The 144179-nt window shown below is 39.6% G+C and overlaps 1 protein-coding gene and 1 pseudogene across 1 annotated transcript; one reads left to right on the top strand and one right to left on the bottom strand.

The window, feature by feature from the left end:
* Positions 1-54439: 54439 nt before the first annotated feature.
* LOC123600381 (beta-galactosidase-1-like protein 2) lies at positions 54440-127560 on the bottom strand. Its single transcript, XM_045482453.1, is given in 19 exon segments — positions 54440-54522; positions 56126-56494; positions 58002-58065; positions 58174-58290; positions 59013-59124; positions 59486-59573; positions 60254-60341; positions 60854-60925; positions 63319-63465; positions 71950-72109; positions 89935-89995; positions 91209-91290; positions 94934-95026; positions 97838-97946; positions 104684-104779; positions 107302-107370; positions 127125-127233; positions 127236-127321; positions 127469-127560. Coding segments are annotated over 19 exon segments (2097 nt in total).
* LOC123602184 lies at positions 111309-111875 on the top strand (annotated as a pseudogene).
* Positions 127561-144179: the final 16619 nt, after the last annotated feature.

Raw genomic sequence — 144179 nt, 5'->3', positions numbered from 1 at the left:
GAGTGGCCATATTCATGCCAAGGAGAGTGGCCTCAGGCAAAACCAGACCTCAGGAGAAACATGTTGACACCTTGATCTTGAGCTTTAAGCCTCCAAAATTGTGATAAAATAAGTTACTGTTTAAGACATCCAGTCCGTAATATTTTGTTATGGCAGCCTGAACAAACTAACATAGTCTTAAAAGAGAAAGATCAAACACACAACATCCCAAATACAAATGAGCCAGTGGAGCTGGAGACCCAAATTCCTGATACTATTTGTTAAAAAATTAAAATTTTCCTCTTCAGTTTCCATCCAGCAACTGATTATTGCAGCAGTTAATGACCCAAAGCAGGGGAGAATATCAAAGGGTTTGAGGACATGACCCTGCAAACTTCCTTGCTGGTACTTTAATGGTAAGCACAATTCCCTCTCCTAAATTATTCTACTATATTAACAGCAACTTCCAGAAAAGATGACAGGATATTCTGTCACATTCATGAATGGTGCAATATGAATTAGCATATAAATAAGAAATGTTAAGGTCTGGAGCTCCTGGGTGGCTCAGTCAATTAGATGTCTGACTTCAGCTCAGGTCATGATCTCATGGCTTGTGAGTTTGAGCCCCGCATCCAGCTCTGTGCTGACAGCTCAGAGCCTGGAGCCTGATCTGGATTCTGTGTCTCCCTCTCTCTCTTCTCCTGTCTCTCTCTCTCAAATAAATAAACTTTAAAAAATATATTAAAAAAATAAGAAACGTCAAGTCTGATTTCTTCTTAGACTGTCCTCCTTAAAGAAATGTACATAACATTTACAGGCATACCTCCTTTTACTGCACTTCACTTTATTGCACTTCATAGACCCTGCATCTTTTATGAAATGAAGATTTGTGGCAACCCTGCATTAAGCAAATCTATGGGTGCCATTTTTCCAACAGCATTCGCTAACTTCACGTCTTGGTGTCACATTTTGGTAATTCTCGCAATATTTCAAACTTTGTCATTATTATGTTTGCTATGGTCGTCTGTGATCAGTGATTATGACACACTAAAAGCTCAGATGATGGCTAGCATTTTTTAGCAATAAAGCATTTAATTAATATTTGTATGTTGGTTTTATAGACATAATGTTATTGCACAGTTAATAGACCACTGCATAGTGTAAACATAACCTTTATATATACTGAGGAACCAAAAACTTGATTTGACTGACTTTATGACGACATTTGTTTTATAGTGGTGATCTTGAACTGAACCCACAATGTCTCTAAAGTATGCCTATAATAATAAACTTTATGAAATACAAAAATTTTGGTTAGAAACTGATATCAGTGAAAAGTTTATAGGAAAGATTATTAATTATTAATATTCTCCGTGATTTGAGAATAACTGTGAACAAAGATCCAGTTGAGGCAAAGGTACTTTTAAGACTAAATCATGCAAAATCTGTTGTCTATCCTCCTAGGTGCTGAATTTTGTTCTCTCCAAATTCATATATTAACGTCCTAACCTCCAAAGTGATGGTATTATGAGGTGGGGCCTTTGGAAGGTAATTAGGTTTAGATGGGGTCATGAGGGTGAGGACCTCATGATGAGATTAGTGCCCCTACAAGAAGAGACCACAGAGCTTGCTATGTATTGGCCATGGGAGGATACATCAAGCAGGTGGCTCTCTGAGATCCAGGAGGAGAATTTTCATCAGACCCGACAATACTGGCATCCTAATCTTGCATTTACAGCCTCCAGAACTATAAGAAATGTGTCTATTGCTTAAACCACCTGGTATATGGTATTTTGTTAAGACAGCCTGAGCAGACTAAGACACTAGGTTTACTGATAGTTAATGAAAAGCAGCAAAATTTGTAAAAGTGAAAAATTAGCCACTTTTCCTTATAAACCATGCTTGTTTTAGAAAACTATTTGCTTACTTAAGTTTTAAGATGTTTATTATAGGAAGTCAAAAACACTCATTTGAGCTTTTGGATTCAAATAGACTCAGGGGTTCCCCAGTAATTAATATCACCTATGATGGATGATATGTAGTTAATAAAGACAGACAGAGGGATAGATGACAGACATATTTTTACTAGTGAGAATATTAAGACCCTAGTTTTAAATTTTCTCCTTATAGACATTCAAGCTTCACATAAATTGATAACCACTCCAACAAATTTAGATATAAATAAATGGATATGCTGCCATCACACAGGGTAGCTCCTAGAAAGGGGAAATTCAGTAGACAACTCTAGCACTGTCCCTCAGTGAGCTAATAATCAGATTCAGGAGTCTCCAAACAAGGTTTCCAGTGGCAGGCAGCCTATCTTGACTGCTGCCTCTGATTTAGTGTCACACAAATGTGTCTTTTACTAAATCTGCTAGATGCATTTATTAGTTAAGGAATGGAAAATCATGAAAAGCTCTAGGTAAGAACCCTTGGTTAAAAGGTTCTATCAAGACTATTTTCCCCTCTGACTTGAAGTCAGTCATTGTGGTCAGGCAGAGATGCAAAGGGCTTCATGCCCTGCTCCAGTGCAGGTTCAAGTACGGAAAAGTGCCAGGTCTTTAAACAATAGAAGAATGCAGGAAGAATTACTGTCTCCCTGATGGAGTACCTCTTCAGCAGGCTGCTCTCCTTGAAGACGATAATCTGATCCACTGGGAATTATCTGTAAGAATACTAAAAGCTTTGTCTGAAAGTGATTCATTTTCATCACATTTTTTTCTCTGTTAGCAAGAGCTAGCATTTACCAAGTACTCACATGTGCCAGACACTATTCTAAGTACTTCACGTTTATTGTATCTTAACTCTCACACTCTCATAAAGCAAGTACCATCATGATCCCTGCTTTATCAAATGAGGACGCTGGGGCACAGAGGTTTCAGTGACTTGTATAAAGTCACACAGCAGGCTGGTGACAGCTGGGATCTGAATGGCCTTATTAGTAGTGAAGTTAGGTCTCAGGCTGCACTAGTGCCCACAATTCAATGCCGTTCAGCTGGATTTGGCTCAGCTGCTATCTATGAACTGGCACCCACAAACAAAGCACTGCTTTGTACAAACAAGTGACATAAACCACAGTAAAGTGCTTTAGGAAAAACATGAATGTATTTAAAATGAAAGTGTAACGATGTGACTAGTAAAACGGATCATAAAATGCTTCTAAACTAACAGATCTACAAAATAAATTATGGTGAACATGGAAAGCTATATTAGAATAAGAGAAGGCTTGAAAAATCTCATGTTTTATTATTAAAGCAATCTGATGTTACCCAATTTAGTCATACTAAAATAGAATTCAGTTCGAAGAGCTGAAGAGAAATTTTTAAAAAATCCAATTCGAGTCACTATCTAGTTATTGGAAACATTTCTTGTATCACCCGATACATTTCTATCTTTGTTTCTGCCATTACTTTGGAACTGTGTGTTTGTGTCCGTCCACCCTCCTAGAACAATGAGCTCCTGGGAGAGTAAAGTTTGTCTTCTGGTCGTCTGTGTGCCCCCAGAACTTAGTATGGTTCCAGTCACATGAAGACATCCTTCAGTAAAAGTTTGTTGACCAGCATTTTATTTTTTGTTTCTGTGCATAACTGGAAAATGACAGACAATAGCTCAAATCTTTCTGGTGTTCTGCAGTAAGCGTCACATCCTTGTGAGCTGTAGACACCATTTGGGAACTTTTTCAGAAAATGATATTGAAAGTATTTGTGAGAAATTGCCATTTAATAATGCTACAATTTCTCTGACTCATTTTTCTAAGCATAATACACTCTGGTTCCAACCACATTGTTGTAAATGGTAAGATTTCATTCTTTTCTATCACCAAGTAATATTCCATCACACACACACACACACACACACACACACACACACACCCCACATCTTTATTCATTAATCAGTTGATGAGCATTTGGGCTTTTTCCATAATTTGACTATTGTTGGTAGCATTGCTATAAATAAACATTGGGGTGCATGTACCCCTTTGAGTCAACATTTTTGTATCCTTTGGATAAATACCTAGTAGTGCAATTGCTGAGTCATAGCGTAATCCTATTTTTACCTTTTTGAGGAATCTCCATATTGATTTCCAGAGGGGCTGCACCAGTTTGCATTCCCACCAGCAGTGCAAAAGTGTTCTCCTTTCTCCACATCCTCGCCAACATATCTTGTTTCCTGTGTTGTTAATTTTTGCCATCCTGACGGGTGTGAGGTGGTATTTCATTATGGTTGTGAATTGTATTTCCCTGATAATGACTGATGTTGAGCATCTTTTCACCTGTCTGTTAGCCATCTAGATGTTGTCTTTGGAAAAAATGTCTATTCATGTCTTCTGCCCATTTCTTCACTGGACTATTTGATTTTTGGGGGTTGAGTTTGATAAGTTCTTTATCAATTTTGGATACCAGCCCTGTATTTGATGTATCATTTGCAAATATCTTCTCTCATTCTGTTGGTTGCCTTTTAGTTTGTTGATTGTTTCCTTCACTGTGCAGAAGCTTTTTATCTTGGTGAGGTCCCAATAGTTCATTTCTGTTTTTATTTCCTTTGCCTCCAGAGACATGTCTAGTAAGAAGTTTCTGCAGCCAAGGTCAAAGAGGTAGCTTCTTGTTTTCTCTTCTAGAATTTTGATGGATTCCTGTCTCACATTTAGGCCTTTCATCCATTTTGAATTTATTTTTGTGTAAGGCATTAAGAAAGTGGTCCAGATTCATTCTTCTGCATACTGCTGCCCAACTTTCCCAGCACCATTTGCTGAAGAGACTGTCTTTTTTCCATTGGATACTCTTTCCTGCTTTGTCAAAGATTAATTGCCCATATATTTGTGGGTCCATTTCTGGCTTCTCTATTCTGTTTCATTGATCTATGTATCTGTTTTTGTGCCAGTACCATACTGTCTTGATGATAACAGCTTTGTAATACAGCTTGATGTCCGGAATTGTGATGCCTCCAACTTTGGTTTTCTTTTTCAGGATTGCTTTGGCTATTCAAGGTCTTTTCTGGTTCCCTACAAATTTTAGAACTGCTTTTTCTAGCTCTGTGAAGAATGCTGGTGTTATTATGGTAGGGATTTCATTGAATATGTAGATTGCTTTGGGTAGTATCAACATTTTAACATTTGTTCTTACAATCCATGAGCATGAGATGTTTTTCCATTTCTTTGCGTCTTCTTCAATTTCTTTCATAAGCTTTCCATAGTTTTCAGCATACAGATGCTTTACCTCTTTGGTTAAGTTTATTCCTAGGTATCTTATGGCTTTTGGTACAATTGTAAATGGGATCAATTCCTTGATTTTTCTTTCTGTTGTTTCGTTATTGGTGTATAGAAATGCAATTTATTTCTGTACGTTGATTTTATATCCTGCAACCATAGTGAATTAATGTAGCAGTTCTAGCAGTTTTTTGGTGGAGACTTTCAGGTTTTCCATCTAAAATATCATGTTATCTGTGAAGAGTGAGTGTTTGACTTCTTTTTTGCCAATTTGGATGCCTTTTATTTCTTTTTGTTGTCTGATTGCTGAGGCTAGGACTTCCAGTATGTTGAACAAACAGTGGTGAGAGTGGACAGCCCTGTCGTGTTCCTGAGCTCAGGGGGAAAGCTTTCAGTTTTTCCCCATTGAGAATGATATTAGCTGTGGGCCTTTCATATATGGCCTTTAGGATGTTGAGGTATGTTCCTTCTATCCCTACTTTCTTGAGGGTTTTTATCAAGAAAGTATGTGTATTTTGTCAAATGCTTTTTCTGTATCTATTGAAAGGATCATATGGTTCTTACCCTTTCTTTTATTAATGTGCTGCATCATGTTAATTGATTTCTGAATATTGAACCACCTCTCCATCCCAGGAATGATGATCGTAGTGAATAATTCTTTTAATGTACTGTTGAATTGGATTTACTAGTATCTTGTTGAGATTTTTTACAACCATTCTCATCGGGGTAATTGGCTTTTAGTTGTCCTTTTTATTGGGGTCTTTGGTTTTGGAATCAAAGTAATTCTGGCTTCATAGAATGCATTTGGAACCTTTCCTTCCATTTCTATTTTTTGGAACAAATTGAGATCAGTCAGAGAAAGGCAGTATCATATGATTTCACTCATATGTGGAATTTAAGAAAACAGATGAACATAGGGGAAAGGAGGGAAAAATGAGATAAAAACAGAGAGGGAGGCAAACCATAAGAGACACTTAAATACAGAGAACAAACTGAGGGTTGCTGGAGGGGAGCTGGGTGGGGGGATGTGCTGAATTGATGATAGGTACTAAGGAGGGCACTTGTTGTGATGAGCACTGGGTGTTATATGTAAGTGATGAATCACTGGGTTCTACTCCTAAAGCCAATACTACACTGTATGTTAACTAACATGAATTTAAATAAATAATTTTTTAATGCTACAATTTCACCAAATGTCTTGAAAGAGGAGGGAAGCCATGAAAGAAATGACATCCAGTGAGTCCCTTAATCCTGTGTAAGACTCTGTAAGATCTCTTAGCATATGAACTCCCAGAGATAGTCACATTGGAGGACATTTTAAGTACAGCCCTCTGGTCCCTCACATCTGCCCATTCTCACCTGCAGTCATGTTCAGACTCCAATTACTACACATTTGACTACTACCATCACCTTCTGGTTGTGTTAGTTACTGCCCCTTCAAATTCTCCTGTGAATGTATTACCCTCAATATATCTACTGTTTAAAAACATCTTGTGTATTTTGCCGATCAAGTAAAATTTCAAACTTCTTAGCCTGGCATTTATGACCCTCTAAATTCAAGCTCAGCATACCTTTTCAATTTTATTTGACTTTCTTCACCATACTCCCCCAGACCACCTTAAGCTGAAAAATAAGGAGCCTCCCCAAACACACATTTTGACTCTTCTCCCACCCCTATTTTGGCTGGGATCCACTTTTCTCATTCACTTTAGACCTTCTATTTATTTGTAGACCCAACTTAAATCTACACCTCCTTCATGAATCCTGTTGTTTCAAATCCTTCCAGTCTGAAATGCTTTCTCCCTCTACCTTGTATAAATCATGAGCTAACATTGTAGCTGAATGTCTTATAACTTCCCCATTAAATTATAAACCCTTTGAAAGCAGAAAGCCTGTTTTAAATATGCTTTTTATCCTGCCCCCCTTCCAGAATCTGAGTTCCTTAAATGAAGAATTCACTCAAAATAAAACCTATTGCAGTTAAAAATCAAATCTTGATATCCTATCTGATAACATTTCTATCTGATAACATTAAAAAGATACTCCTTTTTAGACATGAAATTATTCAGAAAGAGGTTTCTCATGGTCTTTCCCAAGAACTTGCCGAATCCTTTTTGTTAATGTTTATTTATTTATTTTGAGAAGCGGGGGAAGGGTAGAGAGAGGGAGAAAGAGAATCCCAAGCAGGCTCCATGCTCAGTGCAGAGCCCAACATGGGGCTTGATCCCACGACCATGAGATGACCTGAGCCAAAATCAAGAGTCAGACACTTAAATAAGCCACCCTGGCACCCCAAGAACTTGACAAACCCTTAAGTCAATTTAAATGCTAAAAGAAAAGAGCTATTGCAAAGATTGGATTAACAAATAAAATAAGGAGAATTTCCATTGTTTAAATGGTAAAGCAAAGCCTGTGGTTCTCCCCTCATCCTCTTGGAAATAATCTTAAGTTGACAAGGAAATGAAAGAGAAAAATGCACATTTGCATGTTCTTTGAAACTAAAAGATATCCAACAAGACAACAGACCTCAAATGGAGTCACTTAAGCTAAGCTTTATGTTCCCAAACCAAGACTTACTTACAGGTTCAGCTCTCCCAGAAATGGAATCTTAAAGCAGTCAATTAGGAATCATCTGATCAACACTAGTGATGTAATCTGCCTGATACACCCACTGCAAACCCCTAAAGGAAAGTATGTTTACACAATGCAAGCCACTCTTTTGCCAGTATAACTTCCTTAAACTCTCTCCTTTCAAGCTATTAAAAGTCTTCCATTTTGTATGGCTCCTCAGAGCTTCTTTTTCTCTGCAAGATTGAATACTGTCCAATTTGAATTTATTTTTGCTCAAATAAACTTTAAAAGTTTTATTATGACTCAGTTTATCTTTTAACACCCCATGTCATGGTTTATGAAGTAGGGCATGTTAAAATTAGCCCACCAAATAATGCACTAGCTGTCTCCACAGATGCTTGGGCTGAGACAAATCAAGGTCACTGATATGGTTCTAGCCTGTGAACAAGGAAAGCCCTGCACTCCCTACTGGAGATAAGGAGCCCAGGATTCCATTCTGTTTATACTGGATCTGGGAACTTGCACATAGTTTCTCTTTGTGTCTGAAAGATGCCATTATGATGTCAGGGACCAAATTTGCCTCATGTAATTTGTTAGGTCTTCACCCCATAGTGAACACACAGTATGTTACATATGTCTTTGTTCAATGCACATGCTCCATCTTTCCTCATGGATAATCATAAATTTCTCCACCCTTTCATCAATATGTATGTAATCCCAACCCCTATGGTTATTTTTGTTTAAATGTTTACTTATTTATTTTGAGAGGGGAGGAGGGGCAGAGAGAGAGAATCCCAAGAAGGCTTCACATTGAGCGTGGAGCCCAAGGTGATGCTCAATCTCACAACCATCAGTCAAAATCAAGAGTCAGATGCTTAAACTGAGCCATCCGGGCACCCCCCAACCCCTACGATTATTAAAAACTTGTTCTAACCTAAGTTGAGGAGCCAGATGTAGATTAGTCTCATGTCTCTTCATTTGGCTGCCTCTAGCAAAAACCCTTTCCTTGCTGCATATTCCATCTCTCAGTGATCGGCTTTGCTGCACATCAGACAGACAAACTTAGGTTTGGTTACCTATCACTTACCTGAAATGTTATGTCCTAAAATCCAAAACTACATTTAACAAAAGATTTTATTTAGACAGTGTCTCTGAGGTCACCATCCCACTAATCCTCCTCTCTGTTCTTTCCAGGTGACAGTTCTTTAGATGTAGCCCAAGTCCTATGATCTTGCTATTTTACATATTTTTAGCTTTCTCCTTTACTTTGCATTTATCTAATAATTTTGTGGTTTGGATTTTCATCAAAATAAAGCCTCCCATAAATCTCCTCAAATTTACCAGTCTGATCATTTTTTGCTTTTAACATAAATAAAAAGGTGAATTTTTATGAGTGCCACTGAATACATATTTGAACATTTATTTTGATTGTGTTCTTTTGCCTTTTTTAATCAGAAGTAGCAAGTCTCAAGGCAACTGATTATTTTAACTAAAAATGTTACATGAAAAGTGTGGGTAGGAGAGGACTGTGAAAAAAGTACAAATAAGTAAACGATAGTTGCTCTAATAAGATAATGTTCAAAAAGTGGCCCAAAAGCAACCATGGAGGGGAAATTCAATGAGTATTCATTATTCTTAAGATGGCTCTGGACAACATTCTCCTAAATGAGGAAAGTCATTGCATTTGGTCTAAGTCAAGCACGGACTCTGTGAATTTTATTGTATGCACATTTGTTGACAACCAACTGATTTCTTCAACCCCAAAAATGGAGGATTGATAACAAACAACAATCTCTCCTTTCTATTGAATCTTAAAATTGGTAGAGAATAAATTCTCGATCTAAATTCTGTGGGTGGAAAACCAAATCTATTTATGTCATTAACAAACTTGAACAGCAATTTTTAAAACTTCAAATTTTATCATATGCAGAGTTTGGATTGAAGTTTAAAAATATCATTTTAGTTGTTATAGAAACTAGCATTCTACTGTATCTTAAAATGGTTTTTGAGAAAGAATGACATTGTAGCCTGGTAGAGGAATTGTGTGGCATACATTGACTGTGTCTTAATGCCAGAACTTTCATATTCCTTGCTACTGGTGGTGTGAGGACTTTTAAGTGAGACCACTAAATATATTGGCCCTTTCCAACTCAGCTGAATGGAGATAGACTTGGAGTATGTCCAGAAATAAAGGGAAGCCAGAGAAAGATAAATAAGCATAATATGCCCAAATTATTTAGCCTCCAACTTAAATTATATTAGTTTACTAGTACCACTAGATAATCATATTAAAACTTTCCTTGGTTCGATATCATGCCAACTAAATTCAGGAATATGTCATTTACAGCCCTCACATTGGTGAGAATATAGGATTCTAGGATCTTCCAACGTTCTACTAAAACATTTCAATAAAGCCATGCTATCTATCTCAAAAAGCAAAATTCAATTGAATAAATTTCAAGATTTCATTGGCTTTGTTCATGAATCAGGCAGCATCTCATCTAGCAAATGGAAAGGAACGCAAAGTGCTGAACACAACAGGAGACTTTTATAGACATAAAGGGGCAGGGACAAGGAAAGAGCAGAGTATCTCATCTTTCTTTTGGGAATGGAAGTGGTTTGTCAGCTGAATTAATTCAGTAGTGTTGACCAGGAAATTCCAGATTTACTGGTGTAAGATTACCTTCCTTCGAGAGGTTGAAACTACAATTAGGTTGGGTATTAAGTTTTAGTTTGGTGACATGGGCTTAGCACAAGTGACTCCATTTGGGGCCTGTTGTATCATTTTTAACACCACAAATTTCTGCTCTATGAGGGCAGAGACTGTGAGTGTCCAGTTCACTGTTGGATCTTAACACCTAAAAACTTTCTGGCATATAGCAAACCCTCAGTAAGTGCTTGTTGATTACATAAATAATTTAGGCAGCTGCAGGAGGAGGGTTGGATCTTCCTAATATGAAAGAAATGCTAGGCTGAGGTGTGGAGTACAGACTCAGAAGGAGGAAAGCCTCTGGAGGCTTGGGAATGAGTTTTGGTAGCAGGAGGCAGAGAGGACACGACTGGCCATCCTTTGAGATAAAAAGACAGCATGTCATTGGTCTTTGTGAAACTGCTTTAGTCAAATTATGCCAACTACACTTCTACTGGGGAAAAAAACATGCATGACTTAATATGAATGCTATTAGAACTGAGTTGCCAATGTTGTCTTGGCTTTGCAGCAATCTTTCAACACAAAAATAAACGTGCACTCTAATTTTATGAGGGAGGGTGAAATTCATAAAAATATCTATAAAACAAATAACTCTAATTTCACATATTTCTATAGCTAATTCTGTGATCTCAAGTTAGTGCTTTTTAAAATCCAAACTTAACTCAGTGGGAACCAGTACACACCTGCAGCTCTCCCCACAAATGGGACTGACATCCATATTATCAGAAATGGAGAGTGTAGCCTAGGGAAACCCATCAGAGAGTTTGTGGCCATGGTGGGAACAGGTTTCAGGAACAGAAGCTGTTACTGAAAAGCTGAACGGTTATGTTTTAAGTATGATCCATAAACTGGCTTTCCAATAATATAGGAAAAGGATACCCAAAGTCAAGAAAATATCCAATGGCTGTTCTTGATGAAGTAGCTTCCTGTTCAGTAACTCTAAGAAAGAGTCTTAATCCATGGTAGATTGGAAACTGTTCCAGATAGAGACAAATCACTCTGATCCATGGAAGGACCCAAATAATTGATCCTAAAAACACTGATAAATGAAAAAGAGAAGTCTGATTTTCTGCCAAGAGGCCTTTCAAGTAGAACAGCTCTAGGACGGGGTCTAGAAAGTTCCCTTTGGTTAAAAAAGAAAGTGATGTATGATACAGCCAAGGGGCAAAATAAATCAGGATATGGGGATATAGACAAGTAAAACTGATCTCAGGTTTCAGTGAGGTGAGGTGGGGATAGATAACAGAGACTAAATCAAAAGGATGCTGGAAGTGTGTGGGCTGTAAAATAAAGAGTGGGCGGGACTAGAAAATGCTCAGGGATTGTGATAAAGAGAGCCCAGGTGCAAGGTTCCTGGCTTATAGAAAGGAAGAAAATGAATATGGAGGAGACTCTCCCTTGGCCATCCCTTAATTCCAGGCCCCCCTACTTTAAATATATCCAGAGAAAACAAAGAAAGGGAAAACTAAAGAAGACTCATATTCCCTACTGTTTTCTTTACAAGCAATCTGGCAACCTGCACAGCAGTCCTGACCATGTGGAAGTCAGACTCTCTGGTGAGAATAAACCCAGTATAAGACTTTAGATTATGTTCTTTGTCTACTTACTGAATGAGTACAGAGATGTTACCAAAGCTCCTTGATGTGACTACTACAAAAAATGAACCCCTGCAAGCAACCTGATAGACAAATTTATGTTGACTAAAGAGAAACAAAGTCCTCTTTGATACTAAAAGCTACATGAGGATCCCTAAAGAACTGAATACCTCCTGAAGCACATCAACTGGTCAGCAAGGAGCTGGGAACTAAAAAAAGGATATTTTCAAAGAGAAGAAGAAGTATATCCCCAGAATGTGAAGACCAGAACTTTAACCTCAGCTCCTCAACTGGATAAATGCATGACCTCAGATAATTTACTTAATTCTCTGAGATGTGTCTTCTCATGGTGAAATTTAGTACTATTTCCCACTTTCCCACTATTGTTGTGTCAGGTAGTGTATAAGACAATGAGGAAGCAGTAACAAATGAGATCTGGCATAATCCTCCACAGAGTACTTTTAACCAGAGGAAATAGATATGTTTCCAAAAATATCACCTTACTTTCTGAAATATAGCATTAGAGAAGTATGTGCAAAGTATAGAAATAATCATTTTTTTTAAATTTGTTCAAAAATATGTGTGTGTGTCTCCTGGGTGATACTGTGTGCTAGACTCAAAGACCAATCATATGTTTCCTATTCTCAGGCCATTTTAGACTTGAGGAGGTGGTAATCATGTAAAGAGAAGTTCAAGTGTCAAGGCCATAAGTTAAGCACCACAATGGAGAGAGCCCTGCATAAGGCATTACAAGGAGAAAGGGATTCATTCTGTCAGGAAAGGGTTTATTCACCTGAATAGGCTCTTGAAGGGTGAGAAATTTTCCCGGTGTATAAATGTGGAAGGACTTTTAGGCCATAACACATCAGAAGTAGAGAAATACAGGTCTTTGGAATTCCTAAAGCAGAAGATAAAAGGTGATGGGCCTGGCAATTGAGGCTACAGAAGCAGTGTTCAGACTATGCTAGGAGTTTAGACTTGACACTTTAGGGAAAGAGGAGTCAGTTAAGGTTTGGAACAGAGATACATGTGCTCAAATTCATATTTCAGCAAGCACTTTTAGGTGGTAGCAGACAGAATGCATTGTAGGGGGAAGTAGAGATTGCCCTATAAAACCATTAAAACACAAAGATCAAATTAATGACATGGAAACACGTTGACAACATAGTGTTTAGTTTAAAAAGCAAATTACATGGGGCGCCTGGGTGGCGCAGTCGGTTAGGCGTCCGACTTCAGCCAGGTCGCGATCTCGCGGTCCGGGAGTTCGAGCCCCGCGTCAGGCTCTGGGCTGATGGCTCAGAGCCTGGAGCCTGTTTCCGATTCTGCATCTCCCTCTCTCTCTGCCCCTCCCCTGTTCATGCTCTGTCTCTCTCTGTCCCAAAAATAAATAAACGTTGAAAAAAAAAATTTAAAAAAAAAATAAAAAAAAATAAAAATAAAAATAAAAAGCAAATTACAGAACAGTATGCACAGTACAGTCCCATTCATGTGTGAGTTGCTTGCTAAAATGAACAAGATCATTATAACAGTAATAGCTTCTAAATTTCGAGAGCTCACTGTGCTTCAGGCATTGTGCTAAATAATAGACAAAATGTGCTGTTATCTCACTTTTGCTTCACAGTAACCAACTGATACCAGTGAAAATATGGCCACCATTTTCTATCTGAAGAATGAAGGCTTTTCATGAACAACTTGCCCAAAGTGGGAGAGCCTGGAGCTGAATCCACAAAGTACCAAGGGTACCGGCACAACTCCCCCACCTGCACCAAGATGAAATCATAGAAAAAGAGTATTTTAACAGAATAAATCTATATCAGTTGTATAAAATATATTAATATTTCTCCAGTGAAACATCTGAACATTCATATTAAGGAGGATAAATAAAGACGATTAAAAAGTGTCAGGTCAATTCATAAAAGGTTTTGTTAATTAATTTTATTAATTTTGTCATATTAACTCACATTGAGTCAAGATTTGCTGCCAAATTGGTTAGTGAAAAAAAAGTTTTACATAATTTTTTGAATGGCAAAATTATGGATAAGAGATTGTAAACTTGAAAATTTTGACATTATTATTGGAATGTACATAGAGTTCTAGTTTCAAACTAGCTATATGGACATTTTCTGCAGTCTTCCTCCTAGGATCAACAGTGGAAATGAACGAGAAGACAGATGTTATTTTCAATAAGTGTACGGTAACTAAACTCAAAATCAAGGGGGAAAAAGCTCAGAGTTTGAAAAAATAGGAATATCATGGAAACAAAAACAAATGGGATTCTATAAAAGAGAATAACCACTTAGAATGGCCATGGTGAGGGCCTAACCTCACAAAAGAAGGGAGAAATCTGTGGGAGCCCCAAGTTTAGCATGGTGAAATCCAGGAATTACAGGAGGCGCAGGGTCAGACTACAGAGAGAGTGATTTGATCCAACTGCATATTTTGCCAGCTCTGGTAGTAGTTCACTCCCTTTGGCCCTCAGGTGTAGGTGTGGAAGTGGTTTTCCTATTTCCTGCTGATGGCAAGCCCCAAAGTGCTTCATTACCCCTCACTGGTTTTCTTTAACTTCACCCGTTACCTCAGTTACCCCTTCTGAGTGTACCTCCTCTTCCCTGCTGAAAACCTAACTGGTAGAGTAATTGATACAAGAAGTGGCCCCAAAAAATAGATCTTTAAAATGAGGTTTGGGGACTAATTACAAAGACGTTTAGTAAACACAAAGATAACCTTCTTGGTGGAGATGGTGGGTGGCATGATTATGCAAATTGTCACCATGACAGGCATGGGTGGAGTGCAGATGGAAGACAGGCACTAGGAGATCAAGAGGCTGGGCACTGGTTCTCATGGCAACAATGGTGGTTACAAAAACTGTGAAGTAGGTAGGGTGTGTACACTGCTCAAGAAAAGTGGAGAAAAGACAACATAAAAGCTTTGAATGTCCAACTCAGGGAAAGGGAAGAAAATCAGAAAGAATTTGTTGAAGACTGGTGCAGTGAGAGTGGACTCAGTCACGTACCAGCAGACACAGATGGGGCTGAGAACAAATCCCTCCAACCTTCCGTTAAGCCAGCCATTCCCCATTTCACCATGGCCCACTAGCAGAATACAAGGCCTGGTCCAGGAGGAAATGGTCTATAAAGAGTGTTAGGATTTTGTTTGGATTGAAAACAAATGAAACCAATTTGTTTAAACAGGAGTCTGGGGATCATGTATGGGACTTGGATGTAAGGGTGTTAAGCTATGCAAAGGGGAACAAAAATTTAAGGTTAAAGCAGACATAATTCACTGATCTCAGGAAAAAATATATAAATAAATAGTTATAGCTATAGATGGCCAATAAAATCCCCAAAAAGTGGGTATAGTAACACTTAATAAGTGACACAATAGGGTTTAAGATAAAAGGATTTAATAACATTAAGGAATAAGAGTAGTTAAATGAGGAAAAGAAATCTGCAAATAAAACCTAACGATCCTGATCATGTGTAAATTTAACAATGTAATCTCAAAATACATAAAGAATAAAGTAACATAACTACAAAGATAAATTGACAACTTCAGTGTTATACAGGGGACTTTAATATATATACTTCTCTGAAAACACTCGCAAGAAGACCAAAAATAAATACATTGAATAACATTTTTACTAAACTTAAGCCAATAGATTATTATAGAGTCTCTTAAAAGTACAACAAACACATACAAATTATTTTCCACATTTGAATATATGTTAGGTTCCAAAGAAGTGTTAGAAAATTTTAACTAACTGACATTTTATGAGAAGTATTTTCCACACACAAACACTGAATTGGAAATCACCATCAAAACCATTAAAAAAGCAGGGCACCTGGGTGGCTCAGTTGAATATCTGACTTTGACTCACTTCATTATCTCAAGGTTCTTGAGCTCAGGCCTCACACTGGGCTCACTGCTGTCAGTGCAGAGCCCACTTCTGGTCCTCTATCCCCCTCTCTCTGCCCCTCCTTTGCTCATGTTCTCTCTCTCAAAAAAAATAAATAAATAAAATTTAAAAAAAAAAAGATTAAAAACCAAACCCAGTGTAGGCCTCAGGTTATTTGAACAGTTTAACCCAAAACATGGATGTCAGACCAAATCATACAGTTTATATCAACAATATCAACGACAAGATTAAAAAAGAATTGAAGAGATTCCCTATATGCCCTGTTTTTTTCAGCCTGGCCATGTCATAGATATTGTTTGGTACCTAGGAGGCATGACACGCTTTTGATGAATTTGAAAACAATAGAAAAGCTGAAACTGCCCTGTCTTTCAGGCATTTAAAAATACCATCCCATGCCGTGAAGATTACCTATGCCAAGATATAACCTATTGGATAGTTGTCTTTAAAGGATTTGGTGGAATTTATAGTGTTTGTTTCGATGACATTTTGTCAGGCCATTTTAATAGTTGAAGGGGAGTGAAAGTGAATTTGTGTGGATGATATTAAAAAAATACCTAGTTTTTTTAGCCTTAATGAACTTTGAAATACTTTGAATACTTTGAAGACTTTAATTTTGTACAATAAATTTTTATTTATATTTTAAAAATATATTAAAAAGCCATGCATTTAGAAATGAAAATCATACCTTGAAATAATCCATGCATTAAAAAACTAATCAGAATACATATTTTTAAGTATTTAGAACTGAATGAAATTGGGTATGCTACACATCAACATTTGGAGATTTTTGGAGCCAGACCACACACAGGAAGCAAATATTCCCTGTTTTTATCTATGTTCTGGGAGGACAGATGTCTTGCAGTTTTCCACTACTGCCTATGCATGAGTGAGGGCAGGTATTGATCCCAAGCACTCCTGATAAATGCCCTGTGAACCAATTTCTGTTTCTGAGGCTGCAAGACTATGAGCCCAAACAGGGTTACAGATGTTTACAAAATAAATTACCTGTATCTCATACAAGTGGTTCCAGACAGTAGAAGAAGGTGGAAATATACCAAGTCCATTTTGTGTGGCAAATCAACCAAACAAAGGGAATGTAAGAAAAGAAAGAAAATCATAGTAAATGATACCATGAAATAATACTGAATAATAATAAAATAATAATAATGAAATGAAATAATATTAAATGGCTAATAAATACAGATGCAAAAATTCTAAGTACATATAGCAAATCCAAGCTAAAACATAGTAAGTAGGGTTTATCTAAGCAAAGTAACTGTTCATTTGCAGCATGGGGAAAAATCTATGTGATTTACCACATTAACAGATAAAAAGAGAGGTGCCTGGGTTGTTCAGTCAGTTAAGCCTCCAACTCTTGATTTTGGCTCAAGTCATGATCTCACAGTTTGTGGGATTGAGCCATGTATTGGGGTCTGCTCTGGTGGCATGCAGCCTGCTTGGGATTCTCTGTCTCTCTCTCTCTCAAAATAAATAAATAATCTTAAAAAAAATCAAAGGATAAATGTCATTTAATCACCTCAATACATGCAGAAAAATCAGTCAATACACAAACAATTAACAATACTTTCAAAAAAGTTAATACTTTCAGAAAACTAGAAATAGTGTGGAAATTCTTTAACATGATAAAGGTACAAATCAGTACAGAAAGTTTTTATTCAGGTTCCTTACAATAATATTTTGCTATTTCTCTAAAGAAGAAATCTGGATGAGAATGATTCTAGGATCAGTTATTTCAGGGGTATATTCATCTTCTCTGAAGCCCTCTGAGACCAAATTGCTCTTATGCTGGCCTCCTAGTAACATGGTGCTGAAAGGTACCTAGTGCAGACTCAAAACATTAGCATTGATACCTATTTGTGTCTATCTTACTTTACTGTATTTTACTTATTTTATTTTATAATTTATTATTTTTTAATATGAAATTTATTGTCAAATTGGTTTCCATACAATACACAGTGCTCATCCCAACAGGTGCCCTCCTCAATGCCCATTACCATTCCCTCCCTCCCACTCCCCATCAACCCTCAGTTTATTCTCAGTTTTTAAGAGTCTCTTATGGTTTGGCTCCCTCCCTCTCTAACTTTTCCCCCTCCCCCTCCCCCATGGTCTTCTGTTAAGTTTCTTAGGATCCACATAAGAGTGAAAACATATGGTATCTGTCTTTCTCTGTATGACTTATTTCACTTAGCATAACACTCTCCAGTCCCATCCACGTTGCTACAAAAGGCCATATTTCATTCTTTCTCACTGTCACGTAGTATTCCATTGGGTATATAAACCACAACTTCTTTATCCATTCGTCAGTTGATGGACATTTAGGCTCTTTCCATAATTTGGCTATTGTTGAAAGTGCTGCTATAAACATTGGGGTACAAGTGCTCCTATGCATCAGCACTCCTGTATCCCTTGGGTAAATTCCTAGCAGTGCTATTGCTGGGTCATAGGGTAGATCTAGTTTTAATTTTTTGAGAAACCTCCACATTGTTTTCCAGAAAGGCTGCACCAGTTTGCATTCCCACCAACAGTGCAAGAGGGTTCCCATTTCTCCACACCCTCGCCAGCATCAATAGTCACCTGATTTGTTCATTTCAGCCACTCTGACTGGCGTGAGGTGGTATCTCAGTGTGGTTTTGATTTGTATTTCCCTGATAAGGAGTGACGTTGAGAATCTTTTCATGTGCCTGTTGGCCATCTGGATGTCTTCTTTAGACAACTGTCTATTCATGTTTTCTGCCCATTTCTTCACTGAATTATTTGTTTTTCGGGTGTGGAGTTTGGTGAGTTCTTTATAGATTTTGGATACTAGCCTTTTATCCGATATGTCATTTGCAAATATCTTTTCCCATTCCGTTGGTTGCCTTTTAGTTTTGTTGATTGTGTCCTTTGCAGCGAGGAAGATTTTTATCTTCATGAGGTCCCAAAAGTTCCTGTTTGCTTTTAATTCCCTTGCCTTTGGGGATGTGTCAAGTAAGAAATTGCTGCGGCTGAGGTCAGAGAGGTTTTTCCTGCTTTCTCCTCTAGGGTTTTGATGGTTTCCTGTCTCACATTCAGGTCCTTTATCCATTTTGAGTTTGTTTATGTGAATGTTGTAAGAAAGTGGTCTAGTTTCATCCTTCTGCATGTTGCTGTCCAATTCTCCTAGCACCATTTGTTAAAGAGACATTTTTCCATTGGATATTCTTTCCTGCTTTGTCAAAGATTAGTTGGCCATACATTTGTGGGTCCAATTCTGGAGTCTCTCTATTCGATTCCATTGGTCGATGTGTCTGTTTTTGTGCCAATACCATGCTGCCTTGATGATTACAGCTTTGTAGTAGAGACTAAAGTCTGGGATTGTGATGCCTCCCGCATTGGTCTTCTTCTTCAATATTACGTTGGCTATTCGGGGCCTTTTGTGGTTCCATACAAATTTTAGGATTGCTTGTTCTAGCTTCCAAGAGAATGCTGGTGCAATTTTGATTGGGATTGCATTGAATGTGTAGATAGTTTTGGGTAGTACTGACACTTTAACAATATTTATTCTTCCAATACATGAGCTCGGAATGTTTTTCCATTTCTTTGTCTCTTCTTCAAATTCCTTCATAAGATTTCTATAGTTTTCAGCATACAGATCTTTTACATCTTTGGTTAGGTTTATTCCTAGATATTTTATGATTCTTGGTGCAGTTGTGAATGGGATCAGTTACTTTATTTGTCTTTCTGTTGCTTCATTGTTAGTGTATAAGAATGCAACTGATTTCTGTACATTAATTTTGTATCCTCCGACTTTGCTGAAGTCATGTATCAGTTCTAGCAGACTTTTGGTGGAGTCTCTCGAGTTTTCCATGTATAATATCATGTCATCTGCAAAAAGTGAAAGCTTAACTTCATCTTTGCCAATTTTGAGGCCTTTGATTTTCTTTTGTCATCTGATTGCTAATGCTAGCACTTCAAACACTATGTTAAACAACAGGGGTGAGAGTGGCCATCCCTGTCGTGTTCCTGATCTCAGGGGGAAAGCTCTCAGTGTATCCCCATTGAGGATGATATTAGCTGTAGGCTTTTCATAAATGGCTTTTTAATGTTTAAGTATGTTCCTTCTATCCGACTCTCTCGAGGGTCTTTATTAAGAAAGGATGCTGAATTTTGTCAAATGCTTTTTCTGCATCGATTGACAGGATCATATGGTTCTTTTATTTTCTTTTATTAATGTCATATATCTCATTGATAGATTTGCGAATGTTGAACTAGCCCTGTAGCCCAGGAATGAATGCCACTTGGTCATGGTGAATCATTCTTTTTATATGCTGTTGAATTCGATTTGCTAGTATCTTATTGAGAATTTTTACATCCATATTCATCAGGGATATTGGCTGGTAGTTCTCTTTTTTTGCTGGGTCTCTGTCTGGTTTAGGAATCAAAGTAATTCTGGCTTCAGAGAATGAGTCTGGAAGTTTTCCTTCCCTTTCTATTTTTTGGAACAGCTTGAGAAGGATAGGTATTATCTCTGCTTTAAATATCTTGTATAATTCCCCAGGGAAACCATCTGGTCCTGGACTCTTATTTGTTGGGAGATTTTGGATAACTGATTCAATTTCTCTGCTGGTTATGGGTCTGTTCAAGTTTTCTATTTCTTCCTGTTTGAGTTTTGGAAGCGTGTGGGTGCTTGGGAATTTGTCTATTTCTTCCAGGTAGTCCAGTTTCTTGGAATATAACTTTTCATAGTATTCCTTGATAATTGCTTGTATTTCTGAGGGATTGGTTGTAATAATTCCATTTTCATTCATGATTTTATCTACTTGGGTCCTCTCCCTTTTCTTTTTGAGAAGCCTGGCTAGAGGTTTATCAATTATGTTTATTTTTTCAAAAAACCAACTCTTGGTTTCGTTGATCTGCTCTACAGATTTTTTAGATTCTATATTGTTTATTTCTGCTCTGATCTTTATTATTTCTCTTCTTCTGCTGGGTATGGGGTTCCTTTGTTGTTCTGCATCTAGTTCTTTAAGGCGTACTGTTAGATTTTGTATTTGTGATTTTTCTTGTTTCTTGAGATAGGCTTGGATTGCAATGTATTTTCCTCTAAGGACTGCCTTCCCTGCATCCCAACACGTTTATATTGCTGTATTTTCACTTTCATTTGTTTCCATATATTTTTTAATTTCTTCTTTATTTGCCTGGTTGACCCATTCATTCTTTAGTAGGGTGTACTTTAACCTCCATGCTTTTGGAGGTTTTCCAGACTTTTTTCTGTGGTTGATTTCAAGCTTCATAGCATTGTGATCTGAAAGTGTGCATGGTATGATCTCAATTCTTTTATACTTATGAAGGGCTATTTTGTGACCCACTATGTGACCTATCTTGGAGAATGTTCCATGTGCACTCGAGAAGAAACTATATTCAGTTGCTTTGGGATGCAGAGTTCTAAATATATCTGTCAAGTCCATCTGATCCAATGTATCATTCTGGGCCCTTGTTTCTTTATTGATGCTGTGTCTAGATGATTTATCCATTGTTGTAAGTGGGGTATTAAAATCCCCTGCAATTACCACATTCTTATCAATAAGGTTGCTTTTAGGCCAGAGAAGCAAAGATAGCAGAACAGCATGGAAGCTTTTTGTGTGTCTCATATTGATGAAATACAGCCAGACCAACACTAAACCATCCTGCACACCTAGAAAACTGATTGGAGGATTAACACAACAATCTGCATAATTTGAACCACAGAATTCAGCAGGTACACGGCACAGAGAGCTGAACTTGGGGAGCGACAAGACACGAAAGGTAGGGAACCACTTTTGCGGGCAGAAAGAGGATGGAGATGGGGAAAAGTGGAGAATACGGGAAAAGCACCCCTCCGCAAAAGCAGCTGAAGAGAAAGTAGAATATTGTAAACAACCACAGGGACTAAACTAAAATCGAGAAAGGAGAAAGGAGAGGGTTTAAATTCCATTAAGACTCTAATAAGGGGAGCACAAAGGCTGCAACTCCACAGCTCAATACCTGGCGGTGTTCTGGTGGGAAGGGCGAATCTCCAGGAACAGAGTGGGGTCCAGGAGGTTCTCAGCCACATGGGGAAAAGTGGTTCCACTGTTGAAAGGGCATTTTGTAGAGACTGGTGAAGCCACCTGGTCCCACCAGACCCCAGAAAGCAGCCACATTCGCTGAGGCTGGGGCAAGGTCTTTAAGGGTGCAGCCTGATGCCAGATGTGTGTTGTGATTTTCCATAATCTCTGAAACGCTGCTGCTACGCTATCTCATGAACTTTTTCTGGGGCAGGCTGGTACCCGGCCACAGTCCTGGGGCACCGGCAGCAGCAGGGTCCAGCAACTGTTCCTGGGTGCAGCTGGCATTTGACCATTTCTCAGTGACATCCTCCCACAGAGGGCCAGAATGGGTCACAGCCACAGTCCTTCAGAAGTAAGGGGTCAGGGAAAACAGCCACATCTGTGACAAAACTCAGGAAACCGGTAATGCCTGGGGCCTGGTCATGGAGAGTGAAAAAGCAGGGAGTGGACGAGAGCTGAAGACAGAGGACGGGTGTGCAATTGCTAATCCGGGAGAACAGACTGGGTAGCTGGGTGGTGCCAATTTCACCGCTCCCATGCATGCACAGAGGTACCTGTGAGCACTGCAACAATCCACCCCAGTAGGCTAGCAGTGCCATCTAGTGGAGAGCGGAGCAGTTACACTGAGCCCCACCCAACTGGTCCAACTTCACTCTTCAAGAACACACGTCTCACCACTGGCTTAATTTATAGATTATAAAGAGCTAGACTGACTTCTAGGGGAAAACGAAGCAATTTCAGTCCTACTTCAATCTCTGAGCAGGCTCATCTATTCAATTTTCTTTCTTTTTTTTTTCCTTTTGTATTTTAAAATTATTTTCTTTTTCTTGAATACAGAAAGAGAAACAATTAGTTTTTATTTTGAATTTTTATTAAAATTATCTTTCTTTAATGTTTATTACTGTATTTTTAAATTTTGTATAATTTTTTTAAAATTCTACTTGACTTCCATCATTTTATTCTAGTCTACCTCAGTGTACTCACCTTTTCAAATTTTCAATTTCCTTTTTTCTTTTTCTTTTTTCTCTTTTTTTCTTTTTATTTTGAATGCAGAAAGAGAAAAACTTCATTTTTACTTTCAATTTCTATTAAAAATTTTTTATTTAATTTTTATTACTATATTTTTTGCTTTTATGTAAATGTTTTCAAATTCTATTTTCCTTCCATTATTTTATTTTAGTCTACTACAAATTTGCCAAATTTTCCAACTATTTCTTTTTTCTTTTTTAAATTTTTTTCTTTTTCTAAACTTTTTTCTTTTTCATTACTTTTCTTTTTTCTTAAATACAGAAAAAGAAAAAATTCACTTTTATTTTTAGTTTTTATTAATATTTTTCTTTAATTTTTTTCTACTCCAATCTTTACTTTCATGTATATTTTTTCAAATTTTATTTTACCCTCATCATCTCACTTTATCAGTGTATTCATTTTTTCAAATTCTCAAACAATTTCCTTTTTTTCTCCACCCTTTTTTTTTTTTTTATCTAATCTGTCAAACCACTTTCAACACCCAGACCAAAACACACCTAGGATCTAGCATCATCTATTCAATTTGTGTGTGTGTGTGTGTGTGTGTGTGTTTAATTTTAATATTTTGCTAATTTTAATTTTTTAATTTCAATTTTTCTACCTCATTAATTCCTTTTCTCCCTTTAAAATGACAAAACGAAGGAATTTATCCCAAAAGAAAGAGCATGAGGAAATGACAGTCAGGGATTTAACCAACACAGATACAAGCAAGATGTCTGAACCAGAATTTAGAATCATGATAAGAATACTAGCTGGAGTCAAGAATAGATTAGAATCCCTTTCTGCAGGGATAAAAGAAGTAAAAAATAGCCAGAATGAAATTAAAAATGCTATAACTGAGCTGTAATCACAGATGGATGCAGCGGCAGCAAGGATGGATGAGGCAGAACAGAGAATCAGCAATATAAAGGAAAAACTTATAGAGAATAACGAAGCAGAAAAAAAGAAGGAGATTAAGGCAAAAGAGCACGAACAATGAGAGAAGTCAGTGACTCATTAAAAAGGAACAACATCAGAATCATAAGGGTCCCAGAGGAAGAAGAGAGAGAAATAGGGGTAGAAGGGTTATGTGAAAAATCATAGCAGAAAACTTTCTTAATCTGGGGAAAGACATAGACATCAAAATCTAGGAATCACAGAGGATCCCCATTTGATTCAACAAAAACCGACCAACAAGGCATATCATAGTCAAATTCACAAAATACTCAGGCAAGGAGAGAATCATGAAAGAAGCAAGGGAAAAAAAGTCCCTAACTCACAAGGGAAGACAGATCAGGTTTGCAGCAGACCTATCCACAGAAACTTGGCAGGCCAGAAAGGAGTAGCAGGACATATTCAATGTACTGAATGAGAAAAATGTGCAGCCAAGGTTTCTTTATCAAGCAAGGCTGTCATTCAAAACAGAAGGAGAGATTAAAAGTTTCTCAGACAAACAAAAATTAAAGGAGTTTGTAACCACTAAACCATCCCTACAAGAAATGTTAAGACGGACTCTCTGAGGGGAGAAAAGTTGCATAAATAAATAAATAAATACATACATACATACATACCAAAAGCAACAAAGACTAGCAAGGACCAGAGAACACCACCAGAAACTTCAACTCTACAAGCAACATAATGGCAATAAATTCATATCTTTCAGAACTCACTCTAAATGTCAATGGGCTCAATGCTCCAATCAAAAGACATAGGGTAACAGAATGGATACACAAACAAGATCCATCTACATGCTGTTTACAAGAGACACACTTTAGACCTAAAGACACCTTCAGATTGAAAGTAAGGGGATGGAAAACCATCTATCATGCTAATGGTCAACAAAAGAAAACCAGAGTAGCCATATTTATATCAGACAATCTAGACTTTAAATAAAAACTCTATCAAGAGATGAAGAAGGGCATTATATCATAATTAAGGGGTATATCCACCAAGAAGACCTAACAATTGTAAATATTTATGTGCCAAATGTGGCAACACCCAAATATATAAATCAATTAATCACAAACATAAAGGAACTCATTGATAATAATACCATAATAGTAGGGGATTTCAACACCCCACTTACAACAATGGACAGACCATCTAATCAAAAAATCAACAAGGAGACAAGGGCTTTGAATGACACACTGGACCAGTTGGATTTAACATATATATTCAGAACATTTCATCCTAAAGCAGCAGAATATACATTCTTCTTCAGTGCACATGGAACGTTCTCCAGAATAGACCACATACTGGGACACAAATCAGCCCTCAGCAAGTACAAAAAATCGAGATCATACCGTGCATATTTTCAGACCACAATGCTATGAAACTTGAATTCAACCACAAGAAAAAAATTGGAAAGGTAACAAATACTTGGAGACTGAAGAACATCTTACTAAAGCATGAATGGGCTAACCAGGCAGTTAAAGAGGAAATTAAAAAGTATATGGAAGCCAATGAAAATGATAACACCACAACCCCAAAGCTCTGGGATGCAGCAAAGGCGGTCATAAGAGGAAAGTATATAGCAATCCAGGCCTTCCTAAAGAAGAAAGAACGATCTCAGACACACAACCTAACCTCACGCCTTAAGGAGCTGGAAAAAGAACAGCAAATAAAACCCAAAAACAGCAGAAGACAGAAAACAATAAAGATTAGAGCAGAAATTAATGCTATCAAAACCAAAACCAAAACAAAACAAAACAAAACAAAATGGTAGGACAGATCAATGAAACCAGTAGCTGGTTATTGAAAGAATTAACAAAATTGATAAACCACTAGCCAGTTTGATCAAGAAGAAAAAGGAAAGGACCAAAATAAATAAAATCAACAATGAAAAAGGAGGGATCACAAGCAACACAAAAGAAATAAAAACAATAATAAGAGAATATTATAAGCAATTTTATACCAATATAATGGGTAATCTGGAAGAAATGGACAAATTCCTAGAAACATATACACTACCAAAACTGAAACAGGAAGAAATAGAAAATTTGAACAGACTCATAACCAGTGAGTAAATCGAATTAGTAATCAAAAATCTCCTAAAAAATAAGAGTCCAGGGCCAGATGGCTTTCCAGGGGGATGCTACCAAACATTTAAGGAAGAGTTAACACTTATTCTCTTGAAACTGTTCCAAAAAATATAAATGGAAGGAAAACTTCCAAACTCTTTCTATGAAGCCAGCATTAGCTTGATTCCAAAACCAGAGACCCCACTATAAAGGAGAACTATAGACCAATTTTCCTAATGAACATGGATGCAAAAATCCTCAACAAGATATTAGCCAACCAGCTCCAACAATACATTAAAAAAATTACTCACCACAACCAAGTGGGATTTATACCTGGGATGCAGGGATGCTTCAATATCTGCAAAACCATTAACGTGATTCATCACATCAATAAAAGAAAGAGCAAGAACCATACGATCCTCTCAATAGATGCAGAGAAAGCATTTGACAAATAAAGCATCCTTTCTTGATAAAAACCCTCAAGAAAGTAGGGATAGAAGGAGCATACCTCGATATCATAAAAGGCATGTATGAACAACCCAATGTTAATATCATCCTCAATGGGGAAAACTGAGAGCTTTCCCCCTACGGTCAGGAACAAGACAGGGATGTCCACTCTTACCATTGTTATTCAACATAGTATTGGAAGTCTTATTCTCTGCAATCAAACAACACAAATAAATAAAAGGCATCCATATCAGCCAGGAGGAAGTCAAACTTTCACTCTTCCCAGATGACGTGATATTCTATATGGAAAACCCAAAAGATTCCACCAAAAAACTTCTAGAACTGATTCATGCATTCCGGCAAAGTTGCAGGATATAAATTCAATGCACAGAAATTGGTTGCATTCCTATACACCAACAATGAAGCGACCCAAAGAAATCAAGGAATCGATCCCATTTACAGTTGCACCAAAAGCCATAAGATACATAGGAATAAATGTAACCAAAGAGGTGAAAAATCTATACACTGAAAACTATAGAAAGTTTATGAAAGAAATTGAAGAAGACACCAAAAAAAAATGGAAAAACATTCCATGCACCTGGATAGGAAGAACAAATATTGTTAAAATGTCGATACTACCCACAGAAATCTACATATTCAATGCAATCCCTATCAACGTAACACCAGCATTCTTCACAGAGAACAAACAATCCTCAAATTTGTATGAAACCAGAAAAGACCCTGAATAGCCAAAGCAATCTTGAAAAAGTAAACCAAAGCAGGAGGCATCATAATCCTAGACTTCCAGCTATACTACAAAGTTGTAATCATTAAGACAGTATGGTACTGGCACAAGTACAGACACTCAGATAGAACAGAACAGAGAACCCAGAAATGGACCCACAAATGTATGGCCAACTAATCTTTGACAAAGCAGGAAAGAATATCCAATGGAATCAAGACACTCTCTTTAGCAATTGGTGCTGGGAAACCTGGAAAGCGACATGCAGAAGAATGAACCTGGACTACTTTCTTACACTATACATGAAAATAAACTCAAAATGGATGAAAGACCTAAATGTAAGATAGGAAGTCATCAAAATCTTCAAAGGGAAAGCAGGCAAAAACCTCTTTGATCTCAGCTGCAGCAACTTCTTACTCGACATGTTTGCAGAGGCAAGGGAAACAAAAGCAAAACTGAACTACTGGGGCCACATCAAAATAAAAGTCTTCTGCACAGCAAAGGAAACAATCAACAAAACTAAAAGGCAACCGATAGAATGGGAGAAGATATTTGCAAATGACATATCAGATAAAGGGTTAGTATCCAAAGTCTATAAAGAACGTATCAAACTCAACACCCAAAAAGCAAAGAATCCAGTGAAGAAATGGGCAAAAGACATGAACAGACATTTCTCCAAAAAAGACATCCAGATGGCCAACCGACACATGAAAAAATTCTCAACATCCGTCATCATCAGGGAAATACAAATCAAAACCACAATGAGTTACCACCTCACACCTGTCAGAATGGCTAACATTAACAACTCTGGCAACAACAGATGTTAGCGAGGATGCAGAGAAAGAGGATCTCTTTTGCATTGTTTTTCAGAATGCAAGCTGGTGCAGCCACTCTGGAAAACAGTATGGAGGTTCCTCAAAAAACTGAATAAGAACTACCACCCAGCAATTGCATTACTAGGTATTATCTAAGGGATACAGGTGTGCTGTTTCGAAGGGACACATGCACCCCAATGATTATAACATCACAATCAACGATAGCCAAAGTATGGAAAGAGCCCAAATGTCCATCGATGGATGAATGGATAAAGAAGTGGTATATATATACAATGGAGTATTACTCGGCAATCAAAAAGAATGAAATCTTGCCATTTGCAACTACGTGGATGAACTAGAGGGTAGTATGCGAGGTGAAACATAGTCAGTTAGAGAAAGACAAATTAGTCAGTTAGAGAAAGACAAATTAGTCAGAAAAAGACTAATATATGACTTCACTCACATGAGGACTTTAAGAGACAAAACACATGAACATAAGGGAAGGGAAGGGAAACAAAATAATATAAAAACAGGGAGGGGGACAAAGCATAAGAGACTCATAAATATGGAGAACAAATAGAGGGTTACTGGATGGGGTGTGGGAGTTGAGATGGGCTAAATGGGTAAGGGGCATTAAGGAATCTACTCCTGAAATCATTGTTGCACTACATGCTAACTAATTTGGATGTAAATTTAATAAATAAATAAATAGATAGATAGATAGATAGATAGATAGATAGATATTTCTTGCAGGGCTGGTTTAGTGGTCATGAGCTCCTTTTGTTTGTCTTCAAAATTATCTCCCCTATTGTGAATGACAGTCTTGCTGGATAAATAATTCTTCACTGCATTTTTTTTTTTTTTTGATTCAGCATGTTTCTTTGCATAGGTCTTCAGTGATCCTGATCTGTCTTCCCTTTTGGATAAGGAATTTTTTCCCCTTGCTGCTTTCATAATTCTTTCTTTGTCTGTGTATTTTGTGAATTTGACTATGATGCCTTGGTGATGGTCATTTTTTGCTGAATGTAATGGGAGTTCTTTGTGCTTCTTGGATTTGATGTCTGTGTCCTTCCCCAGATTAGGAAAGTTTTCCACTATAATTTGCTCACACAAACCTGCCCTTTTTTCTCTCCCTTCATCTTCCGGGACTCCTATGATTCAGATGTTATTCCCTTTTAGTAAGCCACTGAGGTCTGTAAGTCTTGTATTGTGACCTTTTGCCTTTGTTTCCCTCTTTATTTCTGCTTCAATATTCTCCATAATTTTATCTTTTATATCTGTGATTCGCTGCTCTGCTTTATCCATCCTTGCCACCATGGAATCCATTCAAGATTGCAACTTGGTTATAGCATTCTAAATTTTGGCCTGACTAGATTTTAGTTCTTTTATATCATCAGAAATGGATTCTCTGGTGTCCTCTCTGCTTCTTTCAACCACAGCTAGTAATCTTTTAATCATGTTTTTAAATTCTAGTTCAGACATCTTACTTATATCTGTGTTGATTAAATTCTAGATTTCATTTCTTCTTCATCTTTCTTTTGGGGTGGAATTCTTTCATCTTGTCATTTTGGAGGAAGAAAAAATAATAAAATTAAAAATTAAAATTAAAAAATTAAAGACAAAATGAAAAAATCAAATAAAGGATCCTAGGTGTGTTTTGGCTTATTGTTTAAAGAGGCTTGATAGAAAAAAGGAAAGTAAAGGGGCGCCTGGGGTGGCACAGTCGGTTAAACGTCCGACTTCAGCCAGGTCACGATCTCGCGGTCTGTGAGTTCGAGCCCCGCGTCAGGCTCTGGGCTGATGCCTCAGAGCCTGGAGCCTGTTTCCGATTCTGTGTCTCCCTCTCTCTCTGCCCCTCCCCCGTTCATGCTCTGTCTCTCTCTGTCCCCCAAAAAATAAACAAACGTTGAAAAAAAAAAAAGAAAAAGGAAAAGTAAAGAAAAAAAATTAAGAAAATTTAAAAACTAAAAAAAAAAAAAATGTACAGGGGCACCTGGGTGGCTCAGTGGAAGTTAAATGGCCAACTTCGGCTCAGTTCATGATCTCACAGTTTGTGAGTTTGATCCCTGCATTGGGCTCTGTGCTGACAGCACAGAACCTAGAGCCTGCTTCAGATTCTGTGTCTCCCTCTTTCTCCGTCCCTCCCCCACTCACACTCTGTCTCTCTCTCTTTCAAAAATAAATAAACATTTTAAAAATGTATATAATAAAATAGAATAAAATAAAATTAAGAAAATAAAATAGAATAAAATTTTAAAAATACGATAAATAAAATTAAAAAATAAAAAAGAATTTACTTTCTTTATCCAAGAAAGAGAAAGAAAGGAAAGAAAAAAGAAAACAATCTAAGTAAAAACAGAAGTAAAGAAAACAAAAATAAATAAATAAGCGAGCCAGCAAACAGAACAAAACCCGAATCAAGTTATATCCAGTTTCCCCTAGAACTGAAACTTTGAAGCACACTGTAGTCCAGTAGGTGGAAGGATTTGTGCTTGTCTTCTCAGTTGTGTGCAGTTGACAGGGGTTGATGTAATGGCTCAATTCTCCACTAGGTGGTACTGCTTAGCTTACTGGGGTGAATCCATGTGCCGGGTAGAGGTGAAAACGGCTTCACCGAGCTCTCTAGTCTCTGGTACAGGATCTTTGTGCTCTCACCAATCTGAGATAAAACACTCTTCCTTTCTCTCAGGCCTCTGTCCACTCCCCACCTCTACCCTGTTGGTGTCCAAGCTGTCCACCTGCCAGGTGAAACCTCTCTCCAGTATTTTATATCAGATGGGGCTGTGTTTCAAAACTCATACTTGAGAGACCCCCACAGCTTACACCCATTCCAAGCTTGTGGGGGAAGGTCTCACTGAGCAATATCAGGCCAGCATGTGACAGAAAATGTGCGATTCCACAGTGGCAAAAGTTCAGAGATTATGGCAAATCACAACACACAAACCGCACCACGTTTCACTGCACTCTGATGCCTTTGTCCAATACCAGCAAAGGTGCTGCTTTCCAGGGTATGCTGGGACCTTTGCCTGCAGGGAGGCCACATGGCCTTTACTAAATGAACTCCAAGCAGGGTAACCACTTCTTCCTGTGTGGCACATGGATCCCTTAGACCACACTGACTTCTCCTGGGTATTCACCCTACTTCCTCACCAGAGCTTTGTCAGGCACTGAACTCCAAATCTTCAAACCCTGCACTCCACTGTTTATAGAATCCTGATGGTTTTGAAGCCTCCTTTCTCATTCTCAATGGTTTTGGGGAACAGATTTCTTGTTCAGTCCCCTGCAAGTGTTTCTGTTTCTTTCTCTTTCTCTCTACTTTCAAGGCAAGTGCTTTTCTTGCAAAATCCCAATGTTCTGCACTCTCCCCCTTTCTCTTTCTCTCTGTCCTCTCTCCACCAAAATAACTCCCTACTGTCTACAGCTTTTCTCTCCCCCAGTTCACTTCTCCGCACTACATATCTGCCAAGTTCTGTGACTCAAGTTATGCATATTGTTGCATGAATCCTCAGATCAGCTTCCTAGGTGTTCAAAATAGTTTGGTGCTGACCTAGCTGTGTTTCAGAGAGGCGACAAGCTCAGAATTCCCATACTCCTCCACCATCTTAACTCTGAGTCTGTGTGTCTCGTTTTAAAAGTAAGAAAGTTTTCAGCAGACTTCACTTATGTCTCATGGTTCATTATAAGAGCATAGGCCCACCTCCAAACTAATCACTGATAAACACAATAGGATTACCATAATTGGCTTAGATCAATGAGAATTTATTTCTGCCAGAAGTTGGGGCTATCCTTGTCTAAGGCATAGATTCCACAGCAAAACTTAAGTTTTGTACATCAGTAAGAGTGGAAGCATGGATATTCAGAAATGTTGTACAAAGGAATTCCAAACACACACCATTACTGCCACACAAAACATATACACATTAAGCATTACTGGGGACAAACACAACTGGCAAAGTAGTAGAATTTATACAATTTCTCCCTTTCCTCAACTCTTATCATCCCAGTGTTTAAGCCAACTGATCAGTATGCATCATAGGCCTAACCTATAATGACCTACACATTTATAGGTCAGGAAGGCAGGAAACATACACATGTCTATATAATAATGGAGGTTCTCTGGTTGAAGAAGTGACATTAAAAAGAAAAATCTTAGGCTGATAATCAGCTCCTATCAGCTTTCTGTTGACCTAACTCAGACCTAGTAAGCCAGCTTTCTGCTCAGCTAACTAGATGTTAGGAGAACAGAAAACTCCAGAGCCATTCATACTTATCACCTATAAATTCACTGCCATGTCCTTTAGGGAGCATTAAATATAATTATTATCTCTACTAGTTCTCACTGAGCACAGCATAGTGGTTTCCATAACTGTGTCTTAGAATGAGACATCCATAACAATGCATGGTCTGGGACGGATGAAAGTGACATATCCAGTATCATGAAATGTTTGCATAATGAATTACTGCCTATAACAGTAGTTATGGTTATTTGGGGCTATTATGTCCATTTCTATAATAGGAAAAGAAAGTTTTTCACTCCACTTTTGTTCCATCCCACCTTTCAAGTTCTGACCTACATCTACCTAACTGACTGAAGTTTATCATCCCCTCTTGGAAATCAGCCAGTCTTTTCCCCCAGAGAAATGAATTCCACAGTTTCCATGCTTTTATTACATGTGACCAAAGAAGCCAAAGAGGGCAGCCATAGGACAACCTAGGTAGTCAATGCCCAAGTTCAAGTTTTTCTAGGTGGGTCTTGGTTCTGGCCAATGTGAACTGTCAGGCCATCCACTGAAGTCAAAGAAAGCATAGCCAGAAAACCGCCATAAGACTAGCAAAACGGACTCTCTGGAGCCAAGCGTAGACAAGAGCCCAATGGAAGAGGGTAGGGAGGGCAGAGAGGCGGTGCGCACTACATGGACTGGCGGGAGGGAGCTGGGGTGGTGGAGGGTAGCCCGCCTGGCAAGGCAGAGCACCCAAGTCTGATTTGCAAAAGCAGAGGGGCCAATGGAGTGTGTTCTGACAGCCAGCAGGACTTAACATCTGGAATGTTATAAGTCAACAGCTCTGCTCAGAGAGCAGGAGGGCTAGAGGACAATGGGAGGGAGAGTTCTTGAGCCCTGGAGGACACAGCTCAGCTCAGCAGGAAAAAAGGTGCTGGCCAGTGCCATCCCCTGCCAAAATCCCAAAGGGAACCAGTTCCCATCAGGGAACTTGCATGCACCATGCAAACACCCAACATTGTGCTTCTGTGGATCCATCCTTCCAATGGGTCAGCCTCGCTCCTGGTGCTGCAGGGCCCCTCCTGCAGCAGATCACCGAAGGCAAAGAGAACTGAGCCTGCCCCTCCCGCCCCTGTGCACCTTAAGGATGCACCCTGGCTAATACGCCAACTCCCATAGAAGCAGCACCACAAGCCTTGCAGTGGGCAAGTGGCCCAGATAGGGGCCACACCACTCCACAGTGAGTCCTGCCCCTGGGAGAGGGGAAGATAAGGTACACACCTGTCTGACTGTGGCCCCAGCAGTGGGCTGGGGGCAGACATCAGGTCTGACTGCAGCACTGCCCACCAACACAAGTTACTCCAGAAAGCACAGGGGAAGAGCCCTGCAGTTCCACACTACTCCAGGGACTATCCAAAATGACAAAACGGAAGAATTCTCCTCAAAAGAAACTCGAGGAAGTAGCGATAGTTAACAAACCAATCAAAAACGATTTAAGCAATATAGCAGAAAGTGAATTTAAAATAGTAGTCATAAAATTAATCACTGGGCTTGAAAAAAGTATAGAGAGCAGAGAATCTATTGCTACAGATATCAAGGGACTAAGAAACAGTCAGAAGGAGCTAAAAAAATGCTATAAATGAGGTGCAAAATAAAATGGAGGCGACCACAGCTTGGATTGAAGAGGCAGAGGAAAGAATAGGTGAATTAGAAGACAAAATTATGGAAAAAGAGGAAGCTGAGAAAAAGAGAGATAAAAAAATCCAGGAGTGTGAGGGGGAGAATTAGAGAACTAAGTGATGCAATGAAACGTAATAATACCCATATAATAGGGACTCCAAAGGAGGAAGAGAGAGAGAAAGGGGCTGAAGGTGTACTTCAACAAATCATAGCTGAGAACTTCCCTGATCTGGGGAAGGAAAAAGGCACTGAAATCCAAGAGGCACAGAGAACTCCCTTGAGACATAACTTGAATCGATCTTCTGCATTACATATCATAGTGAAACTGGCAAAATACAAGGATAAAGAGAAAATTCTGAAAGCAGCTAGGGATAAACACACTCTAACATATAAAGGGAGACTGATAAGACTAGTGATGGATCTATCTGTTGAAACTTGGCAGGCCAGAAAGGAATGGCAGGAAATCTTCAATGTGATGAACAGAAAACATATGTAGCTGAGAATCCTTTATCCAGAAACTCTGTCATTTAGAATAGAAGGAGAGATAAAGGTCTTCTCAAACAAACAAAAACTAAAGGAATTCATCACCACTAAACCAATCCTACAAGAGATCCTAAGGGGGATCCTGTGAGACAAAGTACCAGAGACATCACTACAAGCATGAAACCTACAGACATCACAATGACTCTAAACCCATATCTTTCTATAATAACACTGAATGTAAATGGACTAAATGCTCCAACCAAAAGACATAGGGTATCAGAATGGAAAAAAAAAAAACCCAAGACCCATCTATTTGCTATCTACAGGAGACTCATTTTAGACCTGAGGACACTTTCAGATTAAAAGTAAGGGGATGGAGAACTATTTAACATGCTACTGGAAGTCAAAAGAAAGCTGGAGTAGCCATACTTATATCAGACAAACTAGACTTTAAACTAAAGGCTGTTAACAAGAGATGAAGAAGGGCATTATATAATAATTACAGGGTCTATCCATCAGGAAGAGCTAACAATTATAAATGTCTATGCAACAAATATGGGACCTCCAAATATATAAAACAATAACAAACATAAGCAACCTTATTGATAAGAATGTGGTAATTTCAGGGTACTTTAATACTCCACTTACAACAATGGATAGATCATCTAGACACAGCATCAATAAAGAAACAAGGGCCCTGAATGATACATTGGATCAGATGGACTTGACAGATATATTTAGAACTCTGCATCCCAAAGCAACTTAATATAGTTTCTTCTCGAGTGCGCATGGAACATTCTCCAAGATAGGTCACATAGTGGGTCACAAAATAGCCCTTCATAAGTATAAAAGAATTGAGATCATACCATGCACACTTTCAGACCACAATGCTATGAAGCTTGAAATCAACCACAGAAAAAAGTCTGGAAAACTTCCAAAAGCATGGAGGTTAAAGAATACCTTACTAAAGAATGAATGGGCCAACCAGGCAAATAAAGAAGAAATTAAAAAATATATGGAAACAAATGAAAATGAAAATACAACAATCCAAACGCTTTGGGATGCAGCGAAGGCAGTCCTGAGAGGAAAATACATTGCAATCCAGACCTATCTCAAGAAACAAGAAAAATCACAAATACAAATTTTAACAGCCCACCTAAATGAAATAGAAGCAGAACAGCAAAGACAGCCTAAATCCAGCAGAAGAAGAGAAATAATAAAGATCAGAGCAGAAATAAACAATACAGAATCTAAAAAAAAAAAAACACCTGTAGAGCAGATAAATGAAACCAAGAGTTGGTTTTTTGAAAAAATAAACATAATTGATAAGCCTCTAGCCAGGCTTCTTAAAAAGAAAAGGGAGAGAACCCAAGTAGATAAAATCATGAATGAAAATGGAATTATTACAACCAATCACTCAGAAATACAACCAATTATCAGGGAATATTATGAAAAATTACATGTCAAAAAACTGGACTACCTGGAAGAAATGGACAAATTCCTATGCACCCACAATTTCCAAAACTCAAACAGGAATAAACAGAAAACTTGAACAGACCCATAACCAGTGAAGAAATTGAATCAGTTATCAAAAATCTCCCAACAAATAGGAGTCCAGGACCAGATGGTTTCCCTGGGGAATTATACAAGATATTTAAAGCAGAGATAATACCTATCCTTCTCAAGCTGTTCCAAAAAATAAAAGGGAAGGAAAACTTCCAGACTCATTCTCTGAAGCCAGAATTACTTTGATTCCTAAACCAGAGAGAGACCCATCAAAAAAAGAGAACCATAGGCCAATAAATCTGATGAATATGGATGCAAAAATTCTAAACTAGACACTAGCAAATCGAATTCAATAGCATATAAAAAGAATTATACACCATGATTAAGTGGGATTCATTCCTGGGATGCAGGGCTTGTTCAACATTTGCAAATCAATCAATGTGATACATCACATTAATAAAAAAAAAAAAAGAACCATATGATCCTGTCAATTGATGCAGAAAAAACATTTGACAAAATTCAGCATCCTTTCTTAATAAAGACCCTCGAGAAAGTCAAGATAGAAGGAACATACTGAAATATCATAAAAGCCATTTATGTAAAGCCCACAGCTAACATCATCCTCAATGTGGAAAAACTGAGAACTTCTCCCTGAGTGCAGGAACACGACAGGGATGGCCACTCTCACCCCTGTTGTTTAACATAGTGTTGGTAGTGCCAGCATCAGCAATCAGACAACAAAAGGAAATCAAAGGCATCAAAATTGGCAAAGATGAAGTCAAATTTTCACTTTTTGCCGATGACATGATATTATGCATGGAAAACCCGATAGACTCCACCAAAAGTCTGCTAGAACTGATACATGACTTCAGCAAAGTTGCAGAATACAAAATCTATGTACAGAAATCAGTTGCATTCTTATACACTAACAATGAAGCAACAGAAAGACAAATAAAGAAACTGATCCCATTCACAATTGCACCAAGAATCAGAAAATACCTAGGAATAAACCTAACCAAAGATGTAAAAGAGCTCTTTGCTGAAAACTATAGAAAGCTTATGAAGGAAATTGAAGAAGACATAAAGAAATGGAAAAACATTGCATGCTCATGGAATGGAAGAATAAATATTGTTAAAATGTTAATACTAACCAAAGCTATCTACACATTCAATGCAATCCCAATCAAAATTGAACCAGCATTCACTTTGAAGCTAAAACAAGCAATTCTAAAATTTGTATGGAACCACAAAAGGCCCTGAATAGTCAAAGTAATTTTGAAGAAGAACACCAAAGCAGGAGGCATCAAAATTCCACACTTTAGCCTCTACTACAAAGCTGTAATCAAGACAGCATGGTATTGGAACAAAAACAGACACATAGACCAATGGAATAGAATAGAAACCCCAGAACTAGACCCACAAAAGTATGGCCAACTAATCTTTGACAAAGCAAGAAAGAACATCCAATGGAAAAAAGACAGTCTCTTTAACAAATGGTGCTGGGAGAACTGGACAGCAACATGTAGAAGGATGAAACTAGACCACTTTCTTACACCATTCACAAAAATAAACTCAAAATGGATAAAGGACCTGAATGTGAGACAGGAAACCATCAAAACCCTAGAGGAGAAAGCAGGAAAAGACCTCTCTGACCTCAGCCGCAGCAATTTCTTACTTGGCACATCCCCAAAGGCAAGGGAATTAAAAGCAACAATGAACTTTTGGGACCTTATGAAGATAAAAAGCTTCTGCACAGCAAAGGAAACAACCAACAAAACTAAAAGGCAACCAGCGGAATGGGAAAAGATATTTGCACATGACATATTGGACAAAGGGATAGTATCCAAAGTCTATAAAGAACTCACCAAACTCCACACCCGAAATACAATCCAGCGAAGAAATGGGCAGAAAACATGAATAGACACTTCTCTAAAGAAGATATCCAGATGGCCAACAGGCACATGAAAAGATGCTCAACGTCACTCCTTATCAGGGAAATACAAATCAAAACCACACTGAGATACCACCTCACGCCAGTCAGAGTGGCTAAAATGAACAGATCAGGAGACTATAGATGTTGGCAAGGATGTGGAGAAACGGGAACCCTCTTGCACTGTTGGTGGGAATGCAAACGGGTGCAGCTGCTCTGAAAACAGTGTGGAGGTTCCTCAAAAAATTAAAAATAGACCTACCCTATGACCCAGCAATAGCACTGCTAGAAATGTACCCAAGGGATTCAGGAGTGCTGATCCATAGGGGCACTTGTACCCCAATGTTTATTTATTTTTTTTTAATATATGAAATTTATTGTCCAAATTGGTTTCCATAAAACACCCAGTGCTCATCCCAAAAGGTGCCCTCCTCAATACCCATCACCCACCCTCTCCTCCCTCCCACCCCCCATCAACCCTCAGTTTGTTCTCAGTTTTTAACAGTCTCTTATGCTTTGGCTCTCTCCCACTCTAACCTCTTTTTTTTTTTTCTTTTTTCCTCCCCCTCCCCCATGGGTTCCTGTTACGTTTCTCAGGATCCACATAAGAGTGAAACCATATGGTATCTGTCTTTCTCTGTATGGCTTATTTCACTTAGCATCACACTCTCCAGTTCCATCCACGTTGCTACAAAAGGCCATATTTCATTTTTTCTCATTGCCACGTAGTATTCCATTGTGTATATAAACCACAATTTCTTTATCCATTCATCAGTTGATGGACATTTAGGCTCTTTCCATAATTTGGCTATTGTTGAGAGTGCTGCTGTAAACATTGGGGTACAAGTGCCCCTATGCATCAGTACTCCTGTATCCCTTGGATAAATTCCCAGCAGTGCTATTGCTGGGTCATAGGGTAGGTTTATTTTTAATTTTCTGAGGAACCTCCACACTGTTTTCCAGAGCGGCTGCACCAATTTGCATTCCCACCAACAGTGCAAGAGGGTTCCCGTTTCTCCACATCCTCGCCAGCATCTATAGTCTCCTGATTTGTTCATTTTGGCCACTCTGACTGGCGTGAGGTGATACCTGAGTGTGGTTTTGATTTGTATTTCCCTGATAAGGAGCGACGTTGAACATCTTTTCATGTGCCTGTTGGCCATCCGGATGTCTTCTTTAGAGAAGTGTCTATTCATGTTTTCTGCCCATTTCTTCACTGGGTTATTTGTTTTTCAGGTGTGGAGTTTGGTGAGCTCTTTATAGATTCTGGATACTAGCCCTTTGTCCGATATGTCATTTGCAAATATCTTTTCCCATTCCGTTGGTTGCCTTTTAGTTTTGTTGGTTGTTTCCTTTGCTGTGCAGAAGCTTTTTATCTTCATAAGGTCCCAGTAATTCACTTTTGCTTTTAATTCCCTTGCCTCTGGGGATGTGTCGAGTAAGAGATTGCTACGGCTGAGGTCAGAGAGGTCTTTTCCTGCTTTCTCCTCTAAGGTTTTGATGGTTTCCTGTCTCACATTCAGGTCCTTTATCCATTTTGCGTTTATTTTTGTGAATGGTGTAAGAAAGTGGTCTAGTTTCAACCTTCTGCATGTTGCTGTCCAGTTCTCCCAGCACCATTTGTTAAAGAGGCTGTCTTTTTTCCATTGGATGTTCTTTCCTGCTTTGTCAAAGATGAGTTGGCCATACGTTTGTGGGTCTAGTTCTGGGGTTTCTATTCTATTCCATTGGTCTATGTGTCTGTTTTTGTGCCAATACCATGCTGTCTTGATGATGACAGCTTTGTAGTAGAGGCTAAAGTCTGGGATTGTGATGCCTCCTGCTTTGGTCTTCTTCTTCAAAATTCCTTTGGCTATTCGGGGCCTTTTGTGGTTCCATATGAATTTTAGGATTGCTTGTTCTAGTTTCGAGAAGAATGCTGGTGCAATTTTGATTGGGATTGCATTGAATGTGTAGATAGCTTTGGGTAGTATTGACATTTTGACAATATTTATTTTTCCAATCCATGAGCAGGGAATGTCTTTCCATTTCTTTAAATCTTCTTCAATTTCCTTCGTAAGCTTTCTATAGTTTTCAGCATACAGATCCTTTACATCTTTGGTTAGATTTATTCCTAGGTATTTTATGCTTCTTGGTGCAATTGTGAATGGGATCAGTTTCTTTACTTGTCTTTCTGTTGCTTCATTGTTAGTGTATAAGAATGCAACTGATTTCTGTACATTGATTTTGTATCCTGCAACTTTGCTGAATTCATGTATCAATTCTAGCAGACTTTTGGTGGAGTCTATCGGATTTTCCATGTATAATATCATGTCATCTGCAAAGAGCGAAAGCTTGACTTCATCTTTGCCAATTTTGATGCCTTTGATTTCCTTTTGTTGTCTGATTGCTGATGCTAGAACTTCCAGCACTACGTTAAACAACAGCGGTGAGAGTGGGCATCCCTGTCGTGTTCCTGATCTCAGGGAAAAAGCTCTCAGTTTTTCCCCGTTGAGGATGATGTTAGCTGTGGGCTTTTCATAAATGGCTTTTATGATCTTTAAGTATGTTCCTTCTATCCCGACTTTCTCAAGGGTTTTTATTAAGAAAGGGTGCTGGATTTTGTCAAAGGCCTTTTCTGCATCGATTGACAGGATCATATGGTTCTTCTCTTTTTTTTTGTTAATGTGATGTATCACGTTGATTGATTTGCGAATGTTGAACCAGCCCTGCATCCCAGGAATGAATCCCACTTGATCACGGTGAATAATTCTTTTTATATGCCGTTGAATTCGATTTGCTAGTATCTTATTGAGAATTTTTGCATCCATATTCATCAGGGATATTGGCCTGTAGTTCTCTTTTTTTACTGGGTCTCTGTCTGGTTTAGGAATCAAAGTAATACTGGCTTCATAGAATGAGTCTGGAAGTTTTCCTTCCCTTTCTATTTCTTGGAATAGCTTGAGAAGGATAGGTATTATCTCTGCTTTAAACGTCTGGTAGAACTCCCCTGGGAAGCCATCTGGTCCTGGACTCTAATTTGTTGGGAGATTTTTGATAACCGATTCAATTTCTTCGCTGGTTATGGGTCTGTTCAAGCTTTCTATTTCCTCCTGATTGAGTTTTGGAAGAGTGTGGGTGTTCAGGAATTTGTCCATTTCTTCCAGGTTGTCCAATTTGTTGGCATATAATTTTTCATAGTATTCCCTGATAATTGTTTGTATCTCTGAGGGATTGGTTGTAATAATTCCATTTTCATTCATGATTTTATCTATTTGGGTCATCTCCCTTTTCTTTTTGAGAAGCCTGGCTAGAGGTTTGTCAATTTTGTTTATTTTTTCAAAAAACCAACTCTTGGTTTCGTTGATCTGCTCTACAGTTTTTTTAGACTCTATATTGTTTATTTCTGCTCTGATCTTTATTATTTCTCTTCTTCTGCTGGGTTTAGGCTGCCTTTGCTGTTCTGTTTCCATTTCCTTTAGGTGTGCTGTTAGATTTTGTATTTGGGATTTTTCTTGTTTCTTGAGATAGGTCTGGATTGCAATGTATTTTCCTCTCAGGACTGCCTTCGCCGTGTCCCAAAGCGTTTGGATGGTTGTATTTTCATTTTCGTTTGTTTCCATATATTTTTAAATTTCTTCTCTAATTGCCTGGTTGACCCACTCATTCGTTAGTAGGGTGTTCTTTAACCTCCATGCTTTTGGAGGTTTTCCAGACTTTTTTCTGTGGTTGATTTCAAGCTTCATAGCATTGTGGTCTGAAAGTATGCATGGTATGATTTCAATTCTGGTAAACTTATGGAGGGCTGTTTTGTGACCCAGTATATGATCTATCTTGGAGAATGTTCCATGTGCACTCGAGAAGAAAGTATATTCTGTTGCTTTGGGATGCAGAGTTCTTTTTTTTTTTTTTTTTTTTTTTTTTTTTAATTTTTTTTTCAACGTTTATTTATTTTTGGGACAGAGAGAGACAGAGCATGAACGGGGGAGGGGCAGAGAGAGAGGGAGACACAGAATCGGAAACAGGCTCCAGGCTCTGAGCCATCAGCCCAGAGCCTGACGCGGGGCTCGAACTCACGGACCGCGAGATCGTGACCTGGCTGAAGTCGGACGCTTAACCGACTGCGCCACCCAGGCGCCCCGGGATGCAGAGTTCTAAATATATCTGTCAAGTCCATCTGATCCAATGTCTCATTCAGGGCCCTTGTTTCTTTATTGATCGTGTGTCTAGATGATCTATCCATTTCTGTAAGTGGGGTGTTAAAGTCCCCTGCAATTACCACATGCTTATCAATAAGGTTGCTTATGTTTATGAGTAGTTGTTTTATATATTTGGGGGCTCCGGTATTCGGCGCATAGACATTTATAATTGTTAGCTCTTCCTGATGGATAGACCCTGTAACTATTATATAATGTCCTTCTTCATCTCTTGTTACAGCCTTTAATTTAAAGTCTAGTTTGTCTGATATAAGTATGGCTACTCCAGCTTTCTTTTGGCTTCCAGTAGCATGATAAATAGTTCTCCATCCCCTCACTCTCAATCTAAAGGTGTCCTCAGGTCTAAAATGAGTCTCTTGTAGACAGCAAATAGATGGGTCTTGTTTTTTTATCCATTCTGATACCCTATGTCTTTTGGTTGGCGCATTTAATCCATTTACATTCAGTGTTATTATAGAAAGATATGGGTTTAGAGTCATTGTGATGTCTGTATGTTTTATGCTTGTAGTGATGTCTCTGGTATTTTGTCTCACAGGGTCCCCCTTAGGATCTCTTGTAGGGCTGGTTTAGTGGTGACAAATTCCTTCAGTTTTTGTTTGTTTGGGAAGACCTTTATCTCTCCTTCTATTCTAAATGACAGACTTGCTGGATAAAGGATTCTCGGCTGCATATTTTTTCTGTCTAGCACACTGAAAATCTCGTGCCAATTCTTTCTGGCCTGCCAAGTTTCAAAAGAGAGATCAGTCACGAGTCTTATAGGTCTCCCTTTATATGTGAGGGCACATTTACCCCTTGCTCCTTTCAGAATTTTCTCTTTATCCTTGTATTTTGCCAGTTTCACTATGATACGTCATGCAGAAGATCGATTCAGGTTCCGTCTGAAGGGAGTTCTCTGTGCCTCTTGGATTTCAATGCCTTTTTCCTTCCCCAGTTCAGGGAAGTTCTCAGCTATTATTTCTTCAAGTACCCCTTCAGCACCTTTCCCTCTCTCTTCCTCCTCTGGGATACCAATTATGCGTATATTATTTCTTTTTAGTGTATCACTTAGTTCTCTAATTTTCCCCTCATACTCCTGGATTTTTTTATCTCTCTTTCTCTCAGCTTCCTCTTTTTCCATAACTTTATCTTCTAGTTCACCTATTCTCTCCTCTGCCTCTTCAATCCGAGCTGTGGTGGTCTCCATTTTGTTTTGCATTTCATTTAAAGCGTTTTTCAGCTCCTCATGACTGTTCCTTAGTCCCTTGATCTCTGTAGCAAGGGATTCTCTGCTGTCCTCTATACTGTTTTCAAGCCCGGCGATTAATTTTATGACTATTATTCTAAATTCACTTTCTGTTATATTATTTAAATCCTTTTTGATCAGCTCATTAGCTGTTGTTATTTCCTGGAGATTCTTCTGAGGGGAATTCTTCCGCTTGGTCATTTTGGATAGTCCCTGGCGTGGTGAGGACCTGCAGGGCACTTCCCCTGTGCTGTGGTGTATAACTGGAGTTGGTGGGCGGGGCTGCACTCCGACCTGATGTCTGCCCCCAGCCCACCGCTGGGGCCACAGTCAAACTGGTGTGTGCCTTCTCTTCCCCTCTCCTAGGAGCGGGATTCACTGTGGGGTGGCGTGGCCCGTCTGGGCTACTTGCACACTGCCAGGCTTGTGATGCTGGGGATCTGGCGTATTAGCTGGGGTGGGTAGGCCAGGTGCACAGGGGCTGGAGGGGCAGGCTTAGCTCGCTTCTCCTTAGGTGATCCACTTCAGGAGGGGCCCTGTGGCAGCGGGAGGGAGTCAGATCCGCTGCTGGAGGTTTGGTTCCACAGAAGCACAAAGTTGGGTGTTTGCGCGGAGTGAGGAAGTTCCCTGGCAGGAACTGGTTCCCTTTGGGATTTTGGATGGGGGATGGGCGGGGGAGATGGCGCTGGCGAGCGCCTTTGTTCCCCACCAAACTGAGCTCTGTCGTCCGGGGGCTCAGCAGCTCTCCCTCCCTTTGTCCTCCAGCCTTCCCGCTTTCCGAGCAGAGCTGTTAACTTATGACCTCCCAGATGCTAAGTCGCGCTTGCTGTCGGAACACAGTCCGTCAGGCCCCTCCGCTTTTGCAAGCCAGACTCTGGTGCTCTGCTTGGCCGCGAGCCGCCCCTCCGCCCCGGCTCCCTCCCGCCAGTCCATGGAGCATGCACCGCCTCGCCACCCTTCCTACCCTCTTCCGTGGGCCTCTGGTCTGCGCTTGGCTCCGGCGACTCCGTTCTGCTAATCCTCTGGCGGTTTTCTGGGTTATTTAGGCAGGTGTAGGTGGAATGTAATTGATCAGCAGGACGCACTGTGAGCCCAGCGTCCTCCTACGCCACCATCTTCTTCTACCCCAATGTTTATAGCAGCACTTTCAACAATAGCCAAATTATGGAAAGAGCCTAAATGTCCATCAACTGATCAATGGATAAAGAAATTGTGGTTTATATTCACAATGGAATACTACGTGGCAATGAGAAAGAATGAAATATGGCCTTTTGTAGCAACGTGGATGGGACTGGAGAGTGTTATGCTAAGTGAAATAACGCATACAGGGAAAGACAGTACCATATGTTTTCACTCTTACGTGGATACCGAGAAACTTAATAGAAGTCCATGGGGGAGGGAAAGAAAAAAAAAAAAGAGGTTAGAGTGGGAGAGAGCCAAAGCATAAGAGACTGTTAAAAACTGAGAACAAACTGAGGGTTGATGGGGGGTGGGAGGGAAGGGTGGGTGGGTGATGGGTATTGAGGAGGGCACCTGTTGGGATGAGCACTGAGTGTTGTATGGAAACCAATTTGACAATAAATTTCATATTAAAACAGAAAAAAACAAGAAACAAAAACAAACAAAAAAGAAACCAATTTGACAATAAATTTCATATTTAAATTAATTATTGAATTAATTAATTAAACCCGCATAAAACCCAGGCATCCATGTCCCCCTTGGCCACTGACTGTGACTTTGTGAATACAGATGTGACTCTTGCATAAGAAAAAAAAAGAAAGCACAATATGATCTATGTCCACTTGTCTGCTGAGATTGAACAGGCACAAAGGAGAAAACATAGAAGAGGTGGGTACTTAATCATTAAAAAAGGAGAGAAATATTCTGTTACTCTTCAAATCCTCCTAGTTCCCTAGCCCCTGAGTTTTGGATACCTGGGAGCTGAGCCAAAGATAGAGTGGTATGGTTGTGCACAACACATAAATGACTGAAAAGAGCCAGGTGAACTGCTTCCATGGAGAGAATGGTAGTTCCCATACATGTTAAAAGAACTGTTTTGGGGGGATCGCAGTCCAGATAACTTTCTTTAGATGGTGTTGCTTCATGCATATTTGCATTGTTATATGCACATGTAACATAAAGACTGAGTATCTAATAAATTGTATCTGTTTCCATATAGAGGTCTGTCATAATCCAGTCCTAGATTACAGTTAGGATATTATTGTTGGTCCATTGGTCTATGTAAAGGTATTCCAGACATTGCTCTTTAGCCATGAACACCTTTGAAGTTAAACCTACTGTGAAATAATTCAATTATGTGAGATTATTGGCAATTTATCACCTCTATGTTAGACGGCTTCAAATTCTATTGGATATTTCCATTTTAGGGCAAACTACTTCACCTGTGAGTGAATTTGTCTTTTCGTGTATTAAATCTTATAGATAAGACCCCAATCCAGTAATATAATAAGCAAAGTTAAGTTGGGGTAAGGAAAAGACTCCCTGCATATGAAGGTGATGCTTGTCTTTGGAGGCAAGTGTAGCTAATAATAGGACGTATCAATTTCATACCATAGTGGAGCTTCTTGGAGTTTGTTTTTTTGTTGTTGTTGTTGTTTTTGTTTGTTTTACAAGATGGAAATTTAGTTATGAAAGGACAGATTTTTTCTTTTCCTTTTTTTTTTTTTTTTTTTTTTTTTTTTTTTTTTGGTTAAGGTGGATTTTTACTGGAAAGAACACCATGAATGGAGCTATGATTTAGGAAGCAGTGAAAAATCCAATTTTAGTATGTGCAGAGAAGTAGTGGGAAATAACTGGAAATGTAGATGGGGTCATTGTGTGTGTCTGTGGGGGTTGGGGTCATGATCAATGAGGAATTTGATTCTCTTTGTGTAGACTGTGGGATCTTCCACTGGAAGATATTTTTTTAATTTTTTTTAATGTTTATTTATTTTTGGGACAGAGAGAGACAGAGCATGAATGGGGGAGGGGCAGAGAGAGAGGGAGACACAGAATCGGAAGCAGGCTCCAGGCTCTGATCCATCAGCCCAGAGCCCGACGCGGGGCTCGAACTCGCGGACCACGAGATTGTGACCTGAGCTGAAGTAGGACACTCAACTGACTGAGCCATCCAGGCGCCCCTGGCAGATTTTTTTAAATATAATTTATTATTGAGTTGGCTACCATACAGCGTACATAATGTGCTCTTGGTCTTGGGGGTAGATTCATGTGATTCATTGCTTACCCAGTGCTCATCCCAACAAGTGCCCTCCTTAATGTCCATCACCCATTTTCCCCTCTCCCAGGTCCCCCCCCATCAACCCTCAGTTTGTTCTCCGTTTTTAAGAGTTTCTTATGGTTTGCCTCCCTCCCTCTCTGTTTGTAATTATTTTTCCCCTTCTCTTCCCCCATGGTCTCCTGTTAAGTTTCTCAAATTCACATATGAATGAAAACATATGATATCTGTCCTTCTCTGACTGACTTATTTCACTTAGCATAATACCCTCCAGCTCCATCCACGTTATGCAAATGGAAGGATTTCATTTTTTCTCACTACTAAGTAGTATTCCATTGTATACTTAAACCACATCTTTTTTTATCAATTCATCAGTTGATGGACATTTGGGCTCTCTCCAAAATTTGCCTATTGTTGAAAGTGCTGCTTATAAACATTGGGGACATGTGCTCCTATGACTCAGCACTCCTGTATCCTTTGGATAAATTCCTAGTAGTGCTATTGCTGGGTCATAGGGTAGTTCTATTTTTCGTTTTTTGAGGAAACTCCACATTGTTTTCCAGAGTGGTTGCACCAGTTTGCATTCCCACCAGCAGTGCAAGAGGGTTCCCATTTCTCCACATCCTCACCAGCATCTGTTGTTTCCTGAGTTGTTCATTTTAGCCACTCTGGTGTGAGTTGATATCTCATTGTAGTTTTGATTTGTATTTTCCTGATGATGAGTGATGTTGAGCATCTTTTCATGTGTCTGTTGGCCACCTGGATGTCTTCTTTGGAAAAAAGTCTATTGATGTCTTCTGCCCATTTCTTCACTGGATTATTTGTTTTTTGGGTGTTGAGTTTAGTAAGTTCTTCATAGATTTTGGATACTAACCCTTTATCCAATATGTCATTTGCAAATATCTTTTCCCATTCCTTTGGTTGCCTTTTAATTTTGTTGATTGTTTCCTTTGCAGTGCGGAAGATTTTCATCTTGATGATATACCAATAGTTCATTTTTCCTTTTAATTCCCTTGCCTTTGGAGATGTGGTGAGCAAGAAATTACTGTGGCTGAGGTCAAAGGGATTGTTGCCTGGTTTCTTCCCTAAGGTTTTAATGGTTTCCTGTCCCATATTTAGGTCTTTCATCCATTTTGAGTTTATTTTTGGGTATGGTGTAAGAAAGTGGTCTAGTTTCATTCTTCTGCATGTTGCTGTCCAGTTCTCCCAGCACCATTTGTTAAAGAGACTGTCTTTTTTCCATTGGATATTCTTTCCTGCTTTGTCAAAGATTAGTTGGCCATACATTTGTGGGTCCAATTCTGGGTTCTCTATTCTATTCCATTGGTCTATGTGTCTGTTTTTGTGCCGATATCATACTGTCTTGATGATTACAGCTTTGTAGTAGAGGCTAAAGTCTGGGATTGTGATGGAGAGGACCATTTTCAAGATGAAAATGATGGGTCAGATAGTTATGACTGTTTTATGAGGCAACCTCTCTTCCACAGCTTCTCAGAAAAAAGAAGTCCTCAAGCCCAAAAGCACAGAGACTGATAATGTCAGTAGAGCCTTATTGCCAAAGGTTTCAATTGGCTCTGAGGTGGCCACAAATACTAGTAATCCTGTAGGGTCAGAGAAGTAGGACATTCTGTGGAAATGATGGATTTACTCTCTCCTAGACTACTTCCAAGGCTGTAGGAGGTCCCAGGAAATTTGACCATCTGTCTAGTGACTAAGGATAATTGCGTCAGCAAAAATCCCTTGTGTGAGATGTACTGTCTACAATTTTCAGAGTCCAACCAAGTGCTGGGCTTTTTTCTCTGTAGTTAGTGGCTAAATGACTGGCTTTTTATCTTGGATTGGCTGTAGAATGTCTCTCCAGGCTGAAGCCCACAGATTTTTCCTAAGATGAGCCCTTTAGGAAATTGGGTCTTGGATTTTGTCTTAATTCAATGCCGATCCTTTCTTAATCAGCTGTGCTTGGGTGTCATGCAATGTTTGTGGGATGCTGTAATTAAGTATGCTTTCTTAAAGACCAGAAATAGAAAGCTTATCTTTATCTCCCCACTCCATCAATGGCCACTTCTCTGAACAGGGAATTCTGAAAGAGACTCCATTCATTTATCTTACTGATTTGTACTTATCTACAATGCAGCTTCCTTTTCTTTTCTCTAATTATTCTGAGAAATGTCAACCAATGGATGTCCATCATTAGGTCAGGATAAAGCAGGTTTAAGGCCCAGAGTGCATTGGAGGAGGGTACGGGGCATGCTGGGAAGCAAGTCCTTGTGAGTCTGCTCAGACCAGTTTTGCATGATCCTGATTCTGATTCTTTAATTCTTGGGTAGAATTTGTTCCAGGTTTATAAGCTCTCATTATAGGATTCAATGCCTCTGTGTTCAGAGTTCTTAAAGCAAAATGGATGCATTTCCATTTTAAGACCAAAATAAATAAAGTTCACTCAAAATCTGAACTAGTGAAAAAAGGTTCTCTTTCCTTTCACTTTCTACATTTTAAATTATGCTGGGAGTTCCTTGATGCCCTTTGTAGGGCAGCTTTTTGAAGTAATGGAACACCAGAAATTTCAATCTAAATAGGAGTATAAGCTGAGTGACAACTCTCTTGTGTTTGTGGGATTTGGGGCTTTCCAGTATGTGCTGTCTCTCTAGGATTCTTTGTAAGTAAAATTTCTCCTTGGCATAACAAAAAATTACAACTCTAGTATAAATTTTCACAGACATCAACATGTCTGTGAGGTGTTCTCTTCCTCCCCTTTCCTGGGAGTCTCTGATGTTATGTCTTGGATAGCAATAGGAAAAACTTATTACGTGTCTACTAAGAGCTAAGTACAGTTAATTATTTATTTTGGAATTGCAATAACCCCACACTCTCCTCTCTCCTAATATTTTGTTTTTCTTACTTGTATACAGAATCATTACTGCAATGTCTTTTTCATATGCATTAAGCTTTGAAATAAGAAATTCTACTTTTTGTGCATCTTCTTATTTAAAAAAAAAATACTAAAATAGAGAAAAATATAGCGGTTCCTGACTTGTTTCCTGACAGGATCTATACTAGCAAGTCTCCCAGCCCAACCCCAAACATGTACAGAGGCTATAACTAGGTGTGCACAAGCCCTATAATTGCCAAGTTAGCTGACCTGGTGTAGAAGAAAACAGGAGCCCAGTGACAGAGAGGCAGGCATCAGGATTTAAGAATGGAGTGGGGCAGAGTGGGGGCACTTGTACTGGATTTGTTTCCTTTCCCTTACTGCTCCAGTCAGTTTATTGCCACCTTTTTGAAACTCTGGAGTTAATAAAATTATGGGACCCTGTTTCTCAGGTATTAATTTAGGAGAAAAGTTTCAAATGTAGCATTTTACAACAGCAGTTTAATGTGGTGGTCCCTTGATGTCCCAGGGTTGCACTGAGTCAAGAGCTGCTTTTGAGATGGAGATTGACCCACCAGGTGCCCTGCATTTGTATGACAGCCTTTCTTGCTCTAGTCCTCACTCAAAGCTGGTGGACATGACTTTTGTTAACAATTAACATGCTTACAACACAGGCCCATTTATGAGGACTGATCGTATTAGTTAATGTAGTAAATATAAAACTCTCAGAACAGTGCCTAGCACATATGGAACACTGTTTAAATTTTTGTAATTATTGTCAGGCATTTTAATAAGTGCCAGAGTGAATCTTGCTTTCTTATTGGACTGCATGAATTTTAGAATTACTTTGATAAATGCCATGAATTATTGGGATTTTGGTTGGAATTACATTAAAGTATACCTTAATTAAATTTCAATAATATTAAGTCTTTCTATCCATAAACAGGGTATATCTTTCCATATATTAAAGTCTTCTCTTATGTATTTTAATTAAAGTTTACATTTTTCTCCATAATAGTCTTGTACCTTTTGTTAGGCTTACTCTCAGAAAGTTTATAGTATCTATTGTTATCATGAACAATATATTTTTCCTATGACATGCTATAATTGGTACTTGCTGGCGTGTAGTCTCTTGATTAATTCTTATATTTCAACCTTGAATCTAGTAACTTTCTAATTTCTAACAGGTTGTCAATGAGTTCTCTTGAGATTTGTATGAAGATGATCATGTTGTTCACAATTAAAATTCTGTATTTTGTATTTCAACTCTTTTTTCCATGTATCATTTTTGTTGTTGTCTTGTTGGCTACGACTGCCACTAAAATGTTGACAAATGGTGATAGGGGAGCTCCTGAGAGCTCCTGTGTTTCCCCAGAATTTAATGTGGATATTTCTCCACTTGTATCATTGAATAAGACATTTGGTTGGATATGTGTAGATAATATTGATTGTTGACCTGATGACAGTTAAATCTGATGACCTGGGGCACATTGCCTTCCAACAAAATCACGGTGATTAGCAAGGAAGAAAGGGGAAAGACTATTGAATAGACAATTTTGCTGTTATTATAGCTAATTCAATAATACAAAGAAAAGGAAAATAAGATTAAGATGTTGAAAAGTAAATAGAAACCATCAGAATTTGCGGATAAAACATTTAAGAGACAATTGTCAAACTTACAAGTGATGAGAGGTTAGGAAGGTGGCGAGGATACCCAAACAATTTGTGTCCATTAGAAGCAGTGATTTTCAAACCTAGCTGCAAAATGGAATCGTCTGAAAAGCTTTTAAAAACCTCTGTGTCCACCAGAATATCCAAAACAACTTTGGAAAAGAACAAAATCAGGAGACTCACATTTCCTGATTTTAAAACTTAACATGAAGCTACAGTGATCAGGACAGTGTGGTAATAGCCTAAAGATAGACATAAAAGTGAATGGAACAGAACTGATAGTCCAAAAATAAACCCACATATTTATGGCCAATTAATTTTTGGCAAATGTTCCAAGGCAATTCAATGGGGGAAAAATAGTCATTTCAACAAATGGTGAGGAGACACATGGATATCCTTTTGCAAAAGAATAAAGTTGGACCCTCAAAATTAACTCAAAATACATCATAGACCTAAATGTAAGAGTTAAAACTATAAGGCTCCTAGAACACATATAATTAACTTCTTTATAACCTTGAGTTAAGCAATGGTTTCTTAGATATAAATGACATCAAGCATGAGCAACAAAAGAAATAAATAGATGTGTTGGGCTTCATTAAAATTAAAAACTGTGGTGCTTCAGACGACACTATACATAAAATGAAAAGAAACCCCAGAATGAGAGGAGATATTCACAAATCATATTATCTGGTAAGAACCTTGTATGTAAAATATGCAAACTCAACAATTAAAAAATGACCTAAATTTTAAAAATGATAAAGCGTGTGTCAAAAGATTTTAATAAACATTCCTCCAAAGCAGGTAAACAAATGCCCAAAAAATTCATGGAAGATGCTCCACATTATCATTCATTATCATAATATCATATTATCATTAGGGAAGTGCAAATCAAAACCATGGTGAAGTACCCACTTCACAAAAACAAAGGATAACTAAAACCAAAATGATAGTTAACAATGTCAGTGAGGATGTCGAGATTTGGGGACCCTCATATAACTGGTGGGATTGTGAAATGATACAGCTACTTTGAAATGAGTTTGGCAGTTCCTCAAGATGTTAAACATACAGTTACCATATGATCCAACAGTGCCACTCTTAGGAGAATTCCCAGGAGAAATTAAAACACATGTCCAAACAAAAGGTTGCACATGAATGTTCAGAGCAGCACTATTCATAATATACTAAGAGTGGAAACAACTCAGACGTCCACCAATGATGAAAAGATAAACAAAATGTGGTCTATCCACACAATGGAATATTCTTCGGCCAAAGAAATGAAAAAAAAAAAAAATCTGATACGTGCTACAACATGGATGAACCTTGAAAACATAGTAAATGAAAAAAAAACAGTCACAAAAGACCATACATTGTAGCATTCTATTTATGAAATGCCCAGAATAGGCAAATCCATGGGGACAGAAAGTCAACTAGAGGTTGCCCAGGGCTGAGAGGAGGAGGAAATGAGGAGTTAGTGCTAACAGGTGTGAGGGCTATAAAAACGTTCTAGAGTTAGATGGTGGTGATCATTGCACAACTCGGAATGTACTAAAACCCACTATATTTTACACTTTAAAAGTATTAATTTTATGTAATGTGAATTATATCTCAATAAAATTGTCTTTTAAAAAAGAAAAAGAGAACAAAGTGAGCCTATCACTTGAAGGATGATAACTGACAATACTTGTTGCTAATGAAAAAACCTCAAACTTTCAATTAAAGATTAGTATTTTGGGGGCACCTGGGTTGTTCAGTCAGTTGAGCGTCTGACTTTAGCTCAGGTCATAATCTCATGGTTCATGGGTTCAAGCCTCGCGGGGGCTCTGTGCTGACGGCTCAGACTCTGGAGCCTGCTTCTGATTCCGTGTCTCCTTCTCTCTCTCTGCCCCTCCCCCACTCATGCTCAGTGTGTCTGTCAAGAATGAATAAACATTTAAAAAATAATAAATAAATAAAAATAAAAATTAGTATTTTGGAAGATTTGTATCCATCACCAATAGCTTGATAGCCCCTCAAATCTTGAAAGATTTTTCCTATGATACTGGTGGTGATATTAATGACTGAATTTTTTCATATTGGATGATGAAATGTGTCAATATTTTGAATATTATCATAGTCAGTGAACCAATGCATGATGTTACAAGAACATGCTTGAATAAAAGATCCATGTTAAGCTAGACCAATGGATATTAACATAACTGAGTTAAAGAAGTTTATATGATTTTAGATTCCACATTTCTACTAATCTTTAAGAAAGTACTTCTTGTAAAATTTTGGTGTAATACCATAGAATAATATCCATAATAATTATCTGTTCAGGCTATTAAAATACTCCTTTTTCCAGTTACACATCTATTCTAGGCTGGAGTTTCTTCATATGCTTCAGCCAAAACAACATATCACAACAGAAGGAATGTAGAAACAGATATGAGAATTCAGCTATCAACTATTTTGCCTAAAGACACTTGACAAAATGTAAAACAATGAAATACTTCTCACTGAATTTTTTAAAGTATACTTTTAAAATTTGTTTTCATAAGACAGTGAGTTTATATTGTTTTTAAATTAATTAATAACTATTGTTTTAAAAATCTTGATATCTACACTGTACTCCATACCTATCAAATCAAACCCTATGGAGATGGAACATAAATATATTATTTTTACAAACTTCCCCCAGATGATTCCAATGTGCATCCAAATTTAGTGCCCTTGAGCAATGTTCTCTAGTTTTGGTGTTTATCAGCATCACCTGGGGAACTTGGTAAGACTAGGACATGTAGGCCCCATGCTACTTCAGTAAGCCTGGATCATTATATTTTTTATTAGCTCTCCAGGTGACCTGATACACACCAAGAATGAAGAACCACTACCTTATACAAGCAGGACCCATTCTTAACTGTTTGGCTATTGGATCTGTTATCTGACATAATCTCTTCTTTCCAGATGATGTGGGTTCACTTTTCCATTTCATGGGTTTCAGTAAGCAAAATAACAAGAGAAAATGCCCTGCTTTTGCTGGAAGGATTCTTACTGCAAGTGATGGAATCAAGCAGAGAGTGCACCCCAGCTCCTGGCAGTACTGTTGTCTGTCCCATCTCCCAGAGGAGCCTCTCTTCTGGTCTGTACTGAACAGTCATGGAGGGTGTGTCACCTAGTCCAGGGGCAAGAGCTACTAAAGTGATTTCAGAGGATGATGCTCTGATGGTTAGGTAACAAAGGACTCTACCACTCCTTTCTCCAGAATATAAAGTTCTCTGTTGGGTTGGTTTTGTAGTCTCTTCAGAAATGGAGGACTGCCAATTAGGACTTTTTCTGGTCATTCAAAACTAGTGAGACATTTGCTCATCTGAATGTTAGTAAGCCAGGGATGGTGAATCAGTTATCGGCTGGACGTCGATAGTGTTACACTGACATGGCAATGGAGAACAAGTATCCCCTGAGGAATATCAAGTTACAGAGGATAACAAACATAAAGACCTTCCAGGCCCCCATGCTGTTTAACTTTCCTTCCATGCATTTGTCAAAAGTGAGCAAATCTTGCATATTCTGTACAAACTTAGGTTTCGTTAAAAAAAAAAAAAATTAAAGGGAGAAAACCAGCTAAGCTTTTAGTAGATTACAGAATGGTTTCACGTTCTCCACTTCCTTCCCAGATTTGTGTTCCTATGGTTAGAAGGGTAGAAAACTTATGGACAGAAATACTGCTGTTGTGCAAATGCCTCTGTCTAATACAGGAGAGAACAGACTTCTCTGTAAGCCCCAACCTCTTCAGCCTGCCCCTGTAAAACAGGGCCCCTGTTGACCTTTTTGGCAGAATCTAGGTGAAAATATTCAATCTGATTAAATTTTGCTTGAGTATCTCTATACTTAACACAGATTGACCCTAAAGACACAACAGTTAAAGAAGGACAAATATTCACACTGCAACTCACTTGAGTGGAGAAATTATATTTAGGCTATAGTTAATCCAGTATTTCACCCGAGGCACTAACATATGATTATCAGGGGAAAAACAAGACATTAAATTGCCTTAAAACTACTTCAACTAGGATATCATGGATTAGGTAAGAGTATTTGACTGGCCTGAGTGTTCTCTACATTACCTGGAACACTAAGGAATCATGAATGCCAGGAAACTGTAATGAGCTGTACCTTTTACAGCATCACACCATATTGTGTTTATATGTTTATAGAGTAATATCTGTAAAAGTATAACATGATTTTCTTTTCACCCTAGTCTATATAGGACTTTAACTGAAATTTACTGTTGGAATCCATTTATCTGTGAGAATATTGGAATTTCTTTCAAAAACAGTGCAAAAAAGAAAGAATAAGCTGTTTCTGTCATTCAGAACTAGGATTATACAGAAGAAAAACAGAGTCATTGATAGGACTACTGTCTTAAGAGAGGATTTCCCAAATTCTGTCACCTTTGCCTTTTATTTATAAAGGGTTGATCCCCAAGGCCCCAATTCCTAGTGCTTTCCTGTAAGGTAGGGAAAACATAACTTCTGACTAGGAGAACCAGGTTTGATCTATGGCAGTATTTCTCACCTGGAGGGATTTTGCTCCCAGAGGAGACTGGGCAGTATCTGGACATGTTTTGGTTGTCATAACTGGGGTGGTTGTGTTACAGGCATCTAGTGCATAAAGACCAGGGATACTGTTTAGCATCCTACAATGCACAGGCAGCCCCCACCACACAGAATTATCTGGCCCAACAGAATAATAGTGTTGAGACAGGTTGAGATCCATCCTGCTCTATGATAAAAGAGCTCAAAATGTGGTCCTCAGACCAGTAATATTGATATCACCTGGGAACTTGGCAGAAATGCAAATCCTTAGGCCCCACCCCAGACTTACTGAACCAAAAATTCTGGGGATGGAGCCCAGCAATCTGTGTTTTAACAAGTCCTCCAGTTGATGCCCACACTAAGCCTTATGCTCTATGGAAGTCAGAGGCTTCGATATGGGACCACTGATGCTTTCCAGCTCTGGGTGATGGTGGGAGGGGAAGCAAGAGATAGAGGAAAGGATACCTGATTCTAGCTTGCTGTTTCCTCCTTGGCAGCTTGGACTGAGAGACGGGCAGTGTGGCGGAACAGCGAAGGAAGGGCCAAGCAGGGAATTCATGCTCTTCAACCTCTTTGGACTGTGGAAGTCCTGATCCACCTGGGTGCTGCTGCTCTCCTGGCATTTGCACATGCAGAAGGGACTCAGGATCTTTACTCTTGGAGGAATGCAGCTCCTTGTACAATTGGTCTGAAGTCCGGTTATGATTCCTTTTGGTCTTGGGTTGGAAGTCTTCTCAGCAGCCTTGATGCAGTGCCAGCTCACCTCTGTGGTTACCCACTCTCCCAAGCTCCCAAAAAGCCTGTCAACTAACCCCAGGGCTGGTTTATACCATGCTGGAATTTGCATGGCTTTAGAAAGTGAAGCTCAACAGAACTCCCTTCTGCCTGCCCAGGCTGTGCCACAAAGTTGATTTACCACTGACACTTAAATGGTTCCCTGTGCCCTTGCTGTGCCTCAGAAGGGTTACAGCACACAGAGGACTGGGTGATCACAGAATCAAGAACTGCAAATCAGGTACCGAAGGTGGTAGCCAGGAGGTGGGTGATAAGGAGATAAGGAAGAAAGAATAAGGTGATAAGGAAGCACTGGACCAGGTAGTTGGTTGTCATATGTGTCAAAGAAGGAGGCCTTTCCCCTGAGTATGAAAAAGCCAGTGGTGTGATATGGAACAAGCACCATAGGGTAAAAGGAAAGTACCTTTTTTATATAAACATTGCAAATGCAGAGTGTATATGAACTGCCTATCATTTCCTGTATTAACATTTACATTTATTTAATCTCCTTGAAAGATCACTTTTGCTTCAGATTTACAGTTGTGAGGTCAAGTATTCTGACCATATTCTCATTTTTTTAGCATTTTATTTGGTGGTCGAACAACCTTTATTGAAGCAATATGACAGAGTGTGCACTGAGTAGGTTTATTTTGTTATAAGCATCAGAAAAAGGTTACCTAATCTATGCCAAAAAAGAAATGTACTGGCAAGTTAGGAAGTGGATGGTGGGCCCAAAGCAGAAATTGGGATAAGTTGAGAAGACAGGTTAGTTCCAGCAACCAAGGTGTCAGGATGGGTAGGTTACTCACATCCCCGGGGATGGGACTCATCACAATTTCCTACTTTATGTCACACCACTCAAGATTCAATATCCTGGAAAAGAAAATCTGATTGGTCTCCTGTATATCATATGCCCACCCTTGGCAGGGAAGGACAGTTGCAGGTGGGGAAGAAGGGCAGGTTGATTATCAGTCCCACAAAGACTCTAATGAAGGGAGCATGGATGATTCTCCAAAAGAACATCAGGACCCTGCTGTCAACAAAAGGATCAGGGAGGCTGGGCACACAGGCACCAATCATCCACTATGGGCAAGCACAGAGGGTCTGCAGCCTTCTTAGTTGTGGTGACTGGGTTGTGTGTTCCCTCCCTGTGGCAACCTGAGAAGCAGTACTAGGAAAAGTGCCTTGGAATGACCAAACATGGTAGCATAAGAGAGAGTAATAGGAAACATATTTCAGAAAAGGCAAGAAATAGAAAATATTGGGACCTTGGTTTACTATGAGGCAGGCATCCAGAAAGCTCTGTGGAAATGTGTAGAAGAAAGGGAGGCCCAGGGAGTTGGGTTAAGACTGTTAGAGGAGTCAGCTAGTCAGGAATTTGGAAACAGGAAGTGATGAGCAGACTATGCCAGGTATAAGAGAAAAGCTGTCTATCATGCAAAGGCAATAAGGAAGAGTTCAGGTTCCTGGAAGATAGTAAATTCTGCCTTCTTTATCTCTAGCTCAGCTAGAAAGATCCAGAAGGATGATCTCAGATGCTGCAAATTTACCCTCCAGAATACCATACCTAGATGAGATATGTTTGTGAACCGGATCTCCTGGCCAGGTCTAAATTCTTCAAACACAATGATCTGTCAAGAGGAAGGAGGTTTGGTGGCTATAAGAGTCAACTTATGACTCTTTTCAGGCAAAGGCAAATGACGTGGCCTGGGATGAGGGAGTATAGTGGGGGAGCTTACCTCATTTGATCCAGGATGAAGCCAGGGTCCTGGAAGGTAAAGGGCCTCCTGGGGACCTATATTCCAGTAGCGCCCCAGATTTCGTCCATTGATGAATATTGCACCTTTCATCCAACCCTGAAAAAGATTGGAATGGAGGATTCAAGATCTGAGTTCTAAATGTAAAGACACAAGAGTGAAGGCACACACACACACACACCATAAACACACCTGATCCTAGTCACAGACACACTCAGAGTGGATTACCACACATGGCCTTATATAGATTACCTGGACAGTTCTATGATATTTCTCTTGGACTGGGTTGGCTCAACACCTAGCCTCAAGAAGGAAGGCATTTATTTCTAACTCATCTCCCTATATCTGCCCAAAGGCAGGGAAGGGTATTTCCATTTACCATCAGATATTCATCAAAACATGCTGGGCCCAAAGCATAGTTTGAGTTGTAGAATTTTAGGATGGCAGTAAATGTGCATTAGAACCTCAATATCCCCAACACAGACTGGATGTGTGTTCTGAAGGGGCTGAGGGACTCAACATCTTGGATTATGTCTGGGGACAGGTGGATCATGCTCACCAAATTCTTCATGCAGTGGATTCTACAACTGTTCCCACTAGAACACACTACTTATGTCTCCGTCACATGTGTTAAGTATCCACCTCTCACCCTCATCAACACCAGGGAGGGGCAGCCTCCAGCTGGCTATGGAGTAGCTGAGGTCCCAGAGAGCTTACATTTCCTTTCACAGAGCAGGGCCCACGCACCAAGGAGCTTTTTTCTCAAATGTTCCTTTGGGATGGGGGTAGGAGAACATAGGCAGGGGAGAAATATCACTAACCTCCATTTTTATGAAGGTGTCTTTGGGGTAATTACCCATTCTCAGGATACCAAGGAAGAAGGCAGGGCCCCGAGGTTTGAATGAGACTGGTTTCCAAATGTTAGGAAGGTCCCTAAGAGAGAGTCAAACACCAGTGGAAAGGTCATGCCCTTCTTTATGTCAGTTGTGACTTTTGAGGTAAGGCTCCTTTCTACCTGAGCCTGGAATCCCCTTTATAGCACAATCATATGCCTCTCAGGGGGCATGATGGAGGAAAAAACCCACCCGACCAGGAGTTAGGTGAATGAGGGGATGGTCACCACTCTGCCCCAGACAACTGTGAAACTTGGGGTCATTTCCTTCAACACTCTGGATCTTGCCTTCTCTTATCTGAAAACCAAGAAGGTTAGTCTAGAAGCTCAGAGAGCTTCTTTCCATCTCTAAATGGGAAACAACTTTGATTAATCACCTTGAGTCAATGGTCTGGCACCCACCTTTTTAGAAATTTAGTTTTCATATCCAGGCTGTAGATTTTAAATCTTCTTAATGGAGAATTGTTCAGATATATATCCCCAATTAATCCTGCAGGAGGGGAATAAAGGGAACACAAAGAAGACTAGCAGGGATGTGAACACAGAGATGTGAATAGGCTGTGACTAGGGCTCTGCCTGAAGGAGAATGCTTTCCTGGCCTCATCATATGGAAGATTTCTGCAAAATCCTACATAAATTCTTCCTTCAGTTGCACATGTATACCTCTTAAAGTGTACCTGTATCTCCCATATTAACAGTGCAAAGTCACTGCACTTCCTGCCAGGTCTGGCCAGCACAGCAGTTCAGGCTGCCTTTAACTCCCAAGTACTTTAAAGCACTTGGAGCAGGGGAAGGAAGGTGTGTGTGACTCTGCATCCAGGAGCCCAGGGGGAGGCCAGCATGCAGACACTGAGCTCTAGGGAAGGAAAAAAATCAAAGGTCCCAGTGAGTGATTCTAACCATATTTTTTACAGCTTTCCTTAAAACCCTTCTGGAAGAGGAAAGACTTCCTCTGGCTTGGTAATGAGAGAACACACTTAAGGAAAAGCACCATCATCCTCTCCTAGCAAAGCAAGACTTCATCATTGTTTCTACACATGACTGTCTCATTGGCTGAGAAATCCTGCTGTCTTCCAAACCATGCACTTGGCCATGACTGTCCTCAGAATGACAGGAATTCAGTGCCTTAAGGTCTCAACCTTCTCCACCCTTGGAAGGAAGGGGGCCCACCTTTTCTCTCCTTATTGATGTCCTGCCCATAGGCAAGGCGGCCTTGATTCTCCACCAGGATCCTCAGTGTTGGGATATCCTTGTAGTCCTGTCCAAGACAGACCAGTTAGAATGGGTACCACTCAAGCACTCTTCTGTAGATCTCTTAAGAATCCTCTGAAACTCAGATGAGGTCATATGCAGGGTGACAGACAGACAGCAGACCTCAGAAACATGCAGACCTCCAGCTCTAGAGGCAAACCTTTGGGCTCCTGCTCTTCATATTCCCCCACTCTCACCCCCAACCCCATATCAAACCTTTCAGAAAATAGTCACTTGGATATTTTACAAGAGACTCTTGAGGCTGGCAACAAACCTAGAGTTTTTTTGAGCAGCAAATATCCAATATGGTGAAGTTCTGTTCACCCAAAGCATGTATACCTATAATTTAGAAACACATACAACTCTCCATCATCCTTGGTGAGTTCTTATGCAAGGAGCATTCCAAAGTGGAAGAGAAAACAGGCTATCACTGGGCCAGGTCATGCTTACAATGAGCCTGCGGCCTGGGCAGGCATTGAACTATTAGTCCATGGATTATATTAACATTGGATTATATACCATTTTGGTGGGAATAGTCAGCTGGTTAGTGAAATGGTCCAGGACCCCTAGATAATTCTCATTCAAAAACACCTGCCAAATAAAGAGAAGAGCACTATTAGGTCCTCATAAGAAAAGGGACAAAATGATCCTTGGAAAAGCAAAGAAGGCAAGTTCTAGGGGAATAATTAACTTTGTCTCCCATAATATTACAAGGTGACTACAAGTTCACAAACCTAAAACATATTCAAAGCAATAGAGCCATGAGATATATAAGGAAAAGTCCAAAGAAAATGTCCTGGTGCCAAATATGGGCCCTGGCTATACTACAGGGTAAGGAGGGAAATAATGAAACTCAAAAGATCTTCAAGGAATGAGGAGAAAAGGAAGGTATAGAATTAATGGATATTGTGAAAGAAATGGTGGTCAGGGTCACCTGGATGGCTCCACACAGTCTGCTTGGGATTCTCTCTTTCTGTGTCTCTCTCCCTCTCTATGGCTAGCACTCTTTCTCTCTCTTAAAAAAAAGTAAAAGAAATGGTGGCCTAAGGGGAGGCAGGGGCTACAAGTACAGCAGGCATCCACCTGTCTGGCCTGCATGGTTCATTCTCATAATAAATCCAATCTTCCAGGTTTCCCCAGATCCTAATCTGGAAAGGCTTCTGCCACCACTATTTCTCATTTTAAGAATGACCTGGATGTACATCCATTTCTTTTCTATTACCTGTTATACTGCTTCAGATTCAGATGAAGTCACCCTCAAGAATCTGCTCTAGCCATGCAGGACCACAGAAGGATACATAATTTTCCTCTGAGATTATTTGAGTTAGGTTATAATTTTCAAATGAAATTGGACTAGGAAACTATAAAAATTAGAATCCACAAATATTAAAAACACAAATGTTAATACTATACAGAACACAGAATTCACTCTTTAAGCTATTTAGAGTCTAATTACAAGGTGTATATACTCTGTAAGTATTTATTGAATAACTTGGGCAAGGAGTCACCAAGCTTAAAACAGAACCCCAGCCACTGAGAAACTTGGAGAGTGACACAAAGAAATGATTAGAACACTTCACAATAGCTAACATGAAGCTGAGAACAGAATGCCACAGATGCACAGAGGAGGTAGTAACAAGTCCTGACCCCCAGCAGAGTACAGGCTATTTAGAAACATATGGGCAAGTGACTGGGAAAATCAATGGAAGACTGTAGGCGGGACAGGTGGAATGCTGAGGATTTTACCTTGGGAAGGAAATGGGTGGCACTGTGAGGGAGGGATTTAGCAAGGAAGAGGGGAAAAGTGAGCTATCTGAAATAGAGTTATGAGGCTCTAACAGTAGTATAGGAAAGATACAAGGACGCTTCTAAGGCAATGTCAGCATGGAGTTTGAAAGAAGACCCACTGAGGGCTGCCTGGGTGGCTCAGGCGGTTAAGCATCCAACTCCTGATTTTGGCTCAGGTCATGATCTTGCAGTGCTTGAGTTCAAGCCCCAAGTAGGGCTCTGCAGAGCCTGCTTGGGATCCTGTCTCCCTCACTCTCTGTCCTTCCCCCACCCAAAATAAATAAATAAACTTGGAAGGAAGGAAAGAAGGAAGGAAGAAAGAAGGAAAGAAGGAAAGAAAGAAAAAGAAAGAAAGAAAGAAAGAAAGAAAGACCCACTGAGTAATACTGCACCATGCAGGAGCCAGGTGAGAACAAGGTATAAAGAGAGAATGAAGGAAGAAACATTTTCAGTTTGGGAGGCTACAAGTCCGTGGACTGATGTAAGGAGCACAGGATGAGGAGGGTAATGAATCTGGTGCTGGACGTGAGGAGTTTGAAAAGTCAATGACACATAATATCTAAGTGAAGAAAAATGTTCAGCAAACAAGGAATCTGGGTCTGCAGCTCAGGTGAAGGAGGGAAGGGTGTCACCTTCAGGAGGACCAGCACCTTTGGAAAAAGATGACACAAATGGCACAGAGGTGGTAAGAGAAGGAGAATTTCACCAAGACCTGAGGAAACTCTGCCAGCTCTTAACTTGGAGTGCAATGTTGAAGCCTTTCCACTAAGCTCTGCTGTTTTCTAGTCAACAACCATTAAACTTCTCTGAGGTGTCATTTGTAATAAATATCTTAGATGAGTGTTTTGTGAATTAAATGAGAAGAGCCAATTTTAATGTGTTATTTAAATGTAGGGATTGCTGTACAATAAGAACTGGGACTCCTGAAGCTCCTCCCAAGTCTCCTTAAAGAATCCCATCAACTCCTATAAGGGTTCAATGAGTACTCCCACCCTGGGAATGTTTACATATCTTAGACCTATGATAGCAGTAGCTTACATATCAAACATTTCACTGAAGTGACAGAGGTTAAGAAATAGTGATGATTTTTTGAAGGTCAAAAAGATTTCACTATCATTTAGAAATTCACCTTAGCCACACCACTGGATTTTACCAGCAGAGAAATGTCACTGGGGGACCCATCCACTGGCCCCTACCTGACCTCGGTCTTGAACATGATTCTTTGTGGTAAGGAGGCCACCAGTGGAGATCATAACCTCATAAAGTATGTACCCAGAGGACTGACCATTCCCCTGGTTCACAGACAGCTTCTCCATGCAAATGGGCTTGACAGAGCTGATGGCCTGTGGCAGAAACAGGAACAAAAACCAGGATGCATGATCAGGTTGGAGAGAAAAATTTCAGAAACCTGAACCCAAAGCCCACTCCTCCAAAGGAATCGCCCCAAGAGTCTCAAGGACAGGAGTATAACAAAGGAATATGTAATGATAATCATGCTTAAGTGTCACATATAAATGCCCTTTTGTTTTCCAAACCAGCATCATATATTTCTGCATGTGCTAGACAGTAATGTATTCTTATTTTTCAGATGGAAGAGCTGAAATCAAGGAAAGAGACTGATCTGTTGAACTTGCTCAACAATTCATAATAGAGTCTGGACTAGACTCCAGATTTCAGGAACTCCATTCCAGGTCCAGATTCTGTCTACCCTTGGCCTTCTCCTCTTGTGCCTTCATACACTAAGATAAATCATCCTGGGGCTCCTGTGTGGCTCCCTTGGTTAAGCCTCTGGCTCTTGACCTCAGCTCAGGTCTTGATCTCAGGTGTATTCAAACCCCACATTGGGCTCCAACGCTGGGCATGAAGCCTACTTAAGAGAAATTATCCTAACCCATGGTCTGACTATGACTATTCTATTCATGAATCTGCTTATCTAACACTGACCTAAAGCACTTAATGTCTATTAACCCCCACATCTGTTGGATTTCTCTATCTGGAAAAATTTTTTTAAGTGAATGATTTTTTAATGTAATCTATATATCCAAAATGGTGCCTGAACCCATAACCCCAAGATTGAGTCACATGCTTTACCAACTGAGCCATCGAGGCACCCCTGGACTTCCTCATCTGAAAATGCTTAGATGATTCTAACACAGTATCTCCCAAACTGTATTCACCACACTGACCCATCCTACTCTTTTTCCTTTCCCAAAAGAGCAACACCAACCACCCAGTCAAGAAGGTAAAAAGCATGAACAATGTCTCCCCCTCTTCCTCCTCTCCAATATCTCCCATCAACGAGTCATCACCTCTTTTAGAGTCTAACTCAAAATATCTAATCCTTCACTCCCATTATCTAAACTCCACTTTTGTAAATTTCTACTCAATTTCAGTGTTCTGACAGGGCCTCAGTCCACTCCTTCCCCCATAGAGCTACCAAAGATATCATTCTGAAATGCAAAGCTGGTCATCAAATTACCAAGTTTTAAAATAGCTTCCTACAGGGGTACCTGGGTGGCTCAGTTGGTTGAGTGCCTGACTTTGGTTCAGGTTATGATCTCTCCCTTCCCAAGTTTGAGCCCCGCTTTGAGCTCTGTGCTGACAGCTCAGAGCCTGAAGCCTGTTTTAGATTCTGTTTCTCCCTCTCTCTCTCTGCCCCTCCCCAGCTCATGCTCGCTCTCTCTCTCTCTTTCTCTCAAAAATAAATTAACATTAGAAGTTTTTTAATAAAATAAAATAGCTTCCTACAACTTTCAGGGAAATGTTCAAGTTTCTCAGTATAAAAACACGGCCCTTCAGACTGCCTTGGAGAAATACTCAAGTCTGTGCAGCCACACAACCTGAAACATCCTGGGGGACCAAAATGCAAAGAAGATATCAAAAGCTATTGGACTCCTGTCAAGAGGGCAAAGGAGCCAGCCTAAAGGAGATGGGACAATTTGAGTATCAAAAGGAATGACTGCAGGCACAGGGCACTAGGAGCAGTGCAGAGCATGCGGCCTGCAGCCTGGACACCCTCTCTGTACCTGCCATGCCCTGCCTGCCATGGGCCAGGGGCTGAGTGCAGGCACCCGCTCTGCTCTCCAAGAGTAAATTCACAGAAATGTGAATGGATAACAACAGAAAATGGTATTGGAACAGTGGGAATCAGCAATTTTGTACAGGAAGCTTTAGGAGATGTTGTTTACTGTAGTGTGTCTGAGTTGGGACAAAATTGAACAAACAAGAGAAGTTTGGTGCTTTGGAAAGTGTGAAAACTGCTAGTGAACTCTATTCTCCTCTAACAGGAGAAGTAACTGAAATTAATGAAGTCTTGCAGAAAATCCAGGATTTGTCAACAAATCTTGTTTCAAAGATGGTTATGTAGTGATCAAGGTAACACTCAATAATCCTTCAGAACTGGATAAATTAATGAGTCATGAAGCATTTGAGAAATACATAAAACCTTTGAGGAGTGCAAATGGAAGCCCTAAATGAACTAGTATGAAACAACTTAATCTAGCATAGTTGTCTTAAATTAGTGGTGCATAGAAATTTTTAAACAGCAATTTTTAGCAATACCAGTGGAAGAAGAAACTACTCGCAACAACGCTAATGAAAGAAAACACCCCTTAACTTTCTAATGATTGCAGATCAACCCAATATGCATCTTTTTTGCGATACCCTATGATTTTTAGGCTAGGCTCTGGTTATAATATTCAGAATCCATAAATTATCCATGGTCAAAAACTAGCTATAAAAATTATGTAATTCAAGGATAACATTGTTATCTTAAGCCTTAGGGAATATTGTAACTTGCTTATATCTATCCATGGATTGGGGTCAAAACATTAAATGATCTTTCCATTGGGGGAAAAAAAGGAATGACTGCAATGAGGTAGAAATATGTTAAATGCGTTAAAAAAAAAAAGAGAGAAGGGCGAGTTTTCAGGAGGATCTTGGAAACATGATGGCAGAGAAAGATTCTGACCTCATCTCCTCCCACAAATACATCAAGGCTACAGGTGAACATTGTACAGCTCATTCTGAAAACAAAAGACTGGTAAAACTGATGTTCCATAGCTAGAAACATAAAGAGGAGGCCAAGATGCAATGGAACCAAACCCCTGGCACACCATCTCATAAGCAGGGGGAGTATTACAGGCAATTACAGGAGTATTACAGTATTACTCCTCATCCCTGAGGGATGAGGGGATCAAGCCTTACATCAGGCACCTTTAGTCCTGGAGACCTATACCAGGAAGACATCTGCTTTGAAAGTCACGCAGGGCCTAACTGCAGGAGAATCACAGGGCTATAGGAAACAAAGTGTCTGCCATTAAAGAGCTAGAATGATGTATCACTTGGTCCAAGACTCAGCACAGAGGCAGCAGTTTGAAAAGCAGCTGGGTTATGCAAAAGGAGATTTATTGTTTGATTTTAGGGCATGTGCCTCAGGAGGGTCAGAGATCTGTAGGTGATTTCTCCCAGAACAGAAGCACTGATAGGAGCCATTTTCCTGGCCCTTCTAAGCGAGCCAGTTCTGACATTATCCATCTACTTTACAAGCACCTTTTGATCCACCCTGGATTTCTCCTACAGACCAGCTTTGGCAGGCACCCTTCCAAAGCAGGTCCCAAAGCACAGCCTCAGTTGGGACCAGAGGCCCCTCAGAGTGACAACTGCCCCACTACATACTTTCTGGGCAGCTCTGGCCTACACCAGTGTCCCTCCAAAGCAACTTCTGGCCTGAGGAGAAGAGAGCCAACCTTGCCCACAATAAGACAATTAATCTATTACAAAGGAGGCAATAATACAATGGGGAAGAGTCTCTTCAATAAATGGTGATGAGGTTACTAGGTATTTATCCAAGGGATACAGGTGTGCTGTTTCAAAGGGGTACATGCACCTCAATGTTTATAGCAGTGCCATCAACAATAGCCAAAGTATGGAAAGATAAAGAAAATGTGGTGTATATATACACAATGGAGTATTTCTCATTGTGGCTGGAACTAGAGGGTATTATGCTAAGTGAAATTAGTCAGTCAGAGAAAGACAAATATCATATAAATTGACTCATATGTGGAATTTAAGATACAAAACAGATGAACATAAGGGAAGGGAAGCAAAAATAATATAAAAACAAGGAAGGGGACAAAACATAAGAGATTTTTAAATACAGAGAGTAAACTGAGGGTTGCTGGAGGTATTGTGGGGGGTGGTGGACTAAATGGGTAAGGGGCATTAAGGAAGACACTTGTTTGGATGAGCACTGGGTGTTACACATACGGGATGAATCACTGGAATCTACTCCTGAAATCATTATTGCAGTATATGCTAACTTGAATGTTAATTAATTAATTAATTACATTACATTACATTAAAAAAATAAATGGTGTTGGGGAGGATAGCTACACACAAAAAGAATGAAACTGGACCATGTTTAACACAAAAATAAACTTAAAATTGATTGATTAAAGACCTCAATGTGAGACCTCAAACTATAACACTCCTAAAAGAAAACACAGGCCATAAACCCTTGGACATCACCCTTAGCAATCTTTCTTTGGATCTGTTTCCCCAGGCGAGGGAAACAAAAGCAAAAATAAACAATTGGGACTACATCAAACTAAAAGCTTCTGCACAGCAAAGGAAACCATCAACAAAATGAGAAGGCAACCTACTGATTTGGAGAAAGTATTTGCAAATTATATATCCAATAAAGGGTTAGTATCCAAAACACATAAAGAACTCATACCATAAAAAAACAAATAATCAAAAAAAAAAAAAATAGGCGGAGGACCTAAATAGACATTTTTCCAAAAAAGAAATACCAATGGTCAATACACACATTAAAAAGTTCTAAATGTCACTAATCACCAGGGAAATGCAAATCAAAACCACAATGAGATGTCACCTCACACCAGTCAGAATGGCTAATATCAAAAAGATAAAAAATAGCAAGTGTTGGCAAACATGTGGAGAAAAAGTAACTTTCATGCACTGTTGGTGGGAATTTGGTGTAGCCACTGTGGAAAACAGTTATGGAGATTCCTCACAATTTGAAAATAGAAACACCATATGACTCAATAATTCCACCACTGGACATTTACCTGAAGGAAACAAAAACACTATTTGAAAAGATATATGTACCTTATGTTTATTGCAACATTATTTACAATAGTTAAGATATGGAAGCAACCTAAATGTTCACTGATAGATGAATGGCCAAAGAAGTAATAAATATTTACTTTTAAATAAAGCCATAAAAAATAAAGTCTTGCCATTCACAGCAACATGGATGGACCTAGAGAGTATTATACTAACTGAAATAAGTCAGACAAAGACAAATACCATGTGATTTCATTTATATCTGGAATCTGAAAAACAAGGCAAACAGAGAGACTCATAAATACAGAGAACAAACTGATGATTGCCAGATGGGAGGGTGTGGCAAAACTGAAGAAAATAGGTGAAGGACATTAAGAGGTAAAAATTCCAAGTATAAAATAAATAAATCACGGGGATTAAAAAGTACAGCATAGGGAATATAGTCAGTAATACTATAATAACTTTGTATGGTGACAGTAACTGTATTCATTGTGCCGAGCATTTTGTAATGTACATAATTTTCAAATCACTATCTTGTACACCTGAAACTAACATAATATTACATGTCAACTATACTTCAATTAAAAATAATATTTTTAATTGTGAGTTATAATCAAAGACAATAACAGGAAAACACGTCATTGGTCACCTTTGGAGGATATCCAGGAATAAATTCAGTTTCTGATAAAAGAAAATATTTGAATTTCTGTCCTAACTTTTCTTTACAAACTGTACATCAAGGTGACAGGAAAATTAGTGAAGGGAAGTTCTTCTACGTAGAAGACTTCACGTGTATACATGCAGAAGGAATGATAGAATTAGAATTATACTATTTTAAAAGCCTTAATGAAATATTGAATGTAGGTAATAATTGTTAATGACTGCTAAAACCATTAGGTAAAAAGGCTGATGGGAACATTGACAATGGATAGACTGGGCTAACTACTCCTGAACCCCACTGATCAATTATGAACACAGAAATGACCAGCCATTATGTGCCTGGAATATGATGCATAAAAAATATAACAGAACCACCTATGAAGTATACTTGCAAACAATATTTTAAAAAGCACCTAAGCTAGGGGAGCCTGGGTGGCTCAGTCAGTTAAGCATCCGACTTCAGCTCAGGTCATGATCTCTCAGTTTGTGGGTTTGAGCTCCATGTCGGGCTCTGTGCTGACAGCTCTGAGCCTGGAACCTGCTTTGGATTCTGTGTCTCCCTCTCTCTCTGCCCCTCCACCCCCTCTCAAAAATAAACATTTTTTAAAAAGCACCTAACTTAAATCTCATCAAGCATCTAAATCAGTTTACAGAAAATGTAGAGAATATAAAGATATGTTCTCAGATACATGGGGACCTAATCAACAAAATCCAGAAAGTGGGGAATTCTACAGCTTCTTCAACAAATAAATGCAATAAACAGATGGAAAAAACAACTTTAGATTAAAAGAGATTTAAGAGACTATCAACTAAATGCAATGTGTACTGACCTCAATTGGACCTGATATTAACAACTAAATGCTAAAAAAATTTTGAGATAATTGAGAAAATCTGAACCCTGGATATTTTATGATTTTCAGCAGTGCTCTGCTATAAGCCAGTCTGGACCAGCTCATGAGGGCCAATTGTGCACATCTCTTCCCAACCCTGTATTTTACCTCTGTATTCAGTGTTGTCATGCTAGAGACTTAAAATTAGCTATAGTGGGAGTACTTAGACCACAGGAATTGGCAAACACTACTAATCAGAGTTTTTTCTTCTAGAGAGCCTATTACTAGGTATTTCCCAGGAGACGCACAGGGGTGGCTCAGTAGGTTAAGCTTCCAACTCTTGATTTCAGCTCAGGTCATGATCTCACAGTTGGTGATATCAAGCCCGGAGTAGGGCTCTGTGCTGACACCACAGAGCCTGCTTGGCATTCTCTCTCTCCTTCTCTCTCCCTCTGCCCCTCCTCTCTCTCTCTCAAAATAAATAAATAAACAAAATAAAAAAAAAACTATTAAAAATATTTCCTAGTAAATCACTGAAAAAGTTCTTATCTTTTCAGATACATATTGAATTATTTGTAGCTAAAATTATATAATCTTGGGGTGCCTGGTGGCTCAGTCAGTTGAGCATCTGCCTCTTGATTTCAGCTCTGGTCCATGATCCCAGTTTCGTGGGATCAAGTCCTGCATCGGGCTCTGAGGTCAATGTGGAGCCTGCTTGGGATATTCTCTCTCTCTCTCTCTCTCTCTCTCTCTCTCTCTTTCTCTCTCTCTCTCTCTGCCCCTCTCCCCCTTTCACACACTCTCTCTCTCTCTCTCAAAAATGTTAAAAAGAGTAGAAGAAGGGGACAAGTGTATAAATGAAACAATATTAATTTCATTTAACAATATTACATGAAACATATATTAATAAAGTTGAGGCTGGGTGTTGAGCACATAGAAGTTCATTACTTTTTTTTTCTGCCATTTGTTCATGTCTTCAAAATTCCATAAGAAAATGGTTAAAACAAAACACAAAGGCCCTCCAACATATGCTACCTGGTTCCTTACTTGGTGCTGTCCCACAAATACTTTTCATTCCAGTCTTATTTGCAGTTCCCCAAGCATGCAGTTCCTTCCATGTCTTTGCAAATGGTGTCCACTATGCCTCAAATTCCTTTCCTTCCTCTATTCTACTCCATTGTTCCTCACATTAAGCCCCTAATCATCCTTTGGATCTCAAAATCACCTCAACTGGGATATAATCTTGGGTCCTGTGATTGTCCAGCATGCTGACCATATCTCTAAATAATAATGCAGCAGCTAGCGCACACACAGCACTTACTGTGTGCCAGGTTCAGATATTAGTGGCTTAATCCACACCACACTCCTGTGAGGTCAGTGAAATTATTAGTCTCATTTTCCAGATAAGGAAACTTAGAATGAGGTTAAATGAGCACCCCAAGATAAATATTGGAGCAAAGATTCAAACCTAGTCTGACTCCAGAGCTTAGACTCTTTAACACAACACTGTGTTCCCTTGACAATGCTGTGCTGCCTTCATTCCTCTACTATAGGACCCATGACTCCCTAATTGCTACTGTACTCACCTTTCCTCCCTATTAGACTGGAAGTTCCCCAAAACAACACCTTGACAATACAATTCTCCAAACACCAATGTTTACTAAGTATTATGCGAATAACTCTGCAGGTTTTCCTCTAGACCAACAGTTTTCAAACTGTGCTCCTTCAAACCCTACAGGTAAGTCAGAAGTGGCACATGGGCCATCCTATATGTGCCATCCTAGGGAAAGGATGGCTGACTCATAGGATGTAAGTACAGAGCCTCAGAATTACCACCCCTGATTTAACCAGTACATGCCTTATGTACTGAATATTGCAGTGAGTTTGAAGGAGTCCCCCTACTAAACCAAAAGTTTAAAAATAATTGCCTTAGATTCAATCAGTGTGCCTTTATTGTAACCATCTTCAGAAGGCAGGGATCTCTTCTTGGCTACACTATTGAAAGGACATTTCCTAATATCCTGTAATGTTTATACTGTTTCTTCAAATTTAAATTTTCTGTATGTTCCCGAATTCTTATTCTAGGTTTATTATTCTGAACTGTAAAATTAGGAGAAGGAATTAAAATGGCTAAGGATTGTTTTGGGTTCCCTAGTAATTTACTTCCTATTCTTTGAGCTAAGCCTTTCCCTCCTCTCTCTTCTGTCCAAAGGCTATCCCATGCTTTTACACCCAGAAAAAGCTTACCTCCTTTAGGTAGGGTATGACATCCCACAGTGAAATGTAGTATGGTGTTAGCAGTGACTTATATATTGCCTTAGGTATTAAATCTGGTCGCTGAGGCATGGGAACCCCTGCAATGAAAAATAGGAGATTGGGCCATTCTGAGATCCTCCTCCAACCCATTAAGGGCACCATTTACCCTGCTATCCCCAAACCACCAAGAATGAAGGGCCCAGTTCTTCCCAATTCCAGAAAGAACCATGAGGTAGGCAGTAATTGAGTGAGATTCCTTTCATATCTATTTCAGCTCTAAGGCAGGATGCCCTGCTGTCCTGGAAAAGGAGGTGGTACATCAAGCCCACTACTGGACCAGTAGCTCTAAACCCTTGGATGCTCATCAGAATCTGCTAAAGTCCAATGGGAAAATAAATATGCTCAGATTCTGCCCCTCCCCCCTCCCCTTTTCAACAAAGACATACTTATCTAACAGCTCTGGGAAGGGCCTGGCATCTCTGGCTTTTACAAGTTCCACAGAGGACTCCAATGTATAATCAAGACTAAGAAACATAGGCCTAGATGTTGAGCACCTCGAGGGTGGGCCCTGTATTTTGTGTATATTTGAATCCCCAGTGCCTAATGATAAAATAAACTGGACATCTCCCAAAAAACACATCTTTATCCATTCCCTCAATCTCCTCTTCACAAGACAGAGATGAATTGAGAGGCTGAGTTATCCTTCAGATTGAGGTTGTTGTTAGATACCAAAAGAAGAGGTAAAAAACTCTTGAAATACGAGGTACTCAGATGTATATTCTCCGTTCTCTGTTAGCAGTGCCCCATACCCTGAAAAATATAAAGAAATTTGTCACTTTCCCCAGGAAAGCTCCAGCTTCAGCAAAGGAAGATATAAGAAATTAGCACTGAGCAAAAGGATCCTTAATATAGAAGCTTTGGCAGGAAAAACTTTTGGGGTGCTTGGGTGGCTCAGTCAAGTAAGTGTCCAATTTTGGTTTTGGCTCAGGTCATGATCTCACAGTTTATGAGATCGAGCCCTGAGTCAGGCTGTGTGCTGACAGTGCAGAGCCAGCTTAGGATTCTCTCTCCCTCCCCTTCTCATTCTCTCTCTTTCTTCTTTCTCTCTCTCTCTCCCTCTCCCTTTCTCTCAGCCCCTCCCCTACTCACACACATTCTCTCTCCCTTTCTCCCTCTTTTTCTGTTCCTCCCCAGAGGGGCAGTGAGCTCTCTCTCTCTCTCTCTCAAAATAAATAAACAAACTTTAAAAAAAAAAAAGGAAGAAAAAAACTTTTGGCATTAGACAAGAAAATACCATGTCCCAATTAGTCCAAACCAGGAGACATTTGCCATACTCTCTAAGGCTTTCAACTGAAGGCAAATAACGCCATTCCCTGGATATCTAGTAAGTCCTGGATAAGAGCCCAGACTACTCCAATCCACTGGCTTCTTCTATTCAATTTCTAATTAAACTTCTTCCTTTCTTTCACTCTTGACTTTTCACTTGGTCTCTCAGTAGAGTTATAGACTGGGGAAGACCTACTAATCAATTCCCTGGTATTATCAAGAGATCCAAAGTAACTGGTTTTGCAGTGAACTTCTAAAAATTAGGGTCTGCACAGTGGATAGACAAGATTAAACAACCAATGCCTCTGCCTGCAAAGTCCCAGACAGCCTATATTCTAGGGGTTGGTAAATTCTAATACCATCAAGAAGAATAAATATTAAACCCTCAACCTCCAGCATTTGTTAAAGGCAAAACAGATGAACAGTCCCAGTGACTGTTTCCAGAGACCCACCTTAGGAACTCCAGTCTCAAATGGGATGGCTAGGTTGGAGACAGTTGTGGGGGACAAATACTTGCCATAGCTTGTGATCATAGGGAGGTAATTGTCCAAAACTGCAGATCCACCCATGAAGCCGAAGTTGGTGCCACCATGGAACATATAGAAGTTGAGGGAGAAACTGTAGTTGAACATATCACGTATCTCTTTCATTAACACTGCCACATAGGTAGGAAGAAAAGGAGAAATGGCGGAGAAAATTAAAGTTTGAAAGAATTAATAGCCCTTTGAGGGATGTTCAAACTTCATATTTTAAACATTTGTTTATTCATCATAGTCTTAGGTAAATATATGTCCAGCTCAGTGTTGCTGAAGCACTTAGTGACTTCTCACAGTGCATAATCTAAAATCATGGTAACGGGAACATTTACCTGTTCTCCATAACCTGTTATCCATAAACTACATTTTAATGATCTTTGCCAACTCTCCTGAAAGCACATGGCAGATACTGTGGGACCAGAGAAAATTCTACATTCACCCAATACACTCTAAATTTTTTTTTTCAACGTTTATTTATTTTTGGGACAGAGAGAGACAGAGCATGAACGGGGGAGGGGCAGAGAGAGAGGGAGACACAGAATCGGAAACAGGCTCCAGGCTCTGAGCCATCAGCCCAGAGCCCGACGCGGGGCTCGAACTCACGGACCGCGAGATCGTGACCTGGCTGAAGTCGGACGCTTAACCGACTGCGCCACCCAGGTGCCCCTCACCCAATACACTCTAATTGAATTGCCCTCTCAGAACAACTCAGAACTATGATTACTTTAATAGCTTCGATAAAATAAAATCTGATCCTGCTAATTTGAATTTCAGTTACAATGACCTGCAGAGATATCTGTTAAGGTGATTACTTAATCACATTGATACTTACAAAGCTATAAGACCTAGCAGCCTTGTCCCCTAAATCTCAAGTACTCTAACCAGAAGGAAAAACAAAACAAAACAAAACAAAACAAAAAAAAAAAAACACAAGCCAGTGTCATCTGTATCATCTATTCTCCTGAGAAAGGACCTAAGGAATACTCACTATGTGAGTCCAAAGTATTGTGGACAGCACCCCATCCATCCAAAGAGCTTGCTGTATACACCATCATCAGTATGGGAGTATGACCCTGAGAAAAATGAAGTGTCAATTGAGTAAATTTTGTTGCAATTTAAAATCCGTGTATTGCTTAGGAGGGAACTGTAATTTTCAGTTCTCACAACCCCCCTTTACAATCCAGAGCATCCTCTAACTGCCCACAAACTGAGTTCTACTCTCCACTCTCAGATAATTTCCCTGGTCTTGTTACTCCGCTTGGGGTTTCAATGGACTTCGAGCTTTGGTAAAATCAACTGCCATTGCCACATTTCCTTTTCTGGAACAATGGAATCTCTTCATTCCCTTAAGTGACCAGATTAGAGGTCTAGTAAAGAAGCACCTGACCCAGGGGAAGCACTAAAAATGTTCAACAAATGACTGCTAAAAATGTTGAATCCAATTAAGTAAGAATTTACAAATCCCAGAATTGTGTTTTGTTTTTATTCAGGTATAATTAACATACAGTGTTATATTAGTTTCAGGTGTACATTTCAGGATCATCAATCCTATACATTACTCAGTGCTCATCATGTAAGCCTGATTCCTTTCCCCTATTTCACCCATCCCCCCACCAACCTCCCCTCTAGGAACTACCAGTTTGTTCTCTGTATTTAAGAGTCTGTTTTGTGTTTGTCTCTCTTTTTTTCTTTGTTTGCTCATTTGTTTTATTTATTAAATTCCACATGGGTGACATCATATGGTATTTGTCTTTCTCTGACTTATTTCACTTAGCATTATACACTCTAGATCTATCCATGTTGTTGCAAATGGCAAGATTTCATTATTTTTTATGGCCATGTAATATTCCACACCCGCACCATGGAATATTACATATACATATTTAAAAAATCACATTGGGAAGAGAGAGGGAAGATGGCGGCGTAGGAGGACGCTGGGCTCACCGCGCGTCCTGCTGATCACTTAGATTCCACCTACACCTGCCTAAATAACCCAGAAAACCGCCAGAGGATTAGCAGAATGGAGTCTACGGAGCCAAGCCCAGGCGAGAGGCCCACGGAAGAGGGTAGGAAGGACGGCAAGGCGGTGCGCGCTCCACGGACTGGCGGGAGGGAGCCGGGGCAGAGGGGCAGCTCCCCGGCCAAGAAGAGCCCCCGAGTCTGGCTGGCAAAAGTGGAGGGGCCTGATGGACTGTGTTCCGACAGCAAGCGCGACTTAGCGTCTGGGAGGTCATAAATTAACAGATCTGCTTGGAAAGCGGGAAGGCTGGAGGACAAAGGGAGGGAGAGCTGCTGAGCCCCGGGACAACAGAGCTCAGTTTGGTGGGGAACAAAGGCACTCGCCAGCGCCATCTCCCCCGCCCATCCCCCAGCCAAAATCCCAAAGGGAACCAGTTCCTGCCAGGGAACTTGCTCGCTCCCCGCAAACACCCAACTCTGTGCTTCTGCGGAGCCAAACCTCCGGCAGTGGATCTGACTCCCTCCCGCTGCCACAGGGCCCCTCCTGAAGTGGATCACCTAAGGAGAAGCGAGCTAAGCCTGCCCCTCCTGCCCCCGTGCACCTTGCCTACCCACCCCAGCTAATACGCCAGATCCCCAGCATCACAAGCCTGGCAGTGTGCAAGTAGCCCAGACGGGCCACGCCACCCCACAGTGAATCCCGCCCCTAGGAGAGGGGAAGAGAAGGCACACACCAGTCTGACTGTGGTCCCAGCGGTGGGCTGGGGGCAGACATCAGGTCAGACTGCGGCCCCGCCCACCAACTCCAGTTATACACCACAGCACAGGGGAAGTGCCCTGTAGGTCCTCACCACACCAGGGACTATCCAAAATGACCAAGCGGAAGAATGCCCCTCAGAAGAATCTCCAGGAAATAACAACCGCTAATGAGCTGATCAAAAAGGATTTAAATAATATAACAGAAAGTAAATTTAGTATAATAGTCATAAAATTAATCGCTGGGCTTGAAAACAGTATAGAGGACAGCAGAGAATCTCTTGCTACAGAGATCAAGGGACTAAGGAACAGTCACGAGGAGCTAAAAAACGCTTTAAACGAAATGCAAAACAAAATGGAAACGATGACGGCTCGGATTGAAGAGGCAGAGGAGAGAATAGGTGAACTTGAAGATAAAGTTATGGAAAAAAGAGGAAGCTGAGAAAAAGAGAGATAAAAAAATCCAGGAGTATGAGGGGAAAATTAGAGAACTAAGTGATACACTAAAAAGGAAATAATATACGCATAATTGGTATCCCAGAGGAAGAAGAGAGAGGGAAAGGTGCTGAAGGGGTACTTGAAGAAATTATAGCTGAGAACTTCCCTGAACTGGGGAAGGAAAAAGGCATTGATATCCAAGAGGCACAGAGAACTCCCTTCAGACGTAACTTGAATCGATCTTCTGCACGACATATCATAGTGAAACTGGCAAAATACAAGGATAAAGAGAAAATTCTGAAAGCAGCAAGGGGTAAACGTGCCCTCACATATAAAGGGAGACCTATAAGACTCGTGACTGATCTCTCTTTTGAAACTTGGCAGGCCAGAAAGAATTGGCACGAGATCTTCAATGTGCTAAACAGAAAAAATATGCAGCCGAGAATCCTTTATCCAGCAAGTCTGTCATTTAGAATAGAAGGAGAGATAAAGGTCTTCCCAAACAAACAAAAACTGAAGGAATTTGTCACCATTAAACCAGCCCTACAAGAGATCCTAAGGGGGACCCTGTGAAACAAAGTACAAGCATAAAACATCACTACAAGCATAAAACATACAGACATCACAATGACTCTAAACCCGTATCTTTCTATAATAACACTGAATGTAAATGGATTAAATGCGCCAACCAAAAGACATAGGGTATCAGAATGGATAAAAAAACAAGACCCATCTATTTGCTGTCTACAAGAGACTCATTTTAGACCTGAGGACACCTTTAGATTGAGAGTGAGGAGATGGAGAACTATTTATCATGCTACTGGAAGCCAAAAGAAAGCTGCAGTAGCCATACTTATATCAGACAAACTAGACTTTAAATTAAAGGCTGTAACAAGAGATGAAGGAGGACATTATATAATAGTTACAAGGTCTATCCATCAGGAAGAGCTAACAATTATAAATGTCTATGCGCCGAATACTGGAGCCCCCAAATATATAAAACAATTACTCATAAACATAAGCAACCTTATTAATAAGAATGTGGTAACTGCAGGGGACTTTAACACCCCACTTACAGAAATGGATAGATCATCTAGACACACGGTCAATAAAGAAACAAGGGCCCTGAATGAGACATTGGATCAGATGGACTTGACAGATATATTTAGAACTCTGCATCCCAAAGCAACTGAATATAGTTTCTTCTCGAGTGCACATGGAACATTCTCCAAGATAGGTCACATAGTGGGTCACAAAATAGCCCTTCATAAGTATAAAAGAATTGAGATCATACCACGCACACTTTCAGATCACAATGCTATGAAGCTTGAAATCAACCACAGAAAAAAGTCTGGAAAACCTCCAAAAGCATGGAGGTTAAAGAACACCCTACTAAAGAATGAATGGGTCAACCAGGCAAATAAAGAAGAAATTAAAAAATATATGGAAACAAATGAAAGTGAAAATACAGCAATATAAACGTGTTGGGATGCAGGGAAGGCAGTCCTAAGAGGAAAATACATTGCAATCCAAGCCTATCTCAAGAAACAAGAAAAATCACAAATACAAAATCTAACAGTACGCCTTAAGGAACTAGATGCAGAACAACAAAGGAACCCCATACCCAGCAGAAGAAGAGAAATAATAAAGATCAGAGCAGAAATAAACAATATAGAATCTAAAAAATCTGTAGAGCAGATCAACGAAACCAAGAGTTGGTTTTTTGAAAAAATAAACAAAATTGACAAACCTCTAGCCAGGCTTCTCAAAAAGAAAAGGGAGATGACCCAAATAGATAAAATCATGAATGAAAATGGAATTATGACAACCAATCCCTCAGAGATACAAACAATTATCAGGGGATACTATGAAAAATTATATGCCAACAAATTGGACAACCTGGAAGAAATGGACAAATTCCTAAACACCCACACTCTTCCAAAACTCAATCAGGAGGAAATAGAAAGCTTGAACAGACCCATAACCAGCGAAGAAATTGAATCGGTTATCAAAAATCTCCCAACAAATTAGAGTCCAGGACCAGATGGCTTCCCAGGGGAGTTCTACCAGATGTTCAAAGCAGAGATAATACCTATCCTTCTCAAGCTATTCCAAGAAATAGAAGGGGAAGGAAAACTTCCAGACTCATTCTATGAAGCCAGTATTACTTTGATTCCTAAACCAGACAGAGACCCAGTAAAAAAAGAGAACTACAGGCCAATATCTCTGATGAATATGGATGCAAAAATTCTCAATAAGATACTAGCAAATCGAATTCAATGGCATATAAAAAGAATTATTCACCATGACCAAGTGGGATCCATTCCTGGGATGCAGGGCTGGTTCAACATTCGCAAATCAATCAACGTGATACATCACATTAACAAAAAAAAAAAAAAAAAAAGGGGGAAGAACCATATGATCCTGTCAATCAATGCAGAAAAGGCCTTTGACAAAATCCAGCACCCTTTCTTAATAAAAACCCTTGAGAAAGTCGGGATAGAAGGAACATACTTAAAGATCATAAAAGCCATTTATGAAAAGCCCACAGCTAACATCATCCTCAACGGGGAAAAACTGAGAGCTTTTTCCCTGAGATCAGGAACCCGACAGGGATGCCCACTCTCACCGCTGTTGTTTAACATAGTGTTGAAAGTTCTAGCATCAGCAATCAGACAACAAAAGGAAATCAAAGGCATCAAAATTGGCAAAGATGAAGTCAAGCTTTCGCTTTTTGCAGATGACATGATATTATACATGGGAAATCTGATAGACTCCACCAGAACTCTGCTAGAACTGATACATGAATTCAGCAAAGTTGCAGGATACAAAATCAATGTACAGAAATCAGTTGCATTCTTATACACTAGCAATGAAGCAACAGAAAGACAAATAAAGAAACTGATCCCATTCACAATTGCACCAAGAAGCATAAAATACCTAGGAATAAATCTAACCAAGGATGTAAAAGATATGTATGCTGAAAACTATAGAAAACTTATGAAGGTAATTGAAGAAGATTTAAAGAAATGGAAAGACATTCCCTGCTCATGGATTGAAAGAATAAATATTGTCAAAATGTCAATACTACCCAAAGCTATCTACACATTCAATGCCATCCCAGTCAAAATTGCACCAGCATTCTTCTCGAAACTAGAACAAGCAATCCTAAAATTCATATGGAACCACAAAAGGCCCCAAATAGCCAAAGGAATTTTGAAGAAGAAGACCAAAGCAGGAGGCATCACAATCCCAGACTTTAGCCTCTACTACAAAGCTGTCATCATCAAGACAGCATGGTATTGGCACAAAAACAGACACATCGACCAATGGAATAGAATAGAAACCCCAGAACTAGACCCACAAACGTATGGTCAACTCATCTTTGACAAAGCAGGAAAGAACATCCAATGGAAAAAAGACAGCCTCTTTAACAAATGGTGCTGGGAGAACTGGACAGCAACATGCAGAAGGTTGAAACTAGACCACTTTCTCACACCATTCACAAAAATAAACTCAAAATGGATAAAGGACCTGAATGTGAGACAGGAAACCATCAAAACCTTAGAGGAGAAAGCAGGAAAAGACCTCTCTGACCTCAGCCGTAGCAATCTCTTTCTTGACACATCCCCAGAGGCAAGGGAATTAAAAGCAAAAGTGAATTACTGGGACCTTATGAAGATAAAAAGCTTCTGCACAGCAAAGGAAACAATCAACAAAACTAAAAGGCAACCAACGGAATGGGAAAAGATATTTGCAAATGACATATCGGACAAAGGGATAGTATCCAAAATCTATAAAGAGCTCCCCAAACTCCACACCCGAAAAACAAATAACCCAGTGAAGAAATGGGCAGAAAACATGAATAGACACTTCTCTAAAGAAGACATCCGGATGGCCAACAGGCACATGAAAAGATGTTCAACGTCGCTCCTTATCAGGGAAATACAAATCAAAACCACACTCAGGTATCACCTCACGCCAGTCAGAGTGGCCAAAATGAACAAATCAGGAGACTATAGATGCTGGAGAGGATGTGGAGAAATGGGAACCCTCTTGCACTGTTGGTGGGAATGCAAACTGGTGCAGCCGCTCTGGAAAGCAGTGTGGAGGTTCCTCAGAAAATTAAAAATAGACCTACCCTATGACCCAGCAATAGCACTGCTAGGAATTTATCCAAGGGATACAGGAGTACTGATGCATAGGGGCACTTGTACCCCATTGTTTACAGCAGCACTCTCAACAATAGCCAAATTATGGAAAGAGCCTAAATGTCCATCAACTGATGAATGGATAAAGAAATTGTGGTTTATATACACAATGGAATACTACGTGGCAATGAGAAAAAATGAAATATGGCCTTTTGTAGCAACGTGGATGGAACTGGAGAGTGTGATGCTAAATGAAATAAGCCATACAGAGAAAGACAGATACCATATGGTTTTACTCTAATGTGGATCCTGAGAAACTTAACAGAAACCCATGGGGGAGGGGAAGGAAAAAAAAAAAAAAGAGGTTAGAGTGGGAGAGAGCCAAAGCATAAGAGACTGTTAAAAACTGAGAACAGGGGCGCCTGGGTGGCGCAGTCGTTAGGCGTCCGACACAGCCAGGTCACGATCTCACAGTCCGTGAGTTCGAGCCCCGCGTCGGGCTCTGGGCTGATGGCTCAGAGCCTGGAGCCTGTTTCCGATTCTGTGTGTCCCTCTCTCTCTGCCCCTCTCCCGTTCATGCTCTGTCTCTCTCTGTCCCAAAAATAAATAAACGTTGAAAAAAAAATTAAAAAAAAAAAACAACTGAGAACAAACTGAGGGTTGATGGGGGTGGGAGGGAGGGGAGGGTGGGTGATGGGTATTGAGGAGGGCACCTTTTGGGATGAGCACTGGGTGTTGTATGGAAACCAATTTGACAATAAATTTCATATATTAATAAATAAATAAATAAATAATCACATTTATATACATATACATTATTTAAGTACATATACAGTATTTATATACATATAAAACAATCACACTTTCTTTATTCATCTATTATCACACACAGGCTGTTTCCATACCTTGGCTATGTAAATAATGCTGCTATGAACATAGGAATACAGATAACTCTTCAGGATAACTATTTCATTTCCTTTGAGTATATACCTAGAAATAAGACTTCTAGATCATATGGCAGTTCTATTTTTAATTTTTTTATGAACCTCTATACTATTTTCCATAGTGGTTGGACCAGTTTACATCTCTACCAACAGTATACAAGGATTCCTTTTTCTCCACCTCTTCTCCAGTATTATCTTCTGTCTTTTTGATAATTGACAGCTATACAGGAGTGAGGTGATATCTTACTGTATTTTGATTTGCCTTTCCCTGATGATTAGGTATACTGACCAGCTTTTAATGTACCTGTTGGACATCTGTACGTCTTCTTTGGAAAAATACCTATGCAAGTCCTTTGGCCATTTTTCAATTGGGTTATTTGGGGTTTTTGTTGTTGTTGTTTGTTTTACTATTGCATTGTACAAGATTTTGTACATTTTGGATATTAAGCAATTATCAGATATGTGGTTTATAAATATTTTCCCCCATTCCATAGGTTGCCTTTTACTTTTATTAATGATTTCCTTTGCTGTGCAGAAACCTTTTAGTCTGATATAGTCCCAGGTGTTTATTTCTGCTTTTAATGTCAAATGCAAAACCCTATCACCAAGATCAATATCAAGGAGTTTACATGTATACTTTCTTCTAGGAGTTTTAAGGTTTCAAATCTTATGTCCAAGTCTTTAATCCATTTGGGGTTGATATTTGTCTATGATATAAGATAGAATTTGGTTTCAATCTTTTGCATGTGTATATCCAGTTTTCCCAACACCTAGTATCCCAGAGTAAATTTCACTTGATCATGGTGTATCATCCTTTTAATGTATTGCTGAATTTGGTTTGCTAATATTTTATTAAGGGTTCATGAATCTATACTGGGGCTATAATTTTCTTTTCTTATAATGTCCTTGTCTAGCTTTGGTATCAGAGTAATGCTGGCCTCATAAAATTAGTTTGGAAGTGTTTCCTCCCTTCTTTGTTTTAGAAGAATTTGAGAAGGATTGGTGCTAGTTTTACTTTAAATGTTTGATAGAAATAACCAGTGAAGCTATCTGGTCTTGGACTTTCCTTTGTTGGGAGGTCTTTGATTACTGATTCAATCATCTTACTCATATTTGGTTGGTCTGTTCAAATTTTCTACTTCTTCATGATTCGTTATCCGTAGTCTGTATGCTTCCAGGAATTTATTTCTTCCAGGTGGTCTAATTTGTTGGTATATAATTGTTCATACTAGTAGAAACTATGATCCTTTATATTTCTGTGGTATCAGTTGTAATTCTACTCTTCCACTTAAAATTTTATTTACTGAGTCTTATCTCTCTTTTTTTCTTAGTATAGTTAAATATTTATCAGTTTCATCTTCTTAAAAAAACTTGGTTTCATCGATCTTTTCTATTATCTTTCTAGTTTTGATTTCATTTATTTCTGTTCTGATCTTTGTTATTTCCTCATTTCTAATACTTGGAGCTTAGTTTGTTCTTTTTCTAGTTCTTTTTCTAGTTCCTTGAGGTGTAAAGTTAGGTTGTTGGTTTGAGATCTTTTCTTTATCAATGTATGCATTTATAACTATAAACTTCCCTCTTACACCTGCTTTTGCTGCGTCTCATAAGTTTGAGATGCGTTTCCATTTTCATTTGCCTCATGATTTTTTTAATTTCTTTTTTTATTTATTTGACCAATTGATTGTTCAGGATCATGCTGTTTAATCTCCAAAAATTTATGAATTTTCCAGTTTTTCCCTTGTAATTGATTTCTAGTTTCATACCACTGTGGTCAGAAAATACGATTTCAATCTTCTTAAATTTTTTAAGACATGTTGTGTGGCCTAACATATGGTCTATTCTAGAGAATGTTCCATGTGTGCTTGAAAAGAATGTACATTCTGTTGCTGCTGGTTAGAATTTTTGTAAATATTCTTTAGGTCCATCTGGACTAATGTATAATTTAAGTCCTATGTTTCCTTCTTTATTATCTGCCTGGATGATATTATCTGTCTAGATGGAATTGAGGTATTAAGTCCCCTGAATTTATTGTATCACTATTTCTCCATTCAGATCTATTAACATTTCCTTTATGTGTTTAGGTGCTTCTACATTGGGTGCATAATATTTACAATTATTATATACACATTTAATATACATTGCTCAATTCTTTTTGAATTGACCCCTTTATCATCATTTTAAGACTTTCTTTGACTGTTGATATAGAGTTTGTCTTAGTCTGTTTTGTCTGATATAAATACAGCTACTCTCTACTTTGTTTTGGCTTCTATTTGCATGGAATATCTTTTTTCCATCCCTTCAGTTTCAGTCTGTGTCCTCAAAGCTGTGTGTCTCTTGTAGCCAACAGATACTTGAGTCTTATTTTTTTAATCCATTCAGCCACTCTATCTCTTTTTATTAGAGGATTTAGTCCATTTACATTATAATAATTATTGATAGGTATTATGTTAATTCTTTTATGGTTTTGTAATTCCTTTGTTCTTTTCTTCCTCTTTTGATCTCTTCTTTTGTGGTTTGATGATTTTTCTGTACTGGTATGCTTTAATTCCTGTCTCTTTATCTTTTGTATATCTACTACAGGATTTTGTTTTGTGGCTATTATGAGATTTATATAAAACATCTCATATTGATAGCAGTCTATTCTACTAATACAGGTTAACTTCAAGCATGTATTAAAGCTCTACATTTTTAATTCTCTCCGTACATATTTTTGATAGTACAATTTACATCTTTTTACCTTGTGTGTCATTAAAAAATTATTGTAGTTAGATTTTTAATCCTTTTGTCTTTTAACCTTCATACTAGAGTTAAAAGTGATTTACCTTCACAATATTATTGTAAATTTAACCATACATTTACCTTTACCAGGGAGCTTTATATTTTCATATGTCTTCCTGTTACAAACTAGCTTTTCCTGTTACTAATTAGTTTCTATTTCTTTTCAGCTTAAGAATTTCTTTTAACATTTTTTGTGATGCTAGTTTGTTGTGATGAATTCATGTAGCTTTGTCTGTTTAGCAAACTCCACCTCTCCTTCAATTCTGAAGGACACCTTCACAGGGTAGGTTATCCTAGGTTGGCAGTTCTTTTCTTTCACCACTTTGACTATATCATCCCACTCCCTCTGGCATGCAAGATTTCTGCTGAAAATCTGTGATAGCCTTATGGGGCTTTCCTTCCATGTAACAAGTTGCTTTTCTCTTGCTCTTCTAAGATTTTCTCCTTGTCTTTAACTTTAACAAATTAGTTATATGTGTCCCAGTATGAGTCTCTTTGGACTCATTTTATATGGCACTCTCTGGGCTTCCTGGACCTGAATGTCTGTTTCATTCCCTTGGTAAGTTTTTAGCCATTATTTCTTTGATTAAGCCTTCTAATCCCTTCTCTCTCTCTTCTCCTTCCAGGATCTCTATAATGTGTATATTGTTCTGTTTAATGTGTCCCATATGTTGTCCCATAAATCCCTTAAGCTATCCTCACACTTTTTTCATTCTTTTCTCTTTTTCTCTTAAGACTGGATGAATTCCACTGCCCTGTCTTTGAATCTGCAGATCCATTTTTTCCACTACATCAAGTCTGTCGTTGAGCCCCTCTATTGGATTTTTCAGTTCAATTATTTTATCCTTCAGCTCTATGATTTGTTTGTTTTTTTTTAATATTTTCTATCTCTTTGTTGAAATTCTCACTTTGCATATGTATTACACTCCCGACCTCAATAACTATCTCTATGATGATTATTTTTGAACTCTCTATAAGGCAAATCACTTATTTACATTTCATTAAGATTTGCTTCTGGAATTTCTTCTTCTTTTGTTTGGAACTTATTCCTGTTTTGTTTTTTGTTTTTTTGTTTGTTTGTTTCATTTTCTTTGATTCTCTGCTAATTTCTGTGCATTAGATAAAACAGCCATTTCTCCCCATCTTGATAGAATGATCTCATATAAGAGATGAACCTTGTTGATCAGCCTGGCCCATGTACCTATCTCTCAAACTTTTGTGATTGTCTAAGCTATCTTCTTTGTTTTTAGTGGCTCACAGTAGTTGAGTGTGTGCCAAGAACTGACAGTGTCCCAGAGGAAAGAGTCACAGTCAGCAATCAAATGCAAGCTGATTAGAGGTTGGACTCTCAGCCACCAGCAAGGAAAATATGTGGTTAAGCCCCATCCAGGGAGAAACTGGGAGATGGGAATTTTAGCTTGCTTCCCCTGTACTGGGCCCAGATTTATAGTTGGGGAAGGAGGTGCTTCTGTGCTTGTTAAGGACTCTTTGTTTGCTATGGTGCTGTGGTACTTGTAAATGCAGGCCCCTTTGGCTATTAGAACCAGATGATCCAGTAGCCTATTCCTTGGCTGGCTACTGCAAATCTAGGCACTAAATGTATGCACAAGTTCCTTCTAGGGAGATACTGGGGACTTGGTTTTATTATTGGAGTGAACTGAAAGAAGGTATGAGAAGTGACCGTCAGTTTCCCAGAACTGGGAAGACTGCAGCCAGCCTCTAGTTGCCTGATAAATTAGAAGCCTGGCCCACAGGCAGCAACTTTTAAAGTATGTAGATAATCTTTTCAGGGACAGACTGGGATTTTGTCTGTCCTTCTGTGCCACTGCAGTTGTTTTTTTTCATAGTCTTGTGGGTCTCATGGACATAGCTTTCAGAGCTAGGTGTTTGGAGGCCCATACCTCCAGTGAAAGTCTTAAAAGTTGGAGCACTAGATGTGGAGTCCAAACTCTTCACTCTTCAGGGAGTAGCTAGGAGTTGAAGGTTATATCTTGATTGTGACATTGTACCGGGGGGTGGGGTTTATGGTGACAATGTGTCTCAGACTTTCCTACCCATTTTGATGTGGCTATTTGCTCATTCTCACAATCTCTGGAGCCACTCAGCTAGTTTCTGGACCTCTTTCAGAGGGAAGTGTTCACATGTGTCTGTATATTTGGGGCATCTGTGGGAGCAAGGAAGCTCAGGAATCTCCTGTATCACCATCTTGGTCAACTCCAAACTAAATTCCCAGTTCCTTTCATTTGTTTTTGTCTTTATTTTATTTTTTATTTGAGAGAGAGAGAGAGCACATGAGCCTGGGAGAGGGGCAAATAGGGAGAGAGAGAGAATCTTAAACAGGCTCCACATTCAGCATGGACTGAAGCAAGACCCGATCCCGCAACCTTGGGACCATGACCTGAGCTAAAATCAACTGACTGAGCCTCCCAGGTGCCCCTCATTTATTTTTAGAAAAATTCTAAATTATATTTCCTGGAAGCATTCCACTTTGTTAAGTGGAAGACACAATGGCCTGAGCAGAAAAACAAAAGCAAATACTTCAAATGTGCTCCTACCAGTAAGGAGAAGTGTGGTAATGTCTGTCAGAATAATAAAACCCAAGTTTTCAAAACTATTGGTGGTATATGTTACTGATATGACTTAAGTGAAGGCTGCCATCAATAGCATCCTAAATCTCTTTCATATAGACTGCTATCAGGGTGGATTTCTTCCTATCTTCATTTTGGTATTTCAGTTTTGTTCCTGTTTTGTTTTTAATTTTAATGCAGAGACTTTGTAATTACTGTGTATTGACTTCAGCCTACTGTGACACAGAAGATTCCCTCATTTGGTGGGTGAGCACTCCTTTCTAGCTATCTTATTTGGAATCTTGACAAGCACAGCTTCTGTATTTTCCTTCAGGAGAGGATCAGACAGAACAAAACCAACAATGGAGCCCCCATATTCAGTGAACAAACCTGGATATAGCCTCCACAAAGGCAAAGACGATATCTGTTAGATCACTATATATACCTAGAGCCTATACTATATATAGATCACTAGTATATACCTACAGCCTAGCACTGGACCTGGCACAAGGTACCCACTCAAAATAATGTGCTCGTTCTGATCTAAATTTGAAACATTTAACTTCTCTTCCAGTTCAAGTGTTAGCTCCCCCCCCTCCCCAATCTATGTAGGCTCTATCTTGTCTAGTTTGGAAAGAAATATGTTTGATAGAGAACACAAAAACAAAATAGAGGCTCAAAATCTCTGCTTTCTCCCCATATTCAGTTACAACATCTGTCCCTAAGAATTGTGTTTCTCGCATGTTCACTTTCTCACATAAGAAATGCACTGGAGACAAATTACAATGAGCTTTCTAAAGCTACTGGTACTCATTTTCACTATTTAATTCCTGTGATTGCTCCACTACTATATCAAAGCATTTTCTCACCAGAGAAGGAGTTTAGATGGTGGATGATATAAGACAGTAAAAAGAGCATGGTACTTGGAGGCAGAAGGTTTGAGTTTAATTAAGCCTGGGTTATTCAATTGCATGATCTGATCATCCACGTGTTATCTCAAATTAGTAATTTCCCCTTTCTAAGTCATGGTTTCCTCATCTCCAAAGTGGGAATAAGACTAATAGTTTTGTACATGGTGATTTAAGAAATAAACATGAAAAAAAGGGAAGATTATACAAACTAAAAGCTGTGTATATAAATATCATCTAATGTCTTTCTAGCTCTTGTTAGTACTTCATACTCTATATCTGCCTTTGTTTGTTGTCTTCCTATCTTACCACTAAAATATAAACTCCAAAAATTCTGCTTTTATAGACTTCATTCACTGCTTTATATACAATGCCTTGAAAAGTATTTAACTGGCACACAGTAGGTGCTAAAAACATTCACTGACTGACTCCATGAATAAACAAAATGAGGTCATTCATTTTCAGGACTTTGCTAATAATAGATAGCATATCACTTTGACTCCTGATTTCGTTGGTTTTATTGATTTCCCCCTGCCAATTCTTCCTCATCATCATCATGATGTTAGCATCTATTTGAGTGTTTACTTTGCCCTGGGAATTATACTCCCTTTTCATATTCTTTTGGAATGCACTCACCCCAACATCTCTGAGCTACTTGCACCATTTCCTGATGTTGGCCCAGTCATTATGCTGGATACACATTCCTTTGTACTCTTCCCTAAATCTTAGTGCTATCTCAGACTCTAGGAGTGTATGAGAGCAGAAACAGGAATTTCAGGCATTGTTTTATAGTGATGGTAATTAATAGATGCTTCTTGTGCTCCTAATACCACATATCTCAATCCAATGCAAAAGGAAACATGTAACCATGGATCTAGCCGGTGGCAGATATCTATGCCACCCTCTGATCTCCAGTTACTCAATAATAGTTTTATTGCAACTAGCACTTCCTATCTTGTGTTATTTACATATCTTATCTTTCTCACTGGATCATAAGTAAAGATTAATGGGGCATGAGTAAAGGGTTAATAAAATTTTTCTCTTTGCTCATGCAAGGTGACTTTAGGTCTACCTGGAAACCTCATAAAGGCAGGATGTTATCCATGTTATCAGGTAGATTGGTATGGTTAAAATGCCCTCTGATTAGCAAATAGTATCTGAATTGGAAAACTATGAATGATGTATAAATTCCTAATGAAGCCATAGATTCTTGTGTGCTTGCAACCCAAAATTTATGCCTATAGAGCTATGAAAAGGGACAGTGGTTGGTTCTTCTCCTGAGACTGAGGATTCTTTGCCAGAATGGCTCCCATTCCTTGAAACCAGAGCTGTCGCTTGGGGCGGGGGTACAGCCCTTGGACTTCTGTGGAGATTCCCACTGATGCTGCCCTGCTAGTATGTTATGTTTCTCATCCTGTATCCTTCGAAGGGGCTACAGGCCAGGCATTGTAAGCATTTGAATTTAATTTAGTTATACCCCAAATTACCTGGAGAAGGCATTTCAAGGGCATAAAGGATCCAAGTTTTAACTGAACTAATTACTGTTGAGAAGTGATGTATCAGGTCCTAGCATGAACAAGATCAAAACATCTCCATCTCTGAAATATCCTTACCTGAATTGAAAAGAATGTATCATAAGTTTCTTTATATTTTTCAGGTGGAGAGTGGAAAATACTGTGGAGGAAAAGGAGACACTATGCATAAGTCCTGCTACAAGCACTGTAGGACAGAGGGGAGAATGGGCTCTCAGATACGCAATGAAGAGCTGAGACTCGACACTCTTGCACATACACCTCACAAGTAGTTCTCATGAACACTTTATGGATTGTGGTTAATAACAAAGATATGATCCTGCATGTGGGTCTATACCTGCTCCATACAAAGTGCTTTCACATACATCCCTTCATTTAGCATTTACAATAAATTACCCAGACAATAAGGGCAGTTAAAATAAACTACATTAAGGGGCGCCTGGGTGGCGCAGTCGGTTAAGCGTCCGACTTCAGCCAGGTCACGATCTTGCGGTCCGTGAGTTCGAGCCCCGCGTCAGGCTCTGGGCTGATGGCTCGGAGCCTGGAGCCTGTTTCCGATTCTGTGTCTCCCTCTCTCTCTGCCCCTCCCCCGTTCATGCTCTGTCTCCCTCTGTCCCAAAAATAAATAAACGTTGAAAAAAAATTAAAAAAAAATAAAATAAAATAAACTACATTATGCTGGTGAATAAATGAAACTGAGCCCAGAGAGGTGAATAGCCTAAGACCTAAACTTGACTATAGATCTCCTGACTTCTAATTCAGAACACTATTCTGCCTCTCCTACAAGATGCAGGATGCCAAAAGACAGTGGGGAGGCTGGCAGAGGAGAATAGGCCTGAGAGGCTGCTGGGTGAAAGAACTCCAAATAGCACTGTTCTCTGGCTCTACTTGTCTGCACATAGCCTTTTTCCATTTTCTTAAGTATTAATCCGTACTTCCTCCTTATAGTTCTATTCCATGTTTCCCTACTGTGTCTATTCTCCAAACTTTTCTACCCCCTGTGCTCCTGGGGCTCAGTCCATGACAATACCATTTCTCTGACACTGCCTCTCCTTCATGTTGTTCAGTCATAGCCATTTCACAACAATGAAGATAGTCTTTACTCTGGTCCCAGCCAAGCCCCATCTTGTCACCAGGGACTGAAGAGGATGGAGGAAGTGTCCTGCATTGTTGTGTTCTGGGGGTAATGGCTGGTACAGTAACAAGGTGAGGACTGGTTCCTTAACTCAGCCCCACCACTTTTCCCTAAAATCTATGGGGCCTCATCCATGGGAAATGGGAGAAATAAAGCACCAGAAGGACTCTTGTTCTGTTTCAGACTTCACTACTACAAAAAGGGTAAAGAGAAAAAGTACCATGTTTTAAGTGGCCTCTTTTCAGTTCTTTTCCATCATCAGCAGTCATAAGCAACACCTTGATCCCTCTTGTGACCAGGGCCTATGGAGAAATTTGGTAAGGTAAATGAACTGTCCCTGGTCCCATGGGATCACTTCTCTCTAGAAAAAAAAAATGATGGCAATAAAAATACTAGAATGAAGCTGAGGAATGGAGGAAAAGTCTAATTCCCTCATCCAACTACTTGTAAGTTAGTAGATTAGAACAAAAACATCATTCCTGCCTCAGCCACACTCAGGAAGGCCAAACTGACAATTAAAATGTCAGACCTAAAAAAAAAAAAAAATGCCAGACCTAAAGGAAGAGGCAGTGGGACTGTTTGCATTCACCTTAATACAGTGTCTTCCCTTAAGGACCTGAATCCTGCATTTTGTCTAGTGCATCAGAGAGCACCTCCTCCACACATGTGCTCAAATTAACCACACACTGTGGACCCAACTCACAGTACAGATTAGGGGACACACACACAAATACTGGTTTTACTTTGGGCAATGGCAAACTCAGGTAAATTCTGGTTTAGTCAATCTGTGGTCACACTTTTTGCCTTGTGAGACTTTAATATCTCTACTTCAACTAGAAATAAATCTAGGAGATTCTAAATCAAAGAGAGAGAGAAGAGGCTAATAAACTTATCTACCTGAAAGGTAAAATACTGAGACTATGGCCATAAGTTCCAAGAAAAGCCAAAAGTATGCCTTCTTGGGCCTGTGGATCACAATATCCTGAAGGTGGAACTATTCCTGCAATTATTCTAAGGCTACTTGTTGGCTATGAGAAGATGGTTTGTTTCTACCAAACTGTTCTGAAAAACTGGAAAGGCTGAGAGGTGAATAGAATGAGTGAGAAGAAACACCATGTCATATACGAATTACAGTAAAACTTCCACTACCATAGGTCTTATTAGATGCAACATTTCAAAGCTCTAGCTTCAGTGAGCAATATAGCTTATTGGTAGGTAACCACATAGCTTCTCATTTAAACTAGAACTCTTGATAATGAAAAAAGGTGTTAACCAAGACTCATGGACCACTGCTCATAGAGACAGCAACAGATTCCACTTCTAGGGATGGTGAGCAACTTTGTTTCAGACTAACCATCCTGCTAATAACAACTAGATAAACTGGAACAAAATTTTTTTAACTTATTTGAAGATACTAGATATATACCAAAGCAAGACTTGGAGAGTCAAGTTTCCAGAAAGTCAGGGAGCTTAGAGAGGTGAAGCTAGCATGTTTTATGTATTTTTCCTTGAGACATTGTCTAATTTCCAAAATATCAATTGAGAGGTTAAAAAGTTGAGCAGATTTCCCAGCAATTTATGAGATGTGGGGAAATAAATTGTAGTTCATAGACTGCCAAGGTGGAAGAGGGTCCATGACAATTCTAGGTTTTCAGCTGAGACCCAAAGGGCTATACCCTAGAAGAGAAGCTCAACAAGAATTAGTCTTGCTCTCATAAGAATTGAAGCTCAGCTCCAAATCATTTCAGTTACCTTCTGGAAGCAAAAGCAATTCCATCTGAAAGATTACCAATAGCTTCAAATGATTTCAGTCATGTTTTCATAAATAAATTTGATCGAAAAATAATTAGTTGTACCACAGGATATTATTTTACTTAAAACCATGAGCCAAAAAGACAACAGAATAAATACATAGGGAACTAGATATTAGGTCCCTTAAACATATACTTTGAAATAACTATAATTAATATGTTCAAGGAATTCTTTAAAAATGGATAATTTGGGCCAAATGAAGCCAACTATAGAAAAGAATCAAATGAAAATTCTAGAACTAAAAAAAATCACTATTTTTGAAATTAAAAACTAGGTTTAAAATCAAAGTAGACAAAGCTGAAGAGAAAATTTATAAATTACAAGACATCTTAGAAAAAAAAACTATTCAAAAAAGAACAAAACAGCTATGTGGAATATGGTGAAAATATATAATTTTGTACAACAGAAGTCCTAGAGGAGAGGAGAGAGAAAATGGAGTTGACAGTTGCTGAAGATTTTCCAAAACTGATTAAAGACTTCAAGCCACATATTGAAGATTGCAAACACATATAAGCAGAATAAAAGTAGAAAGAAAACCACACTTAGCCAAATCTCAGTAAAGTTGATGAAAACCAAAAAGTAAATCTTCAAAGAAGCCAGAAGAAAAAGACATTTTACCTTCAAAGGAACAATAACTTTATCAATAATTGACTTTTTAATAGAAACAATGTACACCAGGGAATCATCAAAGAAAATAAATTGTCAATCTACAATTCTACATACAGTAAAAATATCCTTCAAAATGAGGGTGAGCTAAGCACATTTTCAAAGAAGCAAAAAGTGAGAGAATTTGTTAACAGCATATCTGCAGTAAAGAAAATACAAATAGATATTCTTTAGGCAGAGGAAATGTAACAGAGACAAAGCTCAGAGATGCAGAGAGGAGAGAAAGGACACAAAAAGTAAATTATGTGAGTAAATCTAATTGACTACACACAATAATAAAAATAATAATATCTTGAGGGTATAAAATATATAGAGAATTAAGAGAAATAATAATAGTACTGAGGAAAGAAATGCAATTAAACTGTTCTCAGTTGCTTTCTTTGCCTTGGAATTGGCAAACATACTAATTTATATTAGACATTAATAATTCAGTATGAGGGGCGCCTGGGTGGCTCAGTCAGTTAAGCGGCCGACTTCGGCTCAGGTCATGATTTCACGGTTGGTGAGTTTGAGCCCCGCGTCGGGCTCTATGCTGACAGCTCAGAGCCTGGAGCCTGTTTCAGATTCTGTGTCTCCCTCTCTCTGACCCTCCCCCGTTCGTGCTCTGTCTCTCTCTGTCTCAAAAATAAATAAACGTTGGGGCGCCTGGGTGGCGCAGTCGGTTAAGCGTCCGACTTCAGCCAGGTCACGATCTCGCGGTCCGTGAGTTCGAGCCCCGCGTCGGGCTCTGGGCTGATGGCTCAGAGCCTGGAGCCTGTTTCCAATTCTGTGTCTCCCTCTCTCTCTGCCCCTCCCCCATTCATGCTCTGTCTCTCTCTGTCCCAAAAATAAATAAACGTTGAAAAAAAATTAAAAAAAAAATAAATAAACGTTAAAAAAATAAAAAAATAAAAAATAATTCAGTATGAATACTATAGTCACTATGGCCAATATGAAAAGAAAAGTGAGAAATTCTTAACCAGTTAATACAGAAGAAAATGGAAAAATAAAAAATACTTAGTCAATACAAAAGAAGAAAAAAAAAAGAAGAGAAAAAAGACCATAGAACAGGTAGGACAAATAGAAAGTAACAGGATGATAGATTTAAATGCAACTGTCATTAATTATATTAAATGTAAACAGGCCAAATACCTCATTTAAGAGAAATAATTTTCATAATGGGCTAACAAAAATAAATTCTAATTATATCGTGCTGTATAGAAAAGTATGTATTATACAAACACTAACCAAAAGACAGCTGTGATGTTCACAGAAAAGAAAAATATTTTAACATCACTCTTTACATAAGAGTTGTGTAGGTAGTTTCTTGTCCCCTCTCTAGGATATAAATGCATGGAAAAATCAAACTGGACCTTATTCATCTTCATATCATGCAAACTATAGCTACTCAGGATATGTTTGCTCCACAAACTAACAAAGTGAGAAAAGAAGTATGTAAATATGGAGGAAAATTAAAGGAGCACCTACCTTTTTAATATAGGACATGTATCTTTTATCCCGATGATATGAACCATATTCATTCTCAACCTGCACAGCAATGATGGGGCCTCCCTTTCCATACTGAGGGTCAAGGAGACAAGAGTTTGCAAGTGAAGCTATTGGTGGGGAAAGGCTGGATTTTCTCAATTTGCTGTTGCACACACATACTTAGAGTGTCATAAAAATAACCTATTTCTAAACTTAACTTGAAGTTACACTATAGTTCAGGCAATTTCTCTCACTCCAAAGTCAGTAGTCCCCTCTAGGAGGTCAACTGCTCTTAAAATCCTACCTTTTCTAGTATGCCCTGTTAACAGCCTCCTACCCCCCTTCTCTCCTAATTCAATGCAGTAAGTGTGATGCTTCACACCTCTACTTCCATCCTTTCTACCTTAGCAACAATTAATGAGTCAAGGGTCTCTCATCCCATATAAAGGTTGTCTCACCTCCTCAGGAACTTCGCTTTTTCTGGAGTACTTTTCTGTCTTCTGTATCTTCACCTCCTTCTTTACTAAACCCTGCACGTCATCATTAACTTGACTCAAAGTCCTCCATTTAAAATAACTTGCCTGGACCACTTCCCCCTTCAGTTCCCACTATCTTGTCCTCTTCCCCTTCATGGAGAAAGCCTGAAATATTTCTGCACTCACTCTTGACTTTTTATCCTTTCATTTACTCTTTTACTCACTTCCACTCTTTATATTCCACCTTTCCATTAACATTATCTTCTCTTTGCTAAGTTCAAACAATAAATTTTAATCCTAATTTACTATCATTCTCAGCAATATTTGACATCTTGGCTACCTTCTCCTTCTTGAAACCCTCTCTTCTGTGGTCTTTTGTTGCTCTCTCCTAGTTGTTGGCCTGCCTTCTGGTCACTACTCTTCAGTCTGTTTTGTGAGATCCTCTTGCCCTACTCACCTTTTAAACGTTGTTTCTCATGGTTCTCTATTAATCCCAACTCTTGTGCTGGATCACATCCCCTTCTTCTCCCCTAATTATGCTCTCTTACAAACGTCTTCACATTTCCCATCCCTACTGACTCCTGTTTGTTGATGGTAATGTGCTCAGTCATCCTTTATCTTTATAGCCCTCTCCAGTCCAGCCAATGTATTTCCTCTCCGTATCTTCCACTTGCCACACCCTAGTCAAGCTTCATCGTGCTGACATCTGCATCTCCTCAACCTACTCTTGTAAATACATGGGCAACCATGAAGTACTCCTCCCAGCATGCAGAAACAAATAGTGTTGACTTCTAAGAAGTCATACAAACCATGCAAATAGGAATCTGGGCAACACCCAGGACTATGTATAAGTGCCACTGAAGTGTTTGCTCATTAAAACCTGTGATCATCATGGCCCAGGAGCAGCTGGGTGTAGAGTTGAAATGGAAGTTTTTTAGCAATCAAGAAATAACTGCATTGTATACTGATATTGGGAAAAAAAGAGGACACAAGGCCCAAAAGAATGTTTCCCAAACCTTTAAATCTTATCCTCTGCTGACAAACGTTGAAAAACATTTTCAAAATCTGATTCTGTCTTCCCCTTTCCCATCCATCCAATTATGAATCTCACAGATTAGAGAATAGATAAGGAAGAGGGAATATCCAGAAGTTGACAGTACCTGAGATCTGTAAGAGACCCTGAACTGGATTGACAGTTCTAAAAGAAGGTTATTCAGGTACAAGTGACAAGGCCATGATAAAATGTTTTCAAAGACCTCCCAACCTCCTCAGGCCCTCATTTTGTGCTCATTAAGCAAGTCTGATTACTAATTTAGTTTTCCAAGAGGTTCAAGACTGAGAAGTCTGATTTGGGGTGGGCTGAGTACTCTAATTCAATGCTGCCCAGCATGCCCATGAAAATGCTCTGTATTTGCACTGTCTAATATGGTAGCAACCATCCAGACATGGCTCCTGAGCACTAAAAATGTGTGTAAATGAGGAAATAAATTTTTATTTTATTTTATTTTAATTAAGTTTAAATAGCTACATGTGGCTATGGCTACCATACTGTACAGCATGACTCTAATCATTGTAGAAAATTATCTCTACTCTCCCCAAATGACACACTGATTCACACTCCTCAGTCATGTAGTGGTTGGATTCTCTGAGTATGATTAGCTCTGAGATACTGACAATGTTAGGAACAATTCTGTCCATAGTAAATTCAAATTCACACTCTGTGAAGCCCTCTCCTAGACATGAACATGTTTGCCATTGCCTCCATTCAATCTACAATACTATCTCCTTCAAATGATTACCATGAGAATGAAACATGCTAGGTAAATGTTGATTACCTCACAGAAAGCTTGATACCTAGTAAATGTTATACTTTTGTTCCTTCCCCCTATTCATCTTCTACCTAGTATACAGTCCTTTTTATATTTTCCAACCATTTTAGAAAAATAATAGCACTAACCAATGAGTATGTTTGGAACCATCGTTTTATTTTGGTGGAGGGATATTAAAAAACAAATAAATTACAACTTCTACAAAATCACTGACCTAAGATCACCCATCTAATCTATTATTATGTGTGAAGTACTGATAAGTAGCTACTTTAGCAGCTAAATTAAGACATTTTGAGGATTATCATTAATTTCCTATTTATGGTGACTAAGGGCAAAGATATAAAGGAGAAGACAAAACAAAAGTATACAGAGTGCAATATCAAGTGCACTGCCAGGGACAAGGCTTCCGGCGGGGCAGTAGATAGGAAATATGCATAAAATCAGGATAATAAAAATCTAATATTTCTTAAATAAGGAATTAGAAGGAGCTGCTATATACACCCCTGTTTCTGTGTGATAGAAAATAGGCTAGCCCTATCTAGGAAATCAATTCAGGTAATTACTTCCCTTGGTCATAGGAATGGAGAATTGGGTTTTACCTGGAGTGGTACTATCTTGGGAATAAGCTCATCAAAATAGTGGTTCATTGCTTTAGTGAAGCCCTTGTAAGTTGTTCTCAGCTTCATTTTTGGATCCTGGAGTAACCAGCTAGAATTAAAAACATGGGAATAATTCCTGAGGTAGCAAATAGCAGTAAGAAGTATTCAAGCATTTGGCTGGAAAACATGGACAGTCACACTGGAACCGTATATTCTGAGATCTTAATCCATCTTTAAGAAAAAGCAATCTATGTTCCAGTTATAAATAGCTCAGAACTTTAGCCACCTCTTTTCTCAAAAATACACATAAAAGCTGTGTAATGATGAAATGATCCAGACCAGAGTCATCAAGCTGCAGCCCACAGGATAAATTAGACCCATTGTCTGCTTCTGTAAATAAAGTTTTATTGGAACACACCACACCCATTTGTTTATTTATTGTCACAGCTGTGCTCCTGCTACAACACCAGGACTGAATAGTCACAACAGACAGTGTATGTGGCCCTTAAAGCTGGAACTATTTATTATCTTGCCTTTTACAGAAAAGGTTTGCCAACTCCTAGTCAGGAGTGAGATTTTTATAAAGCAGTTTCAAAGTTTTTAAAAAATGCTCTTTGGCTCAGTTTGGTGGGGAACAAAGGCGCTCGCCAGCGCCATCTCCCCCGCCCATCCCCCAACCAAAATCCCAAAGAGAACCAGTTCCTGCCAGGGAACTTCCTCACTCCGCGCAAACACCCAACTCTGTGCTTCTGCGGAGCCAAACCTCCGGCAGCGGATCTGACTCCCTCCCGCTGCCACAGGGCCCCTCCTGAAGTGGATCACCTAAGGAGAAGCGACCTAAGCCTACCCCTCCTGCCCCTGTGCACCTTGCCTACCCACCCCAGCTAATACGCCAGATCCCCATCATCACAAGCCTGGCAGTGTGCAAGTAGCCCAAACTGGCCACGCCACCCCACAGTGAATCCCGCCCCTAGGAGAGGGGAAGAGAAGGCACACACCAGTCGGACTGTGGCCCCAGCGGTGGGCCGGGGGCAGACATCAGGTCGGAGTGCGGCCCCGCCCACCAACTCCAGTTATACACCACAGCACAGGGGAAGTGCCCTGCAGGTCCTCACCACGCCAGGGACTATCCAAAATGACCAAGCGGAAGAATTCCCCACAGAAGAATCTCCAGGAAATAACAACAGCTAATGAGCTGATCAAAAAGGATTTAAATAATATAACAGAAAGTGAATTTAGAATAATAGTCATAAAATTAATCGCCGGGCTTGAAAACAGTATACAGGACAGCAGAGAATCCCTTGCTACAGAGATCAAGGGACTAAGGAACAGTCATGAGGAGCTGAAAAACGCTTTAAATGAAATGCAAAACAAAATGGAGACCACCACAGCTCGGATTGAAGAGGCAGAGGAGAGAATAGGTGAACTAGAAGATAAAGTTATGGAAAAAGAGGAAGCTGAGAGAAAGAGAGATAAAAAAATCCAGGAGTATGAGGGGAAAATTAGAGAACTAAGTGATACACTAAAAAGAAATAATATACGCATAATTGGTATCCCAGAGGAGGAAGAGAGAGGGAAAGGTGCTGAAGGGGTACTTGAAGAAATAATAGCTGAGAACTTCCCTGAACTGGGGAAGGAAAAAGCCATTGAAATCCAAGAGGCACAGAGAACTCCCTTCAGACGGAACCTGAATCGATCTTCTGCACGACATATCATAGTGAAACTGGCAAAATACAAGGATAAAGAGAAAATTCTGAAAGCAGCAAGGGGTAAACGTGCCCTCACATATAAAGGGAGACCTATAAGACTCGTGACTGATCTCTCTTTTGAAACTTGGCAGGCCAGAAAGAATTGGCACGAGATTTTTAGTGTGCTAGACAGAAAAAATATGCAGCCGAGAATCCTTTATCCAGCAAGTCTGTCATTTAGAATAGAAGGAGAGATAAAGGTCTTCCCAAACAAACAAAAACTGAAGGAATTTGTCACCACTAAACCAGCCCTACAAGAGATCCTAAGGGGGACCCTGTGAGACAAAATACCAGAGACATCACTACAAGCATAAAACATACAGACATCACAATGACTCTAAACCCATATCTTTCTATAATAACACTGAATGTAAATGGATTAAATGCGCCAACCAAAAGACATAGGGTATCAGAATGGATAAAAAAACAAGACCCATCTATTTGCTGTCTACAAGAGACTCATTTTAGACCTGAGGACACCTTTAGATTGAGAGTGAGGGGATGGAGAACTATTTATCATGCTACTGGAAGCCAAAAGAAAGCTGGAGTAGCCATACTTATATCAGACAAACTAGACTTTAAATTAAAGGCTGTAACAAGAGATGAAGAAGGACATTATATAATAGTTACAGGGTCTATCCATCAGGAAGAGCTAACAATTATAAATGTCTATGCGCCGAATACCGGAGCCCCCAAATATATAAAACAACTACTCATAAACATAAGCAACCTTATTGATAAGAATGTGGTAATTGCAGGGGACTTTAACACCCCACTTACAGAAATGGATAGATCATCTAGACACACGGTCAATAAAGAAACAAGGGCCCTGAATGAGACATTGGATCAGATGGACTTGACAGATATATTTAGAACTCTGCATCCCAAAGCAACAGAATATACTTTCTTCTCGAGTGCACATGGAACATTCTCCAAGATAGATCATATACTGGGTCACAAAACAGCCCTCCATAAGTTTACCAGAATTGAAATTATACCATGCATACTTTCAGACCACAATGCTATGAAGCTTGAAATCAACCACAGAAAAAAGTCTGGAAAACCTCCAAAAGCATGGAGGTTAAAGAGCACCCTACTAACGAATGAGTGGGTCAACCAGGCAATTAGAGAAGAAATTAAAAAATATATGGAAACAAACGAAAATGAAAATACAACAATCCAAACGCTTTGGGACGCAGCGAAGGCAGTCCTGAGAGGAAAATACATTGCAATCCAGGCCTATCTCAAGAAACAAGAAAAATCCCAAATACAAAATCTAACAGCACACCTAAAGGAAATGGAAGCAGAACAGCAAAGGCAGCCTAAACCCAGCAGAAGAAGAGAAATAATAAAGATCAGAGCAGAAATAAACAATATAGAGTCTAAAAAAACTGTAGAGCAGATCAACGAAACCAAGAGTTGGTTTTTTGAAAAAATAAACAAAATTGACAAACCTCTAGCCAGGCTTCTCAAAAAGAAAAGGGAGATGACCCAAATAGATAAAATCATGAATGAAAATGGAATTATTACAACCAATCCCTCAGAGATACAAACAATTATCAGGGAATACTATGAAAAATTATATGCCAACAAATTGGACAACCTGGAAGAAATGGACAAATTCCTGAACACCCACACTCTTCCAAAACTCAACCAGGAGGAAATAGAAAGCTTGAACAGACCCATAACCAGCGAAGAAATTGAATCGGTTATTAAAAATCTCCCAACAAATAAGAGTCCAGGACCAGATGGCTTCCCAGGGGAGTTCTACCAGACGTTTAAAACAGAGATAATACCTATCCTTCTGAAGCTATTCCAAGAAATAGAAAGGGAAGGAAAACTTCCAGACTCATTCTATGAAGCCAGTATTACTTTGATTCCTAAACCAGATAGAGACCCAGTAAAAAAAGAGAACTACCGGCCAATATCCCTGATGAATACGGATGCAAAAATTCTCAATAAGATACTAGCAAATCGAATTCAACGGCATATAAAAAGAATTATTCACCATGATCAAGTGGGATTCATTCCTGGGATGCAGGGCTGGTTCAACATTCGCAAATCAATCAACGTGATACATCACATTAACAAAAAAAAAGAGAAGAACCATATGATCCTGTCAATCGATGCAGAAAAGGCCTTTGACAAAATCCAGCACCCTTTCTTAATAAAAACCCTTGAGAAAGTCGGGATAGAAGGAACATACTTAAAGATCATAAAAGCCATTTATGAAAAGCCCACAGCTAACATCATCCTCAACGGGGAAAAACTGAGAGCTTTTTCCCTGAGATCAGGAACACGACAGGGATGCCCACTCTCACCGCTGTTGTTTAACATAGTGCTGGAAGTTCTAGCATCAGCAATCAGACAACAAAAGGAAATCAAAGGCATCAAAATTGGCAAAGATGAAGTCAAGCTTTCGCTCTTTGCAGATGACATGATATTATACATGGAAAATCCGATAGACTCCACCAAAAGTCTGCTAGAATTGATACATGAATTCAGCAAAGTTGCAGGATACAAAATCAATGTACAGAAATCAGTTGCATTCTTATACACTAACAATGAAGCAACAGAAAGACAAATAAAGAAACTGATCCCATTCACAATTGCACCAAGAAGCATAAAATACCTAGGAATAAATCTAACCAAAGATGTAAAGGATCTGTATGCTGAAAACTATAGAAAGCTTACGAAGGAAATTGAAGAAGATTTAAAGAAATGGAAAGACATTCCCTGCTCATGGATTGGAAAAATAAATATTGTCAAAATGTCAATACTACCCAAAGCTATCTACACATTCAATGCAATCCCAATCAAAATTGCACCAGCATTCTTCTCGAAACTAGAACAAGCAATCCTAAAATTCATATGGAACCACAAAAGGCCCCGAATAGCCAAAGGAATTTTGAAGAAGAAGACCAAAGCAGGAGGCATCACAATCCCAGACTTTAGCCTCTACTACAAAGCTGTCATCATCAAGACAGCATGGTATTGGCACAAAAACAGACACATCGACCAATGGAATAGAATAGAAACCCCAGAACTAGACCCACAAACCTATGGTCAACTCATCTTTGACAAAGCAGGAAAGAACATGCAATGGAAAAAAGACAGCCTCTTTAACAAATGGTGCTGGGAGAACTGGACAGCAACATGCAGAAGGTTGAAACTAGACCACTTTCTCACACCATTCACAAAAATAAACTCAAAATGGATAAAGGACCTGAATGTGAGACAGGAAACCATCAAAACCTTAGAGGAGAAAGCAGGAAAAGACCTCTCTGACCTCAGCCGTAGCAATCTCTTACTCGACACATCCCCAAAGGCAAGGGAATTAAAAGCAAACGTGAATTACTGGGACCTTATGAAGATAAAAAGCTTCTGCACAGCAAAGGAAACAACCAACAAAACTAAAAGGCAACCAACGGAATGGGAAAAGATATTTGCAAATGACATATCGGACAAAGGGCTAGTATCCAGAATCTATAAAGAGCTCACCAAACTCCACACCCGAAAAACAAATAACCCAGTGAAGAAATGGGCAGAAAACATGAATAGACACTTCTCTAAAGAAGACATCCGGATGGCCAACAGGCACATGAAAAGATGTTCAGCGTCGCTCCTTATCAGGGAAATACAAATCAAAACCACACTCAGGTATCACCTCACGCCAGTCAGAGTGGCCAAAATGAACAAATCAGGAGACTATAGATGCTGGCGAGGATGTGGAGAAACAGGAACCCTCTTGCACTGTTGGTGGGAATGCAAATTGGTGCAGCCGCTCTGGAAAACAGTGTGGAGGTTCCTCAGAAAATTAAAAATAGACCTACCCTATGACCCAGCAATAGCACTGCTGGGAATTTATCCAAGGGATACAGGAGTACTGATGCATAGGGGCACTTGTACCCCAATGTTCATAGCAGCACTCTCAACAATAGCCAAACTATGGAAAGAGCCTAAATGTCCATCAACTGATGAATGGATAAAGAAAATGTGGTTTATATACACAATGGAATACTACGTGGCAATGAGAAAAAATGAAATATGGCCTTTTGTAGCAACGTGGATGGAACTGGAGAGCGTGATGCTAAGTGAAATAAGCCATACAGAGAAAGACAGATACCATATGGTTTCACTCTTATGTGGACCCTGAGAAACGTAACAGGAACCCGTGGGGGAGGGGGAGGAAAAAAGGAAAAAAAAAAAAAAAAAAAAAAAAGAGGTTAGAGTGGGAGAGAGCCAAAACATAAGAGACTGTTAAAAACTGAGAACAAACTGAGGGTTGATGGGGGGTGGGAGGGAGGAGAGGGTGGGTGATGGGTATTGAGGAGGGCACCTTTTGGGATGAGCACTGGGTGTTTTATGGAAACCAATTTGGACAATAAATTTCATATATTATAAAAAAAAAATAAAAAAAATAAAAAAATGCTCTTTGGTGGAACATTATTTGGCCATAAAAAAGGAATGAAGACCTGTACATGCTACAACATCGATGAACTTTGAAAACATTATGCTAAGCAAAGAAGTCAGTTACAATAGGTCACATATTGTATAATTCCACTTATATGAAATGTACACCCTTTGGGTGACAAAAAAGTCTAGAACTAGAAAGTGGTGATGATTGTTCAACATTTTTCATGTACTTAATTGCCACAAAACTGTGTACTTTCAAGTGGTAAATTTTATGCTATGTGTATTTTACCACAGTTAGAAAACAATTGGAAGCTAGCAAAAGGGAAAACCTCTCTTTAAAAAGAGATAATCAACTCAATTTATTATCATTTGTACAGCCATCACAAAAACTAGAACTTAAAAAGGTATTACTTAAGTGGTAGCCATTACTTTTTATTAAAATAAAAAAACATGCTTTATCTTATTTACACTGCAGAAATGAGATGGAGATTTATATAAAACAAATACATACTATGTAAATCCCAGTATATTGAAGTTCATTTTCTATGTTACTAAATGGAAAAGAATAGTGTAGTTTAAAAATGTACACTGAAAACCAGCCAAACCCTTTGCTCTAACTTCCATTTGAATGCGGTAGGGCCCCACATGGAGTCATGGCCAGGGGCCTCAGACTACTACTTACCTAGGCAAGCCTCCAAGGTCTAAGTCGCTACCAATATAGGGGCCTGGACACAGAATGACCCACAGCCCCACCTCTGAAGCAATGGATATAAAAGCCCTGGGAAGTGAAGCAATAAAGATAATTTATTATTTAGGCTGAGGCCTGGAATCACTGCTATTTTGCTCTCTGAGGTCTCTGCTTGAGGTCAGAATGGGAGGAACTCCCAGCCTGGTCTACAAAAGTCTTTGTAGGTGACATGAACCAAAGGGACATGGAGCCCTACACTTGACAGGAAAGGGGCTCGTTCAAGGTGCTAGAAAGCAGGACAGGAAGTGAAAGTCCAAAAATCCTAAACCAGACACCCACCTTCCCTCCTGAACCTACTCCTCCCCATGTATCTCCCACCACCACAAAAGAAAGCCATCTAAGGCAGACTCCTACAAATCTTGCTCTGCCTTCTTCCTTGTATCCTACTTTTAGTCACCAAATCCTGTTTATTCCTCCTACTTAATGTTTTCAAACATGAAACTCCTCAATTTCTAGTGCTACCACATTTGTTAAATAACTCATCATTTCACATGTGCATTATTACAATGGTTTTCTGACTGCTTTCCTTCCTTCTTCTTACCTTCTTCCAGGCTTCTTCAGTTATGTCCATAATCATCAACAACAAAAGTAGGAGTTAATTTTTACCTCATATCACCATCCCGCATACAGCTCAATTCTTTAGGACTATTATTTTATTTGACGATTCTGTGAACTAGGTATCAATATCGTCTCCATTTTACAGATAGGAAAATAAAAGCTCAAATGAGTCAAAGCTTCCTACATGTGACATTTTGAGCTAAAAGTACAATCAGGCAGAGAGCTTCCAGAAATGAAATATCAACTACAATATTATTCTGCCTCTTTAAAATGCTCCTGGCACAATTGTTCTAAACGCACAAATTTCTCAAATTAAAATTATTCAAATGACTCCCAATGCCTTCAGAAAAGATTCCAAATTCTGCAACATGGTAAATATAAAGGCAAGATGTGGTCTATTATATCTCCAGCTTTGTTTTTTGGCACTTTTTCTACTTAAATTAGTAGGACAACCAGACATATTATTTGCAGTTTCCAGAAAATAATCACCAAAGCCATTCCCTTTTCTTCCTGGGCTCACAGATCGACTACATCTCCTAGCCTCCCATGCACTGAAGTATTCGTATGTGACTAACTTCAAGCCAACAGGATGAACAGGAGGGAAGCATTCTAATTTCCTAAAAAGATTCTCCATGCCCTTTCTTCCACTTGCTGGCTTGATGCAGACAAGAGTAGCAGTCTGGAAGCTATGTGATGAAGATGGTGAAGTCACAAGACAGAAAGACCCTGAATCTCTCAATTATTTCTTGAAAGAGACATAATGCTTACCAGGAATAGTGATTTTAGATTTTACTTAAATGAAAATAAACCTTTATTGATAAAGATGTTGAGACTTGCTACAGAAGCTAACATCACCTTAATTAATGTAAAATGTTCTCACATCTCTAACTTTGCCTTCATGGGACCCTCTATCTGAAATACCATTCAGCCCCCTCTAGCAAACTTCTGCTCAACATTTTAATTTATTTCAGCTATAACTTCACTGTTGTCTTCCTTGATCTGTTCCCCTAGTTTGGGTTGTGTGTTCTTAGTATATTATTTGTCTCTTTCCTTATAGACAATCCTTAGTCTTGACAGCACAAAGTGTATTATCTGTATATCTCTTGCACCAAAGACAATGTCTTAACTATAGCAGATAGTAAACACGTATGTTTTAACAAACAATTATAGACCTTTTCAACTTCAGATAGAGTTACATCCCAATAAATCCATCATAAGTTAAAAATATTATGTCAAAAATGCATTTAATACATATAATGTACTGAACATGGCAGTTTAGCTTAACGTACTCTAAAATGTGCTCAGAACACTTACATTAGCCTACAGATGGGCAAAATCACCTAACATAGAGCCTATTTTATAATAAAATATTGAGTATCTCATGTAATTTATTGAACGCTATATTGAAAATGAAAAACAGAATGGTCGTATGGGTACAGAATGGTTGCATATCAGCTGTTTGCCCTCATGACTGCAAGGCTGACTGGGAGGGTGAGCTGGATACTGCTATCCAGCATCATAAGAGTGTATAGTACAACATAATGCTAGCCTGGGAAAAGATCAAAATTCAAAATCTGAAGTACAGTTTCTACTAAATGCATGTCACTTTCACACCATCATAAAGTGAAAACACCATTTTAAGCTGGAGACTGTACTCTGTTGTGTCATGTCTTAGAAACACTGTAAACTATAGCCCAGAAATATCCTCTAATAACTGAGAAAGCAGGTTCTTCATGATAGATTAAAACTACAGCACTCAAGATATGGACCTTCTAAATCACACTGTAAGTAAAATGCACCACAGATATTAAGGTCTAAGCTCTACTGCAAGTTAATAGATTCACTACTCTAGAGGGTTTCAAACCAGGGAACAAAATTATCAGAGTTTCATGATGATTCTCCAAACAGAAAATAAGGTGGTTTTGTTCATCTGATCCCGTAGAGTCAAACCCCTATCTTTAGGCCATAGATAGGGCCTCCACATTAAGACATACATGAAATCCAGGTTTGCAGTAAAATAAAACCAGCCCTTTCTTGGCTCATGAAGGTTCCAGGGAATATGCCTGCAATGGAAAAAAAAAGAAATATAAACATCTTTTACCTTATTTGCCCTTATTCCATACTGATTCCTCCGGTTTTAATATAGCAGCTGAGCTATCTCTACTGTGAAGGAAATTGAAGATTTCAACAGCCAATCCTCTGTGTGAATGCACTTTGTATTAACTTCAAAATTTCCTCCTTTAAATGCCACTGCAGATCTAAGCAGCCAATATTGCTCCTTGATTCTGAACTTCAGGTAAGACAGATTTGTATGTAATGTCATCTGAGGTGCAACCACAAATTTTAAAAAATACTAATGAAAACATATAAAAATTTAAATCCATATCTATAATGGCAAAAAAATAAAATCACTAGCCATAAAACAGAAACCAGAAAGAGCTGAGAAGTTCATAGAACTGGAGTATAGTTTTCTTTAAATGAATAAAATAAAAGCCAGCAAGCAATAATACAAGATTCATAATACCCAGGATCCATTAAGAAAATAATTAGGCATGCAAAAACAAACAAACAAACAAAAAAAAAAACAGGAGAATGTGATGGAAACCAGAAAAAAAAATCTAGAAATAGAAACAAACACAGAAATGGCATATAGGATAAAACTAGTAGAAAAAAAATACTTATAAGGTATAACAAATATTTACCTTATCTTTAATAGGTAAAAGGAAGGCATAACCATGATGAGGAAAAAAATGGAAGATATAAAAAAGACCCAAATGGAACTTCTAAAAATTTAAAAATACAGTATCTGGAATAAAAAAATATTCTGGATACTATCAACAGCAGGAAATGAAAAGTACTGGCTGAGACAAACAGCAGAGTAGATACAATAGAATAAATGGTCAGATCAAAGAAACTATCCAAAATGGAAAATAGAAAAAAAGAAGACTAAAAATAAAAATGAACACAGCATCAGGGATATGTGGTTTCTTACCAAGAAGTCTAACATATATGGAATTAGAGTCCTGGGGAAAAAAGGGGGGGCAGGCAAAAATATTAGCAGGAATAGAGCCACAATTTTACAAAATTTGATGAAAACTATAAACCTACAGTTCTAAGAATTTCAGTGAACCACAAGCAGAATTTTTAAGTAGATCTACACCATAGCACATCAGAATCAAATTGCTGAAAACCAGTGGAAGAGAGGAAATCTTAAAATCAGCCAAAGGAGGGGGAAAAAGATGAGAAATACAACAGATTTGTCATCAGATAATGTGCAAGTCAGGAGACAATGAAGAAGTATTTTCTTGAAGTACTTAAATTAAAAACAAAAACAAAAATAAATCTTGTCAACCTAGAATTCTATACTCAGTGAATTAATCCCTCAAAATAGAAGATGGAAAAAATCAACTTTTCAAAAAAACAAAAGCTAAGAGAATTCACTACCAACAGACTTGTACTATAAGAAATTCCAAAGGAAGTTCTTCTGCAGAAGGAAATAATACAATGTGGAAATTGTAATCTATATAAAGGAATGAAGAGCACCAAAAATGGTAAATATGTGCATAAATGAAAAAGGTATTTTATCACTATAAATTTCTTTCAAATATAAGTAGATGTTCAAAGCAGAAAATAGCGATGTATTATGAATTTTATATCTTATAAAACACAAAGTACATGACACAATACAGCACAAAAGTTGAGGAAAGTGAAATGGAGGCATACCACTGTAAGATTCTATACTAATAGCTTTATATTTGCAGAAAAGAAAGGAAGCAAATCATGAATTTAATTTAAGAATTTAAATACAGAACTTTACATAAAAACTTTGGGAAAAAATCCAGGATCTTTAAAAACTAACTTAATTCCATACCACACTTTCAACAATGGATGGATCATCCATATATAAAACCAATATGGAAACACTGTAATTTAACTATATATTAAACCAGATGAGCCTATTAGACATATGGAGAACATTCCATCCAACAGCAACAGAACACACATTCTTGTCAAGTGCACATGGAACATTCTCCAAAATAGATCATATGCAAAGCCAGGAAACAAATTTAAAAAAATTTTAAGAATGAAATCCTATCAATCATCTTTTCTGACCACAATGGTATGAAACTAGAAATCAATTATAAGAAAAAACTGTAAAATTCACAAACATGTAGAAATTAAACAACATAATAAATGGAAAGATATTCCATACTCTAGGATTGGAAGAATTAATATCGTTAAAATGCCATACCACCCAAAGCAATCTACAGATTCAATTCAATCTCTACAAACATTAAAATGGCATTTTTCACAAAAATAAAAAAATCCTAAAATTTGTATGAAACTACAAAAGACTGAATAGCCAAATTAATCTTGAAAAAGAACAAAGCTGGAGGTATCACAATTCCTGATGTCAAACTATATTACACAGTATCACAATAGTGTAGAATTGGCACAAAAATAGACATATAGGTCAATGGAACAGTATAGAAAGACCAGAAATAAGCCCATGCCCATATGGTCAATTAACTTAAGACAAAACAGTTAAGAATATACAATGGAGATAGGGTAGTCTCTGCAATAAATGGTGTTGGGAAAGCAAGACAGCCATATACAAATGAAAGAACTAGCTCTCTTACACCACACAAAAATCACTCAAAATGGATTAAAGACATAAATGTTAAGATGTGAAACAACAGAAGTCCTAGGAAAAAACAAGGGTAAAGTCCTTGACATCAGCCTTGGCAATGATTTTTTGAATTTGACACCAAAAACAAAGGCTACAAAAGCAAAAATAAACAAGTGGGACTACTTCAGACTAAAAGACTTCTGCATAGCCAGGGAAACCAGCAGCAAAATGAGAAGGCAACCGTGATTGAATGGCAGAAAATATTTGCAAACCTGAAAATCTAATAAAATTTGAAAATTTGATTAGGGGTTAACATCCAAAGTATACAAGGAAATCATACAACTAAATAGCAAAAGACAACCCAATTTAAAAACAGGCAAACAACCTGTATAAACAGGTACATGAAACGGTACTCAACATTCCTAATCATCAGAAAAATGCAAATCAAAACCACAATGAGGTATCACCTCACAGCCGTTAGTGTGTCTAATATCAAAAAGACAATATATCACAAAGGTTGGTAAGGATATGGATAAAAAGGTATACTCGTTGCACTGTTAGTGGAAATATAAATTGGTTCAGCCACTATGGAATACAATATGGACTTTCCTCAAGAAATTAAAAATAGAATTATCATATGATGCAGCAATCCTATTTCTGGGTATACATCCAAAGGAAATGAAATCCTTATCTCAAAGAAATACTTGTACTCTCATGCTTATAGCAGCATTATTCACAATAACCAAAGTATGGGAACAACCTAAGTGTCCAATGACAAATAAATGGATTGAGAAAATGTGATACATACACACACACACACACACACACACAGAGTAATAATTTTTAGTTTTTTAAAAAATAAGGAAATCCTGTTATTTATGACAACATAAATGAACTTGAAGGGCATTATGCTAGGTGAAGTAAACTAGACAGCAAAAGAGAAATACCATATGGTATCACTTATATGTGGAATCTTAAAATAAAATGTAAAAAAAATGATCTCATAGAAACAGAACACAATAGAGGCTTCCAGGGACTGAGGGGTGGGGGAAAGGGGAAGAGATTGGTAAAAGGGTACAAATTTTCAATTATAAGATGAATAAAATCTGTGGATCTTATGTGTAATGTGACCATAGTTGATAATACTATATTGTAGAACTAAAATTTGTTAAGGGAGTAGGACTTAATTGTTCTCACCAAAACAAACAAAGATAAATATGTGAGGTGATGGATGTGTTAATTAACTGGATTATAGGTTGGAATCCTTTCACAGTGTATACATATATCAAATCATCACATGGTATATTTTAAATATATTACAGTGACTCCCTCTGGGGGAGGGGAAGGAGTGCTGCTATCAGTGCTCAGTTAATGGCCAAGAGGCTCAGGTGGACTCTTCAGGGGCATCCTGCTGTGGGGCAACTGTGTGGCCTACCTGCCCACCTGAGCCTACTTGTGCACCCCAGTTCAGGAGGGTCCTCTTGGATCTGAGAGTGGACACTGGTCACAGTGAAGCCAGATGAGGTGCAGAGATAACTTATCAGGGAAAGGATCTAGTACTTTGAGAGGAAGGGTTTCAGGCTGGGGATGACGATGCTGCAGGTGCCAGACAGCATCTTTGCCGATCATTACCATGGCCTACAACCTGCAGAGAGAAACTTCCTACCTACTGTTCAACAGCTACAGGAGCTCTGGCCCCACAGTGGTCATGGCCTGCAAGGCCATGGTCTGGGAAGACCCCAACATGGTCCACACCAACTCAGCTGAGGTCACCCCTGGCACCACTGTGGAGACTTTATTGTCCACATCAGCAAGAGTGTCATCCACACCAGAAACTCTGTAGAAGGGACCCTGAGAAAGATCCAGCTGAGGTTCCAAAGCAATGAGTTGGTGAATTGGGCAGATGAGAGCCACCACAGCAGCATTCACCCATCCTGAGCACTAAAGGTGACTTCAGCTGCCCCATCATCTTCCCAGGACCAACTACCTCTGTAAACAAGAACTTAAGCCCACATCCAAGTTCTACTCATTTGTTACAAATCACTTCCTTGTCCACCTCCTGCTCCACCCCAGGCCACAGGAGTCTGAGCCACCAATTTTATGTGCCTATCAGTGTCTTAAGCCAACAAGATATTGGACCTAATCCTTTCTGTACCAAAGGGCCAGACAACCTAAGGGCCATCTCCAAAAGTGGGAAATGTAATGTCCCCACACCAAATGGAGGACATTAAAGTTCACTATGCTATGCAAAAAAAAAAAAAAAAAAAAAAATTAATAAATCAATTATAATTTAATTAGTCAATTATACCTCAGCAAGCCAAAAAAAAAAAAAAAAAAAGATTTAAAAAACAGGAGGGGCACCTGGGTGGTTCAGTTGGTGAACATCCAACTCTTGATTTCACCTCAGGTCATGATATCACTATTCATGGGTTTGAGTCCCACATTGGGGCTGACAGTGGGGAACATGCTTGGAATTCTCTCTCTCCCTTTTTCTCTGCTCCTTCCCTGCTCATTCACTTGCTCTCTCCCTCTCTCTCTCTCTCTCTCTCTCTCTCACACACACACACACACACACACACACAAATAATTAAATAAATAGAACTTTAAAAAGCAGGAAAATACTGCATGGGAAATTGGAAATTAAAAAGAAATAGAACTAATATGGTAAAGGATGTTAAAAAGCTTATAGAATATAATGCCAAAATTGTATACAAATAAATGTGGAACTCTCTAGTTGGTGGAAAACTTTGTTGAGAAATAGAAATTACCTATTTGAATAAAAGTAGAAAATTTGAATAAATTAGAAAATATGGAAGAAAACCGCAATAACTCTAAAGATACAAACCCTTGTACCAACACCATCATCAAAAATGACGTTTTTAGTAAATTATTTTCTCAATTATAAAAGTCAAATTCCAAGATACCATGCTGTGTAATCCATGTCAAATCAAAGTAAATTCATTATATGAACTTAATATAAAAAAAAACTGAAAAAAATAGAAGTCATTCATAAACTTTTGAGCACTTACTATGTTCCAGGTACTATTATAAGCACCAAAGATCATCAAAACAGACAAGAAAATTCCTGCTCTCACAAAGCTCACATTCTAGGAACTAAAACTATAAAACTCTTAGAAAAAAATGTTGGGGGAAGCTTCATGACATTGGATATAGCAATAATTTCTTGGATAGGACAACAAAGGTACAGCAAGAAAAGGAAATATAGACAAAGTGAATTTCATGAAATTTTTAAACTTTTGTTCATCAAAGGACACTTTCAACAAAGCATAATTCACAGAATAAAAGAAAATATTTGCAATCACATATCCAATGATGTATTAATATTCAGAATACATGAAGAATTCCTACAAATCAACAATAAAAAAAGAAACTACCCAATTGAAAAATGTGCAAAGGATAAGTAGTTGAATAGATATTTCTTCAAAAAAGATATATAAATGGTCAGTAAATACATGAAGAGATGCTTAGCACTTCTAACCATTAGGGAAATGCAAATCCAAATCACAATGAGATACCATCATTAGGATGGAATGCTTATGCTTTGCTGGTAGGAATGTAAAACAGTGCCGCTCCTGTAAAAAACAAAAGCATTACAATTTGAACCAGCAATTTCACTTCTGGGTACATATACAAAAGAACTGAAGTGAAGAACACAAATAGATATTTATACACCAATGTTCATAGCAGCATTGTTCACAATAGCCCAAAGGCAGAAACAACCCAAGTGCCTAATGGATGAATGGATAAACAAAATATAGCATATACATAAAATGGAATACTATTCAACCTTAGAAAGAAATGAAATCTGATACATGCTGCAACATAAATGAATTCTGCACATTATTCTAAGTGAAATAAGCTAGATATAAAATAACAAATATATGATTCTATGTATATGAGGTATGTAAAAACGTCAAATTCACAGAGAAAGAAAGAACAGTGGTTATCAGAGAATGAAAGGAGAAAAGAATGGGGAGTTGTTTTTTAACAGAATAGTATGGAATGATGAAAAAGTTTTGAGTATTGATAGTGCAGATGGTAGCAAAACAATGTGTATTTATAGAATGCCACTGACTTTGTAAAGTCTTTGGAATCTGTGAAAGCAAGCTGACATTAATTACTAAAACTAAACATACACCTACCTCATTGTCCATCATCTTCATTCCTAGATGTATACTCAACAGAAATGTTTACATATTCTCAACAAAAGGCAAGTACAAGATTGTTCATAGCCCCACTATTTCTAATGGCTAAAGCCAAAAATATCCTAAATGTCTACCCACAAGACAAATATATTTTGGTATGATTACCAATAGAATTCCATATAGTTATGAGAATGAACAAGCTAAAATATCTGGTAATAAGGATGAATATCATAAAGAAAATCTTGAACAAAAAATATCAGACACATCAGAGTACATATTGTATGATTCCATTTATGCAAAATTCAAAAACAGGCCAAGGTAATCTACGTGTTAAAATCATGAGGAGTAGTTATCTTTTGGAGGGAAGTAATGACTGTACAAGGGACAGGAGAGCTTCTGAGATGTTGGTGTACTACAGAGTTTTGGGGGTTGGTTATAGGAGTATGTTCACTTTATCAAAATTCATTGAGCTAAACCCTTATATACTATATACATGTTAAATTTTAATAAAATATTACTTTAAAATAAGACTAAAATCAAAAGGGGGAAAAATAATTGAGCATATTTACTACCAGCAAAGTAGTAGGCAATTTGGGCCAAACCTCCTAATGAGGAAAACAAGAAAAAGTGAGCAAGTTTTCATTAACAGAAGGCATCATTAGGACTTCCACTCTCTGATCCAAGAAGTAAAAAGCATGGAAGTTGTCACTCCTATCTTCACAACAAGAATAAAGCTGAAAAGCTGAAAGTTGTTAAAAAGCAACAACTCTTCTTATCCATCAAAGAAGTGAAGTCACAGGAAAAACTGCTGCCCCAAAAGGTAGAATGAGAGACAACTGATGTAATGGTTAATTCTATACATCGACTTGACTGGGCAATCAGGTGCTCTGGCACTTGGTCAAACAGCAGTTGAGAGTGTTTCTGGATGAGATTAACATTTGAACTGACAGACTGAGTAACACAAATTGCCCTCCCTAATGGGATAGGACTCATCCAGTCAATTTTGTCTATTCAGTCAGACCTGAATAATTATTAATATAATACATCACATCAACAGGCTAAAAAGGAAAAATAAGTTCATAATTTTATCAATAGATGCATAAAAAGCATTTGAGAAAAATCTAGCACCCAATCATGACAAAAACTCTCAGTAAACTAGGAAGAGAGAACTGCCTCAACTTAATAAAGAACATCTATAAAAAAAACTTGCAGCTAATGCCAGAAGCTTCCCTGCTAAGATTAGGGACAAAGCAAGTTGTCCCTTCTTGCCACTCTTTTCAACATTGTACTAAAAAGCCTAGTTGACGCAACATGACAAGAAATGAAATAAAAGGTATAAAGATTGGGAACAAAGACATAAAATTTTCTTTGCTCACTGATAATATAATTTGTCTATTACAAAATTCAAAAGAGGTGTTGGAAGATGGCGGCGTAGGAGGACGCTGGGCTCACCGCGCGTCCTGCTGATCACATAGATTCCACCTACACCTGCCTAAATAACCCAGAAAACCGCCAGAGGATTAGCAGAATGGAGTCGCCGGAGCCAAGCGCAGACGAGAGGCCCACGGAAGAGGGTAGGAAAGACGGCGAGGCGGTGCGCGCTCCACGGACTGGCAGGAGGGAGCTGGGGCGGAGGGGCGGCTCGCCGGCCAAGCAGAGCCCCCGAGTCTGGCGGGCAAAAGCGGAGGGGCCTGACGGACTGTGTTCCGACAGCAAGCGTGACTTAGCGTCTGGGAGGTCATAAGTTAACAGCTCTGCTCGGAAAGCAGGAAGGCTGGAGGACAAAGGGAGGGAGAGCTGCTGAGCCCCCGGATGACAGAGCTCAGTTTGGTGGGGAACAAAGGCGCTCGCCAGCGCCATCTCCCCCGCCCATCCCCCAGCCAAAATCCCAAAGAGAACCAGTTCCTGCCAGGGAACTTGCTCGCTCCGCGCAAACACCCAACTCTGTGCTTCTGCGGAGGAGCCAAACCTCCGGCAGCGGATCTGACTCCCTCCCGCTGCCACAGGGCCCCTCCTGAAGTGGATCACCTAAGGAGAAGCGAGCTAAGCCTGCCCCTCCTGCCCCTGTGCACTTTGCCTACCCACCCCAGCTAATACACCAGATCCGCAGCATCACAAGCCTGGCAGTGTGCAAGTAGCCCAGACGGGCCACGCCACCCCACAGTGAATCCCGCCCCTAAGAGAGGGGAAGAGAAGGCACACACCAGTCTGACTGTGGCCCCAGCAGTGGGCCGGGGGCAGACATCAGGTCAGACTGCGACCCTGCTCACCAACTCCAGTTATACACCACAACACAGGGGAAGGGCCCTGCAGGTCCTCACCACGCCAGGGACTATCCAAAATGACCAAGCAGAAGAATTCCCCTCAGAAGAACCTCCAGGAAATAACAACAGCTAATGAGCTGATCAAAAAGGATTTAAATAATATAACAGAAAGTGAATTTAGAATAATAGTCATAAAATTAATCGCTGGGCTTGAAAACAGTATAGAGGACAGCAGAGAATCTCTTGCTACAGAGATCAAGGGACTAAGGAACAGTCACGAGGAGCTGAAAAACGCTTTAAATGAAATGCAAAACAAAATGGAAACCACCACAGCTCGGATTGAAGGGGCAGAGGAGAGAATAGGTGAACTAGAAGATAAAGTTATGGAAAAAGAGGAAGCTGAGAAAAAGAGAGATAAAAAAATCCAGGAGTATGAGGGGAAAATTAGAGAACTAAGTGATACACTAAAAAGAAATAATATACACATAATTGGTGTCCGAGAGGAGGAAGAGAGAGGGAAAGGTGCTGAAGGGGTACTTGAAGAAATTATAGCTGAGAACTTCCCTGAACTGGGGAAGGAAAAAGGCATTGAAATCCAAGAGGCACAGAGAACTCCCTTCAGACGTAACTTGAATCGATCTTCTGCACGACATATCATAGTGAAACTGGCAAAATACAAGGATAAAGAGAAAATTCTGAAAGCAGCAAGGGGTAAACGTGCCCTCACATATAAAGGGAGACCTATAAGACTCGTGACTGATCTCTCTTTTGAAACTTGGCAGGCCAGAAAGAATTGGCACGAGATCTTCAATGTGCTAAACAGAAAAAATATGCAGCCGAGAATCCTTTATCCAGCAAGTCTGTCATTTAGAATAGAAGGAGAGATAAAGGTCTTCCCAAACAAACAAAAACTGAAGGAATTTGTCACCACTAAACCAGCCCTACAAGAGATCCTAAGGGGGACCCTGTGAGACAAAGTACCAGAGACAACACTACAAGCATAAAACATACAGACGTCACAATGACTCTAAACCCATATCTTTCTATAATAACACTGAATGTAAATGGATTAAATGCGCCAACCAAAAGACATAGGGTATCAGAATGGATAAAAAAACAAGACCCATCTATTTGCTGTCTACAAGAGACTCATTTTAGACCTGAGGACACCTTTAGATTGAGAGTGAGGGGATGGAGAACTATTTATCATGCTACTGGAAGCCAAAAGAAAGCTGGAGTAGCCATACTTATATCAGACAAACTAGACTTTAAATTAAAGGCTGTAACAAGAGATGAAGAAGGACATTATATAATAGTTACAGGGTCTATCCATCAGGAAGAGCTAACAATTATAAATGTCTATGCGCCGAATACCGGAGCCCCCAAATATATAAAACAACTACTCATAAACATAAGCAACCTTATTGATAAGCATGTGGTAATTGCAGGGGACTTTAACACCCCACTTACAGAAATGGATAGATCATCTAGACACACGATCAATAAAGAAACAAGGGCCCTGAGTGAGACATTGGATCAGATGGACTTGACAGATATATTTAGAACTCTGCATCCCAAAGCAACAGAATATACTTTCTTCTCAAGTGCACATGGAACATTCTCCAAGATAGATCATATACTGGGTCACAAAACAGCCCTCCATAAGTTTACCAGAATTGAAATTATACCATGCATACTTTCAGACCACAATGCTATGAAGCTTGAAATCAACCACAGAAAAAAGTCTGGAAAAACTCCAAAAGCATGGAGGTTAAAGAACACCCTCCTAACGAATGAGTGGGTCAACCAGGCAATTAGAGAAGAAATTTAAAAATATATGGAAACAAACGAAAATGAAAATACAACAATCCAAACGCTTTGGGACGCGGCGAAGGCAGTCCTGAGAGGAAAATACATTGCAATCCAGGCCTATCTCAAGAAACAAGAAAAATCCCAAATACAAAATCTAACAGCACACCTAAAGGAAATAGAAGCAGAACAGCAAAGACACCCCAAACCCAGCAGAAAAAGAGAAATAATAAAGATCAGAGCAGAAATAAACAATATAGAGTCTAAAAAAACTGTAGAGCAGATCAACGAAACCAAGAGTTGGTTTTTTGAAAACATAAACAAAATTGACAAACCTCTAGCCAGGCTTCTCAAAAAGAAAAGGGAGATGACCCAAATAGATAAAATCATGAATGAAAATGGAATTATTACAACCAATCCCTCAGAGATACAAACAACTATCAGGGAATACTATGAAAAATTATATGCCAACAAATTGGACAACCTGGAAGAAATGGACAAATTCCTGAACACCCACACTCTTCCAAAACTCAATCAGGAGGCAATAGAAAGCTTGAACAGACCCATAACCAGCGAAGAAATTGAATCGGTTATCAAAAACCTCCCAACAAATAAGAGTCCAGGACCAGATGGCTTCCCAGGGGAGTCCTACCAGACGTTTAAAGCAGAGATAATACCTATCCTTCTCAAGCTATTCCAAGAAATAGAAAGGGAAGGAAAACTTCCAGACTCATTCTATGAAGCCAGTATTACTTTGATTCCTAAACCAGACAGAGACCCAGTTAAAAAAGAGAACTACCGGCCAATATCCCTGATGAATATGGATGCAAAAATTCTCAATAAGATACTAGCAAATCGAATTCAATGGCATATAAAAAGAATTATTCACCATGACCAAGTGGGATTCATTCCTGGGATGCAGGGCTGGTTCAACATTCGCAAATCAATCAACGTGATACATCACATTAACAAAAAAAAAAAAAAAAAAAAAGAGAGAGAAGAACCATATGATCCTGTCAATCGATGCAGAAAAGGCCTTTGACAAAATCCAGCACCCTTTCTTAATAAAAACCCTTGAGAAAGTCGGGATAGAAGGAACATACTTAAAGATCATAAAAGCCATTTATGAAAAGCCCACAGCTAACATCATCCTCAACGGGGAAAAACTGAGAACTTTTTCCCTGAGATCAGGAACCCGACAGGGATGCCCACTCTCACCGCTGTTGTTTAACATAGTGTTGGAAGTTCTAGCATCAGCAATCAGACAACAAAAGGAAATCAAAGGCATCAAAATTGGCAAAGATGAAATCAAGCTTTCGCTTTTTGCAGATGACATGATATTATACATGGAAAATCCGATAGACTCCACCAAAAGTCTGCTAGAACTGATACATGAATTCAGCAAAGTTGCAGGATACAAAATCAATGTACAGATATCAGTTGCATTCTTATACACTAGCAATGAAGCAACAGAAAAACAACTAAAGAAACTGATCCCATTCACAATTGCACCAAGAAGCATAAAATACCTAGGAATAAATCTAACCAAAGATGTAAAGGATCTGTATGCTGAAAACTATAGAAAGCTTATGAAGGTAATTGAAGAAGATTTAAAGAAATGGAAAGACATTCCCTGCTCATGGATTGGAAAAATAAATATTGTCAAAATGTCAATACTACCCAAAGCTATCTACACATTCAATGCCATCCCAGTCAAAATTGCACAGCATTCTCCTCGAAACTAGAACAAGCAATCCTAAAATTCATATGGAACCACAAAAGGCCCTGAATAGCCAAAGGAATTTTGAAGAAGAAGACCAAAGCAGGAGGCATCACAATCCCAGACTTTAGCCTCTACTACAAAGCTGTCATCATCAAGACAGCATGGTATTGGCACAAAAACAGACACATCGACCAATGGAATAGAATAGAAACCCCAGAACTAGACCCACAAACGTATGGCCAACTCATCTTTGACAAAGCAGGAAAGAACATCCAATGGAAAAAAGACAGCCTCTTTAACAAATGGTGCTGGGAGAACTGGACAGCAACATGCAGAAGGTTGAAACTAGACCACTTTCTTACACCATTCACAAAAATAAACTCAAAATGGATAAAGGACCTGAATGTGAGACAGGAAACCATCAAAACCTTAGAGGAGAAAGCAGGAGAAGACCTCTCTGACCTCAGCCGTAGCAATCTCTTACTCGACACATGCCCAAAGGCAAGGGAATTAAAAGCAAAAGTGAATTACTGGGACCTTATGAAGATAAAAAAGCTTCTGCACAGCAAAGGAAACAACCAACAAAACTAAAAGGCAACCAACGGAATGGGAAAAGATATTTGCAAATGACATATCGGACAAAGGGATAGTATCCAAAATCTATAAAGAGCTCCCCAAACTCCACACCCGAAAAACAAATAACCCAGTGAAGAAATGGGCAGAAAACATGAATAGACACTTCTCTAAAGAAGACATCCGGATGGCCAACAGGCACATGAAAAGATGTTCAACGTCGCTCCTTATCAGGGAAATACAAATCAAAACCACACTCAGGTATCACCTCACGCCAGTCAGAGTGGCCAAAATGAACAAATCAGGAGACTATAGATGCTGGAGAGGATGTGGAGAAACGGGAACCCTCTTGCACTGTTGGTGGGAATGCAAACTGGTGCAGCCGCTCTGGAAAGCAGTGTGGAGGTTCCTCAGAAAATTAAAAATAGACCTACCCTATGACCCAGCAATAGCACTGCTAGGAATTTATCCAAGGGATACAGGAGTACTGATGCATAGGGGCACTTGTACCCCAATTTCCATAGCAGCACTCTCAACAATAGGCAAATTATGGAAAGAGCCTAAATGTCCATCAACTGATGAATGGATAAAGAAATTGTGGTTTATATACACAATGGAATACTACGTGGCAATGAGAAAAAATGAAATATGGCCTTTTGTAGCAACATGGATGGAACTGGAGAGTGTGATGCTAAGTGAAATAAGCCATACAGAGAAAGACAGACACCGTATGGTTTCACTTTTATGTGGATCCTGAGAAACTTAACAGGAACCCTTGGGGGAGGGGGAGGAAAAAAGAAAAAAAAAAAAAGAGGTTAGAGTGGGAGAGAGCCAAAGCATAAGAGACTGTTAAAAACTGAGAACAAACTGAGGGTTGATGGGGGGTGGGAGGGAGGAGAGGATGGGTGATGGGTATTGAGGAGGGCACCTTTTGGGATGAGCACTGGGTGTTGTATGGAAACCAATTTGACAATAAATTTCATATAATAAAAAAAAATTGATTGTGTTGATGGATGCACAACTCTGTGAATATACGAAAGACTACTGAATTGTACACTTTTAAGTGGGTGAGTTGTGTGGTATAAAAAAAAAAAAAAAAGAAAGAAAATTCAAAAGAATTGACAGAAAAACAACAACAAACAAACAAACAAACAAACAAACAAAAAACCTCCTGGAACTACCAAGCAATCAATAGCAGGGTTGCAGAAAGCAAGGTTAATATACAAAAGTCAATCTTTTTCTTATTTAACAGCAATGAACAATTGACGAATAACACTATCCAACTTCAAACTCATCATGAAGCTATAGTAATCAAGACACTGTGGCACTGGTGAAAGAAAAAACAAATAGATCAAGGAAACAGAATAGTGAGAGTAGAAATAGACCCACACAAATACAGTCCACTTATTTTTGACAAAGGAGCAAAAGCTCTACAGTAAAGAAAAAAAATAGTCTTTTTAAAAAATGGTGCTGGAGCAACATGCACAAAAAAGATGATGCAGACATTTTATACCCTTCACAAAAATGAACACAAATGGATCATAGATTTATAGATGTAAAATATAAAACTACAAACTTCCTAGAAGATAACATAGAAAATCTAGATAAGCTAGGGTTTGGCAATGACTTTTTAGATACAACACTAAAGGCACATTGCATGTTATAATTAAGTTGAATTTCATTAAAATTAAAAAGATATGCCCTGCAAAAGACACTATCAAGAGAATGAAAAGACAAGCCACAAACTGGGAGAAATCCTTACAAAAGGTATATCTCATAAAGGACCATGATCCAAAATATACAAAAATTTTTAAAACTCAACAATAAGAGAAAAACAATGTAATTTAAAATGGGCAAAAGATCTGAACAGACATTTCAAAAGCCTATACAAATGGCAAATAACCATATGAAAAGATGCTCAACACGATAGGTCATTAGGGTATTGCAAATTAAAACAAGAATGAGATACCACCACACACCTATTAGAATGCCCAAATCCTAGAATACTGACAATAGCAAATGCTAACAAGGCTATGAGGCAACAGGAATACCATTCATTGCTAGTAGGAATGCAAAATGATACAGCCACTTTGGAAGAGTTTGGCAATTTCCTACAAAACTAAACATATCCTTACCATGTGATCTTCAGTATTTACCCAAATGAGTTGAACACATGGTCACACTAAAACCTGCACACAGATGTGTATATCAGCTATAATTACCCAAACTTAGAAGCAACCAAGATGTCCTTCAGTAGGTAAATGGGTAAGTGAGCATGGTGCATCCATACAACAGAAAATCATTTAGCACAGAAAAAAAGTAAACTATCGGGGCACCTGGGTGGCTCAGTCCATTGAGTGTCAGGTCATGATCTCATGATTCATCAGTTCGGGCCTCGTGTCGGGCTCTGTACTGACAGCTCAGAGCCTGGAGCCTGCTTCAGATTCTGTGTCTCCCTCTCTCTGCCCCTTCCCTGCTCACGCTCTGTCTCACTCTCTCAAAAATAAACATTTTTTTTTTGAAAAATAAACTATTAAACCATGAAAATACATAGAGGAAAGTTAAATGCATATTACTAAATGAAAGAAGCCAATCTGAAAAGGCCACATAGCGCATGATGCCAATTATGTGACATTCTGGAAAAGGCAAAACCATGGAGATAGTAAAAGAATCATTGGTGGCCAGGAGTTAGCGGAGAAGGAAGGAACACAGAGGATTTTTAGGACATTGAAACTATTTTCTGTGATACTATTAATGGTGGATATGTGTCATTATACATTTGTCCAAATGCATGCAATATATAACACCAAGAGTGAACTGTAACATAAACTATGGACTTGGGGTGATTAATGGTGTGTTAGTGTAGATCCATATATACCACTCTGATGGAGGATGTTGATAGTGAGGGAGGCTCTGGCAGGTGTGGGGGCTCCATGCCTTCCTCTCAATTTTGTTATAAACCTAAAACTACGTACTCTAAAAATTAAAGTCTTTTTTCATTGAAACACTAAAAAAAAAAAAAAAAAAAGGAAAAATCTTGAGAGCAGCCAGAGAGAAATGATGTATTATTATTTATAGAGGAACCCCACTGGGAATTACAGTCAATTATGAGGCATGGAGTACAACCCTACTCTATACAGACCAGCAGGAAGTAGCACAATATTTTTCAAGTGCTGAAAGAAAAGAATTGCCAGCTTCAAGAAAAACTTATCTCCCTTTAGTCATACAAACCAGATATGTAGGTTTTTCCACTCCAGGCAATTCTCCAATTTTCAGCAGATACCAACTGAGTGTCCTACAATTTAACTCAATTCTGACACTAATTGCCCAGAGTTAGCACAGGCCCCACGGTTAAGGGCTCATTCCTACATGATGGCTCCCTCACTCCTCCATTTCAGATACCAGTTCCATGTTGTCATCTTTATTTCTGATCAACCAGCTACAATTCAGGGGTTCCCATGGCCCCCTCTTCGTGTTTGATAATTTGTTAAAACTGCTCACAAAACTCTGGGAAACACTTAGTCTTACCAGTTTATTATAAAGGATAAAACTCAGGAACAGCTAGATAGAAAAGATGCATAGGACAAGTATAGGGAAAATACAGGGAGCTTCCATGGCTTCCCTGAGCACACCACTCTCCCAGCACTTGAATGTGTTCATCAACTTGGAAGCTCGCCAAATCCCTTCAGTTAGCATTTTATGGAGGCCTCATTATATAGGTATAATTTATTAAATTATGGCCATTGGTTATTAACTCAACCTTCCCATTGGTAATTACCTCTCCCCTCCCCTGAGGTAAAACTCTCTATACTCTCTGCTCAATTTTGCTGTGAACCTAAAACTCCTCTAAAAAATAATGTCTATTTGGAAAATACACAAAAAACAATAGACAAAATTTGGGGAGAAAAAGGAAATTTTTCAAGTCCTCAAAGTAACCACAGAAAAGGATACATGGCCCTCTAAAGAGTTTCAGTTAAATGGACAACTGACTTTACAACAGGGATAATGAAAGCCAGAGGCAGCAGCATTACCTTCAAAATGCTAAAACATCTGCCAACCTAGAATTTTATACTAGTGAAAATACTCCTCACAAAAGAAAAGAAAATGAAGAAATTTTCAGATAAACAAAAAACTGAGAACTTTGTCACCAGCAAATTTACACTACAGAAAATTCAAAAATGTGTTCTTCGTGCAGGAAGATTCCAGAACAGCAATAATAGTCTTCAGTTATTTAGAATTAAAATACATAACAATAACATACACATTAAGAGAGAAATAACTAGGGATAAAGCATTCTAATGTCTTCGTATTATAGAGTGGGTAAAAGTATAAGAGAGTATTAGTTGATAAATCAAGGATGAATGTTATAAATTCTTGAGCATCCAGTAAAAGAGTAAATACCTCTCAAGCTAACAGAAGAAAGGAAATAGATACTCCAGCATCCCAAAAGAAGACAATATTTTTTAGAAATAGCAAAGTAAATAATTCCTTAAGGCAGGCAATAAAAGGCTGAGAAAGCAACCTAGCCCAGCAAATACTAGAACAGAATATACTGTTTTATCAGATACTAAAACAGATAGAAACCCACTATCATATTTGGGAAAAGGGGGAACAAACACAACTAAAACAGAAAGATAAAATTATTAAGTGTTGTGATAGTGCAAGAATGAATAGATAATACAATGTGACCAGTGGTAGTCAGGAACTAAAACCCATCATTGCATTCTCAAACATTGGTCAAGATCTGATACCGAAGTTTTTGTGAATCCATAGTAAAAATGTTTAAAGACTGAAAACATGTTTAAGATTTTAAGAATGGAAATCAGCTTAATTGAAAAAGAAAAACCAGCCCTGCAATTTTCAGACTGGAAGGCAGACACAGATTAAATCCCCCTGAAAAGTTAATAAGAAACAGTGTTGCTCCCAAAACAGCGTAGCAGTTGTAAAATGTCACCTCTTTGAATGATTATTGCTTTCTCACCAAACACACCCCCAGAGCTTCTCTGCTCTACCCATCTACTTCTAGGGAGGCCTAATTGCTAAAATCCCCTCATCACAGTGCCGAGGCAGCTCGGTCAATTAAGCACCTGATTTCAGCCGAGGTCATGATTTCATGGTTCATGGGATTGAGCCCCACGTCAGGCTCTGTGCTGACAGCTCAGAGCCTGGAGCTTGCTTCAGATTCTGTGCTTCCCTCTTTCTCTGCCCCTCCCCTGCTCATGCTCTGTCTCTCTTTCTCTCTCTTTCAAAAATAAATAAACATGAAAAAAATATTAAACTACCCTCACCTCATGCCAGCACCCAACCTTGACTAACCCACTTCCTCTAATCTTGCATCAGACACAATAACAAATCCAGAAGTTGTCCCTGCTTTTCTCAGACTCCCTTCAGAGTCCTTCACCTGGAGCCTAACCTTGCAAAGTCTCTTCTCTCTTCCCCTTTGTTGAGACTGGCATTCCACCATTCTTCTGGAACACACTCCCTCCTTGAACGTCAGCAAATCTGATTTTGTCAGACTCTAGGTTTGTTCCTGCAAGACTGGCTGATTAGTTTTTAATAACTTTTTTAAAAAGATTGAGCCTAGGTGACTCAGTCAGTTAAATGTCCGACTCTTGATTTCAACTGAGGTCATGATCTCACAGTTTTGGGATGGGCATGGAGCCTGCTTAATTTCTCTCTCTCTCTCTTTCTAAAAAAAAAAAAAAACAAAAAAAACAAAACAAAAAAAAAAAAACTTAAGACAATTCAGTCTTTATATTCTAATGTATCCAATGTATAAGCCTGCTTTGATTCTGAGATAATGTTCTCTTCCTCTTTGAGAGACTTAGAATATCTTATAGCTTATGAAATAACAGTGACACTTTTTACTTTTGTAAGCAACTGCTTACTTACTTACTTTTGTAAGTTCACTGCTATACAAAGGAACAAACTAATGAGGAAGAAAGAGGGAAAATAATGTGGTGTGTAAAAGGCATTATGATAGTTTAGAGGGTAAATACTTTAAAGCATTACTCATGTCACTCACCAAGTCAAATTCCAATTAAATATTTTTTCTTCTAAACCTATATTTTAAACACCAAACCACTGAAAAAGAGAACAAAACTAAAACTGATATCCAAACAGTAATGGATAAGCACTTTCCAAGCTTAGAAGCCTAGAAAGAAATTACTAATTTTTGTTAATTTCAGCTTTTAGGATGAGGATAATTACATTACTTGCCAAGCCTGGTTCTCAATGAAACCCAACTTGAAACACATTTTCTGGAACAGTATTCTATCCTAGGAACCATCACTGGGGCTATGACTCGTATGGCAAGTGAAGATATCCAAGGAGGAGAGAGGCCTGCTGTACTGAACTTATTCAGTAGTTAGGGACCACTGACCCACAGCCACCTGTACTGACCACTGCCTCTGAAAGTTAGACTCTTGCGTGCAGGCCACAAGGACCCCGTTTAGAAGGAACTCTTTCAGAGCAATCAGAGCAGGCTCTATCAATAGGATATTCTAGAGATTATCAAGTGGAGACTCAGACATCCTAAGAACAATGAAGAAGGTACTAAAAGGGTCAACCCTTAGACTGGTCTAATAAAGTCTCAGAGCTAGAAATTCAAACTATAAATTCATGAAATAATTACTTCGGAGCTAGCACTCACGTGGTAAGAGTGTTGAAGCCACAGGCCTTCAGCTTCAGCAAGCGGTCCCTCCAGTACTCCCTGGGCACCCGGAAATAGTGAATAGTGCCTGCTATGATCAGGAAAGAGAGCCATCTAGTGTGAAGCTTGAACCTTCAACTTTCAGACCCACATTGCGATTCTTTATGTGGAAGGGAGTCAGGTAAGCTTGATTCATCCTGCAAGGACAAAGGAGGTACATGAAGTCCTAAAGATGTTCCCCATGTGGCACACATTTTGGGCAAATCAGAAGGTCTTTCCTTCAGGGGCCTAAACACACTTCCAGTGCAAAGAGAAACTTCCCACCCCTTCCCTCTCAAACATACCTGGGTGAGAGGTCTCCTCCAAATTGAGCCATTACCAATAACCCTGAAGACAGGCACAGAATGCCCACAGGTCTCAACAAGAAGGTCAGCATGCTAAACAGAGAAGACAGAACAGAAGTCAGACACCCTGGAGGCAGAGAAGGAGGCAGAGCTGAGTGAGGTCTTGGCCAAGGAGGATGGTGAGGAAGATAGAAGTGGCCTGACTGGAAGGCAGAATTCTGCATAGCTATATCTTGGCTTCTGCACCACTTGGACTCACAACAGACAGCACCTTAAGGCCATGTCTACTGACTGGAGGGAGGGCAGCAGCAGCACCAAGAGCATCTTGATAATAACTGGGTTTTCTGACACCAGTTACATTTTAGAGAAGAGCAAGCCTCAGTCGAGTAAGTTTCACACAATAGAGGATAATCTCTGGGAAATTTTCCAGAGACCTTCTATTGTTAAGGGATGAACCCTAATAATGTGCTGCTTAGCAGAGAACTAGGCTGGAATGTAGGACTTCCTCTGTAGCGGGGTCCCAATTTCTATCCCCAACCCAATTTTCTACTTCTCTGCTACTGCAGGACACCATCGTATTAGCTCCCAGAACACACTCATCTTTGTGTGGCCCTTGGTCTTCTTTATACTGCTCACCCTGGGACAATTGCTCTTTCCTTCAGATATTAAAAGTTCTATGAGTCCGAGGTAGGCAGAACCAGGGCAGCCTAGCAAAGCCGGGGTGGAGGTGGGGGGCGCACAGCTTCTAAGCCTGGAAGCACTCTGCATGGGGCATGGCTGTGTCCTCACTCCCCAGAGCAGCGCCTGAATTACAAGTGCTCAACAAATGTTTTCTGAACAAATGCAGCAGTTGCCAGAATCAGTAAAACATCTTCGTTGCCTCCATAAACTTCATAAGCTTTACCATGGGGCTTCATGAGTATTCCGTTAGGCAGAGTCGAGAAGGTAGAACGCAACTGTTCTCTGTAGGGAAATCGGATGGAAAGTAGAATGGGGCTCAGGGATTAGAGGAGACAGACCGGGGAAGAAATGCGCGCACGACCCTCTGGACACCATTCGCCTCCTCACTGTGGTTGTGAAGAGTCCTGGGAGACCGAATGAGATCAGGGGACGCTCAGAGATTTCCGGGGGGAAGACAGAAAGGACGGAGAACCTCGAGGGAACCTGAATAAAGGTCCTAGAGAAAAATTCAAGAAAATGAGAATACCCGAGGGGCCAGGGCTGCCGGGCGGACCCAGTGCTGGTAAAGAGGCCACAGCGCGGGAGGTGCGGAGAGGTCCCGGGGCTGTCGCGGGCGTGAGTGCTCTGGAGGTCCTACGGGCCGGAACCCACTTTACCCGGCGCCGAGGGGTTCCAATGCCAACTTCGCAGAGGTGGGTGGGCAGCAGCCGCCAGGCCGGGGACACAGCGGAAACTAGCCGGCACCGCGCTCCGCCCCGGGGCAGCCAGGACCTTGGACTACCTCCCACCTTCCGGTGCCCCGCTCCCACCGCACACGAGCCCTCCCCCAACCCTGGGGACCACCCCGCCCCTGCAGGTCTCCCCATCGCCTACCTGTTCTCAACCCAGCCCCTGACAGACCTTTCCACACAACCCCCTCCCAGCGGCAGAACTGCCCCCAAGCCTCCAAGCGCGCCACTCCCCTTGTAGCCCCTTTCCCTCCCGGGTAGCTTATCCTCTCTCCCTTTCGCTGATCCGCCCCCACCCCAGACCCCTGGGCCGACCCGCTGGCTAGCAGACCCCTCCACGTCCACGGGCCTTGCGCCTGTGGGTCCGAAGCCCAGGAACGGCGGGGCGGAACTCTGAAGCTGCTGTGAGTTCAGCTGTCCCTCTCCGCCCCTCTGGTCCTCGGAGTCCCGAAGCCTGGCTCTGGCTTTCAGGGACTCCAATAGTTTTGTTTGTTTGTTTTAAGTTTATTTATTTTTGAGAGAGACAGAGACAGCGTGAGCAGGGGAGAGGCCGAGAAAGAAGGGGAGAGAGAATCCCAAGCAGGCTGCGCAGTGTCAGCTGGGAGTTCCATGCGTGGCACGAACTCACAAAACCATGAGATCATGACCTGAGCCTAAACGAAGAGTCTCAGCTTAACCAGCTGAGGCACCCAGACGTCCCTGGGACTCCATCAGTTGTGACAGCTAACAGTTTCTGGGCACCCCCTCTGCGGAGTGCAGGGAGCTTTCCATCCACCCCACCTCCGCAGACTTGCTGGGCTAACTTCCTGGGATCTCTCCCGAGACCTGCCTCTCCGCCTCTACTGAGTGTGAGATCCGCACAGGCGCACAGACTCTCCCTTTCCGCAGCCCGACGCTGAGCTACCTCCGGGGTCTGGGAGCCCGCGCAACCCAGCGATTGGCGAACTCTCGGCAGCAGCGGGGATTTATTCCCCACCACCACCCGCCTCCTACCGTCCCCGAGTGTCCGGGCTGGAGGAGGAGCTGCCCTCCTCTGCACGCCGACCACCACTCCTCTCTCTATGCTGCTTCAGCACGTGTTCACAAACCGCAGTTGCCCTGTTGCTGGGTGCTGAGGACACGGATAAGGAATATCCTCTTACCTCAGTAAGGAAAGCCTAGCAAGGCCAATCTACATCTTGGGGGAGGTGGACCGTTTTCCTTTACCGTACCCACCCTCAAGCTGGTAACTTAACTCGGCCTGCAGCACTGGCCCACGTGGCCTAGGTGAAACCGGTCAACATGCAGATGTTCTGTACCATTTCAGCCCTACAGAATCTGAAACTCTGAGGCTCCTCATTCCGTGTTTGAGCCGCCAATTCCAAAGCACGCTAACGTGGAGCTCCCCTCTCCGCCCCTGCCCTTGTCTCCGCCGCAGAGCCTGGAGAAGACCCCGAGGAGGCAGAGTGGGTAGGGGGTTAGAAGTAGAGGTAGCGGAGCGTCTAAATTAATTTCACCAACGCAGACACACCTGTGTGGTTGCCATGGCCCTTCTTTCAGCTTTTGGGGTGGGCAACCAGGCTCCCTCTTGGATGGGAGACATAGCTGTATTTAAAATTCTCACGGCTCAGGACCTCCTGGGTGGCTCAGTAGGTTAAGCCTGGGGCTTCAGCTCAGGTCATGATCTGGTGGTTCATGGGCTCCAGCCCCGCGTCAGGCTGTATCTATGCTGACAGCTCAGAGCCTGGAGCCTGCTTCGGATTCTGTGTCTCCCTCTCTCTGCCCCTCCCCTGCGCGCACGCGCTCTCTCTCTCTCAAATATAAATAAACATTAAAACATTTTTTTTTAGTTCTCACAGCTGGCTCTATCCACAATCCAGATCCAGGCTACAAGAGTCGTTAAACTCTCCCTTTTATAGCAAATTTATCTGGAACTGAAAAGAGAACACCACAGATGTCCTGCAAGCTGCGTTCCCCAGTGGGTTAACTTCTCCAGAGGCAGCAGTGCCTGCGGTGTCTACATTTTGAATAAGGCTGTATTTTACTGCAATCTACTCTTGACCATATTGGTGGATCTTTCATTGCTCTGCCTCTACCAGTAACCAACCGGAACTTCAATTGATGTCCAGGAGCTTTGCAACTGATTCTTTCCCTTTCATATTGCTTTCTTAATTGCATAATTGCACTTGTTTTTCCCCTGTCTTTACTCCTTGCTTTTAAAACTCCTTTCTACTCTCGGTACTGCCACCCAAATTCATCAGAAGAAAAAAAAAATCCTTTTAAAATCCACTCCACTAATGTTCATCTGAACTTTTACATAGTTTTCTTAATTTACAACTAACCTGTTGCTTCCAGCTGTTTCCCAACAACGTCTTTCCTACTTGTTATTATCCGTAATTTGCAGAGACTATTCTTTCTCTTTCACTACTGACTTCCTTTTTGCCTACTTAATTTATTTCAGCAGGAGATTCAGCCTTCTCTTTTCCTTCCCAGACTTTACCCTTGATGACATCTCCATCCAAGACCTGACCCTTTTAATGCCAGGCATCATACCCCTACTGTTTCACCTATCAAATTGTATATTCTCATTTGCAATAAAATATATTTCATTTCTAAGGTGTAAGATTCTAAAATTCTGCTTTCTGGCCACAGTAATTTTTTTCACCATATCTCCCAAACTTGCTTGCTCTTCCTCAGTCTTTAAAATTCTAGGTTTTTTGTGGGTTTTTTTTTGTGTGTGTGTGTGTGGTTTTTTTGTTTGTTTGTTTGTGTTTGTTTTTGCATCACCTAGATCCCTCCTCAGGGAAGAATTTCCAGTCTTCTCAATAGGGTAGGCAGACAGACATGAGCAGGGAAGGGGTTTTTCCAAATGTTGAAAAAAGCTGGAGTCCACCACCCATCTCCAGAGCACAAATAACTGGGGAAATTCCTGAAAGACAAGCACATGCACACTCCCTATACCCTCAGGAGGACTGCGGACTTTGAGTCCTCAAAGGACCCTTAATTTCATTATCAAACGATTACATTGGGGTTTCAAGCCCCCACACCGTGGATTTTCAGGAGGTTTGATGGGAAACATCCTAAATGTTCAGAGACTAAATGCTGAAACCTGGGGGGGGCGGGGGGGGGGGGGGGGGGGGAGAGGGGAGGGAAGGGTGGGACCAAAGAACCAGGAAGAAACTGTAGCTAAAAAGGTGGAAGTACCCTACACAATGGGTTTCTCTCTCTCCCTTTTCCCTTGTCCCTCTTCCTCTTTTTGTCCCTCTCCCCTTCCCCTCCCCCTCTCAGAGACTGCTCCACCTTCCTTTCCTTTCCAGTGCACTTTCAGTATGGCTGCTAATAAATGCTTGCTTACTGAAGAGTTGGGCTGTGAATTCTTTCTGAGTCAAATTCAAGAACTGAGGACACACGTGAGTGGCTCAGTCTAAGGGACCACCACTTTGGGTCATGATCTCCCGGTTTGTGAGTTCTAGCACTACTGGGGCTCTGTGCTGATGGCTCAGAGTCCTGAGCCTGGAGTCTGCTTCATATTCCTCCTCCTTCTCTCTCTGCCACTCCCCCACTTCACTCTGTCTCCCTCTCTCAAAAATAAACATTAAAAAAAAGTTCTTTTTTTAAAAAAAGAACTAAAGACAGGAAGTAAGGTTCCCTGCTGATATCCTAGTCTCTCTTTTTCTTCAGTTTATCACACTCCTTTGGCCTCACACTGTGTTCTGCTATCTCAAATAGATGCTTTCTTCCTTGTCAGAAGTTGTTATTTCCTTAACCTCACACATGCCTACTTTGCCAAGCCTCACATTTTGGTAACAAACCAATCTTTCTCTTTCCTTTGTCCTGAGCTGATGAGGTGAAATGGGTAAGATCATAAAACCAAACTTACTTAGCGCCAGGCATAAGGGATCCATTTCATGGGTGGGTATATATATATATATATATATATATATATATATATATAATCCTAGATAGTATATATACATACATACACATATACATAAAATATATGTAAACCTGACACTATACACACACACACACACACACACACACACACACACACACACATATACACACACGGATATACTAGTGTTCATTGCTGGTAAACATAACCCATAAACCCTAAACTCTAAACATCCACACTCTCAGCTAACACCTTTCAATCTCCATAGAAAACTTCTCCACATCTTTGCTATTTGTCTTCAAATAAAAGATGATTGTATCTGAATATCCTGAAAGGGTTCAAGTGGGCAGTTTCCAAGATTGTAAACAGATAATGAATGTGCATGGTGGAAGTGCTTAGGTAAAAGCAGAAGACAAGTTAACTTGTTCAATCCTTCCACCCAAGTGTAATAACTGCACAAGACACTTACATAATGAAAGTATTCAGGTAATGCTGAGCATCCATTTATTGCCTTTTTTTAAATATGAAATTTATTGTCAAATTGGTTTCCATACAACACCCAGTGCTCATCCCAACAGAAGCCCTCCTCAATGCCCATCACCCATTTTCCCTTCCAACCAACCCCCCCATCAACCCTGTTTGTTCGCAGTTTTTAAGAGTCTCTTATGGTTTGATTCCTTCCCTCTCTGTACTTTTTTTTCCCCCTTCTACTCCCCCATGGTCTTCTGTTAAGTTTTCTCAGGATCCACATAAGAGCGAAAACATATGGTATCTGTCTTTCTCTGTATGACTTATTTCACTTAGCATAACACTCTCTACTGCCATCCACGTTGCTACGAAAGGCCATATTTCATTTTTTCTCATTGCCACATAGTATTCCATTGGGTATATAAACCACAACTTCTTTATCCATTCATCAGTTGATGGACATTTAGGCTCTTTCCATAATTTGGCTATTGTTGAGAGTGCTGCTATAAACATTGGGGTACAAGTGCCCCTATGCATCAGCACTCCTGTATCCCTTGGGTAAATTCCTAGCAGTGCTATTGCTGGGTCATAGGGTAGATCTAGTTTTAATATTTTGAGAAACCTCCACATTGTTTTCCAGAGTGGCTGCACCAGTTTGCATTCCCAGCAACAGTGCAAGGGGGTTCCCGTTTCTCCACATGCTCGCCAGCATCTATAATCTCCTGATTTGCGGGACGCCTGGGTGGCGCAGTCGGTTAAGCGTCCGACTTCAGCCAGGTCACGATCTCGCGGTCCGTGAGTTCGAGCCCCACGTCAGGCTCTGGGCTGATGGCTCGGAGCCTGGACCCTGTTTCCGATTCTGTGTCTCCCTCTCTCTCTGCCCCTCCCCCGTTCATGCTCTGTCTCTCTCTGTCCCAAAAATAAATAAACGTTGAAAAAAAATTTATAATCTCCTGATTTGTTCATTTCAGCCACTCTGACTGGCGTGAGGTGGTATCTCAGTGTGGTTTTGATTTGTATTTCCCTGATGAGGAGTGACATTGAGCATCTTTTCATGTGCCTGTTGGCCATCTGGATGTCTTCTTTAGAGAAGTGTCTATTCATGTTTCCCACCCATTTCTTCACTGGATTATTTGTTTTTCGGGTGTGGAGTTTGGTGAGCTCTTTATAGATTTTGGATACTAGCCCTTTGTCTGATATGTCGTTTGCAAATATCTCTTCCCATTCCGTTGGTTGCCTTTTAGTTTTGTTGATTGTTTCCTTTGCAGTGAGGAGCTTTTTGTCTTCATGAGGTCCCCAGAGTTCGTTTTTGCTTTTAATTCCCTTGCCTTTGGGGATGGGCCAAGTAAGAAATTGCTGGGGCTGAGGTCAGAGAGGATTTTTCCTGCTATCTCCTCTATGGTTTTGATGGTTTCCTGTCTCACTTTCAGGTCCTTTATCCATTTTGAGTTTAATTTTGTGAATGGTGTAAGAAAGTGGTCTAGTTTCATGCTTCTGCATGTTGCTGTCCAGTTATGTCCAATGCTATCCTTCTGATCCCTTAGATTTGACCCACATAGTCTAAATAACCCAAAAAGCTGCCAGAAGACTAGCAGAACAGACTCTCCAGAGCCAAGCATAGACAAGAGGCCCACGGAAGAGGGTAGGAAGGGCGGAGAGGCAGTGTGTGCTACGCAGACTGTCAGGAGGGAGCTGGGGCAGAGGAGGGGAAGCCTGCCAGGCAAGGCAGAGCCCCTAAAGTCTGGCTTGCAAAAGTGGAGGGGCCGGACTCCATGAGTTCTGAACAGCCAGCGGGACTTAACATCTGGAATTTTAAAAGTCAACAGCTCTGCTCTCAGAAAGCAGGGAGGGCAAGTGGACACCAGGAAGGAGGGTTGTTGAGTCCCAGAAAGACAGAGATCAGCGGGGAAACAAAGGCACTGGCAAGCACCATTTCCCTCTACAATCCCCCAGCTGAAATTCCAAAGGGAACCAGTTCCAGTCACAGAACTTGCTTGCACCAACTTGCAAATGCCCAACGCTGTGCTTCTGTGGCTCCAACCCTCTGACAGGCCTGCCTCCCTCCTGGTGCTACAGGGCCCCTTCCAGAGGGGACCATCAGGGGAAAGTGAGCTAAGCCTGCCCCTCCCATCCCTGTGCATCTTACGGATCCACCCAGCTAATATGCCAGATCCCATCAAAGCAGCACCACAAGCCTGGCAGTGTGCAAGTAGCCCAGACAGAGGCAACACCATACCACATTGAGTCCTGCCCTTGGGGGACAGGAAGATAAGGTACACACCAGTCTGACTGTGGCCCCAGCTGTGGGCTGGGGACAGACATCAGGTCTGACTGCCGCCCTACCCACCAACACAAGTTACTCCAGACAGCACAGAAGTGCCCTACAGTTCCGTGCCACCCCAGAGACTACCCAAAATGATGAAACGGAAGAACTCTCCTCAAAGAAACTCCAGGAAGTAGCAACAGCTAACAAATTGATCAAAACCAATTTAAGCAATATATGGAATGAGAATTTAGAATAATAGTCATAAAATTAATCACTTGGCCTGAAAAAAGCATAGAGGACAGCAGAGAATCTACAGAGATCAAGGGACTAAGAAATAGTCATGAGGAGCTAAAAATGCTATAAATGAGGTGCAAAATAAAATGGAGGCGACCACAGCCTGGATTGAAGAGGCAGAGGACAGAATAGGTGAATTAGAAGATAAAATTATGGAAAAAGAGGAAGCTGAGAAAAAGAGAGATAAAAAAAAATCCAGGAGTATGAGGGGAGAATTAGAGAACTAAGTGATGCAATTAAACAGAACAACATCCGTATCATAGGAATTCCAGAAGAGAAAGAGAGAGAGAAAGGGGCTGAAGGTACACTTGAACAAACCATACTTGAGAACTTCCCTGATCTGGAGAAAGAAAAAAAGCATTGAAGTCCAAGAGGCACAGAGAACTCCCTTCAGATGTAACTTGAATCAATCTTCTGCAGGACATATCATAGTGAAACTGGCAAAATACAAGGATAAAGAGAGAATTCTGAAAGCTGCAAGGGATAAACATGCTCCAACATATAAAGGGAGACCCATAATACTAGTGGCAGACCTACCTATTGAAACTTGGCAGGCCAGAAAGGTATGGCAGGAAATCATCAATGTGATGAACAGAAAAAAAATATGCAGCCAAGAATCCTTTATCCAGCAAGTCTGTCATTTAGAATAGAAGGATAGATAAAGGTCTTCCCAAGCAAACAAAAACTGAAGGAATTCATTACCACTAAACCAGCCCTACAAGAGATCCTAAGGGGGATTCTGTGAGTGAAATGTTGCAAAGACCACAAAGTACCAGAGACATCACTACAATCATGAACCTACAGATATCACAATGAGTCTAAACCCATATCTTTCTATAATAACACTGAATGTAAATGGACTAAGTGCTCCAACCAAAAGACATAGGGTACCAGAATGGATTAAAAAAAAAAAAAAAAAACAAAAAAAAAAAAAACAAGACCCATCTATTTGCTGTCTATAAGATACTCATTTTAGACCTGAGGACACCATCAGATTAAAAGTGAGAGGATGGAGAACTATCTATCATGCTATTGGAAGTCAAAAGAAAGCTGGAGTAACCATACTTATATCATACAAACTAGACTTTAAATTACAGTCTGTAACAAGATGAAGAAGGGCATTATATAATAATTACAGGGTCTATCCATCAGGAAGAGCTAACAATTATAAATGTCTATGCACCAAATACAGAAGCCCCAAAATATATAAAACAATTAATCACAAACAAGCAACCTTATTGATAATAATGTGGTAATTGCAGGCTATAATACTCCACTTACAAGAATGGGTAGATCATCTAGACACAGGGTCAATAACAAAACAAAGGCCCAGAATGAGACATTGGATCAGATGGACTTGACAGATATATTTAGAACTCTGCATCCCAGCACAACAGAATATAGTTTCTTCTCGAGTGCACATGGAACATTCTTCAAGATAGATCACATAATGGGTCACAAAACAGCCCTTCATAAATATACAAGAATTGAAATCATACCATGCATACTTTCAGACCACAATGCTATGAAGCTTGAAATCAACCACAGGAAAAAGTCTGGAAAACTTCCAAAAGCATGGAGGTTAAAAAACACCCTACTAAAGAAAGAATGGATCAACCTGGCAATTAGAGGAGAAACTAAAAAAATATATGGAAACAAATCAAAATGAAAATACAACAATACAAACACTTTGGGATGCAGTGAAGGTAGTCCTGAGAGGAAAATAATATTGCAATCCAGGCCTATATCAAGAAACAAAAAAAAATCCCAAATACAAAACCTAACAGCACACCTAAAGGAAGTAGAAGCAGAACAGCAAACACACCCCAAACCCAGCAGAAGAAGAGAAATAATAAAGATCAGAGCAGAAATAAATAATATAGAATCTTAAAAAACCATAGAGCAGATCAATGAAAACAAGAGTTGGTTTTTTGAAAAAATAGACAAAATTGATAAACCTGTAGCTAGACTTCTCAAAAAGAAAAGGGAGAGGACCCAAATAGATAAAATCATGAATGAAAATGGAATTATTACAACAAATCCCTCAGAAATACAAGCAATTATCAGGGAATACTATGAAAAAATATATGCCAACAAACTGGACTATCTGGAAGAAATGGACAAATTCCCAAGCACCCACAACTTCCAAAACTCAAACAGGAAGAAACAGAAAACTTGAACAGACCCATAACCAGCGAAGAAATTGAATCAGTCATCAAAAAACTCCCAACAAATAAGAGTCCAGGACCAGATGGTTTCCATGGAGAATTCTACCAGACATTTAAAGCAGAGATAATACCTATCCTTCTCAAGCTGTTCCAAAAAATAGAAAGGGAAGGAAAACTTCCAGACTGATTCTCTGAAGCCAGCATTACTTTGATTCCTAAAGCAGACAGAGACCCATCAAAAAAAGAAAACTACAGGCCAATATCCCTGGTGAATATGGATGCAAAAATTCTCAATAAGATACTAGCAAATCCAGGGGCGCCTGGGTGACTCAGTCGGTTAAGCGTCCGACTTCAATTCAGGTCACGATCTCGCGGTCTGTGAGTTCGAGCCCCGCGTCGGGCTCTGGGCTGATGGCTCAGAGCCTGGAGCCTGCTTCAGATTCTGTGTCTCCCTCTCTCTGACCCTCCCCCGTTCATGCTCTGTCTCTCTCTGTCTCAAAAATAAATAAACGTTAAAAAAAAAAAAAGATACTAGCAAATCGAATTCAACAGCATATAAAATGAATTATTCACCAGGATCAAGTGGGATTCATTCCTGGGCTGCAGGTCTGGTTCAATATTCGCAAATCTATCAAGGTGATACATCACATTAATAAAAGAAAAGAACCATATGATCTTGTCAATCGAAGCAGAAAAAGCATTTGACAAATTCAGCATCCTTTCTTAATAAAGACCCTCGAGAAACTCAGAATAGAAGGAACATACTTAAACATCATAAAAGCCATTTATGAAAAGCCCACAGCTAATATCATCCTCAAGGGGGAAAAACTGAAAGCTTTCCCCCCTGAGATCAGGAACGTGACAGGGATGTCCACTCTCACCGCTGTTGGAAGTGCTAGCATCAGCAATTAGACAACAAAAGGAAATCAAAGGCATCAAAATTGGCAAAGATGAAGTCAAATTTTCACTTTTTGTAGATGACATGATATTATATATGGAAAACCTGAAAGACTCCACCAAAAGTCTGCTAGAACTGATACATGAATTCAGCAAAGTCGCAGGATACAAAATCAACGTACAGAAATCAGTTGCATTCTTATACACTAACAATGAAGCAACAGAAAGACAACTAAAGACACTGATCCCATTCACAATTGCACCAAAAATCATAAAATATCTAGGAATAAACCTAACCAAAGACGTAAAAGATCTGTATGTTGAAAACTATAGAAAGCTTATGAAGGAAATAGAAGAAGACATAAAGAAATGGAAAAACATTCCGTGCTCATGGATTGGAAGAATAAATATTGTTAAAATGTCAATACTACCCAAAGCTATCTACACATTCAATGCAATCCCAATCAAAATTGAACCAGCATTCACTTTGAAGCTAAAACAAGCAATCCTAAACTTTGTGTGGAACCGCAAAGGACCCTGAATAGCCAAATTAATATTGAAGAAGACCAAAGTGGGAGGCATCACAATGCCAGACTTTAGCCTCTAGTACAAAGCTGTCATCATCAAGACAGCATGGTATTGGCACAAAAACAGACACAGAGACCAATGGAATAGAATAGAAACCCCAGAATTCGACCCATGAAAGTATGGCCAACTAATCTTTGACAAAGCAGGAAAGAATATCCAATGGAAAAAAGACAGTCTCTTTAACAAATGGTGCTGGGAGAGCTGGACAGCAACATGCAGAAGAATGAAACTAGACCACTTTCTTACACCATTCACAAAAATAAACTCAAATGGATAAAGGACCTGAATGTGAAACAGGAAACCATCAAAATCCTAGAGGAAAAAGCAGGAAAAAAACCTCTCTAACCTCAGCCGCAGCAATTTCTTACTTGACACATCCCCAAAGGCAAGGGAATTAAAAGCAAAAATGAACTTTTGGGACCTCATGAAGACAAAAAGCTCCTCACTGCAAAGGAAACAATCAACAAAACTAAAAGGCAACCAACGGAATGGGAAGAGATATTTGCAAATGACATATCGGACAAAGGGCTAGTATCCAAAATCTATAAAGAGCTCACCAAACTCCACACCCGAAAAACAAATAATCCAGTGAAGAAATGGGTGGGAAACATGAATAGACAGTTGTCTAAAGAAGACATCCAGATGGCCAACAGGCACATGAAAAGACGCTCAATGTCACTCCTCATCAGGGAAATACAAATCAAAACCACACTGAGATACCACCTCACGCCAGTCAGAGTGGCTGAAATGAACAAACCAGGAGACTATAGATGCTGGCGAGCATGTGGAGAAACGGGAACCCCCTTGCACTGTTGCTGGGAATGCAAACTGGTGCAGCCACTCTGGAAAACAATGTGGAGGTTTCTCAAAAAATTAAAACTAGATCTACCCTATGACCCAGCAATAGCACTGCTAGGAATTTACCCAAGGGATACAGCAGTGCTGATGCATAGGGGCACTTGTACCCTAATGTTTATAGCAGCACTCTCAACAATAGCCAAATTATGGAAAGAGCCTAAATGTCCATCAACTGATGAATGGATAAAGAAGTTGTGGTTTATATACCCAATGGAATACTATGTGGCAATGAGAAAAAAATGAAATATGGCCTTTCGTAGCAATGTGGATGGCAGTAGAGAGTGTTATGCCAAGTGAAATAAGTCATACAGAGAAAGACAGATACCATATGTTTTCGCTCTTATGTGGATCCTGAGAAACGTAACAGAAGACCATGGGGGAGTAGAAGGGGGAAAAAAAAGTACAGAGGGGAAGGAATCAAATCATAAGAGACTCTTAAAAACTGAGAACAAACAGGGTTGATGGGGGGTTGGTTGGAGGGGAAAATGGGTGATGGGCATTGAGGAGGGCTTCTGTTGGGATGAGCACTGGGTGTTGTATGGAAACCAATTTGACAATAAATTTCATATTAAAAAAATAATAAAATAAAATTTAAAAACGAAAGTAATATGTGAGTGAACCTTTTTAAAAAGTGAGGAATGGGGCGCCTGGGTGGCGCAGTCGGTTAAGCGTCCGACTTCAGCCAGGTCACGATCTCGCGGTCCGTGAGTTCGAGCCCCGCGTCAGGCTCTGGGCTGATGGCTCAGAGCCTGGAGCCTGTTTCTGATTCTGTGTCTCCCTCTCTCTCTGCCCCTCCCCCGTTCATGCTCTGTCTCTCTCTGTCCCAAAAATAAATAAATGCTGAAAAAAAAAATTTTTTTAAAAAGTGAGGAATGGAGGTTGGTTCAAGGTCACAACATAGAAAGATCTTGGCCTCATATCCTCCCATGGCCTTACAAAATCTACATATACATTTGGAACAATTTCCTCTGAGGAAAAAAAAATCATAAACAACAACAACAACAAAAACAGAACAAAAGTAGCTGAGCAACTCTTACAAATTGAGCAAATGAGAAAAAAAAAAAAAAAAAAAAAAACATCAAAGTCAGCCGGAGAAGCTAAGACACAATCTCCCCATAAACCCTATACCCACTGTGGTAACCCACAATCCGAAGTGAAATCAAAACCCTAAGCTTCGCCATGAGGAGCAAAGTGTTTAAACCCCACATCTGGCGCTTCAACATTTAAGACCTGCACTGGAGAGATGAGCCCCCATACCATTTCTTTGAAACCAAAGGGGCTTATGTCCATGAGACCCTCAAGTCTATAGCAAACTGTGAAACAGTTCTTCACGGGCTCGAACATATGGGCTCGTTCACCCCAGGGTTAGAGTTAGCACAGAGGCTGCTAGATGACTGAAAAGTTCCCAGACCTTCTGTGGAAAATGTTTACTTGCTTATCTTAGAGCATGGGCCTGAGGAGCAGACAGGCATCTAATGTAACACATTATCTAGTGGCCTACTGAAATATTCTCCAAAGATGGAGACTGACAGGTGCCATTTTAGTGCTCTCACTCTGCCTCATTCCACCTCACTGGAAGCTCCTGGGAAGCAGCTTGTACTGTTGTCTGCAACTACAATTTTTGTGGCTGCTAGCCAGGGGACACCTCTAGATTATCTGGTTCTGGCAACTAGTAGAGCTATGCTCTGGGTCCCACAGGGCTGTAACAAATGTAGAAAGAGTCTTAATATCCCTAAGGGCAGAACAGGGAGGTAGCAGACTAAGACACCCTTCCATTATTTAAAAGAGCTGCATTAGCTTATCTCCTTAGTTGTGGCCTGAGGGGTAAGCCTCTAATTAAACACACATCAAAGGGCTGACTTTAATCTTCCCCAGAGTTCTCAGAGGGTGGTTGTTATCGTCACTCTTTCTGCCATGCTCCAGAGATCTGATATCTCCCAGGAGGGAGATGTACAAACCTCTTGTGCCCAAGTTTATACATGTGCTACTTCAGCTTTCATGGTTGCTGCCCAGGCAATGTCCTTTGATCACCTACCTCTGGTGGCTAGTTGGGCTTGCATTCATGAGACTTTTAAGACTATAACAAATGCAGAGAGATTTCTGAGTATCCTACCACTCTCAAGGCACAGTGCAGAAGGCAGACTGAAACGTGCCCCCAGTGTTTTTGTGAAAGTGGCCTATTTGCTTACCCTGGAGCTTTAGGCTGAGGGGCAGGCTTCTGGTTTGGTACACAATTAGGAGCCTACTAAGGTGCTCTTTGGGGACATAGCTGGTGTGTACTATCTTTGAGTTCTTCCTCTGCCTTATTCCAGGTCACTAGAATCTGTCAAAGAGGCCTATTAGCTTCTTTTCATAGCTGTGGCCTGAAGTACAGGCTTGTAATTAAACAATATCTAGGGGATGACTACAATCATCTCCAGAGAGTGAGGAAGCTGGAGGTGCCAACTTCACACTCTCCATCTGTCTCATGTGAGATTATTCGTGTCTCCAAAAAAGGAGCATGTGTACACATCTGGCACCCTGGCCTTTGTGGTGGCCACCTAGAGGATACACCCTTTGATAGCCTGACTCTGGTGACTGCCAGGGCTTGTGTTCACAGGTTTAATAGCATGGTAACAAAGAAAGAAACAGTTTCTAATAGGCTATCACCAGAAGACTCAGTGCAGAGTGAGCATACAGAAACTCCAATCACCAGTCTTCCCCTGAAAGAGGTATATTTGCATACTTTAAAAGCTGATGCCTGAGTGTCTTGCTCCTAGTCAGCCTGCATCTGGTGCTGAGATCTTCCCATTTGGGGCAATGGCAGGTCTTGATACACCTTCACTACTGGGAGCTACTAAAAATAAAGTAGGCTTCTTGGACAATAACAAGAATTGGAGTGATAACCAAAGCTAGGGCAAGGTTTAATGGTCACATCAGTCTCCTACACAAGACCACTCCTTCAATACCAGGAGAAGGGGCTGTTTCATATAATAGACAGAAAACAACATAGTCCAGGAAAATTAAGAAACAGAGAAATATGTTCCCAGAAAATAAAAAGATAAAACTCCAGAAACATATCTTAATGAAATAGAGATAAAATAATTTACCTGATAGAGAGTTCAAATAAAATTTATAAAGATGCTCACCAAGCTCAGGAGAAGAATGAGTGAACAAAGTAAAAATTTCAACAGAGATATAAATAAAAGGAAGGGGGTGCCTGAGTGGCTCAGTTGGTTAAGCGTCTGACTCTTGATTTTGGCTCAGGTCATGATCTCATGGTTTGTGAGATTGAGCCCCATGTCAGGCTCTGTACTGACAGCACAGGGCCTGCTTGGGATCCTCTGTCTCCTTCTCTTTTTGCTTTTCTCTCTCTCTCTCTCTCTCAAAGTAAATAAACATTTTTTTAAAGGAAAATAAAAGGAAATACCAAATAGAAGTCATAGAGCTGAAAAACATAATAACTAAACTGAAAAAAAATGCAGTTGAGTTCAATAACAGAATAGATAAAGCAAAAGAAACCATCAGTGAACTTGAAGACAGTGTAGTAGAACACACCTAATAGGAGCAGCAAAAAGAAAAAAGAATGCAAAAGAGTGAAGATACTTTAAGGAACTTACATGACAATATCAAGTAGACCAACATTGGCATTATAGGGGTCCCAGAAAGAGAAGAAAGAGAGAAGGGGGGCAGAAAGTTTATTTGAAGAGATAATGGCTGAAAATCTTCCTACCTTGTGAAAAAGAGCAAAGATATCTAAAGGGTCTTATATGACAATATCAATCTGACCAACACTTGCAATGTAGGTGTCTCAGAAAGAGAAAATAGAGAGAAGGGGGCCAAATTTTTATGGAAGAAACCCTTCCTATCTTGGGGAAAGAAACAGACATCTAGATCCAGGAATCCCAGA

Source organism: Leopardus geoffroyi, chromosome D1 (assembly GCF_018350155.1).
Source record: "Leopardus geoffroyi isolate Oge1 chromosome D1, O.geoffroyi_Oge1_pat1.0, whole genome shotgun sequence".
Lineage (NCBI taxonomy): Eukaryota > Metazoa > Chordata > Mammalia > Carnivora > Felidae > Leopardus > Leopardus geoffroyi.
This window is presented reverse-complemented; position numbering and strand designations above follow the sequence as displayed.